Source organism: Phaseolus vulgaris, chromosome 6 (assembly GCF_000499845.2).
Source record: "Phaseolus vulgaris cultivar G19833 chromosome 6, P. vulgaris v2.0, whole genome shotgun sequence".
Taxonomy (NCBI): domain Eukaryota; kingdom Viridiplantae; phylum Streptophyta; class Magnoliopsida; order Fabales; family Fabaceae; genus Phaseolus; species Phaseolus vulgaris.
In genome coordinates this window covers 18,423,811-18,533,530 of record NC_023754.2, presented here as the reverse complement: position 1 = coordinate 18,533,530, position 109,720 = coordinate 18,423,811, and the positions used below count along the sequence as shown (strand labels likewise).

At 31.2% G+C, this 109,720-nt stretch overlaps 13 protein-coding genes and 1 pseudogene across 16 annotated transcripts; 9 read left to right on the top strand and 5 right to left on the bottom strand.

The window, feature by feature from the left end:
* Positions 1–4,032: 4,032 nt before the first annotated feature.
* Positions 4,033–5,359, bottom strand: LOC137831515 (protein LIGHT-DEPENDENT SHORT HYPOCOTYLS 5-like). Its single transcript, XM_068639225.1, has one exon. The coding sequence runs from the start codon at positions 5,036–5,038 to the stop codon at positions 4,373–4,375; it is 666 nt and encodes a 221-aa protein (XP_068495326.1). The 5' UTR covers positions 5,039–5,359; the 3' UTR covers positions 4,033–4,372.
* A 1,347-nt stretch (positions 5,360–6,706) lies between these two features.
* Positions 6,707–20,698, bottom strand: LOC137831514 (uncharacterized). Of its 2 annotated transcripts, none has more exons than XM_068639222.1 (22): positions 20,320–20,698; positions 20,166–20,209; positions 19,978–20,041; positions 19,596–19,710; positions 19,424–19,500; positions 19,233–19,330; positions 18,774–18,945; positions 17,829–18,039; positions 16,322–16,433; positions 15,292–15,410; positions 15,075–15,167; positions 14,106–14,234; positions 13,834–13,967; positions 13,005–13,094; positions 12,811–12,884; positions 11,656–11,785; positions 11,495–11,566; positions 10,573–10,612; positions 9,811–10,097; positions 7,420–7,597; positions 7,142–7,353; positions 6,707–7,023 (listed from the first exon to the last, which is right to left on the bottom strand). In XM_068639222.1, exons 1-22 carry the CDS (start codon positions 20,401–20,403, stop codon positions 6,724–6,726), a joined length of 2,835 nt encoding a protein of 944 aa, XP_068495323.1. In that variant the 5' UTR covers positions 20,404–20,698; the 3' UTR covers positions 6,707–6,723. The 2 variants fall into 2 exon arrangements, with proteins under 2 accessions (XP_068495323.1, XP_068495324.1); XM_068639223.1 differs by having other exon boundaries at positions 19,424–19,491; positions 20,320–20,636.
* A 3,569-nt stretch (positions 20,699–24,267) lies between these two features.
* LOC137831513 (uncharacterized) lies at positions 24,268–28,359 on the top strand. Its single transcript, XM_068639221.1, has 3 exons — positions 24,268–24,785; positions 25,596–26,688; positions 27,814–28,359. Exons 1-3 carry the CDS (start codon positions 24,442–24,444, stop codon positions 28,102–28,104), a joined length of 1,728 nt encoding a protein of 575 aa, XP_068495322.1. The 5' UTR covers positions 24,268–24,441; the 3' UTR covers positions 28,105–28,359.
* Positions 28,360–34,993: 6,634 nt separating this feature from the next.
* Positions 34,994–42,556, top strand: LOC137831511 (ubiquitin-activating enzyme E1 1-like). 3 transcript variants are annotated; one of them, XM_068639219.1, is made up of 7 exons: positions 34,994–35,511; positions 35,795–36,159; positions 36,772–36,989; positions 37,475–38,269; positions 40,198–41,066; positions 41,165–41,597; positions 41,825–42,556. In XM_068639219.1, exons 2-7 carry the CDS (start codon positions 35,808–35,810, stop codon positions 42,419–42,421), a joined length of 3,264 nt encoding a protein of 1,087 aa, XP_068495320.1. In that variant the 5' UTR covers positions 34,994–35,511; positions 35,795–35,807; the 3' UTR covers positions 42,422–42,556. The 3 variants fall into 3 exon arrangements, with proteins under 3 accessions (XP_068495320.1, XP_068495321.1, XP_068495319.1); XM_068639220.1 differs by having other exon boundaries at positions 35,003–35,511; positions 35,792–36,159; XM_068639218.1 differs by lacking the exon at positions 34,994–35,511 and having other exon boundaries at positions 35,555–36,159.
* Positions 42,557–43,619: 1,063 nt separating this feature from the next.
* On the bottom strand, positions 43,620–46,213 carry LOC137831510 (LRR repeats and ubiquitin-like domain-containing protein At2g30105). Its single transcript, XM_068639217.1, has 7 exons — positions 46,074–46,213; positions 45,872–45,972; positions 45,291–45,428; positions 44,619–44,667; positions 44,386–44,451; positions 44,130–44,249; positions 43,620–43,971 (listed from the first exon to the last, which is right to left on the bottom strand). The coding sequence occupies exons 2-7, from the start codon at positions 45,961–45,963 to the stop codon at positions 43,861–43,863; spliced, it is 576 nt and encodes a 191-aa protein (XP_068495318.1). The 5' UTR covers positions 45,964–45,972; positions 46,074–46,213; the 3' UTR covers positions 43,620–43,860.
* A 99-nt stretch (positions 46,214–46,312) lies between these two features.
* Positions 46,313–47,542, top strand: LOC137833489 (ubiquitin-activating enzyme E1 2-like). Its single transcript, XM_068641835.1, has 4 exons — positions 46,313–46,365; positions 46,545–46,776; positions 47,262–47,442; positions 47,517–47,542. Exons 1-4 carry the CDS (start codon positions 46,313–46,315, stop codon positions 47,540–47,542), a joined length of 492 nt encoding a protein of 163 aa, XP_068497936.1.
* LOC137831509 (ubiquitin-activating enzyme E1 1-like) lies at positions 46,564–52,343 on the top strand. The gene is made up of 5 exons (XM_068639216.1): positions 46,564–46,776; positions 47,262–48,056; positions 49,985–50,853; positions 50,952–51,384; positions 51,612–52,343. The coding sequence occupies exons 2-5, from the start codon at positions 47,553–47,555 to the stop codon at positions 52,206–52,208; spliced, it is 2,403 nt and encodes an 800-aa protein (XP_068495317.1). The 5' UTR covers positions 46,564–46,776; positions 47,262–47,552; the 3' UTR covers positions 52,209–52,343.
* A 1,056-nt stretch (positions 52,344–53,399) lies between these two features.
* On the bottom strand, positions 53,400–56,381 carry LOC137833488 (LRR repeats and ubiquitin-like domain-containing protein At2g30105; annotated as a pseudogene).
* On the top strand, positions 56,347–62,117 carry LOC137831508 (ubiquitin-activating enzyme E1 1-like). The gene is made up of 5 exons (XM_068639215.1): positions 56,347–56,556; positions 57,042–57,836; positions 59,759–60,627; positions 60,726–61,158; positions 61,386–62,117. The coding sequence occupies exons 1-5, from the start codon at positions 56,380–56,382 to the stop codon at positions 61,980–61,982; spliced, it is 2,871 nt and encodes a 956-aa protein (XP_068495316.1). The 5' UTR covers positions 56,347–56,379; the 3' UTR covers positions 61,983–62,117.
* A 1,059-nt stretch (positions 62,118–63,176) lies between these two features.
* On the bottom strand, positions 63,177–68,356 carry LOC137831504 (LRR repeats and ubiquitin-like domain-containing protein At2g30105). The gene is made up of 10 exons (XM_068639210.1): positions 68,063–68,356; positions 67,861–67,955; positions 67,117–67,272; positions 65,631–65,741; positions 65,429–65,529; positions 64,848–64,985; positions 64,176–64,224; positions 63,943–64,008; positions 63,687–63,806; positions 63,177–63,528 (listed from the first exon to the last, which is right to left on the bottom strand). Exons 1-10 carry the CDS (start codon positions 68,223–68,225, stop codon positions 63,418–63,420), a joined length of 1,110 nt encoding a protein of 369 aa, XP_068495311.1. The 5' UTR covers positions 68,226–68,356; the 3' UTR covers positions 63,177–63,417.
* Positions 68,357–70,998: 2,642 nt separating this feature from the next.
* Positions 70,999–72,519, top strand: LOC137833487 (protein MAINTENANCE OF MERISTEMS-like). Its single transcript, XM_068641834.1, has 4 exons — positions 70,999–71,332; positions 71,435–71,604; positions 71,830–72,273; positions 72,346–72,519. Exons 1-4 carry the CDS (start codon positions 70,999–71,001, stop codon positions 72,517–72,519), a joined length of 1,122 nt encoding a protein of 373 aa, XP_068497935.1.
* A 3,756-nt stretch (positions 72,520–76,275) lies between these two features.
* LOC137831505 (uncharacterized protein At5g39865) lies at positions 76,276–77,712 on the top strand. The gene has a single exon (XM_068639211.1). It carries the CDS (start codon positions 76,681–76,683, stop codon positions 77,374–77,376), a length of 696 nt encoding a protein of 231 aa, XP_068495312.1. The 5' UTR covers positions 76,276–76,680; the 3' UTR covers positions 77,377–77,712.
* Positions 77,713–91,739: 14,027 nt separating this feature from the next.
* LOC137831503 (amino acid transporter AVT1I-like) lies at positions 91,740–96,790 on the top strand. Its single transcript, XM_068639209.1, has 3 exons — positions 91,740–92,194; positions 94,854–95,461; positions 96,077–96,790. Exons 1-3 carry the CDS (start codon positions 91,999–92,001, stop codon positions 96,590–96,592), a joined length of 1,320 nt encoding a protein of 439 aa, XP_068495310.1. The 5' UTR covers positions 91,740–91,998; the 3' UTR covers positions 96,593–96,790.
* Positions 96,791–101,599: 4,809 nt separating this feature from the next.
* Positions 101,600–102,530, top strand: LOC137831506 (putative invertase inhibitor). The gene has a single exon (XM_068639213.1). The coding sequence runs from the start codon at positions 101,792–101,794 to the stop codon at positions 102,338–102,340; it is 549 nt and encodes a 182-aa protein (XP_068495314.1). The 5' UTR covers positions 101,600–101,791; the 3' UTR covers positions 102,341–102,530.
* The last annotated feature ends 7,190 nt before the right edge of the window (positions 102,531–109,720 follow it).

The following is a 109,720-nucleotide window of genomic DNA, read 5'->3' as shown; positions in this document are numbered from 1 at the left end:
TTGTAACACCTGAGTTAATTTTTTGTGAGAAGTTAAAAGTGAACTTGAAAATGTAAATTTTTTAGTAAATAGTTGTTGAATATATTATCTAAGTCTTCTAATCACACACTAAACTTAAATTCATGCGGATATTTGTAAACCTTCTATCTTTTTATTATGTATTTTGACAATGTTAACACAAATCTGATACATTTAAGAAAAAATAGACTAATCTAAGTAACGTGGGTGTATGAATATCTTAAAATATTTCAACAAAGCACACATGCAGAAAATTGTACCACAGGAAGAAAATAATTTATGAAGTAGGTGAGAAAAGGGATAGGATTTTGAGTATGAAACTAATGACATTAATTTTAATAATTTTTAGAAAATATTTAACCACTTTATAACTTAATGATTTTATTATAATAATTTAATAATAATAAATAAATAAATAAAATATTATTATATATTCACTACTAAAAAATCATTAAATAAAAATCAATTTCAAAGAGATAAGATAATTAGTTATTATATTAACTAAATTAGATATTATTTTAAAAATTACAAAATTAATTAGTTTTTAACTAAATTTTTACTATTGATAAATATTTTTTAAATTGATATCTAATTAGTTACATAAATTTTAGCAATAGAATATTTAAATTTTAAAGTTAGTATCTAAAACTTTGATACATAGTTATATATCAATTTAAAAACTATTTATTAATATTAAAAATTAATTTAGAGACTAATAACTTTTTTAGTATTTAAGATAATAACTAATTTAATCAATATGACAATTAATTATTTATTATCTTTAAAATTGATTTCTATTTAATAATTAAATATTTAAATTGAATTTTAAAAAATGAATATGTAGATTGATAGGTTATTATTTATGTAAATTAGTCATTGAATAATTCATCTATTTTGTATATAATTTTTTTTTGGGCATTTGGTATTTAGTATTTGATATGCAAACATTTCACATGTCTTTATATTTGGTATAGTCTATGCAAGTAGATTAATTTTCCAATGACTTGTTTACACAAAAACTTCAATCAAGAATCTATAAGTGAACACACTCACATCACATTTCATTGACAAATTTAAATATTTGGTAAGTGTATATTTGATAAGGGTTATTTATTATATGATCTATATGCAGAAGATATAGCTGATAACACAGAATGAGCAAAACGAAAATGGCAGCAGAATTGAGTGAAGAAGTTTGAAAAGAAAGCATGATAATTAATTGATGATCTTGGTCCAAGTTTGAAAATGATGAAGGATTTGAATGCATAAGACAAGAAGAAGGGACAAGTGCATCGTACCAGTGGCATAAGACCCCTTCAAGTTTTGCCCAACAAAGACCAATCTCTATCCATTTTCGTACAACTTATTAATTGTGAACAAGTTAATGCACCTATCTGTGATCAAAATGTGCAAGTAAAATATATGGCTCTAATTGCTGCATATTGGGGACACTATACCCCACTTTATGTTCATTTTCTGTCACTACAAAACAGAGTAACATGTGTCTGTCACCTCCTTCAATATATATAACCAAACCCTTCTTCATCTTTTTTTTTCAATAATTTTTTATATATTTTTATACTCAATAATAGACCAATTTATATGGTTTTAAATTTCAGGTAGAAACCCTAATGTAAAGGTCACATTTTCTCATCATCTTCTTTTGCAATATTAACAAAGCTGCAACTTCTAAGTTGGTTGACTTTTATAATATTTTTCTTAGTTATATTGGTTTGTTTTCACACTAGTGCAAAAGAGATTTACAAGTTAACATATAAATTATTTCCTCACACTAAATGAGTCAAAAGTTATATAAATTTAAACACAAGTGGATTCATTTCTATACTTTGATAACCCTTTTAAGGGTAAATTTTGTAAAGCCCTCCATGGTGAGGATTTCAAGATTTATATTTCTAATTTATAAATAGAGTTTTTAGGATTTTAATTATCAATTACTTATATATATAATTCAGTAAGAGCAATAATTTAACTACTAACTAGGTTATTTGATTAACTTATAAATAGTTTAATCAATAAAAGAACCAAGTTTGATAAAATAAATTAATTTAGCTTATATTATAATAGAGAAACTTCTAGCTTATATTCCTTTTTTTTCAATCTATAACTTCAATAATGGTCCTTTTGAAATGACCTTTGTCTGGGACCATCACAAGAAACATGTGCCTTAAAAATATGGAAAAAAACAAGCCCTAAATCTAATGAAATCCCACCCAACACAAAATTCTTCATCTCCCCACCTCTCTCTCATAAATGAAGCATATTCCTTTTTTTTTTCAAATGCAAAGAATGCAATACCATTCTAATATGATGACAAGAGAGGCAAAAATAATAATTCAGAACCCAAGTGAGATTCCTTTCTCTTGGTGAACCTTATGATGTTGGTCTGTCTCAAATAAACATCAAAATAGAACAATTCATATTTCATCATCTAATGGTTGTTTTGAGGGTAAACTTGGAATGAGACATAAATAGATAGAAGGAAGAAAAGGTGAAGGAAAAGAGACTGAGGAGTGCAATGAGTAACCAAGGAAGAAAGAAAGGAAAAATATTTTTTATGAAATTTATTTTAGAAAAAGAAGGGAGACATATCCAATTTTTCTTTTTGACTTTGTAGAAATTGAAATGGTTAAAGTGGTCACCAGCACATAATAATAAAGAGAAAGAGAGTGAGAAATAAAGTTTCCTACACCAAATTATGTGGTTCCACAAGAGGCTAGAAAGCGAAAGTTCTTGTTAGATTCAAAAGCATATGAAATATTTCTTTATGGAGAGAGAGGGAAAAAACAATGACAGAAGAAGAAGAACCAAACAAAAAGTAATACAAAGACATTATTATGAGTATATGAATCATGATATATGGGTCCAAAATTTCCAATTAACATTAAAAAAGGGTGGATTTGCTTTAGAGGTATGGGTTTGTTAATCTTTTATTAACATGTTAAAGTGTGTATTAGTTTTCTTTGAAGAAAGCATTTATCTGTCTGTGAAATTTATCAGTTGTATTTAGTGAGGTGTCGTTTTCAATTGATCATATCTGTTTTATTTAAAGATGATTTTGCTGAGACAGATAGAAAGTATTTGTTGATGGGTGATCTGCAATAATAACAAATGCAACATTGTGAGTTATGATAATAGAAATGAATGAGTGATAAAGGTAGAAGGCAAAAGGGTTGGCTAATGGTCCTTTTCACACTTAGGTGGTGGTTACCAAAAATAAAATATTAGCAGCAATCACAAGGCATTACTTTTTTGTTTTCCATTGATGCATGCATCGTATATATCTTTTTATTAGGTGTTGTTTTCACGGAAAGATATGTCAATTATATACGAGAGAGAGAGAGAAAGGGTAAGGCATAGGAGGTGGGAATTACATGATGAAACCGAAGACAAAAAAATAAGCCAAAACTATAAACCTGAAAAACAAAATCACACCACACACCAAATCTCAGATCAAGTTGCAAAAGGGGCACCTGAAACAGCAGAGCAAATATTGGTGTAAAATCAATGATAAGTGCATGTGTATATCACTGGTGATGACCCTGGGGACCATTAAAAAGTGTTGCATGGAGTAGTATAAAGAAGGATTATACCTTCTAATTCACTCATTCTGTGTTGTTGTTTAACAAAACAATGACTAGAGGGGAAAAAATCTATAATTATCTACCCTCTCAAACCCTGAAATGACTATGATTGTTATCAGGGTCAATTCCTAGTCATGGACTGAGACATGACATGTTGTGATTTTTTTCTCGCTTTCCCATTGTTCAAAATGTTCAAATCTGTTATGTATACACCACTGATGGAGCTTCACCAGGTCAAGACAAAAAGGAAAGGTCATTTCAAACAAAGAGGGTCGATGTGCTTGCTAGTTTCCTTAATGGCATCATAGGAATATATACTGTGAAGAAAAAAAATGTACCACCAGTCTTTGAGCTCTCTCCTTTACTCTCCAACAGTAACCCCACAAAGGAACCATGAAATTATGAGTCCAAATTCATGAAAATGAAAGCTCTTAGCTCCACTACAATGGATTCATTTGAGTTTAAATCTTAACATAAGCATTAAGTACCCTTTTCTTCCAAAAACAATATACTCAAATGAGAAGAAACCTAATGATGAAGGGCCATGTGAAATACAACAAGGATATGAAGAATGATTGCGAATATTTACACCTAAATTTGGTTGATGGAAAACCATGATAATATATATAGTATGCAACTTGACTTAACTATAAGTCGTGTGATCAGAATTGATTTTCTTAGAAAACTAAATATAGGTAGTGTAGTGGTAAGTAACCCTAAAAAATGGTAAAAAGAAAAAATAAAGATTGAAACTATGGTGTGGTTGTGGTTGTTGTTGAAGAAGGTAAACTAGCACTAGAAGCAGCATCAACACCAAGGCTACTATCATTGTTGTCGCTCACTGGAAGAACTATACTACTACTATCACCACCACCACTATGACTCACCTTAGAAACTTTCGTGGTGGTCCTCTTTCGCTTCTTCTTCTCGTAGGGGACCCCTCTAGCTTTGGCCTGACCCTCTTTCACCTCCTTCAGGTAAATCATCACAGCCTTGGCGCCAAACGGATTACACTCAGAACGGCCACCGTTTTCTTCGTACGCCGCCCTGAGTCGGCCGATGAGAGCATCAAGGCTGCCCCATGCTTGCTTGAGAGGGCAGGGGCAGGATGCCGGAGGGTTCGGGTGTCCGAAATATGGACACTCGGATATGTGGACCTTGGTTTTGCCGAACTGGTCCAAGTACTTCAAGAATTCAATGACGTGAGCTCCACTGCACCGTGCTAAGGTCAATGGGGGCTTGTGGTTGTGCAGGTACTGGAAGAAGGTGTTCCAGTCTCGACGCTTCTGGGATTCATAGCGGCTTGGTGGTGGTACAGGTGATGATTGAGATTGTGGTGGAGCTGTGGATGATGATGATGGAGGAGGTTCTGTGGTGGAGGGTGGTTGGGGTTGTGCTCCTTGTGATGATGAGTCCATGATGAAGAGCTTGTGGAACAGTGTGATGAGGTTGGTTGAATTTTGATGGGTGTGATTTGAGTATTTTTTTTAGGTGAGTGTGGTTTTTGGTTTTGTTTTGGTGTATGGGGAAGTGAAAGAAAAGAGTTTTGTTTTTGGTGAGTGTGAATGAATGAGAGTGTGATCAAGGTTTGAGGTTGATGTTTTCATGGGATAGAATTTCTGGCTTTTGTTTTCTTTTTCATGAGTAAGAAAGAAAAAGAGAGAGAGAGAGAAAGAGAAGAAGAAAAGGGGGAAAGGGAGCATTAAATTGATTGTTTTGGTCTTTGGAGTGAGAGAGAAAAACCATAGAAACAATAATAATAGTAATAATATATTAAATTTGGACAATAAATAACAATATTTATAAAATGATAAAAAAAATACTATAGGTTGATTTTTTATTTGTCACTAAAAAGAATAAAAAATAACTATACGTTAAAAAAGATATTGACCCTGTGAATATGGCATTATATGTTGATACTCTATTTTATATTCTATATTCCCTTCACAATTGAAAAAAAAAACATTTTATCATAATATGACATTTTATTAGAAAAAACAGTTGTAAAGTTAGAAGTAATTTATGAATGATGTAAAAAATAACTTTTTCCATATGTTTTGCCAATTTTTTTAGCAATGTTATTGATTTTTGTTCTTTGATTGGTTTTTGTTTGGAGCTAATTTTGTGATCTATTTAGAATAGACACTTGACCCATTCATTAACATTTTAGTCCAATAAATGCAATCTGTTTTCTAAACAATGTTAAAAGTTAGAATGAGCTGAAAGGTTAAATCATCAACCAATGTTTTTGTAAGAATTTTTAAACATATAAGACAATGAAAAAATAAATCTAGGATGGGACACGTTAATGAAAATAAAAAATAATAAGTTAAGGATTTATGATTGTAAATCAAATCTTACATAAATTTTTAAAGCAATGAAATAACATCTTAAGTAATTGTAAAGAGTGTTTATTTTGTAAAGCAATTGTAAATAACATCTTAACTTACTGATGATTGAGGTCTAATGTGACAACTGCTCTTCAATTTCAATCACAGTTCATATTGCCTAAGGTTTTATTCTATTGATGTTCATCAATTGTATGGTTTTATTCCCACAACTAACACATACATTTACCAGATCAAAGTCACTTACTTTATGATAAATGATCAAATTTTACAACTTGTAAATTTGTATTTGTGTAATGTGTGGATAAAATGGAATATTTGCAATTTACTAATGCAAGTTTGAAAGCAACACATGATATCCGCATATCAGAAGTCTCATATAACTTGGCCTTAAAATAGTTGAAAAATCATGTAATGATGTTTGATTTTGATATTAAGTTTATTTTTTAGTTTTGTCTAAATGTTATTTAAAAGTGTTTCTAGATTACTGAACTACTAAAACTGATTAAATAAATAGTTTAAAACTAATAGATGAGTAGAAATGGATTATTTATTTATTTGTTTAAATTGAATTATTGGTAAAGTTTCAATTACATTTTGATCCCTCTGTCTTAGAATTCAACCAACAACCTCATTCCAATTTAGGGCAGGATTCAATTTTTGGGAGGAGGTTTAGCAACGATTTAATTATAGGACAGATGCCATATGTGACTAATTCCTAAAAATAAAAACTTGTAGTAAGTAAACACCATAAATTAATCACACGAGACAACAGAAAGTGATACACGTAGGTCATTAGACGTCCCACATATATACATTCTGTAAGTTTGAATTTCTTGTTGAGAAACACTACCACTAGGAGCTGCATAGTGATTACCATTATTCACTTTATCACGCAGCGAAAAAATAATCTCCCGGACGATTGGTTCATGGCCATTAAGAAGATTTCCCATGCTCAAAACTTTTCTCCAAGATTGGTTAGCAGTAGGAAGAACAAACATATTTGACAACACTTCCCTCTCAAGGTCCCTTACTTCGTGTTTCTTGTCAAACTCCTACGTAAAGATAGCACGAAAGATAGTGGAAATGCATGTCAGTTCAATGCTAAGAAAGATTGGGATATTACCCAAATCAACAAGGGTATTTCAGGCATATATTGCAAGCATCTCTCACCTTTTCACCAATGTCCTCTGTGAAACCCTTTGCCGTTGTTTGAACATAAAAATTGTAGTAATCGCTGAAAATTTCTCTGGAGAGGCGTGGTGCTTTTAAAAGCTTACGGTGAAGGGAAGCTGCAAGAGTGAATAACTTCTCGACTCGTTCATGAGTACCAGTTAGTCGTCTTAAGTCTTCAATAGTCTCACTATCTCCAGACAAACGATTTACTGCAACATTGTAAATGTATTAAAAATTATTATTCTTTTCCAATCAAGAGAAAATTAAATAGATACCTTGCAAAGGCCTCAAAGCAGATGTCATTGTAAGATAAAGTTGCTGCATCTCAGTCTCCATCTGTTTCAGTTCTCCATAACTGGTCTGATTTAGTGTGTCGGCAGCTGCTCTAAAGGCAGTACACACCATTTGCTCAAGCAATTCATGTGGTTGTAGAGTTTCAAGGTAATGAAGGACCTGGAAAATTGAGAGTATAAAAATTATAGCACACAATACACACAGTGAACAGCATATCTCAAGCAATCCATATACTTACTATGTAGTAATCTATTTATTCTTTACATGAATATACAGCAGCAATTTCATTTGAAAAAAAAACAAACTAATTTGATTATTTGATCACAAGAAAATGTTACAAGAGAACAATAATAATTTAAACGTTCATCTGTCTTGCATGCATGGCCCTCAATTCACCAAATAACCCTAGTTCAAGGCTTTAGCTATGTGAGCACTTTTTCCATTAAACCACACATTTTCCTTGGTACTTTAATCACTTATATGTGTTGAAGGGCATCCAGTTAACCCACTAGGACCTGCATTCCAAAGTAAATTTTCTTGTATAAACTTTAATTGCAATGACCCACGAAATCAGATAAATATGCATGTATTGTATATCTTTATTATAACTTTAGAAATATAATATATATTCAAAGCTATTTAGTTATCAATTTTAATTATACAAAAAATAAACATCTATCCTATGCAAAGCACAAACAAAAATACAAGTTATTGATGTGCGTGTACACAAATAAAGCATTCTTATCCCATTTTGCTGTCACAAAAGCTACCTGAAAATGACGCCACTGACTCGTGAAACCCTTTGTTGTAGACCTTTGCCCGTTACCCAAAAGAACATAGTAAAATAATTCAATTCAAAAAGAAAAAACAAAGACAAGAAAATGTATTGCATGTTCTTGCTTTTTGTTCTGACCTTTGGAAGAACCCAGAGAGAAGCTATATACATATACGACATGAAGGCTTTTCCAAAAACATAAATGTTTGGAGCATTTTTCAAAACTTGCGTTGATGGAAAGGTCTACAACAAAAGTCATTTACCTTTTATGAGGGTACATGGAAATGTATCAAAACAAAGAAAGAGACCTGCCTTTGGATATTATTAACTTGGAAAAAAACTTATGACCGAGTGCCAAGAGTAAGAGAATGTTGTACTTTTCTGCAAGGATATGCTTACATAAAAAAAGCTAAATCTTGAGTCCTTTCTTGTTCAAATTGATTATGAATGTGTTTACTAGGGACATAATTTTTGCGGAAGATACAGTTTTGAATAAGGAATCAAAGGAAGTTAACTATATTGAATTCGGAATCAGAAGGTTTTAACTTGAATAAGAGTAAGATGGAATATATATTACCAATGGCAAAAAATAAGAGGAATATGACTTGGAAGTAAAAATGAGATAATATGTCATATCACAAGTTTCTAAATATACCACGGATCAATATTATAAAATGATGAACTTAATGAGGTCGGACACCAACTGAAGGGTTACAATGGTGAAGGCATGCATGCATTATTTGTGATCACATAGAACCTAATAAGCAAAAAAGATTATGATATTTTTATGCAATCAGCCATATTCTCTGATAATAAATGTCGGTTAGAGTGACAAGAAAAAAAATGTGGGAGTAACAAATGAGAATGTTAACATGGATGTGTGACTAATAATGACCACAAGAAAGGATACGATACAACATGACAAAGAGATATTGGGGTGATACCGGTTGAGAAAAAGATGATACAAAATTGGTTAAGGTAATTTGAACAAGTGGACTTTTCTTCAAAGATTTATTTTCTAATAAAAAAATTCTGCTTGCTGACTAGAAGACCAGCACCCTTTCAGCTGATATAACTTTTATGCCCAGTCATTTCTACCAATGTCCGTAGAGGTACATCAAATGACACAGGAGCATGAGTCACAAATCAACTGCGACTCCGACATGGCACTCCTATTCAAAACTGAAGCACTCCTCTCATTATATTGGATTTTAGGATCTAGATGCTGCATCAAATTGACTTAAATTTCAAGTTTTGACCATCCCTTAGAGGATCATCATATTTAGCTGTCATTAAAAGCACAACATATTTCATATTCACCTCAGAAACAAAAAAGAGGGAAACGATTACTTATCAAGATAAAATCTATAAGACTATTAGGGTACAGCTCCTATTATCATTAAGATCCTCCTGATAGATCCACTAGAATGAGAAAACAAAGCAATGGCTTCCAAGTTTAAATGGCTCAGCTCTCCCATCGATATGAGAAACCAAGTAAGAAAAATAATGTTATTCTACTATAAATTACCAGGTGGCCAAAAATCTGAATAACAATAGAAAAAGCAAAACAAATTCAAACTTTTAGAAAAATACTTACTTTTTCTCCTTCCCTATTCGGATCAAGAAGAGGTTTCTGTTCAGAAGCAGGAAGAGCAGGTGCACTATTCCAGAGCTTTCTCCATAAATTTCCATGTTCAGACATTCTCTTTGAAAGCCTCCCTTGTGGAGGCCAACTATCTTTTGACTTTTTAATGTCAAGAGCACTGGATGATGATGATTTACTTTCCTCAGGGTCATCATACTCTTCCCAATCCCCAGGTGAATGCCACCGAATAAAATCTTCAAAGATAGCATCTGGATTTGCCGCCTTAAATGCTGACATATCTAGTAACAAAGCGATTTTTGGTCTGTCAGATCATGTATCCTTATATTGAAGAATTTTTGCATAAAAAACTTCATTATATACACATACACACATACAGTTCCATTTGGATCAGAGTAAACTGAACTAGCGGTACCAAGCATATTAAGAGTCAATTCTATGGGATTGAGTTAGATCCAAACCCAGATTCTAAGAGTATGGTATTGTGAACATAACCTCATGAGTGAAAAATTATATTAATGAAAACATCATTCCGTTATATTGATGAGGCAGGTACATCAAATTAGAAAGCATTGTGCACATGATCGTCTAGTAAATGTGTGATTTTTAAATTATTTTTTAACATCACATGCTCAGAAATCAGAATTAACTGTATTCTTTTAGAAAACAGAAGAACTCAAGACATGATCAATGCCTACCCAGTGTTATTACAAACATATACTATCCATTATCAACAAAAGTACATGTAATTATTACCTGAAGTTAAGATATCCTTTTCCAGCTGAGCAGAGAAATTCTGAAAATAAAAAGGAATTGCTAAGTAATGATGTAAAATATGAAATAGAAGTATAGAACATACATCACTCCAGCTGCATCCCCTTTTTTTAGTTCTAGATTTGCAAGCAGAAATATGCATAAATTAATCTGATGATAATGAAGCTTCAAAAAGTTCAAGGAAGGAGATGGTACCAAAAAACTTTCAGAGTTGCCTTTGGAAAGAATAAGAAAAGCCTTAAAAATAATCTGTTGGGTACTTAAGTATTATGGGATGTATAAGTCCCACAACAAATAATATGAGATGTTTGGTGGAGTATTTAAGTATTTGGTTCTCCCATTTTAATAGTGTTAGCTTTTGAGGATGAGCTCCTCAAGTATTTGAGTGCGTACCCAAGCCCAACTAGACAGCACTATGTCACAATATTGTTTCTGTAATTCATATTTTAATTTTACACATCTTAGTTCCCTGAATACTTTATACAGCCATCAATATCTATGCATAACATTCTACAGCTTGGTCTTTTCACTCTACTTAGTCAACCACCTGTAACAGGATTTAGTTATCCAAAAAGAATTTTTCCACATCTCACTTCACACATAGAATATGGGACAACTTTAATATCAAACGAACATATCAGGGTCAAGATAGATATCAGCCTTCTTATAGGAAAGTGATACTATACTTTTAGCAACAATGTTAACAACTAAGAGACTATACTCCTCAACTTATACTGCTACACCATTCAAATCCTTACATATAACCTCAATTAATTGTTCAATGCATCTTGTTTTCTCATTTACCCCTATGTGAAATGTAAATGAGATCTATGTGGTCTAAGGCTCTAAGCTTTTATGGCACATGATTGCTATTATTATATGCATTGCATGTGTTTGAGCTTACGAATGAATCACCAAAGGCTTCAACAGCCTTAAGCCTCTCCTCATGCATGTCTTCTGTCATAAGTGGTGCTTCCTGTAAAATAGCAAAAAAATGATTAAAAATTGGTGAACTAATATGACATAATGACAATGCCAAATATTATTTGGATACAAGAACACAACCTGTGTGTATGGGGCATGCATACTTTGATGCGACTTGAGTAGCATCATAGAATCAACAATACCAGCAGAACCTCTCCTGGTCAAGTCTGAAGTTTCTTTGTCATTTGACAGATGCACATCTTCGAGCTTTCTGCTAACATTATAATTTTGTTTCCACAACAGCATAAATCATTAGTAGTTGAAAAAAATGCAGCATTAACATAGAACTGGACACCATTTGTGCTAGAAAAATACTTGAAACATTTCCAAGGATATTATAGTATACAACTGTGACTTGAAGTACAAGTGTACAAATCCATAATTATTCTTAATAGCATTATTTGTCACAGAAAAAGCAGTAGTGAAGTTGTGTTTTCACTACCCAGCAGTTGGCCAGTAGTAGAGTGCGCAGGCACACAACCAAAGAGGAGCCCCGAAAAGATTGAAGACACTGTACCAGAACTAAGGATAGACCATCTGATCCCCCCAGGTCAAAGCCAAACTGGTCTTTGAGTGAAAGATTCTAAAACCCAAATATCACTAAAGGCAGACAATTAAATGTGAACTAACTAAAACTAGTATAAAACGAAAATGCTATATTATGTGTCATCCATCAGTCAGCCTAAACCAATTAGAGTCCTAAACCAGCACAGATTACAGAGAATGAGCTACTTTATAAAATGAACATAAGTTTAAAATCACTGGCTTTTTAAGCAAATGAGATCCTCCCTCCTTTTTTCAGGGAACATCAAGGTTGATGAATTTTTCATCTATCTATGCCAGCAAAATAAATTCACAAGGATCTAAATTAGTTACAGTAGCCACTTTTTTCTTATCACTTGGAAAGACCAGAGAATGGTTTCATGCCCAATAAATAAAAACTAAACCTCTCTCTATTCCCCCTATTATAATATAGAGGAAGAAATCAACTTCTAAAATCAAACAAACAAAAGGAACACATCCCCTTATCTAACCAATATACTCTAGTTACATATAAATAAACAAAATATGGATATGCACATAGAAATTTAAAAATTAATTTAACTAAGACCAGTAAAAAGTGGTGACAAAAAAAAATGGAGGAAATGGCTATAAGAGAGTGAGTTGTTTATATAAGCAGTCAGAAGATAGATACAGACAATAACAACCGAGCAGGCTCTCACTTGCTAAGTTCACCTGTCAACTTTCCCAGAAAAATCATCACTGGGTGTCTGTATATTGAATGAGTCATCCCCAACTACACTTTCATCCTGTGATTCAATTAAGACCTATTAACACCCATTGAAAAAAATACTGTAAAGAGAATAAGTGCAGTAATACAACAATTGATCTAACAACCAAAACCAAGAGGGAAAAAACTGGTTTGTGACCTCACTCATGGAATCTATTTGATCCAAACTTCCAATACAGTCTTGATAGTCTTCATTCATCTGGCACTTCCTCTCAATGCATATTGCAAGCTAATACAAAGCAGAAAATGTATAAATTTTATCAATATGTGCTATATAATACATAAAGACAAAAACATCTGAGCTCACTGAAATATTGCTAGCTTTTCTTATAATAACTTATCTAGGGGTACAACAGTACAACTCCACAACAACAAAAGCTTTATCGCTCTATGCGAGGTCAGTAACATGAATCACACAACACCAACTATGACCAAGGTGTTGAGCATGCATGAGAGGAGCAGGGAAAAGGGTGACCTATATTTGGAGGTAGTTATCATTGTCACGTGTGAGCCTTGTGGAATGGGTGTTTTTATAAAAGTGGCAGACATGTAGAAGAGGACGTAGTTATTTTCATATCCTATGAATAGGCGTTGAGAGGTGACTCCCTTTGAGAGATCCTCGAGTTGTATTTTCACTACCCTGCAGTGGCATTTTTGTGATAATACCAGTCTTGTTTATCTTAATTTCTATTCTGCATTTTTGTTTCTATTTTCTAACAAAGTACATATGAGATCATCAACAACTATATTTGTGTAACCAACACACTAACAAATTTAAGAGAAAATTCATCAGAACTCAAAGAAACAGAGTCAAGAATTTTTAATTTTCGATAAAAAAAAGTGGACTAAGAATGTTCTAGAAAAAAAATTAATGTTTTAACATAAATTTCCACATAAAATATACAAAGCAAACAAGCACATAATGACTACATTTCAGTAAAGATTCTTAATAGATAAAAACAAATTACCATCTGAAGTTTCTGGTTAATCAAACAAGTGGACAGGTCAATTGATCCATTAGTTGGCATCCTGGGCAATAGTTGTGACTCCTCCCAACACCACCTAACCTCCCGAACAAACTCTATCCATAGCACAGCAATAGCTGACAGAGACCAAAATTGGGTAATACAAATGAGATATCTAAAAAAATAAATTCTTAATAGATGAACAATTTAGTCCTACTCTCTTAACTAGGTTTAGGTAATACAACAAACAAACCATAATTACTATTGGCAAATACCCCGTATATTGCAGTTGCCGAACCATAGAGAATGTAAGCAAAATTGTGCAAAGAGTGAAACAAGAGGTGCGCCTTTTATAGCTCGAGAAGTCTTATGTCCACTATCAGCAAAATCTGAGAATTGTACACCTGCAGACATTACATCACTGATTATAGTAAATAATGTGAAGTATCAACATCAAATTTAACACTACATTGGAGGCTATTTCTTCATTCAGTGTCCCAAAGTAGCTTGCTTTTAGCAGATTCATTGATAATAGATTGGATGTAGATACAAAACCTAATGGACCGAGCCTAACTTAATTCCAACAACTAGGAGGGGGGAGGATTAATCAATTCTGGTAAGGAGTACTATCCTAATATTCCTAACTATTGAGAAACATCTTAATACACCCCATGATGCCCAAGACTAGACAGCTATAGCATGAAGTTTGTAGAATGACACATGTATGAGAAGCCCGACATCTTCACAAGATGGGTTTTGATACCATATTAGAAAAAGATTGTGCCTATATCAATCCCAAAAGAAAACTCGAGAGAAGACTGACCAAGTTTTATTAGTAGGCGGCTCATATTTTTAAAAATTGATAAATTAACAACAGCGTAAGTACTTGATTATTTACCCAAAATGGAAGACAAAATAAAGGAGGAAGAACTACATACCCTTAATATACCTGACTATTGTGGGACATTTTAATACACCCCTCCATGCCCAAGACTAGAACAGCTATACCATGAAGCTTGTAGAATGACACATCTATTAGAAGCCCAATAGCATGACAAAATAGGTTTTGATACCATATTAGGAAAGACTGTGCCAAAAGAAATCCCAAAAGCAAACTCGGGAAAAGACTGACCAAGTCTTATATGAAGTAGGCTGGTGGTCATCAATTGATGAAATAATAACAGCGCAAGTACTTGAGTATTTACCCAAAATGGAAGGCAAATAAAGGAGGAAGAGCTACATACCATCAATAAACAATTCTTTCAGCACACGATCTCTAACGGTTGGTGAAGGTACGACCATTGCCGATTTTATATTATCAGAACCTGAATTTTCAACTACAAAGGGCCAGAAAAAGGGAAAATAATGAAACCATATGCCAAAATGCACTACTAACCTTGAAACACAAGCCTGCATGAAGAAGTGAACTATACCATAGAATGCACCAAAACAAATTCGAACCTGAAACAAAATCTTCCATAAATTGTGCCTCAAATGACATTTGCAATGCATCAACCAGAAAACGCAACTGAGAAGCGAATCCAACCGGATTCCCACTCCCACTGGAACCTTCTTCAAGTCTATGCATAAAAAATAAGACCACAATATTAAATTTTTGCTAATTATTTAAAAGCATAAGAAGTCAATATTTGACAGAGTTTTGGAAGTAATTGACCTAAAATAAATAACAAATTAAATCTATCTATTAAATATTGCTAGTAGGAGTGGAAATAGGTCGAGCTTGAGTAGCCCTGGGCCTGACCTTCTTTAAAAAATAAAGTATGAATCTAGCATATTACCTGTTATAGGCCTTTTTTTTAAGGGTCGAGCTAGACTTCCATGAAAGTCTGACCTGACCTATAAACCTGTTTAAAACTGTTTTTTTAAAAGCTTTTGAAAGGCTAGTGAAATTATTGTATTATTAGCCTAAATAGGCTCATTAATAATTTCAATTTTCACATATTATTATGTAGTATATGCATAGTTGACTTTGTTATATATAATTATCTATATACATTACAACAAAATAAATTACTCATTTAAAAATCTTCCTATAGTCTTTATGAGTTTGACCTTTTATGGAGTAGGTCATCATGTTTAATAATTAAAAAATATTATACAATTTTAATACATATAACAAATTTAACATAATAATAATACAAACAAAAAATTATTATTCATATTTACTTAAAAAGGTTGACTAAATAGGCCTAAATAGCTTTTTTGTAAAAGCCTGAGTCTGCCCTATTTTCTCAAAATAATCCGTAGTCACCAAAACATTGAAGTATACCAAAAGATTCTTAAGTGTTATAAGCATGCTGATGAAAACGAAATTCTGGCCAGTTGTAAATTGACCAGTAATTCGAACCACATTGAACCTGAATATTATTTATTAAACATTTTGAGCAACAGATATTAATTAATAAAATAAGCAGCAATTGTTCATGATAAATTTGGTTTCTGTATAAACAACTTCAAATTTGGAGTAAACCTTAGAGAGATCAACCACTTCTCAGCTTCATGAGGTGAAGCATTTTCCAGTTCAGCCATTTCCATGGAACTTTCAACCATCTTCTCTGACCATATTGCAATCAGTTCAAAACCTGCATGCATCCTAAGAGTAAATTAAATAGAACTGACATTGACATCAGATCAGAGAACTTCATGAAAATAATGAAACTTGGAGAGGTTTTATTACTCAAAAAGACAAAATCTAGAATAAAAGCACCCAAAAATAATCTAGTCACCAAACAAACTTCTCTAAGGGACAAATGCAAATACACAGAAAAAAAGTAAGAAAAACTATTCAGTTATGCCAAAAAAACCATGCAAATGGACCGGAAAATATGTAAATGAGTATGGGCAAGAACAAATAAATGGAAAAACCCATGAAAATAGGAGAAAAAAACAAATGAGAACAAAATTCAAATGAACAGAAAAGAGAAAAGTTTAGACAGAAATTTATTCAATGGGTGAAAAAATGGACAGAAAAAAAAAAGATGTAAAAAGTGAAAGGAAAAAACCATAGAAATGGATGTAAAAAAATTTAAATAAGCAGGGAAATGTGCAAAAAAGAACATGTAAAATAGGTGAAAATGTTAAACAAGAAAGTGGATGAAAGAAAAATCCCCTTTTATAATATACACAGACACACACATATTATATTATATTTATGTCATATATTACTTTCACATATTATAATGTAAAAATAAATTATTAAATATATGAAAATATTATACCATATTAACTGTATAAAGTCTATATTATAATATGAATATATTATTGTATATATATATATATATATATTATTACTATAATCATGATTATAATAATAATATATTATTATTATCATCATTGAGGAGAAATAAGTTACTTTAAAAGTAAATCTAAACAAGTCACTCTCCATCCTCACCTTTTATTTTCTTTTAATCTAACAGTAAAAAATGAGTTGTTCTTCAGAACCATTAGATTAAAAGAAAATAAAGGGTGAGGATGATGAGTAATTCCTTTAAAATCTCTCTTCATAGTAATGGTGGCAGCAATAGTATAATGATCAAAAAAAGAATAGTATAAAAGCAAATAATATATTATCATTTTGTAAGGGAAAGTAGGTAGAAGAAAAAATCCTATATTATTACTATATATATATATATATATTATTGCAGATACTCTTAGAGTTTGGGTTTTAGAACTTAATTCAACACCACAAAAATCGGTTTATAAGATGAGAATTATCAAATTTATAAGCTCTATTTAGGACGGATTTTTAGCCTATACAGATTCTGTTTAAGGCATATTTATAGTATATTGAATCTCTGAAAAACCCAGGTGTTTCGGCTCTAAAGTCCCATATGTAATTCTTTGCACATGGAAGAATCATTATACAGTAAAACCCTTTTTGTGAATGTGTAAGTATCAAATTCACTACCTCTAATGAAAGCATCCAATCAAGAAGCCATAGATATTTTTACCTACAAGACCCTACATCCTAGAATTACCTTTAACAGGATCTTCTGCAGAATACCACTCACTCCAAGAACAATCATCATCCCACTGCATCCCATTGGACATTTCATCAGTACTTTCTCCAGATTTGCTAATTTTGGCAACTTTCATATTGTCGTCATCATATGGAAGTGTTCTGAATGTCAGCTTCATCGCAAATCGAACTTTGAAATTATGAACAGACAGATCCATTGTGGAGTAGGCCTTCAGTAGCAAATGGAAATTAATCATTACAAGTGAAAGATAGAAGAACAGTGCAGACATGAAATCAAAAATTTACATAGAACTGCTGGCTATAAGACAAATCAATGGAGGTTATTGTGTATGCAAAGTGTTCAATCAACATATTTTGCGAAGTAAGCCAGAACATATAAAAGGAAAAAAAAAGAACAAATCACACATATAATTTTCTCAGAAAGCTCAAAAGAATTGCCAATTCTTTTTTCCAAATATTAATGTAAGAAAAACATCACTTTAGAAAACTGTTGAATAGAAACAAAGCTTATATTCAATACCATGGGTATTTTTTATGTTGTTCTCCAATCAAAAGCAGAGTTTCATCTCGGTAATCCACGCTGACATCTAAACTGGAATTCCAATTTTGATTAAACAATACCAAAAGCACCTATGGTATTTCTCCTAAGTTGAGTCCATTTTCTTATCCTTCTTACTGAATGATTATTCATTCATGTAACCAATCACTTATTTCAATTCACAATATCCATCCCCTTAGGGAAGAGGTTAGACTAAATGGTAAACCACTTGTACCAAAAAAAAAAACACTTGTACCAGAGCACTAAATGCATCTGCCTCAGTTACAAATAAGAGAGCAAAGTATAGAAGCACAAAGCAGGAAGGGAATGCCAAATTAAAAATGGAAGTGTTCCAACTTCGCAAAATCAAATAGATATTAAATTGAACATGGGAGAGAAACTCACAAACTTAGATACAAATAACTCGTACAGCCCCTCCAAATGCATGAGTTTTATTGAAACCTGACTACCAATTCGATCTGCTTCGAATCTTCTAGTAAATACAGTGCCCATGCTTTGAATTCCAATATAAGCTTTCCGTGATGGATCATGAACTGGAACAAATGCTGGCCATAAACTATGAAACCAACGTCATGAGAAAGCAGATCTCCACTTTAAATTACCAAAACTAAACTGGATATTTAACAAATTCTATTTAAACCCTGTAAAATTTAATCCCATGACAAAGTAACTTCTGTACTACAAAACGAGAGACAACACAAACCCAAATATTAATGTGAAACAAGCTGAGTAGTTATCACATGCAAATATCATACATAAAAATGCAATATAAATATGGCACACATTACTTATTCTAAAGTTTCACCACTCATTAAGTGTTAAAGAGCAATGAACAATGATTACCTTGAACAATTAGACAAAGCAATTGCAACAGCACTCAAGAGCTTGCTAGCCTCTGGAGCATCAAGAACCACACCACTTGCACTCTGAGGAGCAATTACCTAGTGAAATAAATACATGTAAAGTAGTGTTTCCTTATCTTTAGTAGAACCAATAAAATTCCAGTGAAAGGAAAGAAGCAGCATTAAACATACCAAAAACTCCTTTACGCCAAAGCATAACTGCAGATCATGCAAATCGAAGTTCCAGTCTGCAAGTTTTCCTGCATCAACTAGATAAAAATAATAGATTAAAAAAACACTTTCCTCAGCCTAAACATCAACCTAGTAGACATTGCTACCCAACCCCACCGCCAGAAAAAATTACCATCAGGGTCAGTCTTGAAATAGAACTCCATGCAGTAACTTTTCATGGCATACTTCATTTCAGATTTCACCTTGTACAAATTACCGGAATCCTCCAAGAGAACTGCACCTTTTTCCTGGGGAAAAAAATAAATAAAGATGCCATTCCGATCCAAAACAAAAATGACATACATTTTCATTTTCCAACAGCAAAAGAATAATGCAACTTCAAAAACAACACAAAACCCTCCATCAACACCATGTCATTCCTTAAACACCATAGCAAAAATATAATTGAAGAAACCATATCATATCACAAACAAACATGTGCACTTGTATAGCAAGATTCATTTGACACCAACAGCATTCCAATTATGCCAGTTTCTGTTATTTCCAACGCTTACCAATAAATTATTCGGTGCATTAGACATCCATACCCGTAAAACTGCCTCTATTTCAGAAATAAACCTACAAAACACGAAACAAAACTTAAATTAAGTTTAAGTAAAACTAATCGCATCTTCTATCTACGCATTCGAAGAGCACACACACGACAATGTGAATTAATTATCAGCGATACGCAGAGACACACCGTTCCCACGAAGAAGCGACAGTGAAGTCATCAAAGTGCTCGACCTGGGAATTTATCAACACCGAAACCAATCAGCACGTCTAAATCCGATTCAAATTGAGGACCAAAAGTAATTTAGATTCGGTAATTTTTTGCGATGAAAAGAAACACTTACTTCTGGCTCTTCTTCTTCATGTTCGGTGAGTTCATCGTCAGTGGTATCAAAGTGGATCTTCTTGCTAGAGCTGGAGGACGCCATCGAATCCAAAAAGTGGCACAAGGTTCACAGAATGCGAATCGTCGTCATTTCTTCGACTACATCAAACAATTGCAACCATCCCTGAGATCTGATCGTGAATCAATCAAAACAGAATTGAATTTTTAATAATAATGATAATAAAATTATAATTTTTTGTGTGATTTGTAGAAATTTTAAATAAAACCAGAATCTATCTATCCTTCTCAGGTTATAACCCAACTTCTTTTAAGTATAATAGTTTTCCTTCTTTGGTGGGATTAAATAAAGATGTGACTTTTTTGTGGGTTCACAGATTATTCCCTACGAGTAGAGGAGCCAACAATACAAAGTTTTAAAAAATTAGTATTTTTTTTTAAATTGAGTAATTTTGTGATGATAAATTGAGTGTATATATATAACATTTAACCATAAATATAAGTTATATAATGATAATAAAACGTAAAAAGTATTTTAATATGGTTCAAGTTTTTTTAATATTTTAATCATAATTTTAATTCTACATAAATTTATATATTTACTTATAATTTTAAGAAAAATACAACTACATAAATAAAATAAAATTTTATGATTTTTTTCTTAATATTAATATATATATGATAATATATCATCATTTTTATTTAGCATATTAATATCAATTCATCACTATATTATATATAAAAGAAAACTTAGAGATACATAAATTTGTGAGGTTGGCATGGAAAAAAAAAATATGTTTGAGTGGAAAAGACCGTAGGAAAAAGAGTTTTTAGTACATTAAAACAATGTGATATTAAATAGAGGCTTATATGACAAACGGACTTCACATGGTGATGTAGAAGCTAGTTCCTTTTGTGGAGATTAGTTATTTTATTTCTTTTGACGGAGTTAGTTTCATTTATTTGATCCTGGGTGTATAGTGTAATCCTTTTGTATAGGTTTTTTTTTTAAAAATGCATACGGGGAAGGTATGAAATATGAAGAAGTTGTGTCTCATATGGCGTTGTATAAAAAAATAAATAATGCAAAATGGAAGTGTTTGGTCTAACACACACTTTGTAATTTTTCCATCTTATTTGATAAGCATTTCAGAAGATAAGTGCAAACAAATTGTAGGTTAAGGTAAATATAAAAAATGTTTTCAAAACTTAATATTGTGTTATAGGGAATGTTTTCACCATCTCTCACTAAGTTGATTCGTGTCAAAGTCAAGTCTACATCAAAGATTTTTTGGATATAAGAATAAACCTGTAATGTTCACTAACTATCTTGACACGTGCATATGTCAATTATGGGTCAGTGATCTACCCAATACACATGTGCAACCTAGGGAGATAAGTACTCTCAACTATCAAAGATGTTGTGTGAAGAATATAAGAAAAATTAATGTCGCATGAAGCACATTCAGTATTTCTTAACGATCAAACTCATCGGATGATATAAGAAAGATAAAGATATTCAAAATAAGTTCAAAGTTACTCAACAACCAGAAAAAGGATTCCAACAACTACATTCTTCAAGCACCTATATAAAGGCATGATTTGAAGAGGAAAACAATAAGCTACATCATTATTTGTAAGTGTTAAAATGTTGTCAAATCTCCCCTATTCCCAAAATCTTTAGAATATCAATGTTTGTGTTCTATTAGCAAACTAAGAAATAATGTTTATCCTTGTAATTGTCGAAAAATGAAGTGCCTTTGTAGTGAGCAAAACTTGTGATCTATTGGTCACATTATTAGACAATTAGTTGTCTTATCCATGAGTGACTGTGTTCCAAACAATTATCAATTTTAGTTAGGAGTAAATGCATTATAGAGAATACTCAATTTTAGTCAAGAGTGGTTAGGTCCCAAAGAATACTCAGGTAGCTAATAGTGGTTAGGTTCCAAATAATACTCAGGTTCTCATCCAAGAGTCGCTAAGTGTCAAATAATACTTGGATTTTAACCAATAGTGGTTATGTTCAAATAGTACTCGTTATGTACTTCCCAACATTAGTTTGTTTGATGAACTTGACTAGTTGGTCAAAAACTGGACGTAATATGTATTTCAAACGAAACAAAATAAAAATATTGAGTGATTTTTCTTTTCTTACTTTATTACATTGCATGTTATTTTGTTTTTGTTAATTAAAGATCAAGTTAAAAAAGAAGGATATTTTAAAATTTATTGATCAATCATGTGTCATACAAACTATCATCTAACTACCAAGTATCTAATAATACTTTACAAAAAAAAAAATTTAAGAGAATTTTAAAAACATAATTCAACTTTTTCTTCTTATATTTTTTTTCTTCAAAAATTATTTTGTGTTTGTGGATAACATTGAATATTCCAATAATATTTTCTTATCTCCTAAATCGAAATATATGGATAATGGAATGATACTAAATAAGTCACTAATGAAATTGTTGTTATGGAGGATGATGATTAAAGTAGTTCATAACTTATTTTAAAAATGCTCAAATTAATTATTTTGCTTTAAGAATTATCGTCCACTTGAATATGTTCAGACGTAATTAAGAAAATCATGGAAGAAATAATGATTAAGAATGTTGATTTAAAATCTTTTCAATTTTTTTTAACAGTCTTACTTAATATATTTCTATTAGTGTCATTTGTTTACTTTAAACACAATTCTTTACTTCTTTTATAATTATTCATATTTTTTAATATTATTAACGCAATTTAAATACTTATAAAGTATAATTGTTATGATCTTGTTCTACTGTAAAAATTTAAATTTTTTGAAATTAGTAAATTTAGTCTTAAGTTATAACAACATAAATGAAAGGAGTAATACAAATTACAAAATTAAGTGCAAAGTAATAATTAATTTAACTATTAATCAAGAACACATCATCAGTCTCAACATCTTTCTATTGCACATGATTTGTATCATTAATAAGTGGGTCTAGTAATTATTAATGCTTACTTCTTTTGATTGCACTATATGTTTATATATGTTTATGAAAAGATGCCACACTCATCTTTTTTCATCTATGACATCTAAAAGTTTTTCATAACAAAGTTTCTTAAAGAATGGGTTCTTATTGTAAAACAAGATAAATAGATAAAAGAAAAGTGTATTGTTCAACATGAACTACATGATTAAGAGTCCCCAACTAAGAACAACATCAAATGCAACATTTATATGTATATGACAAACATTAAATGCATCAACATTTACATTCACATGAGATACACATGTCATGAAGAAGAAGCTTAAAGTTGAATGAAAAGATAGAGAGAAACATTTAATCTCAATAACTAGTTTTTATGCCTAGTATGCAATGATGTTGAACAAAATATATAAGAGAATAATGTTACCTCAAGTATTCAAGTTTTTTTTTTGTGTATAGTATTTTTAAAAACAATTTTTATTTATAAAACATCCTTCATTAAAATATCTTTCATGAGAGGAGTGCGCTTATAATTATATTCATGTTGAAACCTTTATCTAGTTTTTTAATCTTAGTATTCATGTTTCTTTCTCAAACATTTTATATAAGAAAATATATTCATGTTACACAAAGTAAAAAAATATGATTGAATACCATTTTAGAAATTAAAAAAAAATTATTTCTAAATTAATTTTTATTATTATTAAATAGTTAATCAATTTTAATTTAAAAATATATACTTTGCTAAACAACTTACAAGTTTATTGTCATAAATACTCAATTGAGTTTTTTTTTCATGGTGGAAGGGAAGAAGAGGATTATTTAATAAATCCGATGAAAAAAAATATTTATACTTTTTATATTGATTGTTCTGATTAATCTTTAAAATATTTGTAGATTTTTTATCTAAAAATAACTATTGTATTTTATTTCAATGTTATTCTTCTGGTATTATATATATTTTGAAATTTTATTATTTTAATATAACTGGCTCTCTCTGTCTTTCTCTGCTGAACCTGTAATAGAAAAACAAAAAGCAAAGTATCTTCTTCTTCCTCCCTTTCCCACTGTCAGAACAAAAACATGGTCACTCTCACAGACTCCAAACCTTGAACCTTCTCAATCTTCTCTCTCATCTTTTTTTCCTTTCAACTTCAATGGCGGCAGCGTTGGAGTGCTGGTCGCGCCGCGCCACCAGCGACGAGGACGATGCATTCCTCGCCTCGCATTCCTCACAACCCCGAGACTCTTCTTCTTCGTCTTCTCCCTCTTCCTCTCTCGTCCACAAAAAGCTCCTCAAAATTACGCGCAACGTCTCCGAGGCTCTCTCTTCCCTCAGAAACTCCCTCAATGCTATGAATGATTCTTCCAAACACGACGCGCCTCGCAACCTTGTGTGGACCACCGTCGTGCGCAATCTCAGCCACCTCTATCCCGGGACCCATCTCCCTGAGAAGCTTGTCTGCAACATTCGCAGGCACTATGACTCCCTGCCTCTCAGGTTCGGATCCCAACCTTAGTTTGCTCGTTTGCATCGGTTGGGACTAGTGGGTTTGTGAATGAATGTCAATGTGAAGAGTGAAGATTCAGTTGCACTTGTTTTTTGGGTGTGTTTAAGGTCACTTAGTTCGGTGTTTTTTTTTCTTTGGACATGCATTCAATTAGTGTTTTTGGTGCTATTCTTAAATCCGAATTGGAGTTTTATTTCGCAATAAAGGTTTTCATTGCATTAAAGGTCAACTTAGATCACCTGGGTGAAACTTTTATTCTGGTGGGAGAACATCATCAAATGCATATAAGGAGTGTTTGTAAGTTTTGTTCTTCTTTTGCTTTTGGGAATGGGGTTTGCTTCTTTTAATTTTGGAAGCTCTAAAGTTTTCAACTTGGGGGTGATCCAGTATGAATGTGAGTGTCGATGCTAATTTCGTTGTGTTTAAGGTCACCTCAGTTGGACGCTCAACGGTTTTATTTTTGTGTTTTTTACTATAGGAAATGGTTTTTGCTGCTGCCGTGTTAGATGCTGTGTTCTAATCTGAATGTGAATGCGGAGAAATTGTTGTATGGTCGATCTCTACGTCACCCAACCAAGTTTTTCTATTGATGATTTTTTTAATAATAATACTCGACTATTTTATGGAAATTGATACTGTTGGTCTCGAAGCATGTAATAATTTTCATGAATGTGAATGCAAAGATTTAGTAGCACTGTTTTAGTTGTGTTTGACGATCACTTACTTCAGTGATGGATTTTGCTCTCTTTTTTGTTCTAAATTCTAGAGTTTTTGTTATTTATTTATTTTGTTTTTGGCAGTTATTCTCAGGCGGGGTTTGATGTGAAAGACGTGTTTCTTCACATGAAGCTGATGGAGCAAGCTTTGGAAGATGAGCAGGCTGCGATTTTGATTCAAGAGGAAGGTGATGGCGAGATTCAACTTCAGGGGTCTTTGTTCAAGTTGACATTTGCTTGCAACTCTCCTATTTCATGGCCCACAATGTCATGTGCATTGGATGGTTACTCCATTTGCTGCAAGAAGATTCAGATATTTGAGAAGAAAGGATTCACCCTTGGGATTGTGCTTCTTCTTGTACTGTCTAGTGGTGGGCAAGATAAGTTGGTCAGGACCTGGGTTGAAAGTGCTCTCAAGATTTCCATGAAGAGGCCTAAAACCGGTGGCGTGAAGCTTCCCTTTGGGCTTTGTGGGTGTCAAGAAGAGAACACCAAAGGGAGAGGACATGGAGAGATTGTGGAAGATGGTGGTGATGTATGTTGTGGAAATGGGTTTGAGAATTTGAGCCAAAAGATTCAGCTTCAGGTGCCATTACCTAGTTCATCTTTTCTTGTAGTGGTAGATGAATGGCAAACTATTCAATCAGGTGGGGATGGTATTGAAAAATGGTTGTTGAACTCTGATAGTCTTGAGTTTGCAGAACTGATTGGGCCCAATTCGTATAAGGGGATGTATATGGGGAAAAAAGTTGGCATTGAGAAGCTTAGAGGGTGTGAGAAAGGGAGCTCTTATGAGTTTGAGCTCAGGAAAGACCGGCTGGCACTGATGACTTGTGGTCATAGAAGTATTATGCAGTTTTGTGGTGTTTGTGTAGATGAAAACTATGGATTATGTGTATTGACGAAACTTGTGGAAGGTGGATCTGTCCATGACTTAATGTTAAAGAACAAGAAGCTTCCGATCAAGGATGTTGTAAGAATTGCAGTTGATGTGGCTGAAGGGATCAAGTTTATGAATGATCACGGTGTTGCATACAGAGACCTTAATACGCAGAGGATTCTTTTGGATAAGCATGGGAATGCTTGCTTGGCTGATATGGGTATTGTCACTGCCTGCAAGAGTGTTGGAGAGGCAATGGATTATGAAACTGATGGTTATCGATGGCTAGCACCAGAGGTTTGCCTCTAATCAAACTCCTTTCAAGTTAGAAATGTAATTCTTGAAATTATGAAAAAATGTTAGGTCATTAGGCTACGTAATGCTGGCTAATTCTGCATTTGCATCTCCCATCCCATGCATATTTCTTAAATCTCCCCACAAGTATTCCTTTAAAATAAGATTCAAATGAAAAACCTAGCTTTAAGACTCTACATTCTGCATCACATCTAGGAATTGTGTTTTAGGCTTTTAAGCTGCTGCCAGATCATGCTTTATTTAACAAGTTATGATTTGTTTCTAAGCAACTATTACTCTAGCACCGTGTATTGAAATCAGAATTACTTGTAAGATTCAATTATAACCAGCATGGCAAAGAAATTTTTTTATGGTTGCAAAATAACAACTTTTCTTAAAATATGTAAGTATCATCTTTTATGTGTTTGAGGTTGGATCAAGTTATTATTGATTTTTTTTTTCTTCTCTTTTTAACACTCTCTCTGGTTGTTTTGTTTATTATCATTTAAGCTTGTTCAAACTAAAGTTCTAATCAAATGTATTTGAGCTCATCTACATGTTACCCTATGTTTAACTCAGAGCAACTTAAAGTAACAATCTGTTGGCTTTATTGCTTGGAGGATGTTGTTTAGATCCATTGTATGTAAAATGCAATGCTGAACTAGACATCTAAAACAAGATTTCATGTCACTTGTCTTGGCATCATTGTTTGAGCATGCCCAACATGGCTTAATAATTGTTGTGTACTTCCACTTTATAGTGTATGCCATTGTTTAAACACCACTGTTTATCATTAGACAAATCAGCATTGCTCTGTGTAATGCAATTGTACCTTCATTGATTTCAAATGGAGCCCACACACCATAAACCGTAAGCATGATCTGTCCCCCTATTGAACTTATTTTTGTTCAATTGATAAGGCTGCTTGGAGCCTTTCTACTCGCAACTCACCAGGACCAAATTAGTTATTTTCCCTAACATTCTAAAGGGAAGGCTTCAATAAGAAATAAATAAAGTTCATGCACCTTGCTTTGTCTGATTGTGACAGTATGAATTTTAGTATATTATTTTGTATAAATGTGAGATAACATATATGGATTTTTGTGCCCTCTTTTTTGTTGAAAACAGATAATTGCTGGTGATCCAGAGAGTGTGACAGAGACATGGATGAGTAACGTTTATAGTTTTGGAATGATTATTTGGGAGATGGTAACTGGTGAGGCAGCATATTTGGCATATTCACCCGTGCAAGCAGCAGTTGGAATTGCTGCTTGTGGCCTAAGACCTGAAATCCCCAAGGACTGCCCTCAAACTCTAAAATCTCTCATGATAAAGTGCTGGAACAACACCCCTTCGAAACGTCCTAACTTCTCTGAAATTTTGGCCATTTTGCTACGGACAAACAACTACAGTAGGTAAATTTATTGTATTGATAATAATTTGATGCCAAACATCCCAATCTCAAGGGATCTTCATAGTTCATACACAAACATGAGTCCTCCACGCTTTTATATCAGTAATGAAAGGTGTAAAGTTTCCCTTTTCTTTTTCTTTTTGACAAATTTGTACCATCTCTTTATGCTGCCTTTGCCATCATGAATGTACTGTTTTTTCCTCTTATGATGGCAACCTGAATGATGGAAATATTACAACTCGTTTCATATTGTTTGGTCATGACTTATGAGTGATAACTAAGATTATTCGGTAAGGAATAAAAAAAATCAATTTTAGTGCCTACATCATTCATAGGCTACTAAGATCTTTTGTTCCTTTCATGGCCATCCGAAGGGTCCCATTTGGTATTATGTTTCTTTAGTTGTGAAATTATCAAACACCTTGTCCCCATTTTTCTTGAAATATCCAACCTTTTCATCTTTTATGCATCAGATCGATGTAACATATTCTCACTCTGTACTGGGCACACAGAAACTTACGCTTATCTGCTTCAATGATCACATCGAAGTGAGTGATGCAAGTCTGCAACAACCACCACACACATACCTCATCATGAACTATTTATATATATAGTCAGAGGAATTATATTCATATCGCATTTATTTTTATTTTAATATAATAATGGAGACAACCTTTTCCATGAAAAGAAGATCACATCAAGGATGTTTGGTAATAATATCATGGTACAACTCAATCTTGAGAGATGAGGTAATCGAACATATAGATATGCTGAACTTGCTTGTTGAAGTATAATAGTTAGAAGATGATGTTCTACCTATAATTCATGTTTCTTGACACCTATAATTCATGTTTCTTGACACTCAAATTTTAATGGAATTCGTTAAGAAATCATATAAAAAAAATTAAGTTATGAATAGATCATAATTATGTACATATTGTAATATTATACACTGGAGGAAGCACATGCTGCATGTGAATGTGACACTCATGTCAGGTGTACAACACTTCATTCCTTCTTTTCCCCTTCATTTTGTTTATTTTTTACTGCTAACTTTAGGGTGGCCGCTAAGAAAATACTATAATATTAACCTTTTACAATGTATAATATATGAGTAAAGTGTGAAGTGATACCATTCATAATGTTATACTGTCACGTTTAAAACCAAAGAAATTCTTGATTAAAATCCAATTATAGACCCTGTTATCGTATTCATATGGCTTCTGACACATGTCATGTGACTGAAGGCATCTTACGTTCTTCTGAGATCTTATAAACAGAACAAAAGCATTTGCTTGAGATGTCCATGGAATTCAATTCACTTTGGATTAGATTTGTAAAGAACTCAAGTTATTTGTCAAGTTTTAGGGTAATGAAATTATATAAGTAGTTTTTGAAGATACTGACTTGCATCTTTTAAGTTTTTGAATAAAATAATGAGTGTTCTAATTTCAACTTAGTTCACTTGACAGTATTAGGGTTAATTACCTTGTTTTCTTTGAAACTTATACTTCCATAACAGTTTTATTTTTTAAAATTAAATTATTTTTTTATCTCGACTCTTAAATAATATAAAATTTCAGAAAAATAATTACTCTTCTTTAATTTTTAATGGTCTTTATATATTTTAAATGAGATGATATTTAGTTTGGGTGTATATTATAACAAAGTCATAGTCACTTGTTCTTATTTTTAAAAAAAATAATATATTAACTAAAATTTAAATAAACAAATATAAAAATTCTAAATAAAAATCTAAATAATTTATTATTATATATTAAATATAACTTACTTCTAACTTGTTACAATTATTTCATATCCAAAATTCATCACGAACACTTCAAAATGGGTAAAAAATTGTAATTTAAGAATATCTAGTAAAAAAATCCGTAGACCCTGGTTATACTTATTTTAAAAATAATTAGTTTAATAAAAAAAGTGTTTTTAGAAAATCAAAATATATAACTCAAATGAAACCCATAAGTACTTGCAATCCTATAGTTTCTTCGTACAAAAGATATGTTGGGAAAAGTCTAAATAATTCATATTTTATATTATTAAAATATAAAATTTAGAAATATATTTCAGATTTTTATAATCTATAGTATATTATAAATTTTTAGAATACATTTTTATATTATATGATTTGAAATATATTTTCAAATTTTTAATTACAAAAATTTTAATATTTTTAAAATATACAATTTATGATTCATGAATAAATTTTTTTTTTTTCATAATCTATTCTATGCATAAGAATTATGAGCCAATTTCTTCCTGCACTCTGTGGTGTCCCTGCACACCCGCATGCTTTTATAAAATTCAAAAATATCTTTCTGAAAATGGATTTAGGTTTTAGTCTTTATTGGTTGAAGTTCAATGAAGCTTGAGGTGAAGTTCTTGGAGTTTCTTCCTTTAGTGCTAGGTGGTGCTAGTGAGAGGTGGTGTTGAGAGTTTGTTCGGTTTTTCTTTTTTAATTTTGGATCCAGAGACTTTTTAAATTATAAAATCCAAAAGATAATAATTTGAATTTGTTGTATTATGGATTTAAAATACAAATTTATATTTTGAATTTTTGAATGTGAGAATATCTTTTAAATTGTACAATTTGAAATGAATTTAAAAAATAAAACACATTTCAAATTCTACATTCTTTCAAGTATTCTTGGATACAAAAATATATTTTGAATTGTATCATTTAGAAGATGCATTTTTTACTGCATAATCTGTAATGCATCTCCAGAACTGAGAATACTTTATAGATTTTAAAAAGGTAACTTCTAGATGACACAATCCAAAAGGTATTTTTGGATAAAAAAATACTTAAAGGCCATAAATTTGACTTAGATTTAAAATATGTTTCACTTATGATTACAAATCTTCATTATAATCATTGTTAAAATTATAATAAAGGTATTATCTATCATTTTTTTGTTTTAATTGTAAGAGAGTAATTGTTCACTAATGGAGACTAAATCCCAACTTTAAAGCAGAATATTCGATGAAGTAGATAATATGTTTGATATAGAAGAGTTTCATTTAATGAAGTTTGCGAGCAGTGGAGTTGAATTGGTTGGAGGTGAAATGTATTAGAGATTTTACCACAAATGAGGTAAATTAAATTTCACTCATTCGTGTTATAACTTTGACAAGTCATGTAATTATATTGTAATGTATTTGTAGGTTTTTGCAATGCGAGATAAGTTACTTAAATGGGTGCGTAGGGTGACCTTTTTTGTGATTGTAATAATTAGATATGTCAAAGCAAATGGAAAACAAGGGAGAAAGAACATTCGTTGTTAGGTTGTAAAAGGGGTGGTAAGTATAGAAAATACAAACATGAATTGGAGATGAATGTAACTGGTACATGGAAATGTGATTGTCTTTTTAAATTGCAGGGTAAACCTATTGGCAATGGAGAAGGTTAGATCTTGAAGGTGATATGTGGAAGTTATAATCATGAAATAACTAAAACATTAGTTGGTCACCCCTATGCTGACAGATTAAAACCAAATGAACATTCTATGATTGTTGACATGACTAAAAGTCTAGTTAAGTTAACAACATATTACTTATTTTGAAATAGAACAATGAGGAGAACGTCATAACAATAAATAAAGTGTAAAATGTCAAATAAATTCAAAACAAAATGATTCTAAAAGAGTCAATCAAATTGATTTGTCAAGTCTACAAAGCGTGAACCATCATATTTTGAGCATGTGGAGGTCATTCATTTATGCATGATAACTCTTTTTTGTGGGAAGGAACTAAGGAGAAGGAAAAGATGCAGGTTGCCATTAACACAAAAGTAATTCTCTTGTTTGATCATTTTGATCCTAGTTGTCACCCTTACATAGTTGATGTCATTTATGTGAAGGTTGATGGTCATTATGGTTATCAATCTATTGATGCATTGTTAGGGATGGTTGAAGAGTCAATAATGAATTTATTTAGAAAAATATCTCAATGATGTGATGAATATGCTATATTATTATGTGGTTATGAATAAGTGGAACAATATGCTCATAGCCATATTGGTGCGACATATGCTAAGCAAATGTTGTTGCGTACACGTGCTCATACGAATATAGTCCGGAAATAAGATGGACTCGAAGGGCCTACGAGGACGATGATCATCATATGAACTCCAAATAATGACCCTAACATTGGTCATAACATCTAATTGGACCCATACAACAAAATAGTGCAAATATGTCATCCAATCACATATTGGAATGCCAGTGGGTGAACCTCCTGATAGATTAATTTATATCCCTCCTTCTCATGCCCTCAAAATGCTCACACATCCATGTCTGTTACAATTTTAACAAATCAATATTCATGTATGCATATGAAAAAAAGTAACTTATATGAATTTTGTATATGATTTACCCATATAAAAGTCGCATAACCACCCAATTGCTTTGTTTAGGCAAATCACACATCCCCTAGCTTGCCATACATATGGGTAAGTGCAACAACTCCCCAGGAGTACCCATCACACATCCAAAAATTTCTAAACAACTGCAAGTAGGATATAGAGATGAAGGTGACACTCTTATCAGCAAATATCATGAATCTCAACAAATGCAACAAATATTCCCTTGCAACATACTCTCAAGTTTGTTGGATGCAACACTCCTCATAGACCTTTCATAGTCAACTAAGCCTAATGTGTGGACCCCAACATTGCCTCATATTTGAGGTTGCATCACCTTGGTCAACCCCTAGCAACTTCACCAAAATAATTAAAGTTGTAGCGAATTTTAGGGGATGACATAAGATATTATCCACAATTGGGAGATGTAGCAAAGACGACACATAATCCATCGTTATTTTCATTTCACCAACTAGAAGGTGGAAGGTGTTGGTGTCCCAATGCCATCTTTCCACAGTCGGCCACGTTATAACTTATGTTGCATTGCGGAAACAATCCTGATTTAAGCACAAATGCCTCAATTTGAGGATGAAACACACCAAATTTACTTAATTTTCGATCATGAGAGATCAACTTAAATTCTCCACCATCCTAGCAAATACTTTTGTGTTGGTAACTACAAAACAATGTTATAATCAATAATACAAAAAGTTAGCTAGACAAATTTCATTCTTACCTCACTCTCCCACAACCAAAGCGACATGATCCATTAAACTTACTAGCAAAGAAAGGTCCGAAGGTCCTCCAAAGAACTGTCATGCTAATCATGCCGGTCTGTATGTATATCCATCACATCAACAATTATATGATCACATGCTTGCTCACAATCTCGTTTATGTGCCTACCACTGCTTTGCCACCACCTCTTCTCCTAACCATAACTTTATCTACATCACCATTCTTACACTAATGAAAACCAAAATATGATAAATTTTACCCATAGTAAGAATGTTTTTGTTTTTTGAAATATTTTTAAGATAGTACAATTCAAAATGCATATTGCTAGATGATACAATCCAAAAGGTATTTCTGGATCTAGAAAAACTTTACAAATTAATCTATAATGCTTTTATGGATCCAAAAATACCTTTGATGTATAATACAAAATATGTATAACAATAAAAATCAAATTGTGTAATCCAAAATCCTTCCAGATAACCTAATCCAGAATGAAGAAACACAAAATTTCAAAACCAACCTTTGTTAATAGCACAATCCAGAATAACACTCTAATATAGATATGATCCCCCACAAAAGAGTACATGAATGCTAACAACACACCAAAAAAGATTGAAAAAGGAAATGAGGGTGGGCCAAGGGGGTGCTTGGGGTGTCACAATTGATGAAAAAGTGAAAGAAATGAAGGAAGTAAGGAAAATAAGATTTTTTAAAAAATTTAAGAATACAATGGTCCTTTTGCTATCCCATGGGGGTGCAGAAAGAAATTTCCAATTATGAGGTAGGAGAAGAATTAGCTGTTAGAATCTTTGTATGTTGGAATCTTTGTATAGGTGAGCCCAACTATTCTATGACAATTTCTTCTTGCACCCAATCTTCTATTCAAAATGACAAAAATGTCCCATCAAAATTATGAAAATAACCTCAAATAAAAATGGGTATAGATTTGTGTTCTGCACTTTTTTGTCTAGAATATTTTTTTTTTTAATTTTAAATTATATTTATTATTCTGAATTTTCAGATAATTTAAAAAATATAACATGCAGATTAAAATTGAATTGATATATTGTCGAAAGAAATTGTCTTATTCTATTCATGGATCCAAAGTGAAAGCTCGCCTAAACCACGACTAAACACTGGAACGTGAGACCAAGGGATCACCTAATGAATGCTCCCACTCCATGATTTTCTCTTACAGTGTTTACCTGAAAAAGAATCCCAAATCATTGAAAAATATCCATTTTAGTTAAATACGAGCAACTTTACTGTTTTTTTTTATTTTGCATAATTTTTTAAAGCATGAAATTAGTTATTTCTATAGCTATTAATTTATATTTATCCCAATAATTAATCATAAATTTAAAATTATATAATCAAGATAAAATATAATACAATCCTTAATTTTTTAATTCAGCATTATTTTTATTTGATATACAATTAACTTAAAATATATATTAAAAGTAAAATTATAAAAATACAGACAATTTTAAATTGCAATCCCTCTCGTTTTTTCTGGCCCACTCCCCTGTCATATTACTTATATTTTTTTAGTTAAAAGAAGAAACTGTTCGCTAGAGATAATTAATAATTAAGGTTTTCTCTTACTATAATTAATGATTAATTGTTTAACTTATGTGAAAATTTATTACATCATAATTAACAATAAGAGAAAATCACGTAAAGAACTACTAATAGTATATGTTTTATCCAAAAATATTAATTATGTTCATAAAATAATATTTTGTCCGAACAAAACAAAGGGAAGGAAGAGGCAGAATCAACGAATGCAACAGCACAGAATTTCTCTTTCTTTTTCGGCTTTTCCATTATCTCTAGCTTGTTCTAGATCTTTCCTCCATTGAATCCACTGCCTGCAGGAGCACAGTGCGCGTGGTACAACCCAACACGAGTGCCGTCGATACCAAACAAGATGCTTAAACAACGACGTGGCAATCACTCAAGAGTCCTCTGTTTCGCTCTCTGACGTTTTATCTTTCATTTCACGCTACTCGCTCACTCTTCTCTTTCCTCTCTCATCTCTCTCTCTCTTCTTGAAGAGAGAAAAAATGGAGTAGCACCTGTCATGTCCTCACTCGAAGCGAAACCCTAGAATAGTAGCATCGCATTCGCCTTCTTTTGCAAATCCATAAATGCCCTCGCTCTTCACCCTCTCAATAAAATCCCAAACGTCACGAATCAGAACAAAAACAAACAAAACGAAACGAACACTTCTTCTCCGATTCTCTGCATCCAATCGGTTCCATTCTCTTTCTTCCTTCGCACCGAAGTTCCAATCGGTACGTCGCTTCTCTCTTCGTTAATCTTCTTCGATTAACTCTTTTTTACTCGAACAATTACAGTTACAAATACAATTACGAAAATAATAGTTGCGCTCATGCTACGTGAGCTAGGGTTTGGGTTTTTCCTCGCCGTGATTCCGTTACTGGTTTCGCGGTTTGTGTATCTTGCTTTTAACTTCGATCCTCTTCGCGACCATCGCGCTGTTAATTCTCCCTTCTTCATTGCTTTTCTTGTTCTTGTCGTCGTCCTCACGATCGCGTTGCGTCGCGTGTTCAGCAGCTTACTGTACTATATGCTTCCAACTAAGAGACCTTGCGAAGTACTGGTTGCAGTAGAAGAGGTGACCGACAACAACGACATCTGCAGCAGCAGTTTCTCCAAGAAGAATCGGATCGCCGCCGGAACCGCCGATTCCACGGTGAAAAACGACGATACCACCGTCCGGAGCTTCATCAACAGCAGCAGCGAAAGCGGGAACACGAGTGAGGGAGTGTCGGCCATGGCTTTGGGCGACTCTAATCCTCCGGACATCGATGAGGATCTCCACAGCCGTCAGCTCGCCGTGTATGGTCGAGAGACCATGCGGAGGCTGTTTGGCTCCAGCGTCCTGGTCTCCGGGATGCAAGGTCTTGGCGTCGAGATTGGTAAAATCTTTGAACACTTTGCTTTTGTTTAATATTTTATGCTGTTTGGGTTTTGTCACGAATTGAGATTGTATTTAGATTTGATCCTATTTGTGATGCCTCAGTTAATGGTGAAACTCTGTTTAGTTTTATTTCAGTTTTTTGCTTGATGTTTCTTGCAGAAATTAAGTTGATAAATTATGGGATTTGTGTTAGTAGATTTGGTAATTACAGTACTGTCATCTAAAAGCTGTAGGCAGAGTGATGTGACCGTCCCTGTTTGTAATCTCGTAGTTTTGTTGTTGCTCATAATAGATTTATCATGAAAATGATCACCAGCAACCTTTAAACTGCAATCGCAGTTGAGGATTTTTCGCATCCTGTGATATGGGCAATTACGTTGATGTTGCCTTTGATTATAACCTAATGGAATCAGTACTGTAGTTTCTTTTATAGATTTGTAATCTATGATTTGGATTAGTTTTTTGAGAGATCACTTGATTATGTAATTTCAACTATTCATTTTGTTGTGTGATTTGAGTTTTTATTTAATGGTATTGGTATTTAGGTTGAAGTTAGTCTCCGCTCTGAAATTTTAAATCTTGGATTTCTAATGAAGTTTACTGCTTTCAGCGAAGAATCTCGTTCTTGCTGGTGTCAAATCTGTGACCTTGCATGATGAGGGGAATGTGGAGCTGTGGGATCTATCCAGTAACTTTGTATTTTCAGAGAATGATGTTGGTAAAAACAGGGCAACATCTTCTGTTAGCAAGCTACAGGAGCTCAACAATGCTGTGATTGTCCAAAGCTTGACTACTCATCTGACAAAAGAGCAACTTTCTAATTTTCAAGTACCTACTTCCGCAGTCTAATCTTTCTTTAAAATGTACTTAATGTTATTTTCTATTACAATGTATTTGTTTTTATGGTTGTCATGCCATTCTTTGTTAAGAACTAGTAAGTTCTAGTCACTTCTCTTTCATAACTGAATATCGTTTTACTTATTAATTCTTATGTCCATAGATTTTGAGTACTGCAAATGAGGTCACTAGTAGTGATTATTGTTATTGTATAGCATTTATATTACAATTTTTTATTAGTAAATGAATCACAGTGATAGACTCACCTTTCTGTATGTCCTGTTTCTTGTACCTTTGCATAAAATACGTCTTTGTTTGATCTGTATAATTCTGAAGTAATTGAATGCTGATATTTTTCATGTTCGTTTGTAATGGTGTTAATAAATTGGATTCTTCATATTTTCAACTGTAACTCTTCCTTTTTATCGAAGTTTAGTTTGATCATATACTTACTAATTTTATTCACTAATTTGTAGGCTGTTGTTTTTACTGATATCAGTCTTGAGAAGGCCTGTGAGTTCAATGATTATTGCCGCAGTCATCAGCCTCCTATTGCCTTTATTAAAACTGAAGTTAGAGGCCTTTTTGGTTCCGTGTTCTGTGATTTTGGGCCTGAGTTTACTGTTGTTGATGTTGATGGAGAAGAACCCCACAGTGGCATAATTGCATCCGTAAGCAACGACAACCTTTCTCTAGTATCATGTGTTGACGATGAGAGGCTTGAGTTTCAGGACGGAGATCTTGTTGTATTCTCTGAAATTCATGGTATGAAAGAATTGAATGATGGAAAGCCTAGAAAGATTAAAAATGCTAGAGCATATTCGTTTACTCTTGAAGAAGACACTACAAATTATGGTATGTATGAGAAAGGTGGTATTGTTACACAGGTCAAACAATCAAAGGTATTGAACTTTAAGTCACTGAGGGAAGCACTCAGTGATCCTGGTGATTTTCTTCTGAGTGATTTTTCTAAGTTTGACCGCCCACCTCTCCTTCACTTAGCATTCCAGGGTTTGGATAGATTCATTTCTGAGCTAGGTCGCTTACCTGTGGCTGGTTCGGAGGAAGATGCACAGAAGCTTATATCTGTTGTCACTGAAATTAATGACAACACTAGTGATGGGAAATTAGAAGACATTAATCCAAAACTTTTGAGAAACTTTGCCTTTGGTGCCAGGGCAGTGTTGAATCCAATGGCTGCTATGTTTGGTGGAATTGTTGGACAGGAGGTTGTCAAAGCGTGCTCTGGGAAATTTCATCCACTTTTTCAGGTCAGAATATTTTTAGGCATTTTTCGAGTTTTGAAATTTTGTTGTGCAAGGTGAAACCAAGCCTGTGATAGCTGAAACCAAACCTAAATAAATATCTTTTATCGATAAATTTAATTTTTTTTCAAGTAGATAGTTTGTTGATGGGTGTGTGCTCAATTCGTTGTTTCTTTTATAGTATTAGTTACTTACCCAATGTAGTTTCAGAAGAAAATTAACCCTTTCCTACTGGTCGAACAAGACCTGTGTACTCTGCTCTTATAATTGATTTATGATATCACCCAACTTCAGAAAGGCTAGCATAATATAAGGATTTATTTGATTGTTGAGCTGCCGTAAAAAATATCCTGATACACAATGTACCAGAGTTTTCTATTACGCAACCTTCAAAACTTGGGTAAGTACCCTGCAGTTAAAAAAAGTCTTAACTTCAATCCTAATCTTCTTTTGTCATGCGAAAATATTTTAGAAGTAATGATTGTTTTAAGTTTGGACCAATGTTAATCATGCCCCTGCTCGTGCACTGTGTTAATCTGTTTGTGCAGAGCCTCGGGTTGAGTTACCTGAATCCTAGTAGGGATTTTTCGATTTGTGTTTCTAATGATCCAGTTTAAAAGTTTGAAAAAGATGGCCCTCTTTTCCCCTAGTGTTCCCAATTATAATTTAAAACAAGAATCAAACAGCTATGCATGAGAAGGTTTGCGTTGCCATCTCCCACTCACATATTTCTCACTAGCGCCACCTTCAACATCGTTGGTCATCATTGCCTTCATCTTCAACTTCATTCTGTTTTATAACTTTTATTGTTTTATTCTTCTGTTCTTGCTTCTATTTAGACTTCTAGAGTGTTCTGTTCTGTTTAGAATTTGAAGAAAAAATGGAGTCAGATGAAGGTTGTTCAAGTCATTTTATGGCATATGAATCTATTTTTAGTTGTATTATGCATTTGATCTTAATATTTATGATTTATTTTTGTATATTCATAGCTCTTATGAGTTGAGTTACTGTCTTTTTAATCGATCCCCTTTCTACAACATTGGTTTGAATCCTGGTCATCATGTACCAGAAAAATTAATGGTATACTTATTTAAGTAATGTCAAACAGAAAGGAAAGATTAATGCATACATTAAAAGCATCATGAGAGAGGAAGAAGCTTGTGCTGATTAATCCCCTGTGTGGTCAATATTGATTAATTGCTTCTATATAGCACATCCAAAACTCTGGAATATGAAATTGATGTTTTGATCACCCTTTTAAGCCATGGTCTACTTGTTTTTTTAGGGAAATTTCTGTGATCGTTTGCCCTCTCTCGTATTAGTATATTTTAGGTTTTGAATCCGTCATTATAGGAACACAATCATGTGAGTATATTATATACCAATCAATCCAAGCCAAGTAACTAAGTTAGATACATAGTAGCTAAGATTAGAAATAAAGATAGCGAGATAGACACTCATTTAATAAAAACCATGATATTTTTCTTTGTTTTGAAATAGCGTCTGGTGTGTCATGATACCCAACAGTCACATAGGATTATAGGCTATTGGTAAAAATATGTTGTTTATTTGTTCTGTGGAACTGATGTTTTCTGAACTTTTGTCAATTGCCTCTTTAATAAGAACCGTTTAATATGGCAGAAGGGTCTGATTTTTAGTTTATTGTTTTTAAAATGATTTTAGAAATAATTTTCATAAACTAATTTCGGGATAGAAAACTAATAGTAAGGCAAAACAATTTATCTGGATTCTTTATTTTGAAGACTGAAGAAATTGGTATTACTTTTAAAAACAGTATTAAGGAACTACGCTTATCAATTTATGATTGTTTCTTTAAATTACTGAAAATGATTTCCAAGAATAGAATACAATCAGCACTTAATAACACTAGTCTTTGTTATTTATTATGGTTTTAACTTCTAGTTCCTCTGCAGTTCTTCTACTTTGACTCTGTGGAATCACTCCCTTCAGAACCAGTAGACCCAGATGATTTCAGACCAGTTAATGGTCGTTATGATGCACAGATTTCAGTATTTGGACGGAAATTACAGAAAAAATTAGAGGATTCTAAAGTGTTTGTAGTTGGATCTGGTGCTTTGGGATGTGAATTTTTAAAAAATCTTGCTCTCATGGGAGTTTCTTGTGGAAGTCAGGGTAAGCTCACCGTTACTGATGATGATGTGATAGAGAAGAGTAACCTAAGCAGGCAGTTTCTTTTCCGTGATTGGAATATTGGTCAGGCAAAGTCCACAGTTGCTGCTTCAGCTGCTGCATCCATAAATCCTAGTTTTAATATTGAAGCTCTACAAAATCGGGTTGGCACAGAAACTGAAAATGTGTTCAACGACACCTTCTGGGAAAATCTGAATGTTGTTATAAATGCCCTAGACAATGTTAATGCAAGGTTATATGTTGATCAGAGATGCTTGTATTTCCAAAAGCCTCTTCTTGAGTCTGGAACTCTTGGAGCCAAATGCAATACTCAGATGGTTATTCCTCACCTGACAGAAAACTATGGTGCATCAAGAGATCCTCCTGAGAAACAGGCTCCAATGTGCACTGTACACTCATTTCCACACAACATTGACCACTGCTTGACATGGGCTCGATCTGAATTTGAGGGTCTGCTTGAGAAAACTCCAGCTGAAGTAAATGCATATTTGTCTAACCCAGGTGAATATACCAGTTCAATGAGAAATGCTGGTGATGCTCAAGCAAGGGATAACTTGGAGCGTGTTCTTGAGTGCCTGGACACGGACAAGTGTGAAACTTTTGAAGATTGTATCAGTTGGGCTCGGCTGAAGTATGTTCCTTTGCAGTATATGCTAGTCCCTATTAACTTATATATTAATGTTGTGTGAGCATATTAGTTGTGTCTATTTATAACACATTTCTCTACAGGTTTGAGGATTATTTTGCCAACCGGTTGAAGCAGTTGATCTATACTTTTCCTGAAGATGCTGCAACTAGTACTGGAGCTCCTTTCTGGTCCGCACCAAAAAGATTCCCTCATCCACTGCAGTTCTCATCCTCTGATTTGGGTCATCTAAATTTTGTGTTGGCAACTTCAATTTTACGTGCAGAAACATTTGGTATCCCAATCCCTGATTGGGTTAAGAACACTAGGAAGGTGGCCGAAGCTGTGGATAGGTTGATAGTACCTGACTTTGAGCCCAAGAAAGGTGTGAAAATAGTGACAGATGAGAAGGCTACCAGTCTTGCGACAGCTTCTATAGATGATGCAGCAGTTATTAATGATCTGATAGTTGAGTTAGAGAGGTGCCGGGCTAATCTGCCATCAGGGTTCAGGATGAAACCAATTCAGTTTGAGAAGGTCCCGCATTTCCTTTGTTACTTTGATTGTTGTTTTTTTCTGACCCTCCTCGTTGTTTCACACTCCTGATAAAATTGTTATCTCGTCAATTTGTATATTTTGTAGTTATGTTATGATCTTAAGTTTATATGTACTTGATGTGAACTATTCTGCATTTTGTGTGCTTATATATTTTTCTGAGTAGTTATCGTCAATTGAGAATTTACCATTCTGCCATTTAACTGCAGGATGATGATACAAACTACCATATGGACGTGATTGCTGGGCTTGCCAACATGAGGGCTCGGAATTACAGCATTCCTGAAGTCGACAAGCTCAAAGCCAAGTTTATTGCTGGACGGATCATTCCTGCAATTGCAACCTCGACCGCTATGGCCACTGGTCTTGTCTGCCTGGAGCTTTACAAAGTTTTGGATGGAGGGCACAAAGTTGAAGACTACAGAAACACATTTGCTAACTTAGCGCTGCCTCTGTTTTCAATTGCTGAACCAGTTCCACCGAAGATTATAAAACATCAAGATATGAATTGGACAGTTTGGGATAGATGGATCGTTGGAGATAATCCTACCCTGAGAGAACTTCTTGAATGGCTGAAGGCAAAGGGTTTGAATGCTTATAGTATTTCCTGTGGAAGTTGCCTGCTCTATAATAGCATGTTCCCTAAGCATAAAGAGCGAATGGACAAAAAGGTAGCAGATCTCGGAAGGGATGTAGCCAAGTTGGACATTCCCTCATACCGTCGTCATTTGGACGTTGTTGTCGCATGTGAGGATGATGATGATAATGACATTGACATCCCTCAAATATCCATTTATTTCCGTTAGTAGCAACTTCAAGTTGCCTTTTCATCTTTGGCATGTTTGACTCTCTCATGCATCATATTCATAATTGATACAAAAAGGAAAAACATTATTTCAATTTTCATGTGAATTCAGAAAACCACTTTCTTCTTCCTGTCATTCTTTCTCACCTCTTTTTTATCTTTGTCTTGTTATGCTAGCTTCTCTTAATATTTCACTTCTGCATCCAAATCAAATTACTACAGTTTTGTTAAGAAAATTGCTTGGCGGGATATGAATGTTTAGCGAAATTATTTTTATACTAACTTTTTTTATATAAAATTTTAATTAGTCTTTAATATTAATTTTTAAATGTATTTTCACTACTTTTATAAATTTTAAAAATAAAATAATATATATATATATATATAATGATTAAAACAAATATACTATCTATCAGTATCAACGTCTCGAAATAATGACATATATAACTGAAATAAAGTATATAATAAAAAATCCTAAACAATAATACTATCAATGTCAATATCTTATTTAGTAAAAAATTAATAAAATTTAAGTCATAAAATACATCTAAATATCAGTCAAATTTTATGAATGAAATTATAGAAGTATTTTTAAAATCGTTTTTTAAGTTTTAAAAAACACTAGATTACTTTTGAAAAAAATTATTCACCAAACACTATTAATAATGTGAAGATTTTTTCAAATCTCAACTGTTAAGTTAAAATAAATTACACAAAAACATTCGAATAAGATTTAAATGGAAGACAAAATCAATGGCGTGATTGAGCCTTTGTAGTATTTTATTGATTTTGTCTAACTTCAAAATTTCTCAAATTTTCAAATCTTAAACTGTGTTTGTCATACCGATTAAAAAATATGAATTTGAGAATTTAACGTTCCATTACTTGCCATGAATTCTAGAAATTATTTTCGGATTATTGTTCATTAGTTAACATTATGATTTATTTCTTTATTTACAAGATGAAGGTGAGAAAATTATACTTTCATGATAATAATATAAAGAAGGTATTTTCTTAGTTAATTATAATTTTAACTTCAATTATTTTAAATTTGGAAAATATTTGTTAAAGTATTAAATTTAATCAAACATATTTCTTACCTTGAAGCATACTTTTTTTTTTCCAACGTATTGCATGAGGCATGACTCTGCAAGTCATCATTTTGTGTCAACCTTCAAACCAGATATCAAATCCATGAATTGTAAGCCAAATACCTGGAACTTCCTTATCTTATCATACACACAGACATAGGGCATGTAATAACACAAAGAATGACACATTATCCTTATTTGGACCTCAATTTTTAAAATAACAACACAACAACTTTTTAAAGGGTACTCAAGCATTTATTTTTTCTCTCCACAGGAACCTTAAGATAGCAAGTGCCATCATGGTTGGACATGAACTTCATGAATACTATCTGTAATAACATAAATAATTTTAGTTCTTATCAGCACCTTCATCAAAATCTCTAGAGACTCCAACCCGGAAATCAATTTGTTTTTGATGCTTTGAGCGCCGGCGCTCGTCAAAATTGTCCCACCCTTCAAACTGCAAGAAAGCAATGCATATTTTGCTGTCATGTAACAGTTTGTTTCTTAGAGATTACATGCTCAGTTGAACTGACATAATTATTGATAAGCCAAGCCTTCTGGTGAAGTGAAATATTTGGTTTTGGTTCAAAATATAACGCAAGAAAACGTGCACACCTGGCGCAGGAAATCAATTGTTATTTCTGTATTGTGGAGATCCAGTGTGGAGAGTTGAAAACAGGTCTTGAATAGTTTAGATGGAAGAGATTTCATTGCATTGTTACTAAGATACAATACCTGCACAATGCAAGTAACCTCTAGCATTTTACATTTAAAGATAACATACCAAATAGATAATAAATAACTTGTGATGGGAAACAAACCACTTAAATTTTCTTTTTTTATGCAGATAAGATGGGTCACAAAAGGCTACCTTCAAATTGTTCAAACAACTAAATGTCTCTGGCAATTCTGACAGAAGATTTGATGAGAAATCAACCTATGTCACAAGAAAAGTTGGATAAGTATATTTAAGAGTTTATACACTATCGAAAAAAATATTACTTTCATTGACGTTTTAATTTTTCAAAGCTGTCTCAATTGGAAAGTCCCTTCTGAAAAAGGAATACAAAGATGAGAGAAAGGATAGAAGACCAGCAACTGTACCTCAACAAGAGAATGGCAGTTCCCAATAGAGTCACTGATTACACTTATCCTGAGAACAAGATACACATCAATCAAAATAACAACTTTGGTAGTAATTTGTCAGTAGTAATTACTGCAAGAGGTAGATGGATTTTGCATAAACTGTTTCATTCAGCTAAGTAGTATAATGCATTGTCTCAGACTTTTAGATTAAAACTTGATGAAAGGGATGGACAGGGGCTACTCATGACAGATTCTTCCACTGGCCAATAAAGACACATATTTTAATCTGACATTTCCAAATTTACTTTATAATTTCGACAACAAAAAACAAGGATTAGGGATTTTTTTTTTAAATTATTTATTTATTGATATTTTCTATTTAGTTAGGGTTTTGAGGAAGAGGCTTGATAACGGAGGAGAGGGTTGGTTGAGTATCTTAAGTTATGAGTATGTAGTATATAACTAAATATCTATACATACAAAATTGGACCCAGAAAATAAGAATGTATATTCATAACTTAAAATTGCAAGATGTAGTAAACAATCACCCATGAATCACAAATAGATGGACCAAATAAACAAGTCAAGTGCAGGACAATCCTTAAACAGGGTTTTAGTGATTTGACCAAACTTACAATGTGATACAAAAATATCTCCATACTTAATCAAGTACTGAATTTTAAATAATACCTATTGTTGTTGGCTTGCAAAACTTCTAATTTTGTCAGATGCCCTATTTCATCAGGAAAGCCACCCAATTTATTGTTGGAAACATACAGCTCCTTCAAAGAGGTAAGAGATCCAAGAGCAGACGGCAAAGTAGTTAAACTGCAGAGAAATCATGTTAAACAGCTAAATTACATGAAGAAACAACATTCTTGATCAACTTTAAATATAAAGACCTAGAAGCCAAGGTTGAAATTTTGAAGTCATCTTTCAAATATGCTAAAGAATTTTTAATAGATTTAACAATAAACTAGAATAACTGAAATAATGGTCAGAAATTGGTGTTAGTTTAAGAACACAATGTAAGTAACCTCTAGCATTTTACATTAACTTCACAAAAATATGCTAGAAACATAAACATCAAATATACTTACTCCACCCGATTATCTTTGGGCAAGGGACCAACTGTTGCAAATTATGATGATTTAGAAGGGACTAACAAAAATCCATAATGAAAGCAATACTTGTATAAATTTATTTGTTGACTTATGCAAATAAATCCAAGCAGGCACACATTGGAACTACAAATGATAACATCTACTCACTTGTTATGCTTCAATGATAATACAGTTATGTACTTCAGAGTTGTTAGTCCTTCCCACCTAATTGATTCATCCTCTATCTCGTTTGAATTCATGAGTAGTTTCTGCAGTGTTTCAAAAATATGTTATTTATTGCTCCCAAGAAAAACAACTGGATGTAGCAGATACTAAACCTATAGAGATAGAAGAGAGACGTTCAGCTTACCTCTAGACCTGTAAGACGTGCAATTTCATCAGGGACACTTTTAATTGAATTCTTGTTGCAATCTAGAACTCTTGCAGAAGATCCACAAACCCACACTTCTTCAGGTATGGCCTATTTGAATAAAAATTTCTAGGAAAATGAGAGTTTCTTACAATTGAAAATAAATTACATCTTATAACAATTTATTTTATTTTTCAGGGATTTCAACTAGAAGTTGAGGATTTTTCGCATCCTGTGATATGGGCAATTACGTTGATGTTGCCTTTGATTATAACCTAATGGAATCAGTACTGTAGTTTCTTTTATAGATTTGTAATCTATGATTTGGATTAGTTTTTTGAGAGATCACTTGATTATGTAATTTCAACTATTCATTTTGTTGTGTGATTTGAGTTTTTATTTAATGGTATTGGTATTTAGGTTGAAGTTAGTCTCCGCTCTGAAATTTTAAATCTTGGATTTCTAATGAAGTTTACTGCTTTCAGCGAAGAATCTCGTTCTTGCTGGTGTCAAATCTGTGACCTTGCATGATGAGGGGAATGTGGAGCTGTGGGATCTATCCAGTAACTTTGTATTTTCAGAGAATGATGTTGGTAAAAACAGGGCAACATCTTCTGTTAGCAAGCTACAGGAGCTCAACAATGCTGTGATTGTCCAAAGCTTGACTACTCATCTGACAAAAGAGCAACTTTCTAATTTTCAAGTACCTACTTCCGCAGTCTAATCTTTCTTTAAAATGTACTTAATGTTATTTTCTATTACAATGTATTTGTTTTTATGGTTGTCATGCCATTCTTTGTTAAGAACTAGTAAGTTCTAGTCACTTCTCTTTCATAACTGAATATCGTTTTACTTATTAATTCTTATGTCCATAGATTTTGAGTACTGCAAATGAGGTCACTAGTAGTGATTATTGTTATTGTATAGCATTTATATTACAATTTTTTATTAGTAAATGAATCACAGTGATAGACTCACCTTTCTGTATGTCCTGTTTCTTGTACCTTTGCATAAAATACGTCTTTGTTTGATCTGTATAATTCTGAAGTAATTGAATGCTGATATTTTTCATGTTCGTTTGTAATGGTGTTAATAAATTGGATTCTTCATATTTTCAACTGTAACTCTTCCTTTTTATCGAAGTTTAGTTTGATCATATACTTACTAATTTTATTCACTAATTTGTAGGCTGTTGTTTTTACTGATATCAGTCTTGAGAAGGCCTGTGAGTTCAATGATTATTGCCGCAGTCATCAGCCTCCTATTGCCTTTATTAAAACTGAAGTTAGAGGCCTTTTTGGTTCCGTGTTCTGTGATTTTGGGCCTGAGTTTACTGTTGTTGATGTTGATGGAGAAGAACCCCACAGTGGCATAATTGCATCCGTAAGCAACGACAACCTTTCTCTAGTATCATGTGTTGACGATGAGAGGCTTGAGTTTCAGGACGGAGATCTTGTTGTATTCTCTGAAATTCATGGTATGAAAGAATTGAATGATGGAAAGCCTAGAAAGATTAAAAATGCTAGAGCATATTCGTTTACTCTTGAAGAAGACACTACAAATTATGGTATGTATGAGAAAGGTGGTATTGTTACACAGGTCAAACAATCAAAGGTATTGAACTTTAAGTCACTGAGGGAAGCACTCAGTGATCCTGGTGATTTTCTTCTGAGTGATTTTTCTAAGTTTGACCGCCCACCTCTCCTTCACTTAGCATTCCAGGGTTTGGATAGATTCATTTCTGAGCTAGGTCGCTTACCTGTGGCTGGTTCGGAGGAAGATGCACAGAAGCTTATATCTGTTGTCACTGAAATTAATGACAACACTAGTGATGGGAAATTAGAAGACATTAATCCAAAACTTTTGAGAAACTTTGCCTTTGGTGCCAGGGCAGTGTTGAATCCAATGGCTGCTATGTTTGGTGGAATTGTTGGACAGGAGGTTGTCAAAGCGTGCTCTGGGAAATTTCATCCACTTTTTCAGGTCAGAATATTTTTAGGCATTTTTCGAGTTTTGAAATTTTGTTGTGCAAGGTGAAACCAAGCCTGTGATAGCTGAAACCAAACCTAAATAAATATCTTTTATCGATAAATTTAATTTTTTTTCAAGTAGATAGTTTGTTGATGGGTGTGTGCTCAATTCGTTGTTTCTTTTATAGTATTAGTTACTTACCCAATGTAGTTTCAGAAGAAAATTAACCCTTTCCTACTGGTCGAACAAGACCTGTGTACTCTGCTCTTATAATTGATTTATGATATCACCCAACTTCAGAAAGGCTAGCATAATATAAGGATTTATTTGATTGTTGAGCTGCCGTAAAAAATATCCTGATACACAATGTACCAGAGTTTTCTATTACGCAACCTTCAAAACTTGGGTAAGTACCCTGCAGTTAAAAAAAGTCTTAACTTCAATCCTAATCTTCTTTTGTCATGCGAAAATATTTTAGAAGTAATGATTGTTTTAAGTTTGGACCAATGTTAATCATGCCCCTGCTCGTGCACTGTGTTAATCTGTTTGTGCAGAGCCTCGGGTTGAGTTACCTGAATCCTAGTAGGGATTTTTCGATTTGTGTTTCTAATGATCCAGTTTAAAAGTTTGAAAAAGATGGCCCTCTTTTCCCCTAGTGTTCCCAATTATAATTTAAAACAAGAATCAAACAGCTATGCATGAGAAGGTTTGCGTTGCCATCTCCCACTCACATATTTCTCACTAGCGCCACCTTCAACATCGTTGGTCATCATTGCCTTCATCTTCAACTTCATTCTGTTTTATAACTTTTATTGTTTTATTCTTCTGTTCTTGCTTCTATTTAGACTTCTAGAGTGTTCTGTTCTGTTTAGAATTTGAAGAAAAAATGGAGTCAGATGAAGGTTGTTCAAGTCATTTTATGGCATATGAATCTATTTTTAGTTGTATTATGCATTTGATCTTAATATTTATGATTTATTTTTGTATATTCATAGCTCTTATGAGTTGAGTTACTGTCTTTTTAATCGATCCCCTTTCTACAACATTGGTTTGAATCCTGGTCATCATGTACCAGAAAAATTAATGGTATACTTATTTAAGTAATGTCAAACAGAAAGGAAAGATTAATGCATACATTAAAAGCATCATGAGAGAGGAAGAAGCTTGTGCTGATTAATCCCCTGTGTGGTCAATATTGATTAATTGCTTCTATATAGCACATCCAAAACTCTGGAATATGAAATTGATGTTTTGATCACCCTTTTAAGCCATGGTCTACTTGTTTTTTTAGGGAAATTTCTGTGATCGTTTGCCCTCTCTCGTATTAGTATATTTTAGGTTTTGAATCCGTCATTATAGGAACACAATCATGTGAGTATATTATATACCAATCAATCCAAGCCAAGTAACTAAGTTAGATACATAGTAGCTAAGATTAGAAATAAAGATAGCGAGATAGACACTCATTTAATAAAAACCATGATATTTTTCTTTGTTTTGAAATAGCGTCTGGTGTGTCATGATACCCAACAGTCACATAGGATTATAGGCTATTGGTAAAAATATGTTGTTTATTTGTTCTGTGGAACTGATGTTTTCTGAACTTTTGTCAATTGCCTCTTTAATAAGAACCGTTTAATATGGCAGAAGGGTCTGATTTTTAGTTTATTGTTTTTAAAATGATTTTAGAAATAATTTTCATAAACTAATTTCGGGATAGAAAACTAATAGTAAGGCAAAACAATTTATCTGGATTCTTTATTTTGAAGACTGAAGAAATTGGTATTACTTTTAAAAACAGTATTAAGGAACTACGCTTATCAATTTATGATTGTTTCTTTAAATTACTGAAAATGATTTCCAAGAATAGAATACAATCAGCACTTAATAACACTAGTCTTTGTTATTTATTATGGTTTTAACTTCTAGTTCCTCTGCAGTTCTTCTACTTTGACTCTGTGGAATCACTCCCTTCAGAACCAGTAGACCCAGATGATTTCAGACCAGTTAATGGTCGTTATGATGCACAGATTTCAGTATTTGGACGGAAATTACAGAAAAAATTAGAGGATTCTAAAGTGTTTGTAGTTGGATCTGGTGCTTTGGGATGTGAATTTTTAAAAAATCTTGCTCTCATGGGAGTTTCTTGTGGAAGTCAGGGTAAGCTCACCGTTACTGATGATGATGTGATAGAGAAGAGTAACCTAAGCAGGCAGTTTCTTTTCCGTGATTGGAATATTGGTCAGGCAAAGTCCACAGTTGCTGCTTCAGCTGCTGCATCCATAAATCCTAGTTTTAATATTGAAGCTCTACAAAATCGGGTTGGCACAGAAACTGAAAATGTGTTCAACGACACCTTCTGGGAAAATCTGAATGTTGTTATAAATGCCCTAGACAATGTTAATGCAAGGTTATATGTTGATCAGAGATGCTTGTATTTCCAAAAGCCTCTTCTTGAGTCTGGAACTCTTGGAGCCAAATGCAATACTCAGATGGTTATTCCTCACCTGACAGAAAACTATGGTGCATCAAGAGATCCTCCTGAGAAACAGGCTCCAATGTGCACTGTACACTCATTTCCACACAACATTGACCACTGCTTGACATGGGCTCGATCTGAATTTGAGGGTCTGCTTGAGAAAACTCCAGCTGAAGTAAATGCATATTTGTCTAACCCAGGTGAATATACCAGTTCAATGAGAAATGCTGGTGATGCTCAAGCAAGGGATAACTTGGAGCGTGTTCTTGAGTGCCTGGACACGGACAAGTGTGAAACTTTTGAAGATTGTATCAGTTGGGCTCGGCTGAAGTATGTTCCTTTGCAGTATATGCTAGTCCCTATTAACTTATATATTAATGTTGTGTGAGCATATTAGTTGTGTCTATTTATAACACATTTCTCTACAGGTTTGAGGATTATTTTGCCAACCGGTTGAAGCAGTTGATCTATACTTTTCCTGAAGATGCTGCAACTAGTACTGGAGCTCCTTTCTGGTCCGCACCAAAAAGATTCCCTCATCCACTGCAGTTCTCATCCTCTGATTTGGGTCATCTAAATTTTGTGTTGGCAACTTCAATTTTACGTGCAGAAACATTTGGTATCCCAATCCCTGATTGGGTTAAGAACACTAGGAAGGTGGCCGAAGCTGTGGATAGGTTGATAGTACCTGACTTTGAGCCCAAGAAAGGTGTGAAAATAGTGACAGATGAGAAGGCTACCAGTCTTGCGACAGCTTCTATAGATGATGCAGCAGTTATTAATGATCTGATAGTTGAGTTAGAGAGGTGCCGGGCTAATCTGCCATCAGGGTTCAGGATGAAACCAATTCAGTTTGAGAAGGTCCCGCATTTCCTTTGTTACTTTGATTGTTGTTTTTTTCTGACCCTCCTCGTTGTTTCACACTCCTGATAAAATTGTTATCTCGTCAATTTGTATATTTTGTAGTTATGTTATGATCTTAAGTTTATATGTACTTGATGTGAACTATTCTGCATTTTGTGTGCTTATATATTTTTCTGAGTAGTTATCGTCAATTGAGAATTTACCATTCTGCCATTTAACTGCAGGATGATGATACAAACTACCATATGGACGTGATTGCTGGGCTTGCCAACATGAGGGCTCGGAATTACAGCATTCCTGAAGTCGACAAGCTCAAAGCCAAGTTTATTGCTGGACGGATCATTCCTGCAATTGCAACCTCGACCGCTATGGCCACTGGTCTTGTCTGCCTGGAGCTTTACAAAGTTTTGGATGGAGGGCACAAAGTTGAAGACTACAGAAACACATTTGCTAACTTAGCGCTGCCTCTGTTTTCAATTGCTGAACCAGTTCCACCGAAGATTATAAAACATCAAGATATGAATTGGACAGTTTGGGATAGATGGATCGTTGGAGATAATCCTACCCTGAGAGAACTTCTTGAATGGCTGAAGGCAAAGGGTTTGAATGCTTATAGTATTTCCTGTGGAAGTTGCCTGCTCTATAATAGCATGTTCCCTAAGCATAAAGAGCGAATGGACAAAAAGGTAGCAGATCTCGGAAGGGATGTAGCCAAGTTGGACATTCCCTCATACCGTCGTCATTTGGACGTTGTTGTCGCATGTGAGGATGATGATGATAATGACATTGACATCCCTCAAATATCCATTTATTTCCGTTAGTAGCAACTTCAAGTTGCCTTTTCATCTTTGGCATGTTTGACTCTCTCATGCATCATATTCATAATTGATACAAAAAGGAAAAACATTATTTCAATTTTCATGTGAATTCAGAAAACCACTTTCTTCTTCCTGTCATTCTTTCTCACCTCTTTTTTATCTTTGTCTTGTTATGCTAGCTTCTCTTAATATTTCACTTCTGCATCCAAATCAAATTACTACAGTTTTGTTAAGAAAATTGCTTGGCGGGATATGAATGTTAGCGAAATTATTTTTATACTAACTTTTTTATATAAAATTTTAATTAGTCTTTAATATTAATTTTTAAATGTATTTTCACTACTTTTATAAATTTTAAAAATAAAATAATATATATATATATATAATGATTAAAACAAATATACTATCTATCAGTATCAACGTCTCGAAATAATGACATATATAACTGAAATAAAGTATATAATAAAAATCCTAAACAATAATACTATCAATGTCAATATCTTATTTAGTAAAAAATTAATAAAATTTAAGTCATAAAATACATCTAAATATCAGTCAAATTTTATGAATGAAATTATAGAAGTATTTTTAAAATCGTTTTTTAAGTTTTAAAAAACACTAGATTACTTTTGAAAAAAATTATTCACCAAACACTATTAATAATGTGAAGATTTTTCAAATCTCAACTGTTAAGTTAAAATAAATTACACAAAAACATTCGAATAAGATTTAAATGGAAGACAAAATCAATGGCGTGATTGAGCCTTTGTAGTATTTTATTGATTTTGTCTAACTTCAAAATTTCTCAAATTTTCAAATCTTAAACTGTGTTTGTCATACCGATTAAAAAATATGAATTTGAGAATTTAACGTTCCATTACTTGCCATGAATTCTAGAAATTATTTCGGATTATTGTTCATTAGTTAACATTATGATTTATTTCTTTATTTACAAGATGAAGGTGAGAAAATTATACTTTCATGATAATAATATAAAGAAGGTATTTTCTTAGTTAATTATAATTTTAACTTCAATTATTTTAAATTTGGAAAATATTTGTTAAAGTATTAAATTTAATCAAACATATTTCTTACCTTGAAGCATACTTTTTTTTTTCCAACGTATTGCATGAGGCATGACTCTGCAAGTCATCATTTTGTGTCAACCTTCAAACCAGATATCAAATCCATGAATTGTAAGCCAAATACCTGGAACTTCCTTATCTTATCATACACACAGACATAGGGCATGTAATAACACAAAGAATGACACATTATCCTTATTTGGACCTCAATTTTTAAAATAACAACACAACAACTTTTTAAAGGGTACTCAAGCATTTATTTTTTCTCTCCACAGGAACCTTAAGATAGCAAGTGCCATCATGGTTGGACATGAACTTCATGAATACTATCTGTAATAACATAAATAATTTTAGTTCTTATCAGCACCTTCATCAAAATCTCTAGAGACTCCAACCCGGAAATCAATTTGTTTTTGATGCTTTGAGCGCCGGCGCTCGTCAAAATTGTCCCACCCTTCAAACTGCAAGAAAGCAATGCATATTTTGCTGTCATGTAACAGTTTGTTTCTTAGAGATTACATGCTCAGTTGAACTGACATAATTATTGATAAGCCAAGCCTTCTGGTGAAGTGAAATATTTGGTTTTGGTTCAAAATATAACGCAAGAAAACGTGCACACCTGGCGCAGGAAATCAATTGTTATTTCTGTATTGTGGAGATCCAGTGTGGAGAGTTGAAAACAGGTCTTGAATAGTTTAGATGGAAGAGATTTCATTGCATGTTACTAAGATACAATACCTGCACAATGCAAGTAACCTCTAGCATTTTACATTTAAAGATAACATACCAAATAGATAATAAATAACTTGTGATGGGAAACAAACCACTTAAATTTTCTTTTTTTATGCAGATAAGATGGGTCACAAAAGGCTACCTTCAAATTGTTCAAACAACTAAATGTCTCTGGCAATTCTGACAGAAGATTTGATGAGAAATCAACCTATGTCACAAGAAAAGTTGGATAAGTATATTTAAGAGTTTATACACTATCGAAAAAAATATTACTTTCATTGACGTTTTAATTTTTCAAAGCTGTCTCAATTGGAAAGTCCCTTCTGAAAAAGGAATACAAAGATGAGAGAAAGGATAGAAGACCAGCAACTGTACCTCAACAAGAGAATGGCAGTTCCCAATAGAGTCACTGATTACACTTATCCTGAGAACAAGATACACATCAATCAAAATAACAACTTTGGTAGTAATTTGTCAGTAGTAATTACTGCAAGAGGTAGATGGATTTTGCATAAACTGTTTCATTCAGCTAAGTAGTATAATGCATTGTCTCAGACTTTTAGATTAAAACTTGATGAAAGGGATGGACAGGGGCTACTCATGACAGATTCTTCCACTGGCCAATAAAGACACATATTTTAATCTGACATTTCCAAATTTACTTTATAATTTCGACAACAAAAAACAAGGATTAGGGATTTTTTTTTTAAATTATTTATTTATTGATATTTTCTATTTAGTTAGGGTTTTGAGGAAGAGGCTTGATAACGGAGGAGAGGGTTGGTTGAGTATCTTAAGTTATGAGTATGTAGTATATAACTAAATATCTATACATACAAAATTGGACCCAGAAAATAAGAATGTATATTCATAACTTAAAATTGCAAGATGTAGTAAACAATCACCCATGAATCACAAATAGATGGACCAAATAAACAAGTCAAGTGCAGGACAATCCTTAAACAGGGTTTTAGTGATTTGACCAAACTTACAATGTGATACAAAAATATCTCCATACTTAATCAAGTACTGAATTTTAAATAATACCTATTGTTGTTGGCTTGCAAAACTTCTAATTTTGTCAGATGCCCTATTTCATCAGGAAAGCCACCCAATTTATTGTTGGAAACATACAGCTCCTTCAAAGAGGTAAGAGATCCAAGAGCAGACGGCAAAGTAGTTAAACTGCAGAGAAATCATGTTAAACAGCTAAATTACATGAAGAAACAACATTCTTGATCAACTTTAAATATAAAGACCTAGAAGCCAAGGTTGAAATTTTGAAGTCATCTTTCAAATATGCTAAAGAATTTTTAATAGATTTAACAATAAACTAGAATAACTGAAATAATGGTCAGAAATTGGTGTTAGTTTAAGAACACAATGTAAGTAACCTCTAGCATTTTACATTAACTTCACAAAAATATGCTAGAAACATAAACATCAAATATACTTACTCCACCCGATTATCTTTGGGCAAGGGACCAACTGTTGCAAATTATGATGATTTAGAAGGGACTAACAAAAATCCATAATGAAAGCAATACTTGTATAAATTTATTTGTTGACTTATGCAAATAAATCCAAGCAGGCACACATTGGAACTACAAATGATAACATCTACTCACTTGTTATGCTTCAATGATAATACAGTTATGTACTTCAGAGTTGTTAGTCCTTCCCACCTAATTGATTCATCCTCTATCTCGTTTGAATTCATGAGTAGTTTCTGCAGTGTTTCAAAAATATGTTATTTATTGCTCCCAAGAAAAACAACTGGATGTAGCAGATACTAAACCTATAGAGATAGAAGAGAGACGTTCAGCTTACCTCTAGACCTGTAAGACGTGCAATTTCATCAGGGACACTTTTAATTGAATTCTTGTTGCAATCTAGAACTCTTGCAGAAGATCCACAAACCCACACTTCTTCAGGTATGGCCTATTTGAATAAAAATTTCTAGGAAAATGAGAGTTTCTTACAATTGAAAATAAATTACATCTTATAACAATTTATTTTATTTTTCAGGGATTTCAACTAGAAGTTGAGGATTTTTCGCATCCTGTGATATGGGCAATTACGTTGATGTTGCCTTTGATTATAACCTAATGGAATCAGTACTGTAGTTTCTTTTATAGATTTGTAATCTATGATTTGGATTAGTTTTTTGAGAGATCACTTGATTATGTAATTTCAACTATTCATTTTGTTGTGTGATTTGAGTTTTTATTTAATGGTATTGGTATTTAGGTTGAAGTTAGTCTCCGCTCTGAAATTTTAAATCTTGGATTTCTAATGAAGTTTACTGCTTTCAGCGAAGAATCTCGTTCTTGCTGGTGTCAAATCTGTGACCTTGCATGATGAGGGGAATGTGGAGCTGTGGGATCTATCCAGTAACTTTGTATTTTCAGAGAATGATGTTGGTAAAAAACAGGGCAACATCTTCTGTTAGCAAGCTACAGGAGCTCAACAATGCTGTGATTGTCCAAAGCTTGACTACTCATCTGACAAAAGAGCAACTTTCTAATTTTCAAGTACCTACTTCCGCAGTCTAATCTTTCTTTAAAATGTACTTAATGTTATTTTCTATTACAATGTATTTGTTTTTATGGTTGTCATGCCATTCTTTGTTAAGAACTAGTAAGTTCTAGTCACTTCTCTTTCATAACTGAATATCGTTTTACTTATTAATTCTTATGTCCATAGATTTTGAGTACTGCAAATGAGGTCACTAGTAGTGATTATTGTTATTGTATAGCATTTATATTACAATTTTTTATTAGTAAATGAATCACAGTGATAGACTCACCTTTCTGTATGTCCTGTTTCTTGTACCTTTGCATAAAATACGTCTTTGTTTGATCTGTATAATTCTGAAGTAATTGAATGCTGATATTTTTCATGTTCGTTTGTAATGGTGTTAATAAATTGGATTCTTCATATTTTCAACTGTAACTCTTCCTTTTTATCGAAGTTTAGTTTGATCATATACTTACTAATTTTATTCACTAATTTGTAGGCTGTTGTTTTTACTGATATCAGTCTTGAGAAGGCCTGTGAGTTCAATGATTATTGCCGCAGTCATCAGCCTCCTATTGCCTTTATTAAAACTGAAGTTAGAGGCCTTTTTGGTTCCGTGTTCTGTGATTTTGGGCCTGAGTTTACTGTTGTTGATGTTGATGGAGAAGAACCCCACAGTGGCATAATTGCATCCGTAAGCAACGACAACCTTTCTCTAGTATCATGTGTTGACGATGAGAGGCTTGAGTTTCAGGACGGAGATCTTGTTGTATTCTCTGAAATTCATGGTATGAAAGAATTGAATGATGGAAAGCCTAGAAAGATTAAAAATGCTAGAGCATATTCGTTTACTCTTGAAGAAGACACTACAAATTATGGTATGTATGAGAAAGGTGGTATTGTTACACAGGTCAAACAATCAAAGGTATTGAACTTTAAGTCACTGAGGGAAGCACTCAGTGATCCTGGTGATTTTCTTCTGAGTGATTTTTCTAAGTTTGACCGCCCACCTCTCCTTCACTTAGCATTCCAGGGTTTGGATAGATTCATTTCTGAGCTAGGTCGCTTACCTGTGGCTGGTTCGGAGGAAGATGCACAGAAGCTTATATCTGTTGTCACTGAAATTAATGACAACACTAGTGATGGGAAATTAGAAGACATTAATCCAAAACTTTTGAGAAACTTTGCCTTTGGTGCCAGGGCAGTGTTGAATCCAATGGCTGCTATGTTTGGTGGAATTGTTGGACAGGAGGTTGTCAAAGCGTGCTCTGGGAAATTTCATCCACTTTTTCAGGTCAGAATATTTTTAGGCATTTTTCGAGTTTTGAAATTTTGTTGTGCAAGGTGAAACCAAGCCTGTGATAGCTGAAACCAAACCTAAATAAATATCTTTATCGATAAATTTAATTTTTTTTCAAGTAGATAGTTTGTTGATGGGTGTGTGCTCAATTCGTTGTTTCTTTTATAGTATTAGTTACTTACCCAATGTAGTTTCAGAAGAAAATTAACCCTTTCCTACTGGTCGAACAAGACCTGTGTACTCTGCTCTTATAATTGATTTATGATATCACCCAACTTCAGAAAGGCTAGCATAATATAAGGATTTATTTGATTGTTGAGCTGCCGTAAAAAATATCCTGATACACAATGTACCAGAGTTTTCTATTACGCAACCTTCAAAACTTGGGTAAGTACCCTGCAGTTAAAAAAAGTCTTAACTTCAATCCTAATCTTCTTTTGTCATGCGAAAATATTTTAGAAGTAATGATTGTTTTAAGTTTGGACCAATGTTAATCATGCCCCTGCTCGTGCACTGTGTTAATCTGTTTGTGCAGAGCCTCGGGTTGAGTTACCTGAATCCTAGTAGGGATTTTTCGATTTGTGTTTCTAATGATCCAGTTTAAAAGTTTGAAAAAGATGGCCCTCTTTTCCCCTAGTGTTCCCAATTATAATTTAAAACAAGAATCAAACAGCTATGCATGAGAAGGTTTGCGTTGCCATCTCCCACTCACATATTTCTCACTAGCGCCACCTTCAACATCGTTGGTCATCATTGCCTTCATCTTCAACTTCATTCTGTTTTATAACTTTTATTGTTTTATTCTTCTGTTCTTGCTTCTATTTAGACTTCTAGAGTGTTCTGTTCTGTTTAGAATTTGAAGAAAAATGGAGTCAGATGAAGGTTGTTCAAGTCATTTTATGGCATATGAATCTATTTTTAGTTGTATTATGCATTTGATCTTAATATTTATGATTTATTTTGTATATTCATAGCTCTTATGAGTTGAGTTACTGTCTTTTTAATCGATCCCCTTTCTACAACATTGGTTTGAATCCTGGTCATCATGTACCAGAAAATTAATGGTATACTTATTTAAGTAATGTCAAACAGAAAGGAAAGATTAATGCATACATTAAAAGCATCATGAGAGAGGAAGAAGCTTGTGCTGATTAATCCCCTGTGTGGTCAATATTGATTAATTGCTTCTATATAGCACATCCAAAACTCTGGAATATGAAATTGATGTTTTGATCACCCTTTTAAGCCATGGTCTACTTGTTTTTTTAGGGAAATTTCTGTGATCGTTGCCCTCTCTCGTATTAGTATATTTTAGGTTTTGAATCCGTCATTATAGGAACACAATCATGTGAGTATATTATATACCAATCAATCCAAGCCAAGTAACTAAGTTAGATACATAGTAGCTAAGATTAGAAATAAAGATAGCGAGATAGACACTCATTTAATAAAAACCATGATATTTTTCTTTGTTTTGAAATAGCGTCTGGTGTGTCATGATACCCAACAGTCACATAGGATTATAGGCTATTGGTAAAATATGTTGTTTATTTGTTCTGTGGAACTGATGTTTTCTGAACTTTTGTCAATTGCCTCTTTAATAAGAACCGTTTAATATGGCAGAAGGGTCTGATTTTTAGTTTATTGTTTTTAAAATGATTTTAGAAATAATTTTCATAAACTAATTTCGGGATAGAAAACTAATAGTAAGGCAAAACAATTTATCTGGATTCTTTATTTTGAAGACTGAAGAAATTGGTATTACTTTTAAAAACAGTATTAAGGAACTACGCTTATCAATTTATGATTGTTTCTTTAAATTACTGAAAATGATTTCCAAGAATAGAATACAATCAGCACTTAATAACACTAGTCTTTGTTATTTATTATGGTTTTAACTTCTAGTTCCTCTGCAGTTCTTCTACTTTGACTCTGTGGAATCACTCCCTTCAGAACCAGTAGACCCAGATGATTTCAGACCAGTTAATGGTCGTTATGATGCACAGATTTCAGTATTTGGACGGAAATTACAGAAAAAATTAGAGGATTCTAAAGTGTTTGTAGTTGGATCTGGTGCTTTGGGATGTGAATTTTTAAAAAATCTTGCTCTCATGGGAGTTTCTTGTGGAAGTCAGGGTAAGCTCACCGTTACTGATGATGATGTGATAGAGAAGAGTAACCTAAGCAGGCAGTTTCTTTTCCGTGATTGGAATATTGGTCAGGCAAAGTCCACAGTTGCTGCTTCAGCTGCTGCATCCATAAATCCTAGTTTTAATATTGAAGCTCTACAAAATCGGGTTGGCACAGAAACTGAAAATGTGTTCAACGACACCTTCTGGGAAAATCTGAATGTTGTTATAAATGCCCTAGACAATGTTAATGCAAGGTTATATGTTGATCAGAGATGCTTGTATTTCCAAAAGCCTCTTCTTGAGTCTGGAACTCTTGGAGCCAAATGCAATACTCAGATGGTTATTCCTCACCTGACAGAAAACTATGGTGCATCAAGAGATCCTCCTGAGAAACAGGCTCCAATGTGCACTGTACACTCATTTCCACACAACATTGACCACTGCTTGACATGGGCTCGATCTGAATTTGAGGGTCTGCTTGAGAAAACTCCAGCTGAAGTAAATGCATATTTGTCTAACCCAGGTGAATATACCAGTTCAATGAGAAATGCTGGTGATGCTCAAGCAAGGGATAACTTGGAGCGTGTTCTTGAGTGCCTGGACACGGACAAGTGTGAAACTTTTGAAGATTGTATCAGTTGGGCTCGGCTGAAGTATGTTCCTTTGCAGTATATGCTAGTCCCTATTAACTTATATATTAATGTTGTGTGAGCATATTAGTTGTGTCTATTTATAACACATTTCTCTACAGGTTTGAGGATTATTTTGCCAACCGGTTGAAGCAGTTGATCTATACTTTTCCTGAAGATGCTGCAACTAGTACTGGAGCTCCTTTCTGGTCCGCACCAAAAAGATTCCCTCATCCACTGCAGTTCTCATCCTCTGATTTGGGTCATCTAAATTTTGTGTTGGCAACTTCAATTTTACGTGCAGAAACATTTGGTATCCCAATCCCTGATTGGGTTAAGAACACTAGGAAGGTGGCCGAAGCTGTGGATAGGTTGATAGTACCTGACTTTGAGCCCAAGAAAGGTGTGAAAATAGTGACAGATGAGAAGGCTACCAGTCTTGCGACAGCTTCTATAGATGATGCAGCAGTTATTAATGATCTGATAGTTGAGTTAGAGAGGTGCCGGGCTAATCTGCCATCAGGGTTCAGGATGAAACCAATTCAGTTTGAGAAGGTCCCGCATTTCCTTTGTTACTTTGATTGTTGTTTTTTTCTGACCCTCCTCGTTGTTTCACACTCCTGATAAAATTGTTATCTCGTCAATTTGTATATTTTGTAGTTATGTTATGATCTTAAGTTTATATGTACTTGATGTGAACTATTCTGCATTTTGTGTGCTTATATATTTTTCTGAGTAGTTATCGTCAATTGAGAATTTACCATTCTGCCATTTAACTGCAGGATGATGATACAAACTACCATATGGACGTGATTGCTGGGCTTGCCAACATGAGGGCTCGGAATTACAGCATTCCTGAAGTCGACAAGCTCAAAGCCAAGTTTATTGCTGGACGGATCATTCCTGCAATTGCAACCTCGACCGCTATGGCCACTGGTCTTGTCTGCCTGGAGCTTTACAAAGTTTTGGATGGAGGGCACAAAGTTGAAGACTACAGAAACACATTTGCTAACTTAGCGCTGCCTCTGTTTTCAATTGCTGAACCAGTTCCACCGAAGATTATAAAACATCAAGATATGAATTGGACAGTTTGGGATAGATGGATCGTTGGAGATAATCCTACCCTGAGAGAACTTCTTGAATGGCTGAAGGCAAAGGGTTTGAATGCTTATAGTATTTCCTGTGGAAGTTGCCTGCTCTATAATAGCATGTTCCCTAAGCATAAAGAGCGAATGGACAAAAAGGTAGCAGATCTCGGAAGGGATGTAGCCAAGTTGGACATTCCCTCATACCGTCGTCATTTGGACGTTGTTGTCGCATGTGAGGATGATGATGATAATGACATTGACATCCCTCAAATATCCATTTATTTCCGTTAGTAGCAACTTCAAGTTGCCTTTTCATCTTTGGCATGTTTGACTCTCTCATGCATCATATTCATAATTGATACAAAAAGGAAAAACATTATTTCAATTTTCATGTGAATTCAGAAAACCACTTTCTTCTTCCTGTCATTCTTTCTCACCTCTTTTTTATCTTTGTCTTGTTATGCTAGCTTCTCTTAATATTTCACTTCTGCATCCAAATCAAATTACTACAGTTTTGTTAAGAAAATTGCTTGGCGGGATATGAATGTTTAGCGAAATTATTTTATACTAACTTTTTTTATATAAAATTTTAATTAGTCTTTAATATTAATTTTTAAATGTATTTTCACTACTTTTATAAATTTTAAAAATAAAATAATATATATATATATATAATGATTAAAACAAATATACTATCTATCAGTATCAACGTCTCGAAATAATGACATATATAACTGAAATAAAGTATATAATAAAAAATCCTAAACAATAATACTATCAATGTCAATATCTTATTTAGTAAAAAATTAATAAAATTTAAGTCATAAAATACATCTAAATATCAGTCAAATTTTATGAATGAAATTATAGAAGTATTTTTAAAATCGTTTTTTAAGTTTTAAAAAACACTAGATTACTTTTGAAAAAAATTATTCACCAAACACTATTAATAATGTGAAGATTTTTTCAAATCTCAACTGTTAAGTTAAAATAAATTACACAAAAACATTCGAATAAGATTTAAATGGAAGACAAAATCAATGGCGTGATTGAGCCTTTGTAGTATTTTATTGATTTGTCTAACTTCAAAATTTCTCAAATTTTCAAATCTTAAACTGTGTTTGTCATACCGATTAAAAAATATGAATTTGAGAATTTAACGTTCCATTACTTGCCATGAATTCTAGAAATTATTTTCGGATTATTGTTCATTAGTTAACATTATGATTTATTTCTTTATTTACAAGATGAAGGTGAGAAAATTATACTTTCATGATAATAATATAAAGAAGGTATTTTCTTAGTTAATTATAATTTTAACTTCAATTATTTTAAATTTGGAAAATATTTGTTAAAGTATTAAATTTAATCAAACATATTTCTTACCTTGAAGCATACTTTTTTTTTTCCAACGTATTGCATGAGGCATGACTCTGCAAGTCATCATTTTGTGTCAACCTTCAAACCAGATATCAAATCCATGAATTGTAAGCCAAATACCTGGAACTTCCTTATCTTATCATACACACAGACATAGGGCATGTAATAACACAAAGAATGACACATTATCCTTATTTGGACCTCAATTTTTAAAATAACAACACAACAACTTTTTAAAGGGTACTCAAGCATTTATTTTTTCTCTCCACAGGAACCTTAAGATAGCAAGTGCCATCATGGTTGGACATGAACTTCATGAATACTATCTGTAATAACATAAATAATTTTAGTTCTTATCAGCACCTTCATCAAAATCTCTAGAGACTCCAACCCGGAAATCAATTTGTTTTTGATGCTTTGAGCGCCGGCGCTCGTCAAAATTGTCCCACCCTTCAAACTGCAAGAAAGCAATGCATATTTTGCTGTCATGTAACAGTTTGTTTCTTAGAGATTACATGCTCAGTTGAACTGACATAATTATTGATAAGCCAAGCCTTCTGGTGAAGTGAAATATTTGGTTTTGGTTCAAAATATAACGCAAGAAAACGTGCACACCTGGCGCAGGAAATCAATTGTTATTTCTGTATTGTGGAGATCCAGTGTGGAGAGTTGAAAACAGGTCTTGAATAGTTTAGATGGAAGAGATTTCATTGCATTGTTACTAAGATACAATACCTGCACAATGCAAGTAACCTCTAGCATTTTACATTTAAAGATAACATACCAAATAGATAATAAATAACTTGTGATGGGAAACAAACCACTTAAATTTTCTTTTTTTATGCAGATAAGATGGGTCACAAAAGGCTACCTTCAAATTGTTCAAACAACTAAATGTCTCTGGCAATTCTGACAGAAGATTTGATGAGAAATCAACCTATGTCACAAGAAAAGTTGGATAAGTATATTTAAGAGTTTATACACTATCGAAAAAAATATTACTTTCATTGACGTTTTAATTTTTCAAAGCTGTCTCAATTGGAAAGTCCCTTCTGAAAAAGGAATACAAAGATGAGAGAAAGGATAGAAGACCAGCAACTGTACCTCAACAAGAGAATGGCAGTTCCCAATAGAGTCACTGATTACACTTATCCTGAGAACAAGATACACATCAATCAAAATAACAACTTTGGTAGTAATTTGTCAGTAGTAATTACTGCAAGAGGTAGATGGATTTTGCATAAACTGTTTCATTCAGCTAAGTAGTATAATGCATTGTCTCAGACTTTTAGATTAAAACTTGATGAAAGGGATGGACAGGGGCTACTCATGACAGATTCTTCCACTGGCCAATAAAGACACATATTTTAATCTGACATTTCCAAATTTACTTTATAATTTCGACAACAAAAAACAAGGATTAGGGATTTTTTTTTAAAATTATTTATTTATTGATATTTTCTATTTAGTTAGGGTTTTGAGGAAGAGGCTTGATAACGGAGGAGAGGGTTGGTTGAGTATCTTAAGTTATGAGTATGTAGTATATAACTAAATATCTATACATACAAAATTGGACCCAGAAAATAAGAATGTATATTCATAACTTAAAATTGCAAGATGTAGTAAACAATCACCCATGAATCACAAATAGATGGACCAAATAAACAAGTCAAGTGCAGGACAATCCTTAAACAGGGTTTTAGTGATTTGACCAAACTTACAATGTGATACAAAAATATCTCCATACTTAATCAAGTACTGAATTTTAAATAATACCTATTGTTGTTGGCTTGCAAAACTTCTAATTTTGTCAGATGCCCTATTTCATCAGGAAAGCCACCCAATTTATTGTTGGAAACATACAGCTCCTTCAAAGAGGTAAGAGATCCAAGAGCAGACGGCAAAGTAGTTAAACTGCAGAGAAATCATGTTAAACAGCTAAATTACATGAAGAAACAACATTCTTGATCAACTTTAAATATAAAGACCTAGAAGCCAAGGTTGAAATTTTGAAGTCATCTTTCAAATATGCTAAAGAATTTTTAATAGATTTAACAATAAACTAGAATAACTGAAATAATGGTCAGAAATTGGTGTTAGTTTAAGAACACAATGTAAGTAACCTCTAGCATTTTACATTAACTTCACAAAAATATGCTAGAAACATAAACATCAAATATACTTACTCCACCCGATTATCTTTGGGCAAGGGACCAACTGTTGCAAATTATGATGATTTAGAAGGGACTAACAAAAATCCATAATGAAAGCAATACTTGTATAAATTTATTTGTTGACTTATGCAAATAAATCCAAGCAGGCACACATTGGAACTACAAATGATAACATCTACTCACTTGTTATGCTTCAATGATAATACAGTTATGTACTTCAGAGTTGTTAGTCCTTCCCACCTAATTGATTCATCCTCTATCTCGTTTGAATTCATGAGTAGTTTCTGCAGTGTTTCAAAAATATGTTATTTATTGCTCCCAAGAAAAACAACTGGATGTAGCAGATACTAAACCTATAGAGATAGAAGAGAGACGTTCAGCTTACCTCTAGACCTGTAAGACGTGCAATTTCATCAGGGACACTTTTAATTGAATTCTTGTTGCAATCTAGAACTCTTGCAGAAGATCCACAAACCCACACTTCTTCAGGTATGGCCTATTTGAATAAAAATTTCTAGGAAAATGAGAGTTTCTTACAATTGAAAATAAATTACATCTTATAACAATTTATTTTATTTTTCAGGGATTTCTGTTTCTCTTTTATTGACTGTTTAAATACTTCTTTTCTAGATTCACCAAGGCATAGAGCATGCTATCAGGACTAACTAATGTAGGCTATGGTTAACTATAAAGGACCAGTCACCATTATTATTGGATTTTAAGCAAAAAATTGTATAATGAGTTCAAGCCTAGACTTGAGCTGTTAGACCTCTCTACACTAAGTTGCTTAGGATTATAATAGGTTTTACTGTTTGTAAGACTGAAGTGAACAGCAATACTGGAACCTATCCTTCCACTAGAATAAGTGTATTATTACGCAGCTAATAACAATTTATTCGGTATAATAACATGCAAAGTTGCAAATGTAACTTCCAGCAAGTTCTACGATGCTGTCTAGCGCTATGCCTAATCCAAAATGACAAACTAGAGTTGGAACTCCAATTATTTGCTTGTAAAGCATTTGACCTCAGCAGATATCTGACATAAGATTGAGTGTCACATCAGATATGAACATGAAATCAGTGATTTATTCTGCCCTATTGTCTGCAGAGAGGTAGCATGGAATTCCCTTTTCCCGTGTGATTTGTCTGTGGTATAACCCATCACACCATGTGTGGTTGTTCAATAAGATATTTATGGTAAAATAATGGATAGAAGAGATAAAAAAGATAAACAAGACACTATGAAGTTCTTCTGGTCTGGCCAAAGACAACGAACAATTACGGGGATAAAAAAGACAAGACAAAATATCTTAATTTTAACCATAATAATCAGTGGTCCATCTTGCAACACACCAAAAACCTACTTATAAACAATCATATAAAACTACCATGAATTAAGCAATAGCAGTTGACCAAATTGTTAGGATCAAACAGCATTGATGCAAAGGTCTTGGGTTCACTCTTTTGTCATAAGCGACACTGCAAACTCTTAGTATTGTAACATGCCTTAACCTTGGAATGCCAACTTCCCTTCCACCAAAAACTTTCTTATACTGGAAAAAGAAATCTACTTTGAATTACAATAATTTGATGGATTGTTTTGTAAATGAAGTTATAGCCTGGCTCAATCATGCTATAATTTGAAGTGAACCCTACACACCCCTAACATGTGACCTACAGAATATGATAAAAGAGGATACTTTCATACCATTTTGTTTGCAATTGCACAATATGATATCAATCTGAAAAATCTTCAAAACTGTGCCATTGAATAAAATTTAGCATGTTCCTGGTCTCTAAATTTCCGCTTGTCACAAAACCAAGCCTCCAGTTGAATAAATGACAAAACTATGAACAAAATATTATTACCTCCAAGTTGCTTTCAGACAATGCTACAACTCCTGTTGCTTTCCACCGTTCCATCCTGTTCTTGACAGGAATTTTCTTCACGTCATTGCTAGAGCCTAAGTGACTATCTTTCCTCGATTTGGGAACAACATTAGCTTTCTTCAAGATGGGACCATCCTGTACAAAGAATCGAAATCTTCAAGCTACATTTTTCTGATCTCCATAGGAACAAACAAACTCTACACAGTCACATCTATAAACATAATTTTTATTTTCAATGAGAAGCTCCATACACCTCCTATACGAAAGGGTCCATCTAGTTTGTCTATACCAAGTTTGCCAAGGCATTCGTGCAAAAGATTTTTCATTGGTTACCCAATACCCATAAAGCCACATTTTAACTTAATGATGAAATCATAATATAATACAGCAGAGTTAACGACCCATCATGCTTCAATAAAGTTTACGATTTCAATTTAAATATTCATGCATCATGTTAAGATTTTTACACAATTAGCCAATTAGAAACCACCCCTCATATAACATTCAAAATGGTTATTACAAAACCAATAATCTTACCATACATCAGGATACATTCTCTAACACATTCTTCACTGTGTTTGTCTATGTGACTAGAATTTTTCATGTATAATGTGTGAATTCTAAACTCATTAATAGAAAATAAAAACTAATTTTACTGAACACTATCTCCACAGACAAAAAAAACAGAACAGAGAAAGAGATTAAGAAAGCCATATACAATACCCCTTGATATAAACCTTGAGAAGCCACAAGCATGAGTTTGGATCCATTAGTCAAGTTAGATGCAGTCAAAGTCAGGGGGTCTTCCAAAACCTTACCTGTAAAATCATTCATTACTTTCATTCACACACACCAATTCAAAAGGGGTGGGGGATTCTTTCATAAGGGTGTTGAATGAAAAAGAGAAAGGGGCAAAAGGTGAAACCTTTGAAGATGAGTTTCTGGCCCCGAGGGAGGACATTGGTGGAAGGTAGAAGAAGGGACTTGAGGTCTTTGATGGTAGAGTTGGGTGAAATTGAGATGGGTATGGTGACGCCATTGAACTTGACGTTTATGGTTATGGTGGTGGCATTCGAATCGGGTTCCATTGCACCGTTTCCTGTTATGAGTGTTTAGAAGAGGAAGAGCATGTACTGGGAAGGAAGTAAAAGAACATCATAATATCACAGGTTATATGTTTTTGTTGGATTTTGAAGGACTGATTCAAATGACAATAGATTCTGCACTGAGTAACTGTTTTTTTAAGGGTTTCAGAGGCAAAAAGATTTAAGAAATATTAGGATTTCAATACTTTTTTAGAAAATAATAGGAATTTTAATTTAAAATATGATTTTTTAAAATAAAAAATTACATTTAAAATTTACCGTTCAATTAAAAAAAATCGGTTGAAATCATGCTTTTAATATTCTTAAATAAATAAACTATAAGCTTAAAACAAATTTCTATGAGTGTAAAAGTAAACAAATAAACTATAAGTAAAATTTAAAACAAATTTCTATGATTCTAAAAGAATTAGAAAACAAAATATTCTTCATATGCAATTTTTTTATTACTAGTGTTTTAAAACACAAATTATCTATATTTGTATTTTAGTTAAAATTTATTTGTTTTTATAATTAAAACACTTTAAGAAAATCTAAAAAGAGTGGGCTAATAATGGCTAGGGTCGTGATCATTTCACACTGATCTTTTTTCAACATCCACCTTGCAACTACATAAAATATTATTCTATTATAATACTTCATTTATATTATTATTATTTAATATAATATTTAATTATTAAAAAATATTATTCTGTTATAATATTTCATTACATTTATTGTTATCATTATTTAAATAATATTTTATTATTAAAATAGTTGTAAGTAGATGTTTTAGAAAAGTGGGTTGTAAAAAATTTTTCCTAATGGATAAAGGATAAACACAAGTAGATTTTACCTAAAAACTTCGCCATATGACAAGTTGGTTAGCACAATAGAAGTATGTGATAATGGAGTTTGCAAAGAGGATAACAATTTTATTTTATTTTATCAAAGGAGGATAACAATGGTTACCAATTAAACTTTTACTTGGAATAAGGTTTTTTATTTATTTTTTGGATTAATTGCATATAGGGGTACTAGTTTGATTATTTGAATTTTCTTAAACATATTTAAGTTCCATGTGTTATTTTACTTCATTTGAAAATTTAATATTTAATGCAAGTTGACCATTTAAATTGAAAAGAAGCATTAGATCAGTATGGAAAGTTCACATATGTTAATAATATAAATAAACAAAACAACAAACACAAAATTAGAGAAATAGATTCTTATTTCTTTCAAATTTTTTCTTTTTATTATTTTTGTACACTATGTTATAGTTATCTCTTAAGAAATAGTGGTTTTCCAGTTGAATAATTTATTTTTTTATCGTCTCCCTTCTTTCTTATATTGTTTTTTTTATTTAGTATTCTTTTCAACTCTTATTTCATTATTATTTTCTATTCGGCATATCCAACTACTTATTTTCATTAACACCTTTCTCTTTTTATGAGTAAATGAGATCTTTTTCATTAATTTTAGAAATCAACATTCAGATCGTTTCGCTCTATTAACAATATTGGTCCATGACCTCACAATTCCTCAAATATAAACCAATGAATCTAATAGGCTTTCAATACCAAGTACATATTGCAAACGGGATGGACCCATAACCAAATAATACTAGTGTAAGACAACTTCTTCCTGCACCTCCATGACTTCTTCTCCCACCCCATACTAAAAGTACATTTACTAATATACCCTTCAGTAAAAATATTAAAAAATTAAAATAATAGTTTAATATACCTTTAACCTACCTAACCTTCACTTTCACTTTAACTTTCGTGCCTTTTTTTTCTGTCCCTTCCGGCGGTGCCGCTCCACACCCCCATTCGAAGGTTTTTTCTCTTCATCTCTCAAATCTCTCTAAACCCCACATTGTCTATCACTCACACATCTAAAGTGTCCTCTTCACAGGTTAGTAAGTTGAATTTTCCAGATTTTGCATTGCTTTTGAAACCTACTGTTGTGTAATCCGGTATTGTAATCCGTTTGTTGTGTAATCCGGTACTCTGCATTTTTTCATAATAGGCACCAGATTATGTAATCCGGTATAGTTGAGAATGTAAAGTAATATCGGATTACTTAATCCAATTTAGGTTATTTAAGTAATTCCGAATTACGTAATCCGGTTTAGGTATTTTAGTAATTCTGGATTACATAATCCGGTTTAGGTTTACATTGTATGTGTTTCGGATTATGTAATCCGGTAGTGTTCTTACAAAGTTTGCATTTTTGTGATTTTACGTTTTTGTTATGTATTTAGTTTCCAACCCACTTGTTAAAAACTTTTTTTAAATTTTATATTATGTACACAAATTCATGATTATATTATTTATTATTTGTAAATAATTGAAATTTAAATTGTGTTGTGGATAGATATGGCTAAAACTAGAGGTGGTGGATCTCAGGATCATGATCGCAGAAGGCCGACGACATCCGTCCGTAGAAGAGACCGAGGTGGTGTCGAGGAAAGGATTGATAATGATGTTCATATTTATAATGACAATGAACAAGGATTACAGAATGATGACCAAGTAGACCAGGGAGAAGGGTTTCCTGGAGGACCTTCTGATATGTCTTTACTGGTAAATTTTGTTGACCATGTTGCTGTTAAGCTTTGAGAGGGTGAGGTAAGAACGAAAAAACCTTCAATTAAATTATCTTTATTAATTATTGTTTAAATTTATTTAATTATATTTAATATATACAAAATTTATATTAGGATCGAAGAGAAATTAAATTAGTATCTCACGGTAGGAAATTACGTAAATTTGGGATGCCTCATGCTAATATTGAGCTACTTGTACAAAATTCCGGATTGTTTAGTTTGTGCAATATAAGTTATGAAGTGGGTGATAAGGGATTGATTTCAGCCTTTGTCGAAAGGTGGCATCGGGAGACAAACTCCTTCCACCTTCCCGTAGGTGAGATGACCATCACACTTGATGATGTGTCATCTCTTTTACACCTCCCCATTTTGGGTCAATTCCCAACATATGTGCCCTTAGAGTACAACGGAACTGCAACAATTTTAGCTGAGTTACTAGGGGTGGATGAGACTCGGGGGAAGGCTGAGATGAGACAGTGTCGAGGCGTCCACGTACGATTGAGTTGGCTTCGAGATATATATGAGGAATGTTGCGCTCAATAGGCTTGGGAGTGTGCTGCCAGGGCTTACTTGTTGCATCTGCTTGGATGCACTATTTTTGCAGATAAAAGTGTCACCTCTGTATCTATATTGTACTTATTGTTATTCAGCAATCTACATATGTGTCATGGATATGCATGGGGAGCAGCAACACTTACATATCTATATGAGCAGTTGGGGGATGCATCTTATTTTAACATGAAGCAGTTGGCCAGTTATGCGACACTGGTTCAGGTATGAAACCATACAAATAATTAGCAATCACATGTTACATTCCATAATGTTTTGTATTAAATATTTTATAATTAATATGATTGAATTACGTAGGCATGGATTTATGAGCACTTCTCGGGCATGGGAAGAAGGGATATTAATCCCTCATATGACAATGTACACCCGCGGGCAGCACGGTATATTGTTTCCCATCAGATTTGCGCAGTTGGTGATGTGCGAGTGTAGTTGGATGAGGTCACACACGATGACATCATCTGGACTCCGTATGAGGACCGTAGATTGAGCAGACCATTTGAGACCATTTATTTATTCTCGGGTCACTTGCGATTGGGCAACATATCACATAGACATATGCCCGAGCGTGTTTTGCGCCAATTTGGGTACGAGCAGAGCATTCCATCATCACCGATGGCGGCTGAGGCTCCTGGTGCACATGTCATTGATCAAAGGTGGTTGCAGTTTGATCACCACATGGTGACAGGTTTGAGAGTTGCTTCTAGTCCATCTGCATGTGTTCCTGAGTACATGTCTTGGTTTAGGACAGTATCACACCCATACATTCACAAAGGTGAATTTGGAGATCGACCCAGTGTTGTACCACGTCGTCGCCTTCGTAGTCCAAATGCTGAGCAGGCAGGTCATTCGTCTCAAGATGAGTGTGCACATGCGGTAAGTTTTTTTTATTGTTATGTGATTAAACAATATATTTAAAAAGTTTAATTTATTTTGAAATTGGTGCAGGGTATATTTAGACGCATTGCCAGTATCCTCCAGCGCATGATAGATTGTCGTCAGGTCACTGAAGGCACTTACGCATATGAGAGTATGGAGACAGTGTTGCAGTTAGCCCGGAGTGTGACAGATGACGGGGCAGTCTACACGAGACGATCACGTAATGTTCGTGGACGTCGTTGATATTTTTTTTATTACATGATTGTAATGATAGTAACTTTGTATGTGTACAATATGGTTTAATTAATTTATGTTATAGTGTTTGTTATTTTATTTTTTATCTGACATAAATGCGAATAAATTATGAATCGAAATTGAAGTAATAAATTATGAATCATAACTTAAGTAATAAATTATGCATCAGAAATCGACATAATAAATTATGTTTACATCAATCGTCTCCAAGGTTCACATATGTCGGGCTAATACTGATTAATTGGGTAAAAGATTGCATCCGAGCAATGTAATATGATGACCATAACCTTGCCTCTGGGTAACAATGTGTACACCATAAAATGTCAGCGGTAGGTATGGGACCCAACCTTGACCCTTTCCAACAGGTTTACCTCGCAATTTAAGGGGACATTCACATTTTCGAGTACCAGTTACACTAAACCCTTGCTTACCATTTGCTATGTCAGACCTAATAATGACAATAACAAAACCATGTCCATAACCAACCCTACGAACCCATTCAAGTAAGTCTTCTCGCGAAGGAAACACCTACACAAAGTTATTCTAACAATATTACAAAATCACTTCTTCAAATTATAATGCAATAAACATAAATGAAATGAAATTTTATTCACCTCATCTGTTGTAAAATGGATACCATAGTCCCCTTCAAACAATCCATGTTGATGCACAAAATTCATTAATTCTTCCATACTTACACCTTCATTCATAAAACATAAATTTTCATTTTATTATAATTTCCATAAATTCACATATGCAAAACAAAAATAGAATAAGATTTTGTAATTGACAACTTAAACATGACTTCCGGATTGTATAATCCATAAGTCAAATTTTAACAGCATAATGAATTCCGGATTACGTGATCCATAAGTCATTTCAGGTGACTTCTGGATTGTGTAATCCATAAGTCAAAATTTTCACTGCAAAATGACTACCGGATTATGTAATTCGTAAGTCATGTTTGATGTTCTAAATGTCTTCCGAATTGTGTAATGCATAATTGAAATTCATATAACAAAATGAGTACCGGACTACGTAATACGTAAGACATATTGAAAGTTCTAAAATCACTTTCGGATTGCGTAATCCATAGTTCATTTGGTACCAGATTACACAATCTGAAAATATGACTTTGGCAGGTTCCGGATCCGGTATGCACAAAAGTTATCTAATCCAAAACGCTTTACTTAAGCACCGGATTATGTGATCCGTGGATCCACCGGATTAACTAATGCGGAAATATTTATTTAAGGCAGAAGAATGAGAATGAGAATGTACCTCACCAACGGTGCCAATGCCAACACCACCTACCACTGCTGCTACCTACCACCGTGCACCACCTCAACCACCTTCTCAAGCACCACCTCCAACACCACTTCAAGGACCACCACCACTCAAGCTCCAGCGATGCACCCCACCAAACGAAGTAACTTCCTTTTTCTCACTAGCAGACAAACAATATTTTCATTTTTATCTTTTTACTGAAGGATAATTTTGATATTTTTAAACTTTATGGAGGTGCCCGAAGAAATCATGGAGGTGCAGGAAGAAGTTGTCCTAGTGTAATTATGTTTGCTATTGTTTTTTTCTAATACCTGGGCTAAAAACAGCTCAGCTCATAGTCCAACATCCATACACAAACATAAAAAGAAAGACTTCTTCTTCCTACACCCCTACATTTTTCTTCCTGCACCCCCACAATTTTCTAAATTCCAAAACTGACCTTAATATTAAAGGACACCGTAGTTACCGCTAAAAAAGAATTTCAAAATGTATTTTGATATATACTCTCTTTTATTTAAGAATTTTTTTGTCATATTTCATGTAAACATAAGGTGCAAGAAGTGATTGCCAAAGAAAAATAAATGTGAGAAAAAATTAAAAATTGGAAGAAAAGAAATTATACTTTTATATATCTAACTTGCAACTATGTATTTAATAAAATATCTCGAATATTTTCCGGTTTTAATCTTATATTACTCTTGAAAAAAATAGTGTAATTTGAATATGCTTAATTACACATTTTATCATTCAGTTATATAGCGACACAAAATTTATTACAGTAAGCTTTTTCATATATATATAATTTTAAATTTTTATATATTTTATGGATCCATTAAATATTTAACGGTATTGAATGAATCAGTAAAATGTGTGGAAATAAAGAATTGAATATAAAAGGCAAAAAATTGAATGGTAAAATTTGTAAATAATGATAATTTATTGATGGAAAAATGGTATTAAACATGGTTGAGAAAAGAATGATGGTGTGAATTGCAGTTGAAGCCAGGCTGTGATTCCAACAGCAAACCAGGTTGTGCAGTGAATAGTGGTGGTAGACAGATTTTCTCATGGTTCTGTCTCACTTCTAATTTAATGTGGCTCTGAGTGTGAAACCATTTTTTAAATGTCAAAAACATACATAATAGTTGTTCAGCAGTCAGAGATGGAAGTCAAGGGTGTGTGATGGAAAGAAATGCTGCACCCAAATCAAGAAAGAAAGAACCAAACAATTGGGTCACATGAGTGAACAAATCAAGAAGAAGAAAGAAAGGGTTTAGTCAGAACATGGCATGTGGTTTGGACTAGGTTAGGTCTTAGAGTGTTAACTCTCTTGGATCCTTCCTTTCACTTTTCTTTGCCCTGCCACCATGTGGAACTTTTCAGAATCCACCACCCACTTCCTCTTTCTTCAGTAAAACCCCTTTAGCTTTTCGAACCCATTCATCATGTACTATCAAGCATGCTCCTTTCTTCATCTTGTTATAATTGCATATGGCCCAACTCCTCACATCCACAACAAACTCTCTCACCCTTTTATTTACACTGTTCCTTTTTTTTTTGCTATGGTAAGATTATCAACTGTGAAAATCAATATGTACTTTTTAATATATATTTTATTGATAAATTTTGATTTGTATAACTTGTGTATGCTGCTAAATGGTCACTGGTTTTTGGATTTATTTATGATTTCTCATTGAAAGTTAGAAAGAAAAAGATACATCAATGCTGTCCTAATTGGTGTTGGTTGCACTGCCAGTGTCTGTTGGTAGAGAGGATTGTGCAAGCAAGTATATTCATCTCTTATCAGCAATTCAAAACAAAACAAAACAAAACATCACCCTCCAAACCAAAGTCATTCTTATTTTACTTCACTGTGCAGCAATTCCTATTCTGTATCTTTTACATTTTTAAATCTTGTTGTCAATCTAAACAGAATCCCATGAATACAGACAGAATTTTCTTGGCATTCACAGGCCAAATCGAAATTATATGTTTGTGAAACTAGAGAGAATTCTCAATTTCATTCCTACAAATAAAAAAATTATTAATTTATGTTAACTTTGTTAATATTTATATCTTTCACTTATACAAGAACACTTATTATTACTTTTCTGCAAATAGATCTGAGATGAATTTCCTAATGAGGTGATTAAAGTTACTGTCAACAATACTATACCAGGTTGATTGTTGTAGATTATTATGGATAAAAAGGTTATCCATTTTATGAGAGAAGAAGGTAGAAGTAATAATAATATAAATGGAAGCTCCTCACAGTGTTAAACTAACAGTACATATACTGTACTCTCATATTAATGAATGTGACAAAGACTTAACTGCATCTGCAACAGGTGCTCATAGTGACTCTAATTAGGATATACTTTTATTTATTTTTTATATTATTTTTTGAACTCAGAAATGGAGATTAAATATCCACCATAATTAATTGATATTAATACAAACATTAATAAGACCATCTCAATCTCTGAGAATCCATCTCCTTTTCCCTCTTAACCCTCTCCTAAAAGCAAAATAAACCAACCCCTCAACTACCTTAACCACCACCACAATCTCCCTCTCCACTCTTCCCCCATTTTCACACACTCCTCACCTCCCTTTCTCTTTCTCTTTCCTAAGCAACAAAATGCAAAATCTCCCACCTCTCCAACTCCTTCCTCATCCACCAAAATCCAAACTTTTGAGCAACTAAATCCTACCCTTTTTCCCAAACAAACAAACAAAACAAAATCCAACACCCCCACTTCTTCCTTCCTCCCAAAACCCCACCTTTCCCCTTCAAACTCCACAAAAACACAACCCTAATAAAAAAAACCAACCTTTGTTCTATTCTAGTTCCCACTTTCAATGTGGCAACCTTGGAACAAACCACGTTCATCCTCCTTCTCATGTTCTTCCTTCAAAGACATTCAAACCCTCATATTAGATGAACCCTCCACCACCAAACCCAAACCCTCAATCTTCCACCGGGTCACACTCGCCAACAAACTCCTCCGAGCGTGGTCAAATCATCCTAAACTTACCGCACGCGCATCCGAGGAATCCCCACGCGCCGCCCAACCACAACCCCTGCCGTCCATCCCCCGAGCGGAGCAGCGCGTAGTGGTGTACTTCACGAGCCTGCGCGTAGTCCGCGGCACGTTCGAGGACTGCAAAACGGTGCGTTCCATCCTGCGCGGATTCCGCGTTGCGCTGGACGAGCGCGACGTTTCGATGGACTCGGGTTTTCTCGCGGAGCTCCGTCGGGTCGCGGGTCGCAAAACGGGTCTGACTCTGCCTCGCGTGTTCGTCAACGGAAGGTACGTGGGTGGGGCCGAGGAGGTCCGGTGGCTGCACGAGAATGGCGAGCTCAAGAAGCTCCTCGAAGGTCTGCCCGCAGCAGATTCTCATCTGCGCGCCTGCCACGTGTGCGACGATCACAGGTTCATGCTGTGCGGCGAATGTTCCGGTGCGCGCAAGGTATACGCGGAGAAAGGTGGGTTCAAGACGTGTACGGCGTGCAATGAGAGTGGCCTGATCAGGTGCATCTCTTGTTCTTGCTGACCATGTGCACCTGCACCTCTCTCTCTCTCTCTCTCTCATTTTTCATGATGATCTTTTTCTCATCTCAGTGTGAGTGAGAGAGAGTGGGACCTAATTAATAATTGAAATTAAAAAAGGGCAAAAAAATAATAAAACATTTTTTTAAACATTTATATGTAGATTTGTGGATTATCTTATTCCATTTTATAGTCTTACGGGCTTGTAAGAAGTGTGTAGGCCCAATAGGTGTAGATGAATGGGATTTGAGTTTTCTGCCTCTGAATTTGGACTTTTTTTTTGCTAACTTAAACCATCTTGTTTAACTTGTCAATTCTTAATCTGTTTTTTCTTCCTTAATATGTTATTTTTTTAATCTTTGAATAGAAATCAAAACCAAGTTTATGTATGTAACAACTAATAAATGATGTCCTCTTTATTGGTTTATTTTTCTCCTCAAAAGTATACAATTATTAGAAAAATGAGAAATGAATTATAAGTTCTAACCTAAGTTTGGGTTTTTAGGGATTATCTTTGATTGATGATGATCTATAATGCATATTTTTATTTTTACTTATTTGTATAGTTTAGAAACTAAGAATAATGTAGCACTATGCTCCAAACTTCAAATGGATCATTAGTCACCACTACTTGGCTCTTATTATATTTTTATAAATTTAATTTTAATGTTGAAGTCATACAAGGGATCATGTTTTTATATTCTTGTATTTACATTTTATTTTTTCACAACTTTAAGATTTATTGAAATATTTTTTATTAATAATATTAGGATCTTATATAGTACTTATATGTTTAATTTTAAGATTTTTACTATTTCGTATGTTTTTTTAAGTTGTTTTATAAAATTTGAGTTTTAAATAAGACCTTTCTTTGCGTTGGAGATGGTGTGAATTTATTGCATTATTTATTTTTATTTAAATAGAGTGTTTGATCTTAAAATAAAAGTTAAAAGAGTTCAAAATTAATTAAAAATCTATAATCGCAATTTCCTCAAATATGTTTTCTGCTCATTGAAAAGTTATATAAGCGTGTATTTGTTTGTTATTTTATGTTTATTAATTAATTTAATAGGTCAATCTAACAATATTCTATTAATAGTTAACAAATTTTAACTAAAGATTAGCTTTTAGGTTTGATTTACTTTATCCATTGTTCTGGACAAATATAGCCATGAAGTAAAAGCTTTTTTTTATTTTATTTAAAGTTTTAAAAATATGAGGCTTTTTCTTTTTAATGTCGAAGGTAATGCATGAGAGTTGTAACTTAAAGGTATAAATTGTTCCCTTTTATTGTTTTTTAATATTGTTAATTTTTAGAATTTTTAAGAACTCAACAAATTAATTGAACCGGTGTCTAAACTTTAATATTCAATTAATAACAAAAAGGTTAATTACAATATATTTAGTGTACGAATCTATTTGGAAATTAAATAAGTTTAATATATAAACGGACTAACTCTTTTAAATTTAATTGCATAAAAGTATAAAACAACTTAGTTTTTTTTTTTATAATTTTAAAGTAAAAATAATGATATAATTTTGAACTGGCCTGTAAAAAAAAAAATGAATTTTGTGGATGTAAAAAACTAATGACGTGTTTGTTGGTCCATCTAAAGCAGACTTGTGCACGCTTGCTTAATATATCATTCATCTCTGCAAATTGATCATAACCAAACAATGCAGATTAAAGGCAGAATGTGAAAAAGTCTGAGCAAAGAGACTCTTTCTACATGATTTCTAATTATTGACAACTTTCATGTTTTGGAACTCACAAATTTGAAATTTTTAATTTAATTTCATTTAAAGTTATGTCTTTATTTGTAAATATTAGAAACGTAAATGTCCAATTTTTTGTGTTTAAAAGAGGTTTTTTGAAATTTTAAAACGGAGTTTATTTTATTTTTTATTCTAAAAATATTTGCAAAGAAACTTTTCTAAAAAATCATAGTTCTTCTTTGGATAAAAAATTATTTAGTATTTATTTGAAAAAAATGTAAGTTTCATTTATAAATTAAAATTAATTTATATTTACTAAAAAACTATTGATTAACCTTGTTTAAAAGTTAAATTCCATAACATAATTTTAATTTATTGAACATTTTAATTTTCACGTTTCATTTAAGCATTTTCTTTTTGTTTCTTACATTTTTCATTTGATAGTGAATGACATCGAACATATTCTCCATTTTAAGTGAATTTTTGTCTTTGACCACTTTTTTTTTATCTTCAACAAAATAAGTTATATTATTCATGTTTGGCTGATTTCACCCGGTACACCAGATCAATTCAGTTATGGACACAAACACATACATAAAAAAGTCTCTTATTCACGCAAACCTGCAAGACGATGTTGGTGGATTGTGTTACACTGTGTTTATAAAAAAAATGTGATTTTTTTCGTGAAATTGGTAAATTCTGAATCTGTATATCTAAAAGTATTTTTTTTAATCTGAATAGGAAAATTTAGAGATTTTTTTGGATGGTGTTGTCCAGAAGCTTGAAGAAGAATTAATTGGTTTTGGATTTGAATCTCCGTAACTGTTCTGGATATGAAAATTTGGAGATCCGTGTGTGTGTGTGTTTTTTTTTCATTTGATGTTATTTTTTGAAAATAAAGATGAGAAAAGCACTTTTAGTTTTTAAATGTTTTAAATTTTTTTGTTGGATGCATGTTAGAATTAATATATTGCAAGGAGAAACAACCTTCAAGATTTTTTTTCTACTTTCTTTTCTTTGTGGTGTTTCTTCCTGCATCTTTCTCCCTGTACTCTATCATTATTGGAAAAAATTGTTTTACTCATTTTAAAAAAAACTTATGAATTATTCTTTCTGAAATATTTTTTCAACATAGTTTCCAAAACATATTTTATGAATTTTAGATTTATCATTCCAGATATAAAAAAAAATGTGTTCTGAAGAAAATATTTTGGATTTTTTATTTGTCTTCTAGAAACATCTTTTGTTTAAGTAAAATCTCCTATTTCAGAATCATCAAAAATATCAAGAATAATTTGGGTACAAGAATTTTTTTTTAAGGAATGCAAGAAGAAACACCAAGTAATTGTCCTTTGTTTTTATGAAAGGATTAAGATCCCATAACTACATAATAGTATGTACTATTTCTAATTATGCACGTGGGGAAATGAAATAATAGTGAAGAATGGTGCGGTAACTAGAAAAAAAATGGGCCCATTTATTCTCATTCACAACTTGAAGATGGACAATTGCTTCCTGCACCACCAACAAATTTAGACCCATGTCTAATTATTGGCACGAAATAATCAAAATGTTTTATGCAATTTTTAAATAGACGTGGGTATAACTCAAAATGTACAACGGATTTGAATTGAAGTAAATTTTCATATTTGAGGTTTATAAATTATGGAATTTCTTTTTCAAAATATATGTTTATGGAAATTTCAACAAACATATAAAACAAACAAACAAGTCTGAAATATGATATCCAACAAGTCTTCATCACTATTAAATAGTATATATTAACTTAATTATTTTTGAAGTTTTTGTAAAAACTAAAAAGTCCAAACATTTCATATTTTGGCCAACATATATGAATTATGAATATAAGAGTTATTAAAATAATTCCAAATTTCCTTATTATAATAAGTTAAAAGTACCCATTCTCTTTGGACAGAACTTAGATAAAGTGTATTCATTATTATAATAAGGTCAAGATACCATTCTCTTCGGACAAAACTTACATATAAAGTGTCTATGTATTTGTATTATTTTCATCATGTTTCTTCATTCAAATGATGAAAATGACTGTTCTTTCCAATAATAAATAAATAATTTTCATTAAATAATTATAATATTCTCGAATATTCTTCGCTTTTCGTTGGATTATTTTACTTTGATAGAAATGTGGACCTACAAGAAAAAAAGTAGTGAACCTTGTGTAATATGTATTTTATTTTATTGAAATGAAAAGGTATTAGCACATGGAATTTTGTAGGTTATCCTAATCTAATGAAGGAATCCATATATGGTAAGATAAGGGAGAGTGTCAAATAAATGATAATGTGCACTATTAAGAAAATTAATAAAAAAAATATGCGTGAGACATTGAATCCGTTTCTTCATGATTAGAAAAAAGTGTTTTAATGTTATAACTATCTAATAACTATTTATTCAAAATTTCATAAAAAACCAAGTTATATATGTTTACAATAATAAAATTAAGTATTTTAGAAAGAGGAGTACTCGAAATAACTTCTAATCATAATTAAAATTTATGTTCTTTTCAACTTTTATTATTTTGAAAAAAATAAACATTTGTTTGAGAAACGAAAGGTTTATTAGAGATATTTGCAAGTTTTTGGATTTTGTTTTTCAGATGTAATTTTCAAATAAAATAGTTTTTAACTAAATGAAAAAAATTACATTTACTTTTATAAAAGAAAAAGGTTCTGAATTTAATTTTTAGCTTTTAAAAACATAATATTATATTGTTATGTTTAGTTATGATTTATTAGTTATTATTGTAATTAATATTAGAATTACTACTACTACTATTATTATTATTATTATTTATTAATATATAATGTTGTTAACATCACTGTATACCACCATTATTTTCAACCATAGTTGTACATCTTAAACTAATTTAATAATAATATACTAGGAAACTCAGTATTTTTTTTTAATTCAAAACTAGAAAAAGGGCTGAAATAAATTTTTAAAAGTTAAAAGTATAAACCATTCTTAATCTATTTTAGAATTTGATCGGATCACGTTCTAGTTGGCGAGTTAAAGAACATTTTTACTTAATCAAATTTTCAAATAGAGTAAGTTCATTTTTGCTGTAAAGATCTTTTGTTATCGATTTTTTCTTAGGATTTAGTCATGAATCTTGATGGGTCAGTTGAGAAATTTAGTTCTCTCAACTTATTCTACTATATACTGAATTTCTACTATGTTTGGATAACTTGAATTAGACCCTTAAATCTTGAAGCTTATCCAGACTTAGGAGATAAAATTCTAGAAAGCAAACAATTAAGGTAAGGGAAGCTAAATTTAATTTTGAATAACACCTTAGGCTAGAAGATATGGATGTAGAGCGGACGTGGTCCCAATATTCAATTTCTCTTGGAAGGATGTTGTGTGTTTATATATATATATATATATATATATATATTTGTGTTGTTTGTTTATATATTATTTAAACTTGTAGAAATATTAGATTTTAATGGTTTAGTATTTAAGTGTTTTTTTTTTATGTTAAATAGACTTTTGAATGTTGTGGATCACATTTTGAATGATATCGTATGATGAAAATGGTATGGAATTGAATTCATACATTTGAGATAATGATGGATTGATGTTTGTTGTGTATTAAGTATTGATGCCTATGTGATAACAAAAATCCCTGAGCTTCACTGATGATCTAAGTCACATAGACTAAGATATCAGGTGATGAGAAGATGATGGGGGAGTTCACGCACAACGTGACATGAGATGTATTGAACTTACCTGATCCTTTATATTGGATGGTAATCTTTGGATGAAGTGTTAGTCTCTAGTAGGACTTACTTAATACGAGTTTTCCGGATGACGTCAGATATTATTATGTTTGTTGAATATCTTGGATGTGTAGATCCATATGAGATTTGTGTGATTGTTTATGTTGGGATTTGAAGAATATTGAATAATTGAGAAATTGATCATGTAATCTGATTTTTTTTTTATTTAATTGTGTATATTATAAAATTTTATTTTCACTAGCTTACCCTTGTGTATATTATAAAACCATTCTTAATCTAATTTTATTTTATTTTCCTTTTGATTTAATTGATTACACTTCAAGACTTAGCTAAAAGTTTCTAATAGGATGTTTAACAAAGTTATTTTTTTGAAATGGTTTGCACCCACTTATATACTATGAAAGACTCTAATCTCTAGTCGATGTGGGATCTCCAACACACCCCTCACACCGAGGCTACCAACTCGTGTGTGGAGATATATGTTATGGGTGGTCTGATAAATCCATCAAATACTCGCTAGGATATGTATAAGAAATATATAGGAATTTATCTCTCCAAATTACAATCTAAGGTAGGGATACTAATCATGATATTCGATCATTATTAAATTAATTGCATATAATAGGGTACAATATTGCATATAATTTGATAATTATTATTTTCTTAATAAAAAGAATCTTGATAGAGTGGTGAGGGTGCACACTCATGGCTGAATCAAGATTATTTTCTATCTTAATTCTAAGTAGCTAGAGCACATTTTAGAGATAATTTTTGATTGGTTTTGTATCTATTTTGTGTGATTATTTCTTTTAAGTTAATTTGTCTTAAAAATGTAGTTAGAAATTTTTAGTAATTCCTAACCCAATTTTTTATGTTCTTAGTAGATGACACGTAGACCACCTACTCCTCTTCCACCAGTAGATATGTCCAATTTAGCTTAGACAATAGAGATGATGACAACAACCTTGCAACAACAAAGTGCTACTATGGCACAACAGCATCAGACCACCATTCATCAATTAGAAAACACTAGATTAGCAGCAGAAGCATCTCAACTTCATCAACAACCTCATACCTTTAGTCTGGAGGACTGAGACACAATCCACCCAAATTTAAAGGGAAGGTAAATCCAGATGAAGTAGACCAGTGAGTGAGAGACATTTGAAGCTACTCAATGCCCTGAAGAGAGAAAGTTATCTTATGTCATCTATATACTTATTGAAGAAACTGAGTTTTGGTGGATAAGTATGAAGCAGATGATAGAGGATAAAAAAGAAATTGTCACTTAGAAGAGTTTCAAAATAAGATTCCTGGAAGAGGAATATTTTTCTGATAGTACCAAATATACCAAAAAAGGTTGAAATAAGTTTTTAAAAGTTAAAAGTGTAAACCATTCCAAAATTAATCTTAAAAGTGATAAAAAAGAAACTGTTACAAAATGGACCAGTATTTATATCAATTGTCGTAACTTTTTTTAGTTTAGGAACTCAATATTTTTAATTATTTTCAAATTTGTTTAAATAATTAAAAAACCAGCTCACTAATTTAAACTAAAAGTTATTAGAATCGATGTTGTACTTCTAATTTTATTGGAATGAGAAGAGATTCTCCAATCAACTTTTCCTTTGCAAATGGAGAGAAAAAACAATACTCCTTCCGCAATATAATTTTTTTTAATCTCTTGCAATATTTTCTAGTTATCTCTTGTATTGATATTTTATTTAAAATAATTTTAATGCCCAAGTAATATATGTTATTGTTTTCAACTTAAATTCATTGAAAATGATATTATTAAAATCGATAACCACGTTCGATATATTATCTTTTTAAAGTTTCGTTACTATCGTCCTTAAAAGATGTTTTAAAAAATTAAAGAAAAACATAAATAAATTATGATTGACCTCAAAATAATTTATATTAGGAACAATTATAATTTTTTTTTCTTATATTAAAAGATTGTAGATTCAGTCTTCTTGAAAAGTAGAACTCTACTATGATCATTATATTCTCTTTTCACATTACTATTTAAGAGTAATTATAAAAAAAAACATAACTGTAGACAGGTTTAATGTTAACAATTAAATAAAACAACTTTTCAACATCTGTGAATTAGTTAGTGGAGAGAAAAAAATGGAAGACAAATCGCAGAGACTTTTTTTTTCTGGAAAAGGAGATCAATAATTGAGGCACTTAAAAAGGTGGCACTTGCTTCCAACTTAAAAAAGCTTCGGAAATGGCACATTGTAGCAATTACTGCACTCCTGCATCTTAAATTTTGACACAAACACAAAAAAAGTAGTTTTTCATTTCAAAATAATGGCAGTTTCAATTTTCGAGGAAGAAAAAAAAAATTATTATTAAAATAATTCTACCAATGTAATTTTATTTATCTATTAGAGTTAAAAAGAGAAGAAAGTGAAAGTGACCCATCACCATGACTTTGAAGTTTTATTTTATATCTCCATTATTAAAGATGTTATTCTTATTTAATGGTTCTGAGCTTCAATCTTTGAGGTTCCACATGCTCTGTCAGTGCTCAGCAGCACAACAGTGCCATGCACCCCTTACTCACAGATCCATACAGTGTTTGACACCTCATATACTTGTTCATCAAAACCTTTTAAGTATTTCCCTTACAAGACATATAATCACCTCTGCATATTTATTACAAAATATTTATTAGAAAAATCTAACTCAATTTCATAAAATTAGTTTACTCACGTGATCCGAGAATGACGTGATAAGGCCAATAAATACTAACTAAGATAAATTCAAAAATGACTCTAAAATTAAAATTATATTATAAAGTGGATTTAAACCTAACTTAATATCATAAAACCAACTCATAAAATTAAGGTTTATACTTATTTATATACAATAAATTATCGTTGTCTCTGACGATGTTTTATCAATTTTTAACTCTCTTAACTCTCTAGCTGCCTAAACAATAACAATTATAATGTCTGCTGAGAAAATTCAGAGCCAATGTTATAGAAGAAACATGTAAGATATCTATGTGTTTGGCAGCATTCTCGTCTCCACAGCTTCTGCTTTCTTCAAATGGAATCATGAAAGGGAAGAACCTATAAGCTGCACTGCTATATATTTAATTTATTTTCTGTGTGTAGGATAAGGACATTGTCTGTTATTACAAACACATTTGTAAAGAAACTATAATTACGTTGCGTATTCAAACGAAGAAATGCAAAGTAAACGTAAGAAAAAGATATACACTTCTATATATTATTAGTGTTTAATAATTAAGTCACTCTAAAACTTTGATAAGGGATATCCCAAAGACTAAAAAAAGATGTTTAATCAACATTAGTCTATGTTAAGGAATATCTTAGAGAACAAATTAATATTCAAATTGGCTAAGGAATATAATATCCTAGCAGACCTCACCCACCAAATGCACGATAATCTCATAAATAAAAAAATTTAACCATAAATATCCCTCCAAATATCAAAATCTCACAATAAATATATTATTTAGAAGAAACATGTAGTACATATTCTTTTTTAAAACTTTGAATTTATTTTTATATATATTAAATATATTTATAAAGTAAAAAAAAAAACATATCATATCCAACTTTTAATATATTATAGCTAGTAATTATTTAAAAGTTGCTATGTTTCTACTGTCACTTGTAAAACAATTTATTTCCCCTTCACATACATTTATAGAAGTAAACACATCAACACATCACATGGTAAAATAATGTAAACAAAATACAATATCATTATCGTCATTATATCTTAATCATAATCATAATCATGCTCATATCATCATCATAGATATAAATATTAATATGAACTCATATTTAACCCATCATGTCATAATTAAGGATAAGAAATTTCTTGAAAAACTCTAAATCATGATAGAAAAGTCTCACCAAAATACTTGACATATCTTACATTTATTATATGTTAGTTAACTTATATTCCTAATATAAAGATAACATAAAACATGTGTTACTAAGCCAAATGTACACATGCTATCATGTAATCTATATAAGTCTCCTTTAAAGAGATAAAATTTTATAATAAATGGAAATAAAACATTTTTAATTTGTTTGTAATATTTAAAAAACATATTTAATTTAAAATATATTTTCTAAATTAAAAAATCTTACAATTTTCAATAACATTTGTCATCACACATCTACTTATTTTTTTTAAAAATAACTAACTATTTTTTACTGTACATGTGTCTCTTTATATACATATAATTCAAACATTTGATTCGATAAAATCTGCACTGTATATAAAATTATTAATTGCTATATAATAATTACTTTAAGTTATAGTGGCGTAATTTAAACTCTTTTAATATATTTTGGATAACTTTTATATGATATTTGACTGGTAATCCTTTTAAAAGCTTAGGAGAACTGTACCCGTGTAGATGACAAGGCCTAAGTAATATTGATCCACTCGATACACAATTCGTCGTCGTATTAATAGTTTTCGAATTTTTCAAAGTTCTTCTCCTCTAGTGCACGGGCTCTGCCGGTCGGTGGTGTACCTGCGATTGCACTCCAACGCTCAAGTCAATGCTAGTGATTAGTCTGTTATCTTAAGATATATAAAACGTACATTTTCCTCCTTCAAGAGTTTCATTTATAGGTTGATTCACTAAGACGTGTGTAGTCGTCACCAAATCGTGTATAGTAGCTTCCTGATACCACGGGTGTCTTTTGCAGTGTATCCTTGACTTTAAGTTGTAACTACTTTCTTGCCACATATTTATCATGTCTTCGGACACAAGAAAAAATGTAAAAGAATTAGATTTCACTCTTCTATTTCTTATTTTTCCTTTTATTTATTTTATTGAGAAAAACTTCTTTCGTCAAGTACGGAAAGAGCATGTTGGTTAAGAAATTGTGTTAAATAAAAACAATAGTTTTTTAATAAAAATATTATGTATTTTTTTTTCTCCCATTAACGCAAATGTTTGGATCCAGAACTTATGGATACAAAACAAACAAATTGATTATAGGATAATTATTTAAAAATAAAGTAAAATTCGAAAATGTTTCCCATAACACATTTTTATATATTATTTATAATTTATAAAATTCTTATATATATCTCTCAAGAAAAATCTCTTAACATCCATAGACGTGACTGAGTAACGGATAAACCTCAGCAACCGGCACAACGTATCATTGACAAGGATTCTCTTATCCATTCTATTACACCACTTTTTCATAAGATACAACCAAAAATTCAGTCAAAAATATCACAATAATATAATTATTTCAAAGTGGACTGACTTTAAGTCTAATTCAATCTCATAAAATCGATTAATGAGATGAGATTTACACTCACTTATATACAATGAACCGGTTTTATGGGGTTGAATTAGATTTAAAGTCCATTTTATAATATGGTATCAGAACCATTTTGAGCTTATCCTAGTGAGTGTTTGTGTTGGAACTATCGTGTCACCCGCTATTAAGTCGTTATCGGACCACCCATAATATGTTATCCCATGCACGAGCTGTCACTCTTGGCGTAAGGGATATGTTGGAGATTCCATTGACCAGAGATTAGAACCTTTCATAATATATAAGTGGGTAAATCTCACTCCATGAGTCGGTTTTATGGGATTGAGTTAAACTTAAAGTTCACTTTATAATAATAATCCTTCCGATTAATCAAATATTTTAAATTTTAATTATGCAACTATATTAAATCGAATTAAAAATTTACGTATGTACATAAGAAAAACTAATTTTAACTATGAAAAGTAATTTTCAAAAGTGTTATTTTGATTTGCGAATGAGGGTGGCGCACGCGGGATGAGTCAGAAGCATTCCATTAAAAGTGAATAGGAAAGTGGGAATAAAGTAAAACCAAACATACCCTTAAATGACTTATAAAAGCTAATCATACATTCTCACGTGATAAGTTAAAAGCATAAAGAAAAATAAAAAAATCAGAAATAATCACGTTTGGCTTTGCCCTCTGCACTATCGCCAGATAATAAAGAAAGAAAGGGAAAGGTGCTGCAACTGGTCCCCTGTGCATATAAAATATGGAAGATAATAACGAAACGTATCCACACCTTTTCATAACATGTTATATTCAAGATAGTGTAGTTAGATTAATCAGAAATACTTTTAAGTTTTACTCACTAGTCAAAAAGGGAAAAAAGGCATTGTTAAGAGATTTGATTTTTTCAAATGATTTCTTCTTACATTTTCCTTTATTTTTTTATTAATGTAAAGAGAAATGCACTTTTTAATGTAATGATAGAACTGTTTAAAACTTACAACAAATTCTAAAAATTACATACCCAATCTTTAAATCTAAAACTTACTATTATATGTTAATACAAAGAGTTGAAAATATTTTTAAAGATTTACTCTAAACGGATGATGGGAAAAACACACGCGAAAGCAACACACCATTATGAATCAACTGCAAAAAAAAATAAACGACACAAGATTTAACGTGGTTCGGTCGCCAACTGCAACTTACATCCACACGAGCAACTATTAGGTTTCCATACGAGCAACTATTAGGTTTTCATTTTATCCGATTGCATATGCGCTTGTACAGAACCGGACAATAACCTTACTGTCATCGTTGAAATGTCATTGATCTCTTCAATTGCGACAACCACATGTTCAAATCTGGGAGTTGAAGATTTCAAAATCTTCTTCACCTTTGCTTGCTCCGAGTGTGTTTCACCATTGATCTTCATCTGATTTGTTAAGACAAGAACTTTATTTATATAAACATCAACAAATAATTCAATGAATTAGTTGAAATAATAACATGAAATTGTGAGATACTCATAAATAGAGTGAAAGATTAAGAATATAAAAAAATTAGAGTAAAAAAAACTTATTTTATATTAAATTCTGATAAATTAGAAATGTTCTATTCTTAATTACTTTTTATGGGAAATATTGGAGAAAATGATGAAAAATAACTTTAAATTTATAAAGAGATGAGAGAGAAAAGATAAAAGAAAATCATACATAGAAATGGAGAACAAGAAAAGGAAAAAAAAAATTAAAAAAGAAAGAACAAAAGAAAAAGAATATATAGGACCTACATATTCCTCACATTTGGTTCATCACTCTTGTGTCCTCACGTTGCTCCACCTTCATGTTGAATGCCATTCTCAACTTTAAGATCATCGATCATCACCACATACACATAAAAAAAATGTGAGATAACATGGACCACTTTTCTTATAAAATATATGGTCATTTAATGACATTATATCCAAAGTAAATTACATCAACTTTTAAATGGTTTATAATTTATTAAGGATAATAGAAGTTATGAATGACCTTAATTAACGATGATTTTCATAATTTTTTTAATAATTTTTTTGTTTGATTTCTAATCTTCAATCAAACATTTGTTTCAGATTCAATTTTCATTTTCTTTAAAAAAAACAAAAAAAAAATACTAAAAATAATATGATAAATATATTACCACAAAAAAAAAATCATCAAATAAAAACCAATTTTTAGAAATCAAAATAATTAGTTGCAATAGTAACTAAATTAGAGACCATTCTAGAAACTAAAAAAAAAAAAAAATTCTAAATTAGTTTCTATTATTGATAAATAAATTGATATCAAATTAGCAATCAAGATTTTAACTACCAATTATTTAGATTCTAAATTTGGTAACAAAAACTTTGGTTGCTAATTAGATACCAATTTAGAAACCATTTAACAATAATAGAAACTAATTTAGAAACCAAAAATTTATTTAGTCTCTAAAATGGTCTCTAATTGCAACTAATTATTTTTGGTTTCTAAAATTGGTTTTTATTTCATGATTTTCTTGTAATGTACATTTTAAAAATGAAAATTTATTCCATAAAAAAAAAACTTTAAAATTATATTTATAAAATATCTTTTATTTTTAATAAATATTAATCATAAATGAAAAGATATATATTTCCCATATAACATCTTATCTGAAAGACAAACACAGCATTATACCAATGATTCCCCTACAAGATATGAGTTGCATCTTCCCCATACAGTTTAAGGTTACCTCCCCAATGGTGGAATCCACTTGATTAACTTTTGTTATCTTCCACGAGGCTCTTAAAATGGGAAACTTAAGTGGTTTAAATCAACTTTTTTACTTTTTGCTACAACTTTCCTTCATTTATATCTCTACACTTTCGACGTGTATGTAGTGAACAAAAAAGAAAGTCCAAGTAATACATCACTCTGCATGATACGCTTCTAGTTGGTTCAACATCTTTCATCATTTCTTTCAATCAACACAAACTTTAGTCTTTGAAAATTTACATTTATATCAATGTTACTGTTTTTTCAAACAATAGAAATTACTCTTTACTCATTTTATGTCGACAGAGTTAGCCTTGAGAATCTCAAGTTCACAAATGATAATAGCCAAATTAAAATATATTATTCGGAAATAACATTTATTTTGTAAACTAATTTTATAAAGTAAAAATGAACCTAAATCCAAATATTATATAAAATAAGACTTGCTTTCAGACAAATCAGATTAATGAATTTTTTTAAAACAACATTAATATTTTGACAAGTAATCATGTTAGTATAAAAGAATATAAATGTTTATAAAATATATAAAAAATACTTCCTTATAGACAAATAATCAAATTTGTGAGAAGAACATTGCCATTATAAGAAACCAACTATTTTTCCTTTTTAGAATTAAATTATCAATACATATTATTTAAGAGAGATATTAAAATACATATTTTTGTCTTGAAATATTGTTAGACCATATTCATATGCTGTTGTTTAATTATTATTGTCATGATAATTTATTAAATGTTATAATAATTACTTTAAAATTAAAGTCATTATTCTTCATTGGTTCACAGTGTTCACAAGTGCATAAAAGTTAAAACAATTTAGAAACTGAGTCCCTGTGAACCGTCATCACAGAGTTTTCTTGGATAGATACAAAGAATTATTTTAAAAGGGCATTTTGTGTACACATTTTTAGAAGAAGAAAAAGAAGAAGAGAAGCAACCTTTGAACTCTCTGTGCTGTGTGTGTCTCACACCGCAAACACAGAGACAACACAATCTTGTAGTCACCAACACTGAAACATATATATACACAAACAAGCTTGTTTTCATGTCCATGGCTGGTACTGAGCAGGGTGATAGATGCTCCTCCATCATCACCATACCCCTTCTGATCGATGAAAGAGTGCACCATGTGAATGGCTCAGATGAGGTGTTGGAGGCCAAAACTTGGGATCTGCACACATCTCATGAGTCTAACACATCCTTTTTCAAGACCTGCTTCAACCTCATTAATGCCCTCTCAGGTAATCTGCATGCCCTCTCTTTCTTTCTTCTCTTTCTTGGTTACACATGTACTCAACAATGGTTTCTTTTATGAAAATTTGAATCTTGTTAATTAGATTCAATTTGGTTGATTTCAGAACCATTGTTACCATATTTCTTGCTTTCTTTTTCTTGAGTTCTGGTCCTTGGATTGAAGATCTTGCTGCTACATGAATGCCTTAAAAACTGATAATATTTGTTACAGTTTGTTATGGTTATTTTTCTAACAGTGAGGGAAAATGCATCTTGGATTGACCTTTTATCTGTCTAAAAATGTCTGAATATTTTAGACTTATTATGTTATTGCCAACAACAACAAAAAAAGTTTTGTTTTTGGAAGCTTTTAATCTGGGAAATTTTTTTTATCAGATTCTGGGTTAGAAAGTTTTGCTTCTTAAACTACTTGACTATAATAAGGGTGAGAATTGGTACACTCTAATTCAGCTTATTTTACATGACTTTGCTTTTAGTTGTTGTTTTTTAATTAGTAAAAAATAATTAATTTAAGTGGAGCATTTTAGTTGTTGAACTTGACTTTTTCTTAAAGTATAAATTTATTTGAAATATATTTTTAATCTTACTATGAGGTGCTCTTTAAGTAAATTAATAAACATACATTTTAATGAATATATTAAAAGGCCTAAGTCATAGGCACTAAAATATATTTATTTTTGTACACATTATATTAAAAATCCAATAATACAATAAATTATAAACAATACTTTTTTTATTTACTTAAATAGTGGTTGACTTATAAATTAAAATAAATTAGTCTAAATTACTTTATTTTATTTTTGTAACCTAATGGTTGAATTATAAATTAAAAAAATCAGTCTAAATTATTTAATAACAAAGATTCAGTCAGATTAAGTTAATCTGAATCATGTCATAAATTCTTATCCCTACTCATACATACATTATAGAGTATTAATTAAATAGGGTTTTGATTTGGATATACTGTTATATTTTAAATTTTTATATACTATTAATTAATTATAAAAATTAAATTGTATGATGTATAATAATTTATAACTGAAAAAAGTGTAAATTTATTAGCATACATTAGTTAGCTATTAAGTAATGTTTGCTGATAAAAAAAATTTATTAAGTAATGTAGAAACCTGTCATAATATATATCATCTTAATTAATAAGTGCTCTATAAGTGAATTAAATGAAAATAAACATATTTATTATTCCAAAACATAAAATATTTGTATATAATAAATAGAAGAATTAATAAAAGGATACAATATTACAGAAAAATTAGAATAATTTTATTTTATATCCATTCTGATTTTGACTTTTGTCCATACATGTAATATTCCTTTCTTCATTTAAGGATACAGCACTGAAGCATTCACGTGACTTATTGAGATAGATGTTTCAGGAATACATGAAATATTCCTTTCCATCCTCACTAAAGTTTGAAGTATGCTGCACAGTGTGCAGTTACAAATCAAACCGCTCAAATTTTATGAGATTTAGTTTTAAATATAAATTTATAATAAATTAAATGGATAAGATTTGTGAAGTTTCACTTGCAATTGCAGACTATGAAAATCTCAGATGAATAGTTCATGGGGATAGGTTAACATTCAGAAGTTTTAATTTTTTTTATCATCAATATATTTTTTACATTACTTATTTAATTGGGAAAAAAAGTATTTATACAGACAATTAATTAAATACACTGATAATATAATTTTTTTTTTCAATATGAATAAATTATAATATTTTGCAACTCTGTTAACATTTCATATTTGGATGCTTGTAAGAATATATATTTTTACATTAGTATTTTTTTTCTTTTTTTTTTAAATTAAATTGAAAAACCAATATATGAATTTTATTTCTTCGCGTGAACAAATTACCTTTCGTGTTTAATTATAATAAACTAATAATTAATATGATTATTTCTAGACTACTATTTAGCACATTGTATATGTATGATACATTTACTCTTTATTAAATACTTTAAAGGTTTCGTCTATAATAATTTTTATTGATTAATCGTGAAAAAATTATAGTAATAATATATATATATAAATTTAAATTCTTTAATAAATTAATTTAACATATATCCATTTTTTGGGTACAAGAATTTACATCCACATGTAAATGTAATTTTTTTATGCATTGTCACGTGTTAATGAGTAAAACAGTATCGTAAAATAATAAAATCCAGTTAAATGTATGTGTAACAAAAATGTTTTATCTTGATTATATATATATATATAAATTATTTTTTAACTCAAGAATTTAATTTAAAGACCCAGTGTATATAAAAATTTATAAATGTAATTTAAATCTATTGAAGTGTAAAAATATATTCTGATAAAATTATATGCTATTATATAATAAATTTATTGCTTTTATAATTATTATTTTGGAAATTATATTTAATTTTTATTGGTGCATACAAAGTAAAGCTCAAAGTGTATTGCAGTGTAAACTTTACATAGACATCCAAAATAACTAAACCTTATACATTAGTCCTTCAATCAATGTTAATGAAATGTATCATGTGAATAATTTTAGGACTATTGAAGAAGAAGAGTGTCTGAGTGATATTTTGTGAACTAAATTGTGATAATTTATTCAACTTTATGTCACTACGATTAATGCTGCTATGGTTTCAGGAGTTGGTATTATCTCCATGCCTTATGCACTGGCATCTGGGGGATGGTTAAGCATATCACTACTGTTTGTGATTGCCATTGCTTGTTGTTACACTGGCATGTTGGTCAAAAGATGCATGGACATGGACCCTGATATCAGGACCTTCCCTGACATAGGTCAACGTGCATTTGGATACAAGGGAAGGCTAATGGTATCCATTGCCATGAATTCTGAGCTTTATCTAGTTGTAACAGGGTTTCTGATTTTAGAAGGTGACAATCTTAACAGATTAGTACCAAATATCCAAGTCAACCTTGCAGGGGTAACAATTGGTGGTGCAACAATTTTTACCATAATTGCTGCCCTTGTTATTCTGCCTAGTCTTTTGTTAGAGGATTTGAGCATGCTGTCTTATGTGTCTGCAAGTGGGGCTTTGGCTTCTTCCATCTTCCTCCTCTCTCTATTTTGGAATGGTACCATTGATGGCACTGGATTTCATGCAAAGGGAAAACTCTTCAGATTGAGTGGAATACCTGCTGCTGCCAGTTTATATGCTTTCTGTTATAGTGCACATCCTATCCTTCCCACTCTCTACAATTCCATGAGAGACAAAAGTCAATTCTCCAGGGTAAGAGCACAACAACTTTGGTACTCTTGCATGATTTACATGATTTAGGGACTTTTAAAAGAGTTTCTGCAAAAATGAGTTTATTGACTTATAATGTGTTTGGATATCTTCTACATTGCTCACCAAAACAACTAATAATTGCTTTTGCGAGCATGGTTTGGTTTGGAGTTGCTAAATCAAACACACTATCAATAATTTTTTTATTCATATCAGATGATCTATAACATTACTTTGAAATAACTACTGATGTGATGTTAAATAAATGTTCAAATGTTTTGTCTCACGTTAAGAAATTGATTTTAGGTTCAAATAACTTTGTACAGTGTTTGCATCAGATAAAGTTTATAGAATTTTACTACTAACTTGAATATGCAAATATATATCATGTCACATCCAATAGCCTATGGTTCTACATTTTAGATGTGATTTCTCACATGTCCAATGTGATCTTAAGAAACTAATTATAGTTATAGCTTCTATATCCTAAAGATGATTTCATACTCTTCAATTGTTTCCACATTCATATGGTTCCTAAACATGGATTAGTGCTGCTTCATTCTCATGATTTGGATTGCTAGATAGTTAACAACAGTTTGTATTCCTCTGTTTATGCAGGTTCTATCTATGTGCTTTTCAGTATGCACCCTTGGTTATGCAGCAGCAGGTGTTTTGGGGTACTTAATGTTTGGACAAGAGGTTGAATCACAGGTGACTTTGAACCTACCAACAAGCAAGTTCAGTTCACATGTGGCAATATTCACCACCTTGGTCAATCCTATAACCAAATATGCATTGATGCTTACCCCAGTGATAAATGCTGTTAAAAACAAGATTTCATGGCATTACAACAAAAGATTCACACACACCCTTGTTAGTACCTCCATTCTCACTAGCTCTCTAATTGTAGCTGTGACCATACCCTTGTTTGGATATCTCATGTCACTGATTGGGGCATTGCTAAGTGTGTCAGCTTCAATTTTAGTACCATCAGTGTGCTACTTGAAGATTTCAGGAGCATACAAGACATTTGGGTCTGAAATGATCATCAACTATTCAATAATAGTTTTGGGGGTTAGTATTGCTGTTGTGGGTACTTATACATCTCTTGTAGATATAGTTCATAATTTGTAAGTGTTAGTGGATATGGATTGAATGGTTCATTTTGGAAGCTGCTATAATTGAAGCTGCTTTGTTTCTTTGTGCTTGAGTGTGTAAAGATGTATTTTTTTCAATACTTAGACAACTTGTATCCACATTTTTGTGAGGCATAATCTTTGTCGGATACATCTTTTTGTCATTTGAACATGTTTGAGAGACTATTTTGTTGCAGACTGCGTTTTTTTTAATGAGGTAACATAATGTTTTTGCCCCCATTTAATGCAAGGGAATAAAATGGATCAGAACTGAAAATCATGCTTGTTTCTTGTGTTTGTAGTCGCTTGATTGTAAGTAAGGTTATTGATAGTTACTATTGCTTGATTGTAAGATAATTGGACAAATTTCAAGAGTAAAATTATGATACTATTTGCTGTATATTTTGTTCTATTTCAAAATATTAAATTTTTATTTTAATAATTAAATTGTTTTGAGTGACTATTAAAACAAATATTTGGTTTAGTTTGATCAATTAGATTTAGTCTCATCTTATCCTTTAGGCGGTTTGAAGAACTTTTTTCATTATAAATTTATAAACATAAGTTTAAGAGTCTAATTTTTTTTTTATCGTTTTGAAAGATTCTTGGTAAGGGATGTATCTAACCTTATCCATCACCTACCACTTTAAATGTCAAAAAAGCTCAAACCATGATTTTGAAGGAGTAGGATATCTTGGTATTATAAAGGGTCTATAGGATTAATGGACACTAACACCTATTATACATCTCAGAACAAACTTTTTTTTCTTGTATTTGAAAAACAAATCAAGTAAACTCTTAGTAAAGAGAGGTGAGTAACATATGGACGAACTTAAAAAACAAGTTTTTCCTAGTTAAACTCTTCTCTAAATTGCTTTCAATTAAAAAAAATAAAAATCAAAGAGTAACAACTGAAGTGTCTACCCTAAATGCAAAATTCTAAAAAAAATTAATGCAAATGTCACACTTAATGCTTAAAAAAATGAGAATGAAAAGAAAAAAAAAGAGCAAAAATAAATAAATAAAATATAGGAAATAAAAACAAAAATAATAAAAAAATAGAAAAAAATCCAGAGAAAAAAATAATAATTAAAAATAGATAAGATATAAAATAAAGAAAATTAAAATAAGATTAAGATAAAAAAATATAAAGAAATAAAATAAAAACTAATCAAAATAAGATTAAGAAAAAAGATATAAAAAATAAAATAAAGACAAACCAAAATAGGAAAAAGATAAGAGATATAAGGAGATAAAATAAAATAAGATAAAAAAAATATATATATATATATATCATATTTTTTTTCAATTTATTACTTTTTTTTAAAGTATAATAATTAAATAAAACTAATCAAAAGAAAATAAAGTTAGATATGCAGAAAATAAAATTAGGAAAATAAAAAAAATATGCAGATAAAAAAAACCCTGATAACCAAATTTAAATTGGATTTTCTAGTAATGACGCCAAATTTTATCGTTTTGCTGTTAAATTAAAATGATAGAAGTGTTCAAATGACCTCAAGTCGTTTTCCAAGAAATCCAATAGTAAAATTAGTAAATCACTGTTTAGAATTTATCTGCAAGCAATACAAGTTAGCAATAACAATAAAGATAATAAGGGTTGAGATAGTTGTGCAGAAAATATAAAAGAGATTAAAACAGAAAATAAAAAGTTGTTGATATGCAAGTTCTTCCACATTGAATTCTTCACAAATTCTGTAAAGATTAATCATTTCTTAATCTTCAACAAAGTTAAACCAGATTGAAGATACATATTATTAAATTACTATCACATAACAATCTATTCTTGTATATAGAAATTATAGTAAGTTCTAACGGTTATCCATATAGCCCTACCAAATAATTTATTTTCTTTCTAGTATAAATTACTTTCTCACGTTCAAATTTTTATATTCATTTAAAAGTTTTTATTTTAAAATCAAATTGTCAACATTTATTACTAAATTTTGTTTTTCTAAATAAAGAAATGTGAAAAAAATCTAGAAATTAAATGTTATTTTAAATCTGAACAATGACTATATCGAAAAAGAAAGTGTTGTGATATATAATAGAAATAAAAATATAATTAGGATAAGAAGAGTACTTAATTTTTTTAAATATTTGTTTTTATATATTATTCTCCGTCCTTTAATTTTATATATTACAAACTAAAAGAATACGTCATGAGATCATCCCCATATAAATCATAGGATCTATTCACTAATCGAAAAAGGAGAAAAACGCAGAATGTGACTTGGATGTATTTGATAGATATCAAGTTAGAGAGGATTTTACTAATGGAGGAAGAGGTCATCCACCCAAACATTTAAAGTTCTTCCTTCTAGTCTTCTAAAAAAATGAAAGAAGAATTAAATAAAGAGATGACCAAGCCTAAAGCCAAAAGAAGACTACAAGCATTCAAGAATGGGTTCCAATTAATATCTCTCTTTATAGTTTCTTTTGTATAAATTTTGTAAATAATATAGAATAGCTTTAGGATGTGCTAAAGAGGGAAACCTTAAAGACACCTCTTTTGTATAGCACCTATAGGCATTAGTTTTTAGGAAAAATCTAAAAGGTGCCTCTTCACTCTCCATTTTAGGCGCTAGAATTAGAAAGGTTAGAAGGCAACCTTGCAAAGCTTCTCTTGTAAGCTTTCTTTGTAATATGTGACCGGTCCTCCTCCATATAAAAGGAAGGCTTGAGTCTTTGAAATAATAGAATTGATTTTGTGGGTAAAGAACCTCTCCCAAATTAGTGAGTGAATTGAGAGAGACTTGTGTCTTCTTCTCTTATAGTCTTATCTTGAGTGAATCCTTGGGCTCTCAAGTGGCAGCAACACACTCATTTTGAAGCCTTTCATCCTTCAAGTGGCGTGCACATTTCCAAGAACTCCAACCACATAAGTTTCCTTGTTCTTTTTCATCTCCTTCCTCCATTTCCATTCCAAAACAAACTCTAAAACATGTTTTTGTTGTTTCTTGTCATTTCAATCGGTAGAACTTGTTTGTCTTGTGTTTATATTCGGTAGTTTCATTTAGTTTGCTGTTCTTGTGATTTTAGTTGTGTTTCTTTAAGTTTTAATCGGTTCATTTGTGTTGTTTCTTGTTTTAATCGGTTCATATGCCTAAAAATGGGTTTCTATATGAGTTTGGCTTGGTTACTTGTGTTTTGGTGAGTTCTTGAATGATAAGAACATTGATCCAATTATTAAAAAGTGCCTAATCATATTCCAATTCTTGTTGAATCCATAACATGTTCATATAATGTCTCTATCATGTTATTGAAATCATATCAGTATTCCAAGACCAAACCTTTAATTGGATCAAAGCAAAAACTTCCAATACATCTACTACACTTCCTTTAAAGATTACCCGTTTTCTATGCTACCAAACCTCGTTGAGTACTGCAAACTTATTTCTATACTACACCTCCTTTAAAGATTACCCTGTATCTATATTATACTTCCTTTAAAAATTACCTTGTTTCTATGCTTCCAAACCTCGTTCATACAACATGATAAGTAGAAGGAGAGATATCAGTAGAACACCCACTAACTCTAATTAAAAATCTAATTATGAATTGATACCTTCATTGCATACTATTTGTATGCATATTTATTTCTAATCTACTTCTTAAATGCATCTCACCATGTCTGCTTCAAATTATCGTTTTTTTTTTTATAAATATGTTTATATCTAGCCTCACTCATAGCCTATGACAACCCGACATCATACATTCTCTACATTATATGATCCAAATGCTTCAATTGAAAATGTTGATATTGTTGGACGTAGATGGATTCGTCTGAATTCACAAAATATGCAAGAAATGATAACTTTTTAATTAGCAAACTGTTTTTTAAAATTATTTTAAATCTGTATAAGTTATTTATCTTGTATCAATATGTGAGATTTCCTGTATAATAAAAGAAAATTTTGAAGGTAGTTCAGAAACATACAATAAGGTAAAAAGCTTAGATCAAGGTGTGACGAAGATGTATGTTAATAATGTTGAATATTTGCAATACAAAGAAAATATAAATGATTTCCTGCACACGAGACACAAATTTGGATAAGATAATGAGCATAAAACTTTTTTTTTTTATAACAATATGAGCATAAAACCTTTACACGTGTCTATATCTAATCCTACTTCAAGTTCATACATTTTCTAGCCCAATTGTTTTATTTACTCTTCTACCAGTATCATCCTTACATGATTCAAATGCTTCGATTGGGAGTGTTGACATTATTGAACGTAGTTGGATTAGTCTAGATTCACAAAATATGCAACAAATGATAATCTTTTAATTATTAAATCACTTATTTTATTTATTTTAAATTTATATAAGTTGTTTATTTTGCTTGGTGTTATTAAAAAATTATTAAATAAAAACTAATTTTAAAAATAAAAATAATTAATTATTATATTAACTAAATTAAATATTATTTTAAAAATTAAAAAAAATATTAGTAAATAAAAAAATTTCTTTTATTAATAAATAATTTTTAAATTAGTATGTATGTAATTATCAACTTTAAAATCTACATTAATAATAATTAAATCAATGATAACTAATTAAATATTAATTAAAAACTAATTTATAAATTTTATTAATAATATTAATAATTTTAATTTTTAAAATAATATCTAATGTAATTAATATAGTTAATTAACTTTTTTTAAAAAAATTATTTTTATTTAATAATTATTTTGTAATGTGATCCATTTATTCCATCCACGTACACGTGAGATTTCCTAGATAATATATAACAAAAAAAATTGAGGATAGTTAGAAAACATAAAAGGAGGTAAAAAGTTTAGAACCAGGTGTGACGAAAATTGGTTTAAAGATTGTAAGTAAATATTAAAAATCTTAAAACTTGTAAGTAAATATTATTCTTGTGTGCATCTCACGGGTTAACATACCACAACAGTAATCCTTTTACTCAGAATTTCTCACAAACAAAAAACAAACTAATGAAATTCTCATTAATAAAAGTAATATTATATATAATAGTTATAGTAATAATAATAATAATAATAATCATAATATTTATCTAGGATGAGAATAAGGGAGCAACACCAACTCAATAATATATATAATATGTGATGTGTAGTGGAGATCACATTATAAAGGTGTAAACTAAATCTCATTTCTCACCGATCATAAGAAAAAAAAAAGAAGACAAGAATGAAATTCGGTTCGTTCTTACTTGTTTTCTTTATCTTTCTCTTCCAAAGTTCAAATGGTTCAAATCTTATCTCTGAATCTTGCAAGGAGGCCTCGAAGAATGATCCAAATTTGAGGTATGATTTCTGTGTGGCATCCCTCAAAGATGCCTCCTCCAAGTTGCAACCAGCAGGCACCAACCTGGAGGGTCTTGTGGGCATTTCAATTCAACTTACCAAGTCCAACGGAAGCAACACGGTTTCCATGATTTCAAAGTTCTTGAAGGGCAAAAGTTTTGATGAATACGCAAAGGTTTGTTTACGAGATTGTTATGATCTTTACTCTGATTCCCTTTGGGATTTAGATGCTGCTGCGGTTGCTTTAAAGTGGAAGGATTTGGACACGGCTTCTATAAGGCTGAGTGCTTCCTTGGATAACTCTGTTACCTGTGAAGATCAATTCAAGGATAAGAAAGGTGAAACGTCTCCTTTAACAAAGGAAAACAAACTCTATTTCCAACTTAATGTAATATCTCTGGCCTTCATCCAAATGCTTCGTCAACATTATTGATCAAACTTAAACCATCTCTGTCTCATCAAACTTATAATATTACCATCTTTCTATATATAATTTAAGTGTCTGCAAAATTCTTTATATGTCGTAATGATGTATTGAGATTGAAATTATAACGTCTAAAGTCCTTCTTATGCCAGAAAGGACGTCAACTACTAATGTTCTTCCCCTCATTTTGCACCCAAAATATTGTTTTATTTCTTCTCTCTTTTAGTTTCCTGGTTTTGCTTCATGCGTCACGATTACAAATGGGAATAAGTTTTTATTCTTTCTATTTTTGTTATGCTGATTAATAAAATGAATTTCACACTTTTTATTTTCTATACTTTATCATTTTTTAATAATAAAATATTATATTCAAGTAATAAAAATAAAAATAAATTAAATATTAAAATAAATTAATAATATTATTGGTTTTCAAGTGAGAATGTAGAAGAAGGTCAAAATATCACTGTTCTAGTGGTTCTATGTTTTGTTTGGATTATATTGAGTAAATTTGAAATGATTCGATGAAAATATAAGAAGAAAGTAAGGTGATTTTGATTAATGTAAATAATGTGAAAAGTAAGGAAAATTTATAAAAGTTTTTTTTCTAATGTGATGTGTATGATTTAAATGGTATTTTTTTTTAACTAATAAAAATATTAGTTTACAATTTTGTCTATATTTAAAAATTGTTGAAAAAATATTTTTCTTTTTTTTATTATAATTGTTTTTAATTAAAATATTATTTAAATAAATCCTAAATAAATGCAAATTTAAATTATTTAATGTCTTATTTAAATAAAAAAATTAAAATAAATAAAATTATTAAATTATTAAAAATCCTAAATAAATACAAATTTTAAATTATTAAATGTTATATTTGAATAAAAAAATTAAATACATAAATTCTTAAATTATTATAAAGAAATACAAGTACTAAATTATTGAATGTCTTCCTTAAATAAATAAATTTTTAAATTACACAAAATCTTAAATAAATACAAATCTTAAATAAAATTTCTAAATTATTTAAAATCCTATATCTTGTTTAAAAAAATTTGAAATAAATAAATTTCTAAATTATTCAAAATTTTAAACAAATATAAATTCGAAATTATTTAATGTCTTATTTAAATAAAATTTTAAAATAAATAAAATTTCTAAACCATTCAAAATTATAAATAAATATAACTCTAAATTATTTATTTTTTATATAAAAATCTAAAATAAATTAATATTTCTAAATTATTCAATATTTTTTAATAAAATAAAATCAACATCGATTAGATTATGAGTACCAGAACATCGGTAAATACAGAACATGATATTCACCCAAAAAAAAACAACAGATATCATGCAAAGTCAACTCAAAGTACTAGAAAGGAACGTGCACCCCTTTTTTTAACGTGGGTTGGGCAGTTTTCCACACCCCTACCTTCATATCCCCATGTGTGATATGCTACTTTGGTTAAATTCAATTAGATAAATAAATCGTTTTGTTATTGGCATTTGTACATGTGTTTGTTTGGAATGGGTCGAAGTGAAGTAGAATTATACTCAAGCAGGATTGAAAATGGTCACATGATTGGTGGTGGCCTATTCCATGCCATAACTTTGCAAGAAGGTTAGATTCACTCTTACCCAAAAGGGATGTCATTCACTCTTCTTTTTCCTTTCCTTTTCGCTTTTATTTAAAATATTTTGTTTTTTTACTCATAATCAACATTTCAAATAAATTATTAATTAACTTACTAAAACTAGTCCATAGAGATTTAAGTAATTTACTTCACATTATTCACAACGCACTTTAGTTTTAATCTTTCACACATTAGTTACTTTTGTCTTACTACACATCTAAAAATAAATATTTATTCCTTTCATACTTTCTAAATCAATATATTTTTCTACCATTTTCTTCTCACATTTATACATCAGCAAAAAAATATATTAAAATTTAAACCAACATATAGATATTAATGTGTAATCAAAAGTTACAATAAAATGACAAGTTTTATATCTTATAAAACAATAAAAGGTGTCGGTTTAGTGTATGTATTTTCACAAGTTTTAGTTAAAAAATTTATTGTCCATATTTATTATATCTAAACTTATTAAAATTGTCATTAATTATTTTTATCTTTGTTTATAGTGATTAAAAATATTTTATTAAATATTTATATAAAACTTAATTTTGTTTTGATAATTTTAATTTGTTTATTACTATATAAGAACAAATGGTCTAGCTGTTGGCCCTATAGTCATTGATTTAGTTAGCAAAATGTTAACCTAACTCATTCCAAACCAGAAATTGACTTGTGATGAGTTGTATGAATGTTAAGTATCACAAAAAAAAAATTATTAAATAGAAATTAATTTTAAAGACAAAAAATAATGAGTTGTTATATTGACTAAATTAGATACTATTTTAAAGACTAAAAAAATTATTGATTTTTAAATTAGTTTCTATTATTGATAGATAATTTTTTAATTGGTATCTAATTAACTACTAAGGTTTTTGCTACCAAATTTAGAATCTATATAATTGGTAGTTAAAACATTGGTAGCTAATTAGATACCAATATAGAAACTATTTATGAATAATAAAAACTAATATAAAAACTAGTATCTAATTTAGTCAATATAGCAACTAATTATTTTTAGTCTCTAAAATTGGTTTCTATTTAATGATTTTCTAGAAAAAGATCACTTGTCAAATTTCTCATTCCAAACACATTAATATTAAATGTTAGATGTTCAATCTTAAATAGATGAATATTGTGTGTTTGAAACACTTAAAAAGTAAAATCTTTTATAGAGTGAAATTTGTTCTCATTGATTGATGCAACACTTCCACAAAGAGATTTTCAACTGGTATGTGAGACTATAAATTTATGGGTGATATGATAGAGAGTGACACGATAGGTCCAACAAACTCTCGCTACGATATGGGTTATCTTACCACGTTAAGAAGTGAATTTCAAACTTAACTTAACCTTACAAAATTGACTTGTAAGGTACACCTCGCTTATATTCTATGAATTATTTTGAATTGATCTTATCTCTAGTTCATATGAGATCTCTAACATTTTGGAATAACCACATTTTTAAAGGTGAAGTGATTGATCATTCTGAAATTTTTTCTTTGGTTTAATTAAAGTTGTGGTCTTGGGTTACTTCTAAATTTTCCTTTGTATGTTTTTCTTATTCTGATTGGTGTCTTGATCCTCTGATTTGTATCTATTTAGACATTCTGCTTTTTAGAAGGTTGTGATGAGATGTTAGATTGTTTCTGATGTATTTTTAGTTCGATCCGGCTTTTTAGTTGCTTAAGTAGGATATTCATGGTAAGCTTTGAAAGGGAGTGTACGTTTCTGTTCAGTTCTGTATAAGAATTGGACCATCCATTAAGTGATTCATATTTATTTATTTTTTCTTGCTAATAACAAAAAAATTGAGATCTCCAAATAACATAAAAATAACTAACACAAAGTTTAGTTTATTTACAAAAAAAATTAAAATATAGTTTAGTTTATTTACAAAAAAAAATTAAAATATAATTGTACTTATTTTCTAAAAGAGTATTTATAATATATCATACAACAAACAAAAGGTTTATGCATGTAAGAAGTATTACTAATATTTTTACATGTAACTTATAAAAATTTATAATTTTATCAATTGATATTTCAACATATTAATTAACATATTAATTGTAATATTAAATGATACTTATTAACTATTATTTAACATGTTAATAATTTATATTTTAACATCTAAAATAATATTTTTAACATATTATTAATATTCTAAATTAATTTAAAAAGGATGCATAATTTATATTTTAAAATTCAAAAATAATATTTAAACATATTTAATAGAGTTAAAAATGATAATAATTTTTTTTATAATAAAGATTTTGAAGTCATTATGATTTTTTTATAAATATGTAAGATTCAAATAATATAATTTAATCACCATTTTAATCATAAATTTTATAAATTACAGATTACATAAATAAATTTTATAAATTACAGATTACATAAATAAATTTTATAAATTACAGATTACATAAATAAATTTTATAAATCACAGACTACATAAATGGTAATGGTATATTCATAAACTTTGAGGAAAAAATTACAAAAGTAATTCTAAATCGACTATTTAATCATATAAATAAATATAAATTTTCATTTAACTGGGGTAAAATAATATATATATATATATATACTGCTTAATTAATTAGTTAATTACTTTTGCTTGAAAATAATAAATTTTAAAAATTTAGATATAAATTAAGATAATAATTTTTTTCATTTGTAAAATGAAAAATTCAATTCATCGTACAAACTAGTATTTACTTTTTCCATTAAGTATTATATAAGTTATTCTAAAATTCTATTAAACATACAATATCTTTATTTACCTAAATTGTTTCTCTTCAAGAAAATTTGTAAAACAAATTAGTAGGGTTACTCCAAAATCTAGAGACCTAGAGCAAATTATCCAAACATAACATATTTCAGTATGTGAGAAAATAAGTTGAGATGGTCACTTTTCTCAACTAACTCCACCACACCAAGATTGATGATAAAAATATAGTAAAAATCAGATAACAAAACATCTTTAGAAATTTATTACGTTTGAAAATCTAATAAGATATTTTACTTATCAGGTACTATGAGTTACGGTCAAATCCTAAAATAAATAAGATTAATAAGGAGAGAAGAAGTTATGAAAATAGAGAGATTGAAAAAATTGGGGTATGCAGATGAGGCGTTACAAACACAAATGAGTTTTTGAATATCATATTTCTAAGAAAAAAAATATTATAATTCAGTCAGCTGGTTTCTGAAATATAACTGGTTTGTGAAATAAAACATATTAGTATTTGCATGGATTTTTTTCATACCTTATAAGATGATTATTGAATATTTCAAGTGTGAATTCTAATTATTTGTGTATACTTTATCTAAAATTACTATAACAAAATATCAAATAAGATTTTCAGTGTATTCACATGTATTTAAATATTAAAATTAATATATATATATATAAAAATAAATAACTAAATTTAAATTTATCTCTGAGTCTCATTTAATTAATTAATTATTTGTTAATAAAAAATTAAATTTAAATTTTTAAGTATACTTAACATTTTATTAAGTTAATCATTGGATTAACTAGTTTTAAAAAATTAAATTACATTACAATTTTAATTTTAAAAAAAAAATTATATTCAAGGATTTCAATTAAATACTATGCATTTACTCAGAATTTTCATTATTATATAAATTTTCATAAAAGGAAAATAATATTGCAATCATTAACAAAGTATTAATTAATTCACTAAAATAGTAGATAAATACAAATTATATAGATTTTTTTCCGATAAAAATAAAAGTAACATATTATTATATATACACCAATATTAAAATTGTCTTTAAAAAATATTTTCAATGTAAACTCTTGTTTAGAGTGACTTGATGACATTTTTATAATTAAAAAAAAAATTAAAGAATAATTGTTTTGGAATTTATATTTATGAAGACGATTTAACATTCATTTTCTTTAATTCTATCATAAGTTTGTGTTTTCTCATATCTTTCTTCCCCTTTATTCCCCTGCACGATCCTTAACAATTCTTAAATGTTATATAACAACATGTTAACTTTACTTAAAATTTATTATGAATTGATATTTTGTTTGCATTTACATATTTATTTCTCATGTATTTATGATATGCAACTCACGATTGTGTTTGCTTCAAATTATAGTTTTTTTTTTATAAACATGTCTATATCTATCTTATTTATACATTTATACATGACAACCTCACATTATACATTGTTCAGTCCGGTTGCTGGATTTACCAAGACTCTTTTACCAACAACATTCTTATATGATCTAAATATTTCGATTGGAAGGTTGATACCGTTAGATGTAGATAGATTCGTCCAAATGCACAAAATATTTAAGAAATGATAACTTTTTAATTATTAAATTAGATTTTTTTTTTTAATTTTAAGTTTTTAATTCATTACTTGATATTCACATTTATGTCTCATTTGCCTTAAATCTCTCATTTATTGTTTAAGATGAGTTCGGAAATCTTATTATTAATAGAGACTCGTGATAAAACATATTAAAGAATGATGTTCCAAGTCGTTTATTTGATGATGACACATTGGATTCTCGAAATAATTGTAAAAAAAATATGATTTTATAACCTAAGATCAATGGGTGAAAATTTCAAACCTTCATCTTCAAGTTCTTAAAATGTCAACGTGGTTGAAGAAAATAAGAGTTTGGAGGACATGTTAATTGTTGAAAAAGAATAATCATATTTATTAGAGAGTATATGAATTTATGTTAAAATTTTCACTTATAGTCATCCATCTTAATTAGTACCACATCCTCTAGTGCAAAATATATCTCTTCCTTAATAGAAAAATACAATGATGATCAGCCATGTCTCTAAAGTGAATTTGGAGTTACTAATAAGTCTTACTTAACGTCGATTAGGCACACACAAACACACTTAAGAACTAGCGTGGACCAAACTCTTGTTATACTATGTCACTAATAGTGTTGAGCAAGCCACACAAATCTCCCATTCTCTTAGCATTGGCATTGGCATTGGCATTAGCATGTAGCTTGCTAAGCTCTCTTTACCCTTCTCCTTTTCTGTTTTTTTTTTTTCAAAATGTAATTTGTGTAGCGTCAACGCCCACACAAATTCTCCTTGTAGATTATTCTCTTTTTAATTTTTTTTAATATAATTTATGGTATGTAGGCTAAGTCATCTTTTTTTTCTTTTTTTTTAAATATAATTTATCACTTGTAGGTGGACTAGACCATCGTTATCTTTTTTTCTAATATAATTTATGATCTAAGCCTTATGTATTTTTTTAAAATATTATTTATATAATGTTAGTATGCATACACTACAAGAAAATCATGAAATAGAAATCAATTTTTATAGACCAAAATAATAATTAACAATAATAGAAACTAATTTAGAATTTGTTTTTTAGTTTTTAAAATGGTCTCTAATTTAGTTATTATTGCAACTAATTATTTTGGTTTATAAAAATTGGTTTCTATTTCATGATTTTCTTGTAGTGATATAAATCATGCTCTCTCCTTAGTGTAACCTAAGTCTTTTCTATTTCTTCTGTTTTTTCCTTTTTTAAATTCTATAAATTATAATTTCGATTGCATCCACTAAATCGACATTGAACATTATTGACTTACTTTACTAATTTCTTTGCTTTAATCAACGCTATTTTTGGGTAACTATATGAGGGCATTCTTGTAATGAAAGTTTATAAAATATCGTATCCTTCCAAATTAACGTTTAAACATTTACGTTTTAGTTATGTTGATATA

Bases quoted from the DNA above. Each gene is read 5' to 3' on its own strand.
- LOC137833487 (XM_068641834.1), top strand. From the start codon at position 70,999: ATGCCTCATGCTAATATTGAGCTACTTGTACAAAATTCCGGATTGTTT. The intron at 71,605-71,829 runs GTATGAAACCAT...GTGCGAGTGTAG, and splicing joins GTTATGCGACACTGGTTCAG to TTGGATGAGGTCACACACGA. The intron at 72,274-72,345 runs GTAAGTTTTTTT...AAATTGGTGCAG, and splicing joins AAGATGAGTGTGCACATGCG to GGTATATTTAGACGCATTGC.
- LOC137831506 (XM_068639213.1), top strand. From the start codon at position 101,792: ATGAAATTCGGTTCGTTCTTACTTGTTTTCTTTATCTTTCTCTTCCAA.
- LOC137831513 (XM_068639221.1), top strand. From the start codon at position 24,442: ATGGCGGCAGCGTTGGAGTGCTGGTCGCGCCGCGCCACCAGCGACGAG. The intron at 24,786-25,595 runs GTTCGGATCCCA...TGTTTTTGGCAG, and splicing joins TATGACTCCCTGCCTCTCAG to TTATTCTCAGGCGGGGTTTG. The intron at 26,689-27,813 runs GTTTGCCTCTAA...TGTTGAAAACAG, and splicing joins ATCGATGGCTAGCACCAGAG to ATAATTGCTGGTGATCCAGA.
- LOC137831505 (XM_068639211.1), top strand. From the start codon at position 76,681: ATGTGGCAACCTTGGAACAAACCACGTTCATCCTCCTTCTCATGTTCT.
- LOC137831509 (XM_068639216.1), top strand. From the start codon at position 47,553: ATGAAAGAATTGAATGATGGAAAGCCTAGAAAGATTAAAAATGCTAGA. The intron at 48,057-49,984 runs GTCAGAATATTT...GTTCCTCTGCAG, and splicing joins AATTTCATCCACTTTTTCAG to TTCTTCTACTTTGACTCTGT. The intron at 50,854-50,951 runs GTATGTTCCTTT...ATTTCTCTACAG, and splicing joins ATCAGTTGGGCTCGGCTGAA to GTTTGAGGATTATTTTGCCA.
- LOC137831511 (XM_068639218.1), top strand. From the start codon at position 35,610: ATGCTACGTGAGCTAGGGTTTGGGTTTTTCCTCGCCGTGATTCCGTTA. The intron at 38,270-40,197 runs GTCAGAATATTT...GTTCCTCTGCAG, and splicing joins AATTTCATCCACTTTTTCAG to TTCTTCTACTTTGACTCTGT. The intron at 41,067-41,164 runs GTATGTTCCTTT...ATTTCTCTACAG, and splicing joins ATCAGTTGGGCTCGGCTGAA to GTTTGAGGATTATTTTGCCA.
- LOC137831514 (XM_068639222.1), bottom strand. From the start codon at position 20,403: ATGGCGTCCTCCAGCTCTAGCAAGAAGATCCACTTTGATACCACTGAC. The intron at 20,210-20,319 runs GTAAGTGTTTCT...ATAAATTCCCAG, and splicing joins ATGAAGAAGAAGAGCCAGAA to GTCGAGCACTTTGATGACTT. The intron at 18,946-19,232 runs GTAATCATTGTT...TTGGTTTCATAG, and splicing joins GCTTTGTCTAATTGTTCAAG to TTTATGGCCAGCATTTGTTC.
- LOC137831503 (XM_068639209.1), top strand. From the start codon at position 91,999: ATGTCCATGGCTGGTACTGAGCAGGGTGATAGATGCTCCTCCATCATC. The intron at 92,195-94,853 runs GTAATCTGCATG...CTATGGTTTCAG, and splicing joins CCTCATTAATGCCCTCTCAG to GAGTTGGTATTATCTCCATG. The intron at 95,462-96,076 runs GTAAGAGCACAA...CTGTTTATGCAG, and splicing joins ACAAAAGTCAATTCTCCAGG to GTTCTATCTATGTGCTTTTC.
- LOC137831515 (XM_068639225.1), bottom strand. From the start codon at position 5,038: ATGGACTCATCATCACAAGGAGCACAACCCCAACCACCCTCCACCACA.
- LOC137831504 (XM_068639210.1), bottom strand. From the start codon at position 68,225: ATGGAACCCGATTCGAATGCCACCACCATAACCATAAACGTCAAGTTC. The intron at 63,807-63,942 runs GTAGCCTTTTGT...TGCATTGTGCAG, and splicing joins GTTGTTTGAACAATTTGAAG to GTATTGTATCTTAGTAACAA. The intron at 63,529-63,686 runs GTGTGCACGTTT...GCTTTCTTGCAG, and splicing joins CAATTGATTTCCTGCGCCAG to TTTGAAGGGTGGGACAATTT.
- LOC137831508 (XM_068639215.1), top strand. From the start codon at position 56,380: ATGATGAGGGGAATGTGGAGCTGTGGGATCTATCCAGTAACTTTGTAT. The intron at 56,557-57,041 runs GTACCTACTTCC...ACTAATTTGTAG, and splicing joins AGCAACTTTCTAATTTTCAA to GCTGTTGTTTTTACTGATAT. The intron at 61,159-61,385 runs GTCCCGCATTTC...ATTTAACTGCAG, and splicing joins AACCAATTCAGTTTGAGAAG to GATGATGATACAAACTACCA.
- LOC137831510 (XM_068639217.1), bottom strand. From the start codon at position 45,963: ATGAATTCAAACGAGATAGAGGATGAATCAATTAGGTGGGAAGGACTA. The intron at 45,429-45,871 runs GTGAGTAGATGT...ATTTCTCTGCAG, and splicing joins TTATCATTGAAGCATAACAA to TTTAACTACTTTGCCGTCTG. The intron at 44,668-45,290 runs GTATTATTTAAA...TCTTGTTCTCAG, and splicing joins TTGCAAGCCAACAACAATAG to GATAAGTGTAATCAGTGACT.
- LOC137833489 (XM_068641835.1), top strand. From the start codon at position 46,313: ATGGGCAATTACGTTGATGTTGCCTTTGATTATAACCTAATGGAATCA. The intron at 46,366-46,544 runs GTAGTTTCTTTT...TTTCTAATGAAG, and splicing joins AACCTAATGGAATCAGTACT to TTTACTGCTTTCAGCGAAGA. The intron at 47,443-47,516 runs GCATAATTGCAT...CTTGAGTTTCAG, and splicing joins TGGAGAAGAACCCCACAGTG to GACGGAGATCTTGTTGTATT.